Here is a 144179-nt window from a genome sequence, read left to right as displayed (position 1 = left end):
AAAGAGCTTGTATTGTGCATTTATGCCTCATTTTTTCAACTTTAAATAATTACTATCAGTCAAGAATTTGGGCTGGCAATGTCATTTTAATTTCTTGTTTAATCTCCTTCAAAAATGTAAATACCCTATAAAATTGAATGCTTGTTTCTTTATTATCTTTATTCATTTCCAGATTAACTTGTTTTACTGTTATTAATGTTTTTGTGGCTCCATAACACTATCACTTATATTTTACTTGATTATCTTTTTCTCATTTGATAGTTCAAGTCTGTGGAGACATTGTGGATCATCCATTGATAAGCAAAAAGGTGATGGCAAGATTACAGAACCAGAGAAGTTTCATTTCCAAGAAAACACCAATCGGTATGATGTTTCAACTTCAGCTTCTCTTCTGGTTTTAGTTGGTTTAATATAACTTCTTTTTTGTTATTATTTACTTGCTAACGTCTTTATGAACGTGAAGTTTGCCAGGATCTAATCGACGATCTCAAATACACTTCATTTTGATGTGAAATTTTACTTCATATTCTCTTACCCAGAAGGTACCAATCACAAATTCTCAAGCTCAAGTAACATCATGATAATTAGGTATGTACTTATCGTCTTGAACTTCATTATTATACTACTATAATTTTTTTCCCTTAGTATTTAGACTATTTGCTAAGACTAACACTGTTAATTTTAATATGAGTTCCCATTCTTTGTGCACGCTTAGGCCTCAACTCGACCATCTACATTCCTCTCTCTCCATTTCCCATAAATCATGTTCAATTAAATGAAATAAAATGTTTTTTACTTTTCCTTTATTATAATCTAAGTATTTATTGACATGGTATTGGTGGCTCATTCAACTTACAAAATAAAAGCTCACACATCTTTTACCTCAATTTCCAAGTTTGAATTTATTCTCACACACTTCTTTACTTATTTGTGAGTTGGAATTATTTTACATTATATTCTCACACATCTTAATTTATGAACTTCAATTTACGAGATCAAAGACACCATACGAGTTTTGTTTCCAGTATGATCATTTGTGATGTTTCAACTTCACTATCAGAAGATGATGAATCATTTTGATTAATATATTCCCTTTCAGAACCAAGTATTCATATACTGAATAGAATCGATTTTTTGTTTCTTCAATATATATATAGATACTAACTTTTATGTTAATTGTGATTGTGACCACCCATTTTCAAGCTCGAATAGCATCATCAACAATTGGTATGATTATTTATCATTTTTCAACTTCATTATTATACATTATCTATAAATTTTGTATCTTTTACTCTAATGATCTGGATTTAGTTTTTAAGCCAAAGGATCTTTAGGAACATTCAAAGAGCATAAATAGATAAATTTTATTAGGGTGAACTAATCTTATATTTTTCAGCAAGTTTAACACTAGAAAAAAATTTTAATTCATCCCTAGATTGGGAGTTTCAATTCCTACCAAAGATGTATTAATTTTATATAACCCCTAATTTTCTTGCTCTCATAGTTAGTCTAAGAGAATGAAAACTTGGTAACAGAAACGGGGTCATTCAGTTGCTAAAAAAAAAAGAGCTTGTATTGTGCATTTATACCTCATTTTTTCAACTTTAGACTAATTACCATCTCAAGAATTTGGGCTGGCAACGTCATTTTAATTTCTTGTTTAATCTCCTTCAAAAATGTAATACCCCATAAAATTAATGCTTGTTTCTTATTATCTTTATTCTTTCCAAGATTAACTTGTTTTACTTATTTTGTTATAATGTTTTTGGTGGCTCATAATACTGTCACTTATATTTTACTTGATTATCTTTTTCTCATTTGACAAGTCAGTCTTTGGTGACATTGTGGTCATCCATTGATAAAAGCAGAGAGTGATTGTGCAAAGATTCACAGATACCGAGAAGTCTTCATTTCTAAGAAAACACCCAATCGGTATGATGTTTCAACTTCAGCTTCTCTTCTGGTTTTGTTGGTTAATTACTTCTTCTTTGTTATTATTTACTGCTAACGTCTTTATAACTTAAAGTTTGCCAGGATCTAATTGACGATCTCAAATACACTTCATTTGAGTGTGAAATTTTACTTCATATTCTCTTATCCAGAAGGTACCAATCACAAACTTAGCGAATTGTGACCGCAGATTCTCAAGCTAATAGGATCATTACAATTAGGTATGATACTTCTCACTTTGAACTTCATTATTATACCACTCACTTTTTTTCATTAAGAAGTTAAAGAAAGCTACAAAAATTATTTGTTTTGAACTTCATTATTTCCTTTAAACTTTATTGCTTGGCTGAAGTTTATATAAATGTGTAGTCATGGCCATATGTCTAATTAATTTTCCAGTGGATTAAAGAAGACAAATTTTTTTGTTTAGAATAATATTGCATCATTTATTGTTTATCTATTTTTGTGTTATTGTTTCACTTGCAGAATCCAGGTCATGATTAATCTCTCTCACATTTGTAGTTTTATATCTGTCAGATATCTCTTAATAGAAAAGGTACGAGAAATGTCATTTTTTCTTTTGTGCTTTTGACACTTACTAAAATAATTAACATCATTCGATAAATAATGATTTTATGTTGAATTTACACTATGAATGAAATGAAACCTTTCGAAATATATAACTAAATCTCTATTATGTAGCTTAACGGAGAAGACCTAATTTAAAAATTCCTTCTTAAAGTATCATCATGAAACCAAAATAAATCATATAGTTTAGATGTTGATCTTAAAATTAAAAGAAAATATTTAATTGAAGGTAGACCTGTTAAGTAATGATTGACTTTGTGTAAGTTAAAAAATATAGTTTAACTTATAAAATTAATAACTTCGATTAAATAATATTTTTAAAGTCTTAACTTGAAACCAATGTTTTAAAAACCGAAGAGTCAATAACCCGATCATGTGATTGGCCCCCAAAGTGATAGATAAGTCGAACCATCTCATCAAAAGTCAAACTGATGATGCCATTTTTTCTTATCTTTCGGTTGAACTAACGACGTCATTTTCTTATCTCATCACTCAATCTGTTTTGTCTACTTCTTTTTTTTACCCACCACAATCCCTCACCTCTCGTATGATAATGTGTCCACCAACAACATTTTTTATTTGTTTTTTTATTAAGCCAATACATTACACCCTTCACTTTAGCGTCTTTTCAAGAAATTTAATATTTATTTATTTTTTCAATGAAAGTCCATTAAATGCAATTATAACTTCTCCAACTATCTTTTTGTTCTTTACTCTTTCATTTCTTCTGATTTAATTTTTAAAGCTTTTTCGATTCTCTGCTTTCTTTAACCAAAAGGTGCATGCCTTCCCTACCAAACAAAATATATCACTTTTTTTTTTTTGTAAATCCTCATTTTTCTTCTCTCTTATTAGTTGTTTCCCCACTATTATATGAACACTCTACCATTCTCCACCACCATCACCACGCAGCAGCAGCACGCCTAGAGTTTCAATTCCTCTCATTTTCTCCTCTTCTTCGGTTGACTCTCTCTTCTTCTAGTGGCTTCATGATTAGTCTTATTTTTTTCTGTTGATTAGCTAATATCTTCAATTGAAAATCGTAAAAGGGATATGAATTTTAGAATTCAGGAAATTGAGTTTTTTTGTGCCAAAACCCTGTGTGTGTGGTGGTTTTAGAATTCGGATAATTGAGTTTTTTTGTGCAAAACCCTGTGTGTGTGTGTGTGTAGTTCAATTTTTTAGAAACAAAATCAACACATTAACTATACATAAACATCCATGCATTAAGTTCAATTTTAGAAACAAAATAAAGAATCCATTAATAGATTAATAATTTATTAATTTTATATATATAATAATATATTGATTAGTTAATAATTTTTTATGATCCCAATTATATTAATTTATCGAGTTTATTGTGTGTATATATATCTTATGTATTTAGAAACTATTGGTTGATTATGACAGTACTACAATTAATTATAAAAATTTTAAATTAGTAAGGTTAGATATAATTTTATTTCTAGCATGATAATTGAGTAAATATTAACCAGGGATTTCAAGAATATTTACAAAAACTTACATGAAATGCATACTCTAAGTCTTAAACCTACTTCTCTTTGTTATCAAACAGGGGAAAAAAAAAAAAAAATTTGCCTTTTTTATAATTAAATTATTTAAAGGAATGATTAACAATGTTTCATAGTTTTTCCTCTTTAAACATTAATTTATATTTAATTACTTCACATCTTATTTATTTTCTTGTCTTACCTCTTTCAGATAAAGGCTTAATCAAAACTAGAAACTTGTGCTCTGTTGGTAGTTACTCCAAGCTTGACATTTCACAAAAATATCGTTGGTTTTTGAGCAAGGTAATTAAAATTTCTGTTATTTTTTTCTTTTTTAAATTTTATATAGCAATGATTATTTGTTAATCTTATCTAAATATTATTATTAATCTAAAATACAAATAACAAATAGTATAAGATTGCCATATTTCACTTGGAATATGATGGGATTTTTTTATGTCAATTACCTAGCATTAATCTATTCCAAAAGGGCAAAATTAATCAAACCATACTCACAAGGATTTATTGTCATGCCCCCTCACTAGTATTCATTATCTCGTCAAATTTGAGCACTGTGAGGGACTCAGGATCCTAAGAGGAGGGTGAATTTTTTTTTAAAAAAAAAACAATTTACCAACTCCATTCATAAAAACTTTAATGATAATAGTGTAACACAGAAGATAGGTCTAAAAACGTAAATCTTAGAAAACAGTTTACAAAACAAATGCATCAGAGTGCTTCTAATGTGTACAAACATCATGCTAATGAACATGTGTCTGTCAACCAACCGAATGTTTATGACAAGCACCTCATGTACCCAGTATGCAATCCTAGGAGGAAAACATAAAACAGTGAGCTAGAAAGCCCAATGAATGGATAATACAATTTATAAATGAAAATATCTTTCAACCTTAAACCTGCCTGAGCAAAACTTGCATTTCACATAACACGTAACCATTCCCTTATCGCAGCCACACTTTCCTTATATAATTTCCTTAATTCGTATCCACTCATGCCGAAAAAGGTAATTTTCATCCTTGTATAAACCTTCCAATTACCATGGATCATCGTATTATTGTCACGAAAACCGATACACCCATCATCAAAGTTGAGTAGACATTTCCCAACATGAAACCCACTCTTGCTCATGCCAATGTCTACCAAGTGTCCACAATTTCTACCCAACCTATACATGCGGGATATTCATAAATTTCATCCCAGCCTACAACCATTTGACGTTCACAAGTCCACTCATTTAGCTAATGCAACCACCACCACCACCACAAAACTAGTACCCAAGGTCCCTAATATAGCCAACCAACTAGCTGCTCAACTAGGCCAATACCCGCTTAGTGTAATCCATCAAATCCCTCCTAATGTCTATCCTCAGGGTGTAATCCTGTTTGGAGCTCATTAGGCGCCTGTTCTGTCCCGAGAGGATGGTATAGATTGTCATTGTTCGGAAGTACATAACATCTCAATAAGTGCATAAGGCTAATCATATCCCACTCAGGCCAATACCCGGCCACTAGTCTCATCAAATCCCACCCAAGCCAATACCCACTAGGTGTCATAATCTCACTTAGACCAATACCCGCCTAGAGCTCATTAGGCATCCATACTGTACGGACCATCTCATTGCATGTATGAGGCCAAATATAACTAGCTGATATTTGGAGAGGGATAGTACTAGAAAGATGGTTACGGTCTGCATAACACTTCCATAATCCCACCTCTGAACTCCTCAGCCTTCAATAATATTATATGCCTTCATGCAATTTTTCGAACATGGGTGGCATATATTTCTTAATAAAACCATCATGTAAATACAAGNAGTATGATTATATAAAATATTTAAAATTCGTCATTTATTGTTTAACTATTTATTTTTATTGTTTCAGTTGCAGAATACAGGTCATAGTATTCTCTCACAGAGTGTAATTTTATACTGTGTCAAGATATCTCTTAATAGAAAAAAGGTACAGAAAATGTCCTTTTTTCTTTTGTGCTTTTGACATTTATTATAATAATTAAATATTCTTTGATAAATTATGTTTCTATGTTGAATATTTACACTATGAATGAAAATGAAAACTTTTCAAAAATATAATAAGGAAATCTCCATGGATGTAGCTTAACGGAGTAAACCTAATTTAAAACTTCTGCCTTACAGCATTCTCATGAAACCAAAATTTATCATATAGTTTAATATTTTAATCTTAAAATTAAAAGAAACTGTCTTAACTGAAGGTGGATCTCTTGAGCCATGGCTAACTTTGTGTAAGTTAAAAAATATAGTTAAACCTCAATAAATTAATACTCGATAAATTAGTAACTTCAATTAAATAATGCTTTTGACTGGTCCTGACTTAGGACCAATATGGTAAATTAATAATTTGCTAAATTTATAAGACAATACATTAAAAAAAAAAAAAAAAAACACACACACACACACACACACACATAAGTACCACTTGATATATAAACTAATAATCTCCTTATACATTAAAATTATATATATGCATGACTCAATAAGGAGGCCTTTTATAAAATGAGTCCAATGTTATTTGTTTCCTCTTAAAATTGATGTCTTCTTGGATTTCATCTCTAACTTTTTTTAGTGCATTAAAAACCACTAGTGCAGTGTTCTTGTATTGCAAGAGAAAATTATACAATGTGATTGTTGCTTTAAGTGCATTAATTATGAGTTATTTCGTATATCACATTAACTATACACAATATGTAAGGCATTAGATTCAATGTTTTGGAAAAAGAAAATAAGAAATGCCTCAATAAATTAATAATTTATTAATTTATACGATTACTTAACATATTGATTTGTTAATAAATTTTTGTAGTCCCAATGATATTAATTTATTGAGGTTTAATTGTGTATGTATATATATATCTTATGTTATTTAGAAATAAATTTTTTAATATTAGTAAGGTTAGATGTGATTTTATTTCTTGGGGTGGTAATTGAGCAAACATTAACCAAGGGACTTCTAGAATATTCACTAATACTTACAATGAAATACATACTCTAGTCTGAACTGACTTTGTTTGTTAGAAAACAGGAACAAAATAATAAAAAAAGTTTTTTTTTTTTTTTTTATAATTAAATTATTTAAAGGAATGATCAACAATGTTTCATAGTTTTTCCTCTTTTAACATTAATTTATGTTTAATTACTTCACATCTTATTTATCTTCTTGTCTTACCTCTTTCAGATAAAAGTCTCGTTAAAAGCTTGTGCTTTGTTGGTAGTTACTCAAAGCTTGACATTTCACGAAAATATCATTGGCTTTTAAGCAAGGTATATAAATTCTCTGTTATTTTATTTTTTTTATTTTTCAAATTTTATATAGCATAGAAAATAGTAACACGGCTAATTATTTGTTTATCTTATCTAAATAATTATTATTAATCCAAATAACACAGTATAAGATTGCCATGTTTCACCCATTGAATATGATGAGATTTTTTATGCTAATTACCTAGCATTAATCTATTCCAAAAGGGCAAAATTAATCAAACCATACAAGGATTTATTGTCACACCCCCTCTCGGGTATTCCCTATCCTGTTGAATCCGGGCACTCCAAGGGACTCAAGATCGCAAGTGGAGGGTGATTTTTTTTTTTTTTTTTCAAAAACAATTTACCAATTCCATTCATAAAAACTTTAATGACAATAGTGTAACACAGAACATAGTTATGAAAATGTAAATCCTAGAAAACGGTTTACAGAACAAATGTATCAGAGTGCTTCTAATGTGTATAAACATCATGCTAATGAACATATGTCTGTCAGCCAACCAAATGCAATTTATAAATGAAAATAACTTTCAACCTTAAACCTGCATGAGCAAAACTTGCATTTCACCTAACACGTAACTATTCCCTTAACGAAACCACACTTTCCTTATATAATTTCCTTGATTCATACCCACTCATGCCCAGCAAGGTAATTCACATCCTTGTACAAACTTTCTAATTACCATGGATCATCGTATTATTTTCATGNTTAAAATCATTAAATTTGGATAAGCATAGATGCATCAAATCGTTTACTAAAATACTCGTTCTGCAGGAAACCCAAATTCCAGAATTGTAGGGCAACTTTAAAAAATCCATAAAAATCCAATACTTCGAGTTTTTGAGTGAAACAAATTTCTAAACACTCCTCAAGAAGTCTGCAACAACATATCCAAAATTCCGCTTCAGTCAAAAACCCAAAACATGTAAACGATTTTCGGAATTCCAGATGGTTAGTCTTTGCACAGTAACCCTTATATAAAAAAAACACACCTTTAACCAATTTTTTGCTTAGGAATCACATATATGTTCTATCCACATAACATTATTGTAATTAATCTTACCTTTTCAGTTTAATCTCATACCATTTTATTCAATCATAAAAAACACAAATCAAATTAATCAATAATCATCAAAGAGGGAAATCTCAAGCTTTACTCACCTCCCACATGCTTAATCCTCCTCTACTCCTTCCCTTCACCGAGCTTACCCGCCAACGGCCACTTTTCCAGCAGCCTTTATCGCTCTCTACTCTTCTCTCTCTGTCTCTTTTCTCGGTTTCATCTCTCTCCCTTCTTTTCTTCTTCCTCTCCTCTCTTTTCTTTCTTCTCGATTCTTCTCCATTTGGGTGATCAGCCCACCTATATGTTTCACAATTTTCTAAAATTTCGAAAATACCCCAATTATTCTTTTATTCTTACCATGACCTGCCACATCAGCTTTTCTTGCAAAATTTCCCCAACAAAAATTTAGAAACTCACATTTTTTCCCCCGAGAAAACAAAATAAATATTATAAAATAACCCATAAAATATGGGATATTACAACCTTTCTCTCTTAAAGAAATTTCGTCTTCGAAATTTAAACACCTGATTAGAACAACTCCGGATACAGTGCACAGATATCCTTCTCACACACTCAAGTTGTTCCCTCTTCTGTATGATCACTCCATTGAATTTCTATCCAAGGGACAGTCTTGGGGATTGCAGGTTATGGGCCCACTAGCTTCCGTTGTGCCACTCTGATGTTCGCTTCACTTAGTTGGCAAAACGAATATCTGGAGCCAAACCCTACAATCTTTCTTTAATTCATGACCACCACATCTTGAAGTTAAACTTTCCAATTTCCTTACCATCGAAATACCTTCCAATCTATATCCATACACTCTTGTATCCACCACAAAAGGCAATTGCACCTGACATCCCTTCCAAAAATGCTTCCTAACAGTCACCGCTGAAATTAGACAAGATGGAGTTACTTGGTGCTTTCTACAAAACATTGATTTTGGCATTCCTGACTTTCTAAAACGTTACCTCCTTTGGTATGGTCTAGGCCTCTTGTTGGGTCATGTCTTATACTCTGGTCTAAATACAAGGTTGTCCCATCTCTGCCTCTCTCTATTGCCATGACCTGGACCCTTCTTTAGGTTGGGACCTCTGTTGTCCTTAAAACGACTACTCCCTCCCTATTAGCCCGTACTGGACAGCCCTCTGAAATACACTTCCACTTTGAGACAATTTGGCGCACTCTCTCTTAATATGTCCAAATGGTCTGCATTGACAACAGACTAGAGTTGCACCCCAACACTGCTCTCCATGGTACCTGCCACACTGTTTCCACTAGAGGCTGTATTGCACTACTATTGGCCATTAAATTTCCCTTGCCTCCCACTGGCCCTAGGCCTGGCCACTGGATGTGCTAGAGAAATTACCTTCACACCTGTATGGGTCCCATACAGTTCTTCAGACCACCAATCCCTCAATTTCTATTACCACGTTTCTGTCTACGATTTAACACATATTTATAATGTCTAGGACGTCTCACAACACTTTTATGATACATTTTCTTTTCTACAGCAAACAAATAAAACAGTAGTAGCAACAAACAAATAATCATGATACATTAGAAGTTTTCCTGTTCACTAATCACGATTATGTTACATGGTTCAATGTTACAAAGAAAAAGTATAAGATCAGTAATAGCATNGTGGATTAAAGAAGACAAAATTTTTTGTTTAGAATAATATTGAATCATTTATTGTTTAGCTATTTGTTGTTATTGTTTCACTTGCAGAATACAGGTCATGATAATAATCTCTCACAGTGTGTAGTTTTATATCGTGTCAAGATATCTCTTAATAGAAAAAAGGTACGAGAAATGTCATTTTTTCTTTTGTGCTTTTGACACTTACTAAAATAATTAACATCATTCGATAAATAATGATTCTATGTTGAATATTTACACTATGAATGAAAATGAAAACCTTTCGAAAATGTAATAACCAAATCTCTATGGATGTAGCTTAACGGAGAAGACCTAATTTAAAAATTCCTTCTTAAAGTATCATCATGAAACCAAAATAAATCATATAGTTTAACATGTTGATCTTAAAATTAAAAGAAAATGTTTTAATTGAAGGTAGACCTGTTAAGTAATGATTGACTTTGTGTAAGTTAAAAAATATAGTTTAACTTATATAAATTAATAACTTCGATTAAATAATATTTTTAATTAGTCTTAACTTGAAACCAATGTTTTAAAAACCGAGTAGGTCAATAACCCGATCATGTGATTGGGCCCCAAATTGATAGATAAGTCGAACCGATTTGATCAAAAAGTCAAACTGATGATGCCATTTTTTTTCTTGATCTTTCGGTTGAACTAACGACGTCATTTTCTTGATCTCATCACTCAATCAATGTTTTGTCTACTTCTCCTTTTTTTATCTCACCCATCAATCCCTCACCTCTCATACGATCGAAATGTGTCCACCAACAAACAATTTTTTATTTGTTTTTTATTAAAGCCAATACATTACACCCTTCACTTTAGCGTCTTTTTCAAGAAAATTTAATATTTATTTATTTTTTTCAATGAAAGTTCATTAAATGCAATATAACTTCTCCAACTGTCTTTGTTGTTCTTTACTCTTTCATTTCTTCTGATTTAATTTTTAAAGCTTTTTCGATTCTTCTGCTTTCTTTAACCAAAAGGTGCATGCCTTCCCTACCAAAACACACAAATATATTCACTTTTTTTTTNGTCAAAGAAAAGGGCATCTTTAAGGAGGTTGCGATGGCTACTGTATCCCAAACTCCAAACTTCAGAAATATTCAAGGTCAGTTGGCTGACTTCCTAAATTTGAAACTCACGGAGGAAACTGAAGAGGGAAGAGCTCAGAGGTTGTCTTCAAGATTGTCAAATTCTAATAATAGCCTTATAATCCTCGATGATGTTTGGGAAGAATTCAATTTCGAGGAAAAAATAGGTGTTCCATTGAGCAAAGATTGCAAAATGCTTCTGACAACCCGCAACAAAAAAGTATACACTCGTAGGGAGTATCAATCGTTAATTCCTCTAAATGTTTTAGAGGAAGACGAAGGAGTGACTTTACTCAAAAGGCAAGCAGGTGTAGATGATGACTCTGTCAGCTTGAATACTTTGGCTACTGAAATTGCTAAAGAATGTGATGGTTTGCCTTTAGCACTTGTAACCATTGGAAGGTACTTGAATGGAGAGAAAAATATTGAAATGTGGGAATCTGCGTGCGAAAAACTAAAAAAGTCAAAACTGGAGGATTTATGTCTTGTTAATAGTACAGAGAGAGGTGTCTATGCCAGTCTTAAGTTGAGTTATGATTTTTTGAAGACAGAAGAAATTAAATTCTGTTTTTTAATGTGTTCACTTGTTCCTGAGGATTTTGAAATTGCTTTGGAGGATTTGGTTAGAGTAGGAGTGGGGTTAGATTTATATAAAGGTGTTTCATCCATTGAAGAAGCAAGAGGGGGCCTACATTTAATGGTTAAAACCCTGAAAGATTTGGGTTTGCTATTAGATGGTTATATAAAAGAATGTGTGAGAATGCATGATATAGTTCGTGATGCTTGTCTATGGATAACATCAAAGGGGGAGAACATGTTCATGAGCAAGATTCGCATGGATTTGACGCAGTTGACAAGGGAGAAAGGCTGGAAACAATATACAGCAATCTCCTTGATGGAAATCAAACTAAAAGAGTTCTCTGTTAGACTGGAATGTCCTAAGCTTAAAATATTGCTATTGGGTGGTGAAGAACAATCGTTATACTATCACTATGACAAGTCTAAGTTGTTGAAAGTTTCAGATGAATGTTTAGAAGAGATGAAAGCACTAGAAGTTGCAAGTTGAAGATATGCAGACCTTTCACTGAAATCACTTCAATTCTTGACAAATCTCAAGACTCTTGAGTTGTTTGGTTGTAATTTGAGAGATATTTCTTTCCTTGCCAAGCTTAACAAACTTGAGATTCTTAGCTTTAGATATTCTCGTTTTGACCAATTACCAATAGAATTGAGTGAACTTAAGGAACTAAGAGTGTTGGATTTACGTAAGTGTTCTGAGCTAAAAAGAATTCCTTCCAATTTGATACGAAACTTTTCTCAATTAGAAGAATTATACATGGAGGACATCTTTGAAGAAAGGGAGGTTGAAGAGAAGAGTATAGAAACGAGCAATGCTAGGCTTTCAGAGGTAAATTGTCTATCTCGCTTGGCTGTTCTGTATTTGAAAATAAATTCAAAATGCCTTGCAAAAGACTTTGCTTTCTCCAAACTTTCAAGGTATGAAATTGTTGTGAATAGAACTTATGAATATTCAGAATCATCAAAATCTTTGATAATTGCTGATATTGATGCAACCTTATTGACTGCATTATTTAAAGCACTATATCACAGTGTAGAATATCTTATTTTGGAAAGAGTAACAGGTTGTCAAAATCTTGAGTTGCATCCAAGTTTAGCAAAGTTAGAGTTGGTATCGTTACCAGAATTGCAGTGTATATGGAAGGGGCCCATGTCCATTCATTTTGTAAACTTCCAAAGTCTTACAGATGTTTATGTGGGATGGTGCAAAAGCTTGGCTTATCTTTTCACTTTATCAATTGCCCAAAGTTTGGGGCAGTTGAAATCACTCCATGTAGAACATTGTGAGAGTTTGGAGTTCCTGATCAAGATAGAAGAGGGTGATAATGGCAGGGGAGAGAAAATATTGTCGAAATTAGAAGATCTCCAAATTGAAAATTGCCAGAGATTGGAATATGTTTTTCCAGTGTTTGTTGCAGCAGGTCTTATACAACTTAAAAATCTTGAAATAGAAGATGCAGCAGAGTTGAAGCAAGTATTTCATGGAAAAGTGAACTAAATTCAGAGTAATGAAGGACATCAAGTTGCCCAATTTAAAAAAGCTAAACCTTACAAACTTGAAAAGCTTACCAGATTCTTTCCAGAAAATATCATTCAACTCTGCCAGCTTTGGAGTATGTTTTCAATTTTATTTTTTCTCTCATCAAATTATTGTCACATTTTTTTTTTGCCTAAAATGGACGAACATGCTGAATTTGACCAATATTAAAATAGATAGTACTTTAGTGAGATATCAACAATGAAAAATTATCTTTATCTATTAGACCTTTAGATGGATCATTAGCTATACATTATTTTAGAATTTCTAACAATTATGATATATATTTTTCAATACAATTGGCATTAATTTTATTCACCCCTGACAGATTGTTAAGTCCAAGGGCCCTAATGTTTTATTGCTTTTTAATTTTAATTTTTTAATTTTTGTATACTTTGTGAGTAATTTTATATTTTTAAAAAGAACTAAATTAAATTTATACAATTACTTACCCTTAATAAAATTAAATTTATTCTAATTAACTTTTGTGTAATTAGAGTAAATTGTTAAATTTTGAAGTTTAACAATAATTTTTTTTGAAGTAAAAGTGTTATTTTATATTAAATTAATTAAATGTTCCCTTGCATTAACATTCAGTATTTAAAATATAATACAAATTGACACAAGAAACTTAATCACCATTTTCCCACGACTTTTCATGGGCTACAGTGGCCCTAGGCCCAACCCACTCTGTCACCCCCCTAATCCATCTAAAGGAAAAATAACTGGTGCCCAAGATTATTTTTGCTTTATTATTTTAATTAAATTAATTTTGGTCTTCCTGATTAGTCACAATGGCCCGATTGATAATTAATGACAACTTAGTGGCCTAATTGGATTTCTTTTTTACCTTATTATATTCATAAATTTTTGGTTCAGCCTCATTTTTAATGTATTATAATCTTTATTAGTATTATATAAACTAGTGTAATCAACGTTCACAAATCAATGTTTATTATATTTTTTCGTAATCAAATTATGTTTGTACATGATGTCTACTAGATTATATAAATGTTGTTGACGTGTCGATCATATAAGTCATATTTTATTACTTACAACTTTTATTATTGTTATTATTATTATTATACTATAAAGAAACATAGATTTGCATAATTGTTATAACCGGGTGGATCTAATAAATTTTGATAATATCAAAGTGATTTGTTTTCCCCAGAAATTGTGTGATCTAAGCGTGGCCAATTGTAATAATCAGTTTGTTGACAAAGTTCTCTCTGGATTAAGACGTGGCTTCTTCAAAATTGTGGAGCAAAAGTTGTATTTCAGTTGGAAGATCTAATCATTGAAATACAACATCATGAATTATCACTTCCAAAATTAAAGAATTTGTCTTTGTATAATCTGAAAGAACTAGAAGGTTTATGGAAAGGTCCCGCTCATGTTTTAAGGTTGGAGAATCTAACCACTTTCACAATAAGTGGATGCAAAAAGCTGAAACGTATCTTTTCATTTACTCTTGTTGAGAGATTGGGTCAATTGGAATCACTTTTAGTACAAGATTGTGAGAATTTGGAATAAGTATTTTATCTAGACAAAAATGTAGGTTCAGGAGATGAGAAAAACATCAACCTCCCAAAATTTGAAGAATTAAGCATAACAAATTGTGGAGTAAAAGAGGTATTCCAGTTGGAAGGATAACAACATGAATTATCACTTCCAAAATTAAAGAGTTTGGATTTGTATGATTTGGAAGAACTAGAAGGTTTATGTAAAGGTTCTGCTTATGTTCTAAGGTTGGAGAATCTAACCACTTTATCCATAATCGAGTGCAAGAAGCTGAAACATATCTTCTCATTTACTCTTACTCAGAGCTTGGGTCAATTGAAATTAGTTCAAGTAAGAGATTGTGAGAATTTGGAACAAGTATTTTATTTGGATCATGAAAGAGAAGAATATGTAGGTGGAGGAGATCAAAAGAACATCGTGCTTCCAAAATTGAAGAAATTACATCTAGAAGGACTTGCAAAGCTAGTAAGCTTTTTTCCAGAAAAATATGCTGCATGTTGTCCAGCTTTGGAAGAGTTCAAAGTAAAAGACTGTTCCAAATTAACTACAACTTTCATTGTTGAAGAGGTATGTTAAATCTTTTATCTATTAGGCCTTTACTAATTGGATAGATATTTTATGCATGAAGAGTTAGTAATATTCAATAATAATAGCTAGTACTAATTGGATAGATATTCTATGTACATTATTAAAAAATTGTTAAAAATTTAAGTTTACCAATTACCATACACTCCCTTTATGGGAACAAAATTCTTCCAAGTTTAATAAAACTTATTCAGCAATAACATATCAGACCATTCACTTAAAATTATAAATGAATCTAGTTTGTTATTGTTTAATTTACTTTCTGCTTCTCTTAGAATTTTTGAATTTTTTAGTTAATTAAATAAAATATATAAAAGATTCTCTTACGTTTTTTTTTAGTAGGCAGTACGTTATAATCTATTGGCATAAATTTATCTAATAAACTTTTTATAACATTGTTTTGCAGTTTCAGAATCTGCAGGTTGTAGAGATGAGTAATTGCAGTAGTCAATTGTGGGATGGAATTCTCTCCGGGTTGAGATGTGGCTTCTTCAAAAAAATTAAAACATTAAGCATGGAAGACCGCTTCAACAAGCATAAACATATCTTCTCACCAATTGTTGCTCGAAATCATATGTTGCAATTGAAAGAGTTGCGCATCAGAGAATGTGCGGAATTGGAGCAAATCATTGATGTTAAAGATGGTGAAGAAGTTGGAGCAAATCTTCTCCAAACTCTATTAGTTATTGAAGTGGAAAAGTGCCATAAATTAAAAAATCTGTTTCCTATCTCCATAGCTCGGGGTTTTCAACAACTGGAAAGCCTAACAGTAGTTGATAACTCTGAATTAAAAGAAATATTTGGAGATAATGATGTGATTGATGAGAAAGAAATCCAGTTGCCTCAACTTGAGTATATAATCCTAGAAGATTTACCAAGACTCACCAACTTTTGCCATGTGGATTATCACTTCATATTTGTAGCACCACCATTTGAATTTTTGGGAGTCCAACGATGTCCAAAGATAAGTACAAGATTTCATGGGATGAAGAATAAAAGTGTGCATGCGGAAGCAAAGGTACTTCTATTTTTAAATTATCATAATTAAAGATTTTAAGTCAAAAGAACACTGAAACTTAGAAACATGCTCATCGTTTCTAATCAGGTAATTGAATTTGTTTCAAGAGGCTCCAACATAAATGTACTTGTGATTAATTATATTTCTTTTGATGGTTTTTCAGTTGGCTCCATCGAAATCCAATGAATATTAGTCTGTTTGAAGGGAAGCAGAAGAAAATTCAATTCACTGTCTTCAATTTGACGAATTTTCTAAACTGCACTTGTTATATATATTTGTTCTGTTTTAAGTCCAATATCAATTCACTTGTTATGTGAATTTTCTAATGGATTATTGACAGAGTTTATGTTTGGGTTAGTAACTGATGTATTTTGTAAAATTCAGGGTGAAGTTGATTAATCTGGTGCTTAATTGTTATAATCTGGTGGATCTAATCAGTACTTCTACTGCTACAATTAACTCAACTTTGTACTGCACCTCTTCAGTACTTCTGTTCTGCTGCTACAATCTTTTCAATATCTACTACTTCGTTTTACTCTTGCTTCAAATTCTCTATTACGCATCTTCTGCTACTGTTGTAACTTGTTCTTTACCTTCACTAATTACTTGCCCTTTCAAATTCTGAGAAGATGGTACAACAATAAGTTTACTTCTTAAGAACTCAAAACTGTCTTGCCAGTTGCCACCAATGGTTTTGTAAAAATGTCAACATTTTGCACTTCACTAGGAACATATTAAATTCTTATAAAATTTGCTACAACTTGTTCTCTTACATAATGTGTATCAATCTCAATATGTTTTGTTTATATTCTGCCTCAATCACAATAGGTTCTACAAAGCTCTATAATCTGCCTCAGTGGATGATAAAGCCATTACTTTTCTGTTTTCTACAACCCCATTGCACTAAATTAGGACTAAGAAAAACATAGCATCCACTTGTAGATCTTCTTATCTTGTACACAGCTTGCCCAACTATATTTGCATAGCAATCCAACTGCATAGTACTTGCTGGATTGAACTAAATGCCATAAAATAAGGTATACTCTTTGCAGGCCTGCCACTGGAACTGAGTTGGTTGCTTAAGAAATTGACTTATTTTATCAGGCTTGGTTAAGGTTAAGTATTGAAGAGCACCTACTGTGCTTCTATAGAAGGCAAGAGTGTCAAACTCATCACAATCTACAGCAGCAAGTTCAATTCCCAAAGCCATTTGACTGTAGCTTTCCAGTCTACTTTAGAAGATCTTTGGCGTATTTAGCGATTGAGATGAATGCCATTACTATTTTGAAAAGCTTCTAAACTAACAATAAGCTATTGAATTCACAAAACAAAGATATTTTTCAGAACAAAGATGATGAAATGTTAGTCTCATCCAACTTTTCTCGTCAACAATACAGTTGATGTTTAATTCGTAATAGACACTGAAGATATCTTCTTTTTCTTCATTTTTTTTTAGGGAAAAGAAACAAGAAATTTAAAAACACCAATTGGCAAGAACTGGACTTGGAATTGAACCACCTTTAACTTAGGATTCGGAACAACAGAGCATCACACCTAATGTATACAGAACTGAGCCCAATGTAACTTTCTAGATAAACCAAGTGCATATCGTAACTACTGTAGAATTAACCTTCACCACTTTATTTCAATCCACAACAAAACAATAAGTATTCAATTTTTGGCGGCTAAAAGCCCAGATAAGTAGGGATATTAAGGCAAGTAAAAGCACTCCTACATAACTGTTTATGTCCTGATCAAAACTGTCACAAAATTAACATACAATTATTTCTGCAGTTTCCCAAATAATCAATTGCCACTGTTACACTCAGATGTTACCCTCATAGTGTTTAGGCCAATTATGTGGATTTCGGCCCTCTGCCAATGAGAACAACAGAGAATGAAGTGCAGAACATGAGAATTGAACAACTCTAACTCAAATCGACAAAAGTACTCCATGAAAACAAACTCCTCACCAACAACACAATACAAAACCACATATTAACAATTAGTGCTTAAAAGCATATTCAACACCACGAATCACTATACTACCACCATCACCAACATCACAGAACAACCCTTTGCAGGATTATACATTCATCACATTTAAGTTCTTATAAGGTCATTATTCATAATGTTATAATGGTTTCAGCACTAATTATCAATTAGACTCTAAAAACACTAAATATTAACAACAAAATTTTCCACTTTGCCAAATCCAACACCAAGAAAAATGCTAGCAGAACATTAAATCAGGCAATTTCATACTAAGCCACGAAAGCAAAAACCAAACTAACATTAATAAAAATCCCACTAACCTTAGTAGTCAACTTATAATCTCCTCTCTTCCACTTGCCACTCCTCAAATACCGCCACGTCATCAGTCAACACATCAGGAGTGTTTGTGACTCTTATTCCCTTCTCTTTACACTTCCCCAAGTCAACCTTGTCAAGCCCCACACTGAAACTCGCCACGATCTCAAGCTTTGGCGAAGCTTCTATCAGTTCAGCCTCAGCGCCGGCCGCGGCATTCCTGACAACTGCACGGATGCTGTTCTTGTGCATGTTCAGGAACTGGGTCTTGTCTCAAAAGTTCTGTATATTGAGTCGGACAGATGAAATGGAAGATGAATCAAGATCCAAGCTTTCTACCTGTTTGCCGCATACCTGAAAATTTGATTCGAGTAGGATTGATTTTCAGATAGGATTGGGTAATTGTAATTCACATGAAATAGTTCAGCACCCTTTTACTAGTGTTTTGAACGCGGTAGATGGTGTCAACTACCCTGGTAACTCTACGATCATGCCACTCGGTTATAGATGTTGATGTGCTATACAGTAAACATGGTCTTTCTGAGTTCCGCAATCCATGTAACATTTGTTATTCTCACAAAAAGGGAAAATGAAATTACAAATTTTTGAATGAATCAATTCTTGTGAACATCCAAATTGCTCATCCGATTACTTTTCGATGCTCCCGGGGCAAAGAAACACAATCGATGATGGCGGTTGATCATCAAGCCACTCCTTGATCTCTGTTATTGAGGTGGATCCACCTGATCCTCGATCAATCTCATCACCCTCTAAATTCAAAATGGGTTCCGGTGTATACACAGGTGGGGTGTTTTTCAACTTACCATCAGAGAAAGACTCGACCGCATAGGATTCCAACTCCTTGAATGTATTTACAATACAATAAGTCTATCCTTACAAAGAAGTCTACAAAGAAGCTTACAAAGTGAAGGAAAAAACAAAAGAAAAACGGAAAAAGAGAAAGAGAGAGAGAGAGAAATGATGAAGATGAAGGGTGGAGATTAACTTTGTATGCCTCCTTTGTAGGCTTCTTTGTAAGACTAGCACTATTGTTTACAATAATGCCCTTTGCTTTCTAAACCCCCTCGGTTGTTGAAACATAACAGTAGTCCACTTTTTCTCTGTGAACACGATAGGCAAATTCCTAGCAGGAAACGGCTTAACGAGACTCGGGACAATCAAATCAATGACCGAGTCTTTCAACTCAGTGATGGGCTGGTTTTGCTTATCACAAAGAACTTGGAGGTGTAGAAAATGTAGCTAGGAACTCCAAAATCATTCGCAACTTCAATCATGTCCGCACAGAATATATCGAGAACGAACCCGGTGACTCGAGGCGAGTCACCAGAGGCTGAATCCGTCTGAATTAGCTTTGTGACTGCTTCTTTGACGAGGGTTCAATGGCTTTTGACGAACGAATCCATGAACCTTATACGAGAAGATGATTTTGAAGGTCCGTTGGATTTGTGTAGTCACTCGGTATGGCGACCTGACCCTTTGGTGGAGGTTGACGTAGGGACCATAAGAATCGATGACCACTCTGCTCGAGCGCACAGGCAATCTCTTTCACCTGATCCTCATCGAAACTTCCCATGCTCCCGAAGCATAGGAACACAACCGACGATGGCGGCTGATCATCAAGCCACTCCATGATTTCTGCTTTTGTTTTGGACCCACCTGACCCTAAATCAATGCTATCACCCTCAAGATTCAAAATGGGTCCTACAGAATAAACGGGTGAGATGTTGGTCTCAGTTTCACCATTTGAGAAAGACTTTATCATATTATACTCCAGCTCCATGAATGAATTTACAACAATACCCTTAACCCTTCGGAACCTCCTTGCTTGCTCAAACACTATCATAGACCAATCTTTCTCCATTTACGCAGAAGGCAAAACCATAGCAGGAATTGGGTTAACGAGACTGGTACTTCCAACTCGGTATCCGAGTCTTTCAACTCAACGGTGTGCATGTTCTGATCATCATAAAGAGCCTGCACGTGAAACATCAAACCGAGAGACCCTCAACTCGATGTGTAGTAAATATAGCTCGGAACTCTAAGCTCATCAGCAATATCGATCATGACTGTACAAAACATGCGAGAGCGAACCCAGCGAGTCTGGGTGAGTCATCGGAGGCTGACTCGGAATGAAGAAGCTTAGAGACAGCTGCTTTGACGTGGGGTTTATGAGATTCAATATATAAAGGGAAGAATTTTCTGGGATTGGATCCAGGAAGTGGAATGTGATCGTTTGCAAGATGAACGAAGTTGATACGGTTGGCTGCAGAGACTGAGTCGAGGTAGGCGCTGACTTTAGAGTGAGAAGGTAGTTTCATGATGAGGACGGTGATGGAGAGGTGGTGGACGAGAAGCTTAGCCAGGTCCACGGCGGAGAAGAGGTGGTCGATGCCTGGTGTAGGAATAAAGACGAGCTGAGCTTTCTTGTTCCTTGTGTGGATGATTGATGATTCCTCTTGTTGGTTGTGAGTAAAATTATACCAAGCTTTTATGGATATACAAAGGATTATAATTTTGACCGATGTGACAATTGTAGTAAAAAAATGAAAAGAGGGTTCATTCAGGATTAAATAATTAATTAGCTAATTATACATCATTGCTTGCGTAGATAGCACCAATATCATTAATGAAATTGAAATTAAAGTAATAATTAAACCAATGAGAAAACTATAAAGATATATATTACAATCCAAACTATAAAATAGTGCGGGTTTTGATAATTTTATAAAAGGTTTTGATATTTTTTAGGGAGAACAACATTTTCCACCCCAAGGTTTGATGAAACGACACTTTCCTATCCATCAATTTTTAAAATGACACTTTCTCACAATTCGTTAGGTTATGTTAGTGTTTTCAATTGATATTTAACTGAAAAGACGAAAATACTCTTAAATAGTTTATTATAAATTAAAAGTAGTTAATTCAAAGTCTTTATTCGATTATTTATTAGTCCAAGTATAAAGATATATTTTTTCTTTATTTATTTAATTAATTAGAAATATTAATTTTTTATGTTAATTAGTAAAAATGAAAAACATTATAAATAATAGTGATGTGATATTGATGACATTATAAATAAATACAGTATTAAGATTATTTAACTTTAAACAATTTTATAGCATTATTTCTAACTTTTTAAGTGAGGTTAACTATTTTTTTTTTTTAATATTTGACTTTTTGGCTAATTAAAAAATAATAAAAAATTTATAAAGTAAAATATTTAAGGGTATTTTCGTCTTTTCAGTAAAATATTAACGGAAAACATAATAGAATCTAACGAAGGGTGGGAAAGTATTATTTTGAAACTTGATGGGTGGGAAAGCGTCGTTTCGCCAAACCTTGGGTGAGAACATGTCGTTCTCCCTATTTTTTAGGGAATTTTTTATAATTATATGGGGTGCGTTTAGTTTATTATTTTGGATATAATTTTAGGGATAGTATTGGATAGTTGGATAGGGTTATTATTACGAGGTAAAATTTAAAAATTTACAAAAAACCCCATAAGTTTACTAATTTAACTAAATACCCCAATATATAAATTTTTTTGTAAAATAACAAAAACACCTCACCTACACACAGCGCTAGATTCTGGCCACCACCGTCGAAATCTGGTCGGAATTTGGCATTACGATTCAGGTCGGTTAGATCTGGCCGCACATATGTCGATCTGGTTGTCAACGACCGGAAAAGGTTTGGCCGTCATTGACTGTCAACGATGGCTATTTCTTTGGTTATCGTTGATGGCCAGATCTGACATTTTTCGACCAGATCCATTGTGGATCTGGTCGAAAAAGACCAGATCGGTGACTTATCGACTACTTTTGATGGTTTTAGGTCGTTGTGACAGATTTCGGCTACCACCGATGGTGGTTGTCGGAATCTAGCAACTATGGGTGAGTAGGGGTGTTTTTGTTAATTTTTAAACTTTTTTTCTAGGGGTATTTAATGAAATTAATAAACTTAAGGGGTCTAAAATAATTAAAAAAACATAATAATATCTCCCAAATAATTAAACAAACAAATATTTTGAAAATAGGATTGAGAATATAGATAGGAATAATAAACCAAAGGCACCCAAGATTTTTTTTTTTAATAGTTTTTGAAGGATGGGTTGAGTTTCATTTGAGCAGCCTCATAGAGGAAAATGAAATAAACCCTCTAGATATAGTTCACATAACCTAAATGATTTAAACGAACACGCATGCATAAGAAACACAATAAAATAAAACCAAAATGATAAGAAAAAAAAAAAATGCAACCAAAATATAACTAATAAAAATGAAGTTCTCCTTTACCAGCAAAACATATGCTTTTTTTATAAGCAACCATTGCAATAATGTTTGAAGAAATGACAATGAAGATTATTTCATGAATCATGTGTTTGAACTATAAAATAAAAGGTGATGTGAGAAATATTTTATATATTATAGCTAGTCGATCTCTGTTTCAACAAGTCACTTTGTATTTTTGCAAAATCCATCAAACAAATACCTGAACCCAACATTTCATATGTATAATTTACAGTAAGGTGTGTTCTTTGGGAGTGATTTGCTAACAATCTGTTTCTTTTTATGCAAATAACCATCTTACCCTTCACAACATCCTCAGCTTGAAGTTAGTAGTTATCAGCACCTACCCCAGTCCCCAGGCAAGCTCATACTGACTTGACTATAAACTCAACATCAAGCTATCATCAACTAATTCATTTTGCAATAAGAAATAGTATGAAAGATCGAAGTAAGTAATAACCATGCCAGCAGTATAAGAGCTCCTTTGAAAGAGAGCTGATGCTAAAAATCCTCTTTAAGCAGAATATTATCAGCCTTGGTGTAAAATAGTTGACAAGCATTTCTCTTGGGGGGAGGCATTGGTTGATGAATGGAATTTGGTTGAAGTTGTGGCACCATTCATGAATCAAAGGAAACTTCTCTACATCAACAACCTTCATTTCTCCAACTTCTTCCATTATGTTTAGCCAGTGAGGGATCCAACCCAATACTAGATCCAAATATCCTATTTCTTCTCCTCTGAAATATTTCTTTCCTTCAATTAACTTCTCAAGATATGTAAATGACTCTATTGCACACTCCATTGCTTTCTCCTTCTCTTCTCCTTCTTGCCAGCAAGCTCTATATGCTCCCATGCTCAAACACTAGTTTCAAACACATTTAGATGCAAGTTTAGAACACAAATTAATGAACCTAATTATAAAGATGGGAAATAATTTTATTTATTTTTATAAACAATAAGACTTATTGAAATATTGGTTTTTCGCCCACCTTTTCATCACCGAATTTAGCCCAGAATCGAGCCAAGGCTCTGTCATATGGATCTTCAGGCAACAAAGGCTTCTCCTTCCACAACTCATCTATGTATTCCAAAATTACCAGTGATTCAGCAATGGGTTTGTCATTGTGAACGAGCACAGGAACCTTCTTATGCACAGGATTAGATTTAAGAAGAAATGAAGTGTTGTTCTGTAAATCTTCTGCTATGTATTCATATTCAACCCCTTTAAGCTTGAGAGCCCATTCAATTCTAGTGCAGAATAGGCTTATAGTTGACCCAATCAACTTCACTTCGCCCATGCTTATCAACTCAATTTGTTAGAAAATTAATGTGAAGTGATTTCCTTCACAGCAATGCAATAATGTTTAAAGAAAAGACAATGAATGATGTGGTGGCAAATATTATATTAATTCTAGCTGGTCGTTCTCTGCTTTAACTTTCAACAAGTCACTTTGTAGTTTTGCGAAATTCATTTAAACAAAAAATGCCTGTTGACGCTTGATTTTGGATACTAACGACTTGCACGTGAGAAGCGCTAAGTGGACTTAAGAATCACATGTGATGGATCTATAAGATTTGAATATGGAGATGAGATTATATATTTTGCAGAAAACATAAATAAAAAATTGGCAAGAAGAGTTTTTATAGTGGCTCGGATGCAACAAGCGACTCCTACATCCACTATTATTTTATTGATCTCTAACTATTTCTATGATTTTGCCCGTAAGGCATACAAAGATGAAGAAATACAGTGTTTTTAGAAAGAGAAAGAATTGAAGCTAAATCTCAGCCCAGCCTCCTCTTCTTCGGGAAGAGGAGTGCCCATTTATTCACATTTGCACTCAATGCCATGAGAGCTTTTGCAAACTGCCTTGACACATGGAAGACTCTCGTCCATTCATCTCTTTGAAATGAGATAAAGTTGGTGAGAATATCTTTGGAGATACGGGCTTGGTAGTTGGTACAAAGAGACATTAATTGTGCTGACATAGGCTTGACTTTTGAGGCATAATAGAAGGCCCCTAGTTTTTGAAGTGCGTTGCACTTCAGGAATTAAAGTCTTTGATCTAACTGCCTGTAGTCTCGAACTGAAGAGCTCGAACTATTCCTGGCGCGATTGAGTGCTGAGAGCTAGGAGCTGATCGTGATCTGTTAAGAAAACGACCTGAAATCTGTTAAGAGCTCGACTTGTATGAGCACAACCTGAGCACATAACGAGCACGACCTTGGCTCGACTTGAGCACACTTGTGCTCGACCTGATCACATAATGAGTACGACCTGAACGAGCATGACCTGAGCTCGACCCGAGCACATAACGAGCACGACTTAGGCTTGACCTGAACAAGCTCGACCTGGGCTCGACTTGGGTACGACCTGTGCTCGACCTGAACACACAACGACCACGACCTGTGCTTGACCTGAACACACAATGAGCACGACCTGGACTCGACCTGAACGAGCACGACCTAGGCTCGACCCGAGCACATAACGAGCACAACCTAGGCTCGACTTGGACTCTACCTGAACACGACCTGGGCTCGACCCGAGCACATAACGAGCATGACTTGTGCTCGACCTGAATACACAATAAGCACAACCTGGGCTCGACCCGAACACACAATGTGCACGACCTGGGCTCGACCGGAGCACATAACGAACACAACTTGGGCACGACTTGTGCTCGACCTGAACACATAATGAGCACGACCTGGGCTTGACCCGAACACACAATGAGCACGACCTAGGCTCGACCTGAACGAGCACGACCTAGGCTCGACCCGAGCACATAAAGAGTACGATATCAGCTCGACTTGGACTCTACCTGAACACGACCTAAGCTCGACCTTAGAAATCATAACGAGCTCTACCTAAGAGCACAAGAGATCAGCGATCTGAACACGCGATTTAAAGCTAAGATCCGTGATTTGAAGCTGAGGATCAGGATGGTATAGGTGTGCGATCTGCGATCTGGTCACGCGATTAGAGAACTCTGATGCGTGCGATCTGCGATCTGGCCACGCGATTAGGGAATTCTGATGTGCGATCGAAGAATTCTAACGCGTGCGATCTACGATCTGGCCACGCGATTGGAGAACTCTGACGCTGGTTTGAGATCTGAGTACGCCATCAAGGAACTCGGATGCAGGTTCGAGACTTGCGTGGGCCACCAAACTGTTGACGCTTGATTTTGGACGCCAACGACTCGCACATGAGAAGCTCTAAGCGGACTTAGGAATCACACGTGATGGATCCATGAGATTTGAATATGGAGCTGAGATTATATATTTTGCAGAAAACATAAATAAAAGATTGGCAAGAGGGGTTTTTATAGTGGTTCGGATGCAACAAGCGACTCCTACATCCAATGTTATTTTATTGATCTCTGACTATTTCTATGATTTTGCCCGTAAAGCATACAAAGATGAAGAAATACAGTGTTTTTAGAGAGAGAATGAAATGAAGTTCAAATCTCAGCCCAGCCTCCTTTTCTTCGGGAAGAGGAGTGCCAATTTATTCACATTTGCACTCAATGCAATGAGTGTTTTGCAAGCTGCCTTGACACATGAAAAGCTCTCGTCCATTCATCTCTTTGAAATGAGATAAAGTTAGTGAGAATATCTTTGGAGATATGGGCTTGGTAGCTGGTACAAAGAGACATTAATTGTGCTGACATAGGCTTGACTTTTGAGGCATAACAATACCTAAACCCAATTCTTGATATATAAAATTCACAGTAAGGTATGTTATTAGAATATACAGGATATTCATTGATCATTTCATCAAGAAGGAAGCAGGATATATAAGCAACAACTAAATTTTGTGCAAAAATTAGCTTTAAAAAACTCTTTACACACATATTTATAAGTTGGAATTTGAATCAAATTATTTGATTATATAGTGTAAGAGGAGAGAGTGACAACAATATTTTATAAAAAGATTTTCAGGGGAATGTTTAATTTCCAGGAATAATAAATAGGGATTTGAGATGATCAAGTATAATGTGTTACATAATTAGTTTTGTTAGGGTGGTTGTGGTTAATGGGTAACTTATTTTAAATGTAAAAAAATATGAACCACATATGTGAAGAAATGCAGTTAATTAATTATTCTCAGTACCGTAAGGAGTATGTTATATATAAAAAGATTTGCTGTGTTGAAGATGATAATAATGGTGGTTTTATTTGTTGGTACATTGATTCAAAGAAGTGAAGCTGGAATTCCATTTTGTTGTCGATATAAACCAGAATGTTGTCAGAAGGCCTTATCTCATGCTAATAATTAATTAACTCCATCTTATGTAACTTTCATATTATTAATGCTTGTATGTATAATGGGTTGTCAGGAAATTCTTACAACCGTATAATATTTGATGTTACACCACATTTTATATATTTATAAAGTTTTTACCACATTTTATATATTTATAAAGTTTTTGCCTGTATGTAGTCTGAAATTCAACAGGATTGTAATCTTTAAGCGCTTTCCTGGCTAGCTCGCAAGTAGTTGATCAAGTCATCTTTCTTTGGCATTTTTTCTTTGAGGAGCGGGGTTTCTGCAATTTCTGAGTCCATTCATACAGTGATGGAAACTTACGAGGATCAAGCAGCTTTATGCCTCCAAGTTCTTCTATAAACTGTAGCCAGTGAAGTATAGAACCCAAAACCAAGCCTAGGAAACTCATGTTTTCACCAAAAAGTTTCATGTTTTGAATCTGCTCGTTGAGAACTCCTAGTTTTTGTTGTGCAGAGTGCAGACTCTACAACTCTCTTTTTCAAGTCCTTGGGCACGGTAAGCAGCGAAAGCACTAAACACACATTGCACAATAAACCATACAAATAAACGGTCAAGTATGATTCCTGTAACTACAGAGCTCTCTTCTATTCATAAATATTTTTTATAGATGACACGTGTGAAGTTTTTTACGCAAATGAATCTGTAACTCTTGAATTACCCCGTCTTCAATATATTTTGCCCAGAAACGCACCATGGCCCGGTCGACAGCATCTGCAGGCAATAAAGGGTTGTGTTTCCATGTGTCTTCTATGTACTCAAGGATGACTAAAGATTCAGAGATTGTTTTCCATTGTGCAGAAGCATCGGAACCTTCTTGTGAACAGGATTAGATTGGAGAAGCAGGTGACTCTTCCTTTTCAAGTTTTCTTTTATATACTCATATGTTATACCCTTGAGCATTAAAGCCCATTCAATTCTAACACAGAAATACAGAATAGGCTCGGCGAAGCTCCAATACAGACTATATATATATATATATATATATATATATGTGTGTGTGTGTGTGTGTGTGAGTGTGTCTGTGTGAAGAGAAATCAAGAATTTTGATGTCAAAAGAACCCAAATAAGGTGATTGAAAATTTATGATAGATAATCTCCTTGTTCTTATTTTTAACGTTGCAGTTTTACTCCTTTTACATATACAATGTCTATTAAGAAAGAGATGATCATTATCACCCAATTATATTCGAGGGATTGAATATTTTTATAATAAACCAGTGAACCTTTAAATATATTTCTTAAATACATTCTCATAAATACAAGTTCATTTTGTATCACAATTTTTTGTAAATGAATATACATTATACATAAATATATATTCCGTATTCATCATGTACTAAAGCCCTTTCATTTGTAAATATTTATTAAGTTCATTAATGATAGACAAATTGTACTATTGCAAATAATAGTCCTCACAAAGTTTAAAAGATAACACTGCCCTCATATATAAAACCACTTCAAAATTAAGCAAACTTTTCAAACTCTCTCCAGTCACTCGTATCACAAATCGAGAAGGTAAAGAAACTCTCTCAACTCTGGGCGACGGTTTTCTGATTTTTGTTTCAGTTAAATCAGAGGGTTAAGGATTAGCAATAATGAAACTGTTTGTTTAAAAGCCATCAATCCTAAGCAGAAAAAGCTTCAGTTGGTTCTTCATTTAGATTAAAAAATTGACAAGCAAAGACATACATTTCCTACAAAAATTGAAATAGTTGAGAAGCTTTTCTTTGCATCAACCATTCATGAAGCAATGTGAACTTAACTCTGCATCAACCAATTCCATGACAGTGAGCCAGAGAAGGATCCTCTGTTCTCTCTCCACCCAAAATTTGTCTCCTTCAACTATCTTCTCAATATATGTAAGTTAATTGAAAATAATACCATATAGTCTAACCTCTGATCACATTATTCCGGAATCCTGGAGGGTATACAGTAATGTCCACCAGCAATATTCAATTCACAATTCAGTTAAGATAAAAAGTTGTGATATCGAGTAGAACTAGTTATTGGTTAACAGCTTTATCAAAGTTAAAAAGGAAATACAAATTATTCTCAATTCAAAATCTCTCTAAATCATTGGATTACAATGAATACGTGATTTTGATTGAATTCTGGTTCCTACTTCCCTTTACATACACAATGCAGTGCATTTATTTTGCATATCGGATTATAGTTTACACAACTTAAAAGACTTTAGCTTCACTTTGAATATTGAACAACATAACTGCAATACTAAAGGTTGTTGTGACAACTTATAAAAGTTTGAACTAATAACATTAGAAAATTGGAAATTGAATTGACTGGACGAGCGCCTTGTAATTTTCACAGCCTGGTTAACTATATTCACAAGTAAAATAAAAATAGACTAATAAATCTATATTATAATTAATTTTTTTTTGGTAAGTCTGGATCATAAGAAGGATATTTATTAACAAGAAATAAAAGAAAAAACACTCGGAATAAGAAGATGTGATGAAACTTTGACACGACAAATGTCATGGTACAAAGCAAAAATAAAATATTCAAGCATGCATGCAATAGAAACAATAAAATACAACCAACAAATGAAAATCGAGAAGAAAGAAATTGGAGTTCTGTGAACCTGGGTACGTTAAACTTGCGGGAATCATGATGTAGGTCTTGAAAAATAAACGAAGAATCAACACAACACCCACCAATGCATTGGCAAGAGAATCTGCCATCACATTTACTTCAACAGAAAAAAAAAAAGCATTATTATGTGATTACATTTATTCATCAAGATGAACCTCTCGGACATGAGCAATCTTCGACTGATCGCGTCTGCAGCTTTCACTCAGAGCAGGACAGCCTTGAATCTTCAGTTGTCTGAGGACAGTAAGGCGTTGCATCCCTTCTGGAAGACATGACAAGCTCCGGCAATTTAAAATCTCCAGTGTTTGAAGTGATGTGAGATTTGGCAGCCACTCCGGTAGTTCTTTTAGTTTGGGACAATTTTCAATCATTATGCACTGTAAGGTGTTTGCCGATCCTTGAAGAATAATCTGAGGCAAATCCACTAACGATGGCAAATTGTTAATTATAAATTTTCGAACTCCCAAGCAAAGGTTGTCTTTATCTTCTCCTTGAAATTCCATCATCAAGTTAAGCTCTGAACAGTATTGAATAACTACCTTCTCTAATCTCTTGAGATACTTGATACTATATGGCAACGAAGTCAGGGGACAAAATAGAATATCCAATCTTCGGAGGCTTGTGAGACCTTGCATCCCTTCAAACAATCTTACTAGATTCCTGCAGCCAGATAAGTTCAAAAATTTAAGAGAACTCAAACATCCGATTCCATCTTCTCGTAGATGCCGCTCTTTTGTGGTTATTTCCACGTGCCTAAGGGAGATCATTCTTCGTATATTCCTAGGCAACTTCTCAAGCTGATTACAACCAAAAAGTTTCAATGTCTCCAACTTCTGAAGCTGACAAATAGATTCAGGAAGTTTCTTCAATAAATTATTATATGATAAGTCAAGGTATCTCAAATGTATCAGTTTACCGACAGAATTTGGCAAGACTTTAAAACTCATCTTGTTTAAATATAGCAGTCGGAGGTGCTTGAATTTGGATATGCATGTATCAATAAATGATACACCAACATGCCTGTAACCTTGCAGAAAAATAACGGACCGAGCGGTCTTTGATATATTATCAAGAACTTCTGGAGATTTTTGATGGTTGAAATCATAGTCAATAATTGAAAAATGCCGAACGCTCCCATCAACTATTTGGCTTCTGGATTTCATAATAGCACACTCACTTTTTGCCACTGATATTGCAAGATCATGCATAAGATCATGCATTTTAAACCGATAAAATAAATGATGATGTTCCGTAAAATCCTCTAAGAAACACCTTGACCATAACTCCTTCATAGAACGCACAGCAACATCTTCTAACTCTTCAATATCATCATTAGAGGTTGCAAGGAGTCCATGTGCAATCCAATGTCCGGTCACGTAATCACTGTCATAGATATAATCCTTCGGAAATAAGGAAAGATAAGCAAAACATTGCTTCAAGTGAGACGGCAAATTATCATAGCTCAGTTTCAATACTGGTAAGATGCCTTCCTTTTCCTGTTTCAGCTGCCAGGTGTCACTTCTTTTTATTCTTAACCACTCATCTTCATCCATGTTTGCAAAAAGTAAGCTCCCTAAAGTTCTCAGAGCTAACGGAACTCCTTTACATTTTCCCACAATGTCCTCGGCGATTTTAATGAGGTTTGGAAAATCTTCTCCTTTTCCATCTTTAAATGCGCACTTTTTAAACAACAATAAAGAATCCTCAGGTGAAAGACCTTGTAATTCTACGAAATTTGGGGAAACGGTGCCCATTATCTCGGCAACAGTTTTATTGCGTGTACTAACAATAATTTTACTTCCATTGACACCATTAAACAGTAAATATATCAAATCCATCCATTTCATTGGATTATCATTCCAAACATCATCAAAAACAAGCAAAAAATTTTAAACAGACAAAATTTCTTGCAAACGCCTGGGTATTTCATCGGCTTTTAACTTAGCACAATCCTCATGTGTTGCAGAATAAATAATTTCTTTAATCAACCTAACAACATCAAAGTCGTCGGAAACACATACCCACATCTTTAACTCAAAATGCCTATAGACCCTCTCATCATTGTAAACCATTTTAGAAAGAGTGGTTTTACCCAAACCCCCAATTCCAACTATAGGAATGACGGAGACATTAACATCGCCTGGTTGTGTCAAAAAGGTTATGATGTTTTCTTTATCCTTCTCTCTTCCAATGACATCAGAAGCTTGGAAGAAGGAATTAGTCTCCCTCTCCTTGGGAATTACATGCCTCACGTCAACATGACTCTCAATAAGAAGAAAAGGAAAATTTCGCCTATCATCCGCGATCTCATCTAACCTTTCTCTAATCTCCTTGATCTTGTGACCAATTTTAACAGGATTAGAGCTTGAAAAGCATTGACATACCTTTAATGTTGAGCTCCCCTGTTGTGATCTCCTGGAAGCTTGAAAGTCGAATTCATCTAAAACGTCCTCAGCATCATAAAAAACATCCTTAAGCTTGGCAAGCCAGTCACGCAGCTGATGGTTTAGAGTCTGCTTTGTCTCGGCATCCAACAGCACAGCTTTGATGGCGCTCATGGTTCGCTGAAGTCTTCTTAAATCACTATCCAGATTCCACAGCAACGACAATTCCCCACCAACAAGGGAACCTATCTTCTTCAAAATTTCAGTGGCAGTGCCGAATACAATGGATTCAGCCATATTTTCTTTGAAGAGAGTGAAAATCAGGTAGTTTAAGAGAAATGATTTAGCTAAGAATGGATATTTCAGCGTATTCAGCATCAGTATACTGCTAAAACTAAAACCTTCAAAGTCAACATGTAAATTTCTTGAGATTTCCGCTGCCGGAATGAGACAATCTAGTGTATTATTTTATTTTGCAGTGGTTAAGTACGTAAAACTTTAGTGATTTTCTTCTAAAGGTATCTAACAAAATAACGTAAATAGTCGAAAGAAACTGACGTGGGTACTTCTAATAATATAATAAATTAGAAATTTAAATAAAAATATTATTTATTCTTTCAATATTTTCTTTTCTCTCTTTAAACAAAAAACTCCTTTTTAAATCAAAACTTTTCATACAAAATTATAAACAAAAATCAATAATTGACATATTTGAGATAAACCCTTTGAAACAAATAAAGTAGTAGTTTAAAGTGGTTTTATCTATTCAGTAGAAAATAAATTTCATATTTTTTAATTTTTTATTGTTTGTGATTCTAGACAAACATGACAAACGCGTTTTTTGTTAGTCCAAGTATAAAGATATATTTTTTCAAATCTTATTTTAATTTTTTAATTTCATATTTTTTAATTTTTAGTGTTTTCAATTGATATTTAACTGAAAAGACGAAAATACCCTTAATTAGTTTATTATAAATTAAAAGTAGTTAATTCAAAGTCTTTATTCGATTATTTATTGTTTGGGTATTTTTAAACTTTTTTTCTAGGGGTATTAATGAAATTAATAACTTAAGGGGTCTAAAATAATTAAAAAACATAATAAATCTCCCAAATAATTAAACAAACAAATATTTGAAAATAGGATTGAGAATAGATAAGGAATAATACCAAAGGCACCCAAGATTTTTTTTTTAATAGTTTTGAAGGATGGGTTGAGTTTCATTTGAGCAGCCTCATAGAGGAAAATGAAATAAACCCTCTAGATATAGTTCACATAACCTAAATGATTTAAACGAACACGCATGCATAAGAAACACAATAAAATAAAACCAAAATGATAAGAAAAAAAAATGCAACAAAATATACTAATAAAATGAAGTTCTCCTTTACCAGCAAAACATATGCTTTTTTATAAGCACCATTGCAATAGTTGAAGAAATGACAATGAAGATTATTTCATGAATCATGTGTTTGAACTATAAAATAAAAGGTGATGTGAAATATTTTTATATTATAGCTGGTTGACCTTTGTTCAACAAGTCACTTTGTATTTTTGCAAAATCCATCACAATACCTGAACCCAACATTTCATATGTATAATTTACAGTAAGGTGTGTTCTTTGGGAGTGATTTGCTAACAATCTGTTTCTTTTTATGCAAATAACCACTTACCCTTCACAACATCCTCAGCTTGAAGTTAGTAGTTATCAGCACACCTACCCCAGTCCCCAGGCAAGCTCATACTGACTTGACTATAAACTCAACATCAAGCTATCATCAAATATTCTTTTGCAATAGAAATAGTATGAAAGATCGAAGTAAGTAATAACCATGCCACGCAGTATAAGAGCTCCTTTGAAAGAGAGCTGATGCTAAAAATCCTCTTTAAGCAGAATATTATCAGCCTTGGTGTAAAATAGTTGACAAGCATTTCTCTTGGGGGAGGCATTGGTTGATGAAGGAATTTGGTTGAAGTTGTGGCACCATTCATGAATCAAGGAAACTTCTCTACATCAACACCTTCATTTCTCCAACTTCTTCCATTAGTTTAGCCAGTGAGGGATCCAACCCAATACTAGATCCAAATATCCATTTCTTCTCCTCTGAAATATTTCTTCCCAATTAACTTCTCAAGATATGTAAATGACTCTATTGCACACTCCATTGCTTTCTCCTTCTCTTCTCCTTCTTGCCAGCAAGCTCTTATGCTCCCATGCTCAAACACTAGTTTCAACACATTTAGATGCAAGTTTAGAACACAAATTAATGAACCTAATTATAAAGATGGGAAATAATTTATTTATTTTTATAAACAATAAGACTTATTGAAATATGGTTTTTCGCCCACCTTTTCATCACCGAATTTAGCCCAAATCGAGCCAAGGCTCTGTCATATGGATCTTCAGGCAACAAGGCTTCTCCTTCCACAACTCTCTATGTATCCCAAATTACCAGTGATCAGCAATGGGTTTGTCATTGTGAACGAGCACAGGACCTTCTATGCCCAGGATTAGTTGAGAAGAATTGAAGTGTTGTTCTGTAAATCTTCTGCTATGTATTCATATTCAACCCCTTAAGCTTGAGAGCCCATTCATTCTAGTGCAGAATAGGCTTATAGTTGACCCAATCAACTTCACTTCGCCCATGCTTATCAACTCAATTTGTTAGAAAATTATGTGAAGTGATTTCCTTCACAGCAATGCAAATATGTTTAAGAAAAGACAATGAATGATTGTCAAATATTATATATTCTAGCTGGTCGTTCTCTGCTTTAACTTTCAACAAGTCACTTTGTAGTTTGCGAAATTCATTTAAACAAAAATGCCTGTTGACGCTTGATTTTGGATCTAACGACTTGCACGTGAGAAGCGCTAAGTGGACTTAGAATCACATGTGAGGATCTATAAGATTTGAATATGGAGATGAGATTATATATTTTGCAGAAACATAAATAAAAAATTGGCAAAGAGTTTTATAGTGTCCGATGCAGGACTCAACACTCCAATCCACTATTATTTTATGTCTCTAACTATTTCTATGATTTGTGCCCGTAAGGCATACAAATAAGAGAACATTTTTTAGAAAGAGAATGAAATGAAGTTTAAATCTCAGCCCGCCTCCTCTTCTTCGGGAAGAGGAGTGCCCATTATTCACATTTGCACTCAATGCAATGATGTTTTGCAAGCGCCTTGCACACTGGAAGACTCTCGTCCATTCATCTCTGAAATGAGATAAAGTTGGTGAGAATATCTTTGGAGATACGGGCTTGGTAGTTGTGTACAAAGAGACATTAATTGCTGACATGGCTGGACTTTTGAGGCATAATAGAAGGCCCCTAGTTTTTGAAGTGCGTTGCACTTCAGGAATTAAAGTCTTTGATCTAACTGCCTGTAGTCTCGAACTGAAGAGCTCGAACTATTCCTGGCGCGATTGAGTGCTGAGAGCTAGGACTGATCGTGATCTGTTAAGAAACGACCTGAAATCTGTTAAGACTCGCTTGTATGAGCACAACCTGAGCACATAACGAGCACACCTTGGCTCGACTTGAGCACACTTGTGCCGACCTGATCACATAATGAGTACGACCTGAACGAGCATGACCTGAGCTCGACCCGAGCACATAACGAGCACGACTTAGGCTTGACCTGAACAAGCTCGACCTGCTCGACTTGGTACACCTGTGCTCGACCTGAACACACAACGACCACGACCTGTGCTTGACCTGAACACACATGAGCACGACCTGGACTCGACCTGAACGAGCACGACCTAGGCTCGACCCAGCACATAACGAGCACAACCTAGGCTCGACTTGGACTCTACCTGAACACGACCTGGCTCGACCCGAGCCATAACGACATGACTTGTGCTCGACCTGATACACATAAGCACAACTCGGCTCGACCCGAACACACAATGTGCACGACCTGGGCTCGACCGGAGCACTAAGAACACAACTTGGGCACGACTTGTGCTCGACCTGAACACATAATGAGCACGACCTGGGCTTGACCCAACACACAATGAGCACCCCTAGGCTCGACCTGAACGAGCACGACCTAGCTCGACCCGAGCACATAAAGAGTACGATATCAGCTCGACTTGACTCTACCTGAACACGACCTAAGCTCGACCTTAGAAATCAAAACGAGCTCTACCTAAGAGCACAAGAGATCAGCGATCTGAACAGCGATTTAAAGCTAAGATCCGTGATTGAAGCTGAGGATCAGGATGTATAGTGTGCGATCTGCGATCTGGTCACGCGTTAGAGAACTCTGATGCGTGCGATCTGCGTCTGGCCACGCGATTAGGGAATTCTGATGTGCGATCGAAGAATTCTACGCGTGCGATCTACGATCTGGCCACGCGATTGGAGAACTCTGACGCTGGTTTGAGATCTGAGTACGCCATCAAGGACTCGGATGCAGGTTCGAGACTTGCGTGGGCCACCAAACTGTTGACGCTTGATTTTGGACGCCAACGACTCGCACATGAGAAGCTCTAAGCGGACTTAGGAATCACACGTGATGGATCCATGAGATTTGAATATGGAGCTGAGATTATATATTTTGCAGAAAACATAAATAAAAGATTGGCAAGAGGGTTTTTTATAGTGGTTCGGATGCAACAAGCGACCTCCTACATCCAATGTTATTTTATTGATCTGACTATTTCTATGATTTTGCCCGTAAAGCATACAAAGATGAAGAATACAGTGTTTTTAGAGAGAGAATAAATGAAGTTCAAATCTCACCCAGCCTCCTTTCTTCGGAAGAGGAGTGCCAATTTATTCACATTTGCACTCAATGCATGAGTGTTTTGCAAGCTGCCTTGACACATGAAAAGCTCTCGTCCATTCATCTCTTTAAATGAGATAAGTTAGTGGAGAATATCTTGGAGTATGGCTTGGTAGCTGGTACAAAGAGACATTAAGGTGCTGACATAGGCTTGACTTTTGGGCATAACAATACCTAAACCCATTCTTGTATATAAATTCACAGTAAGGTATGTTATTAGAATATACAGGATATTCATTGATCATTTCATCAAGAAGGAAGCAGGATATAAAGCAACCAATTTTGTGCAAAAATTAGCTTTAAAAAACTCTACACACATATTTTAAGTTGGAATTTGAATCAAATTATTTGATTATATAGTGTAAGAGGAGAGAGTGACAACAATATTTTATAAAAAGATTTTCAGGGGAATGTTTAATTTCCAGGAATAATAAATAGGATTTGAGATGATCAAGTATAATGTGTTACTAATTAGTTTTGTTAGGGTGTTGTGGGTAATGGGTAACTTATTTTAAATGTAAAAAAATTGAACCACATAGTGAAGAAATGCAGTTATAATTATTCTCAGTACCGTAAGGAGTATGTTATATATAAAGATTTGCTGTGTTGAAGATGATAATAATGGTGGTTTATTTGTTGGTACATTATTCAAAGAAGTGAAGTGGAATTCCATTTGTTTCGATATAAACCAGAATGTTGTTCAGAAGGCCTTATCTCATGCAATAATTAATTAACTCCATCTTATGTAACTTTCATATTATTAATGCTTGTATGTATATGGGTTGTCGAAATTCTTACAACCGTATATTTGATGTTACACCACATTTTATATATTATAAAGTTTTTACCACATTTTATATATTATAAGTTTTTGCCTGTTGTAGTCTGAAATCAACAGATTGTAATCTTTAAGCGCTTCCTGGCTAGCTCGCAAGTAGTTGATCAAGTCATCTTTCTTGGTCATTTTTCTTTGAGGAGCGGGGTTTCTGCAATTTCTGAGTCCATTCATACAGTGATGGAAACTTACGAGGATCAAGCAGCTTTATGCCTCCAAGTTCTTCTATAAACTGTGCCAGTGAAGTATAGAACCCAAAACCAAGCCTAGGAAACTCATGTTTTCACCAAAAAGTTTCATGTTTTGAATCTGCTCGTTGAGAACTCCTAGTTTTGTTGTGCAGAGTGCAGACTCTACACTCTCTTTTCAAGTCCTTGGGCACGGTAAGCAGCGAACAGCTAAACACACATTGCACATAAACCATACAAATAAACGGTCAGTATGATTCCTGTAACTACAGAGCTCTCTTCTATTCATAAATTTTTTTATAGATGACACGTGTGAAGTTTTTTACGCAAATGAATCTGTAACTCTTGAATTACCCCGTCTCAATATATTTTGCCCAGAAACGCACCATGGCCCGTCGACAGCATCTGCAGGCAATAAAGGGTTGTGGTTTCCATGTGTCTTCTATGTACTCAAGGATGACTAAAGATTCAGAGATTGTTTTCCATTGTGCGAAGCATCGGAACCTTCTTGTAACAGGATTAGATTGGAGAGCGGTGACTCTTCCTTTTCAAGTTTTCTTTATATACTCTATGTTTACCCTTGAGCTTATTAAGCCCATTCAATTCTAACACAGAAATACAGAATAGGCTCGGCGCAGCTCCAATCAGACTATATATATTATATATATATATATATATATATGGTGTGTGTGTGTGTGTGTGTGAGTGTGTCTGTGTGAAGAGAAATCAAGAATTTTGATGTCAAAAGAACCCAATAAGGTGATTGAAAATTTATGATAATAATCTCCTTGTTCTTATTTTTAACGTTGCAGTTTTACTCCTTTACATATACAATGTCTATTAAGAAAGAGATGATCATTATCACCCAATTATATTCGAGGGATTGAATATTTTTATAATAACCAGTGAACCTTTAAATATATTTCTTAAATACATTCTCATAAATACAAGTTCATTTTGTATCACAATTTTTTGTAAATGAATATACATTATCATAAATATATATTCCGTATTCATCATGTACTAAAGCCTTTCATTTGTAAATATTTATTAAGTTCATTAATGATAGACAAATTGTACTATTGCATAATAGTCCTCACAAAGTTTAAAGATAACACTGCCCTCATATATAAAACCACTTCAAAATTAAGCAAACTTTTCAAACTCTCTCCAGTCACTCGTATCACAAATCGAGAAGGTAAAGAAACTCTCTCAACTCTGGGCGACGGTTTCTGATTTTTGTTTCAGTTAAATCAAGGGTTAAGGATTAGCAATAATGAAACTGTTTGTTTAAAAGCCTCAATCCTAAGCAGAAAAATTCAGTTGGTTTCTCATTTAGATTAAAAATTGACAACAAAGACATACATTTCCTACAAAAATTGAAATAGTTGAGAAGCTTTTCTTTGCATACACCATTCATGAAGCACTGTGAACTTCGCTCTGCATCAACCAATTCCATGACAGTGAGCCAGAGAAGGTCCTCTGTTCTCTCCCACCCAAATTTTCTCCTTCACTATCTTCTCAATATGTAAGTTAATTGAAAATAATACCATATAGTCTAACCTCTGATCACATTATTCCGGAATCCTGGAGGGTATACAGTAATGCCCCAGCAATATTCAATTCACAATTCAGTTAAGATAAAAAGTTGTGATATCGAGTAGAACTAGTTATTGGTTAACAGCTTTATCAAAGTAAAAAGGAAATACAAATTATTCTCAATTCAAAATCTCTCTAAATCATTGGATTACAATGAATACGTGATTTTGATTGAATTCTGGTTCCTACTTCCTTTACATACACAATGCAGTGCATTTATTTGCATATCGGATTATAGTTTACACAACTTAAAAGACTTTAGCTTCACTTTGAATATTGAACAACATAACTGCAATACTAAAGGTTGTTGTGACAACTTATAAAAGTTTGAACTAATAACATTAGAAAATTGGAAATTGAATTGACTGACGAGCGCCTTGTAATTTTCACAGCCTGTTAACTATATTCACAAGTAAATAAAAATAGACTAATAAATCTATATTATTTAATTTTTTTTGGTAAGTCTGGATCATAAGAAGGATATTTATTAACAAGAAATAAAAGAAAAAACACTCGGAATAAGAAGATGTGATGAAACTTTGACACGACAAATGTCATGGTACAAAGCAAAAATAAAATATTCAAGCATGCATGCAATAGAAACAATAAAATACAACCAACAAATGAAATCGAGAAGAAAGAAATTGGAGTTCTGTGAACTGGGTAGTTAAACTTGCGGGATCATGAGTAGTCTTGAAAAATAAACGAAGAATCAACACAACACCCACAATGCATTGGCAAGAGAATCTGCCATCACATTTACTTCAACAGAAAAAAAAAAGCATTATTATTGTTACATTTATTCATCAAGATGAACCTCTCGGACTGAGCAATCTTCGACTGATCGCGTCTGCAGCTTTCACTCAGAGCAGGACAGCCTTGAATCTTCAGTTGTCTGAGGACAGTAAGCGTTGCATCCCTTCTGGAAGACATGACAAGCTCCGGCAATTTAAAATCTCCAGTGTTTGAAGTGATGTGAGATTTGGCAGCCACTCCGGTAGTTCTTTTAGTTTGGACAATTTTCAATCATTATGCACTGTAAGGTGTTTGCCGATCCTTGAAGAATAATCTGAGGCAAATCCCTAACGATGGCAAATTGTTAATTATAATTTCGAACTCCCAAGCAAAGGTTGTCTTTATCTTCTCCTTGAAATTCCATCGTCAATTAAGCTCTGAACAGTATTGATAACTACCTTCTCTAATCTCTTGAGTACTTGATCTATATGGCAACGAAGTCAGGGGACAAAATCGAATATCCAATCTTCGGGCTTGTGAGACCTTGCATCCCTTCAAACAACTTACTAGATTCCTGCAGCCAGATAAGTTCAAAAATTTAAGAGACTCAAACATCCGATTCCATCTTCTCGTAGATGCCGCTCTTTTTGGTTATTTCCACTGCCTAAGGGAGATCATTCTTCGTATATTCCTAGGCAACTCTCAAGCTGATTACAACCAAAAAGTTTCAACGTCTCCAACTTCTGAAGCTGAAAAATAGATTCAGGAAGTTTCTTCAATAAATTATTATATGATAAGTCAAGGTATCTCAATTATAGTTTCCTTATACGAGAAGATGATTTTGAAGGTCCGTTGGATTTGTGTAGTCACTCGGTATGGCGACCTGACCCTTTGGTGGAGGTTGACGTAGGGACCATAAGAACCGATGCCCACTCTGCTCAAGCGCACAGGCAATCTCTTTCACCTGATCCTCATCGAAACTTCCCATGCTCCGGAAGCATAGGGACACAACCGATGATGGTGGCTGATCATCAAGCAACTCCATGATTTCTGCTTTTGTTTTGGACCCACCTGACCCTAAATCAATGCTATCACCCTCAAGATTCAAAATGGGTCCTACAGAATAAACGGGTGAGATGTTGGTCTCAGTTTCACCATTTGAGAAAGACTTTATCATATTATACTCCAGCTCCATGAATGAATTTACAACAATACCCTTAACCCTTCGGAACCTCCTTGCTTGCTCAAACACTATCATAGACCAATCTTTCTCCATTTACGCAGAAGGCAAAACCATCGCAGGAATTGGGTTAACGAGACTGGTACTTCCAACTCGGTATCCGAGTCTTTCAACTCAACGGTGTGCATGTTCTGATCATCATAAAGAGCCTGCACGTGAAACATCAAACCGAGAGACCCTCAACTCGATGTGTAGTAAATATAGCTCGGAACTCTAAGCTCATCAGCAATATCGATCATGACTGTACAAAACATGCGAGAGCGAACCCAGCGAGTCTGGGTGAGTCATCGGAGGCTGACTCGGAATGAAGAAGCTTAGAGACAGCTGCTTTGACGTGGGGTTTATGAGATTCAATATATAAAGGGAAGAATTTTCTGGGATTGGATCCAGGAAGTGGAATGTGATCGTTTGCAAGATGAACGAAGTTGATACGGTTGGCTGCAGAGACTGAGTCGAGGTAGGCGCTGACTTTAGAGTGAGAAGGTAGTTTCATGATGAGGACGGTGATGGAGAGGTGGTGGACGAGAAGCTTAGCCAGGTCCACGGCGGAGAAGAGGTGGTCGATGCCTGGTGTAGGAATAAAGACGAGCTGAGCTTTCTTGTTCCTTGTGTGGATGATTGATGATTCCTCTTGTTGGTTGTGAGTAAAATTATACCAAGCTTTTATGGATATACAAAGGATTATAATTTTGACCGATGTGACAATTGTAGTAAAAAAATGAAAAGAGGGTTCATTCAGGATTAAATAATTAATTAGCTAATTATACATCATTGCTTGCGTAGATAGCACCAATATCATTAATGAAATTGAAATTAAAGTAATAATTAAACCAATGAGAAAACTATAAAGATATATATTACAATCCAAACTATAAAATAGTGCGGGTTTTGATAATTTTATAAAAGGTTTTGATATTTTTTAGGGAGAACAACATTTTCCACCCCAAGGTTTGATGAAACGACACTTTCCTATCCATCAATTTTTAAAATGACACTTTCTCACAATTCGTTAGGTTATGTTAGTGTTTTCAATTGATATTTAACTGAAAAGACGAAAATACTCTTAAATAGTTTATTATAAATTAAAAGTAGTTAATTCAAAGTCTTTATTCGATTATTTATTAGTCCAAGTATAAAGATATATTTTTTCTTTATTTATTTAATTAATTAGAAATATTAATTTTTTATGTTAATTAGTAAAAATGAAAAACATTATAAATAATAGTGATGTGATATTGATGACATTATAAATAAATACAGTATTAAGATTATTTAACTTTAAACAATTTTATAGCATTATTCCTAACTTTTTAAGTGAGGTTAACTATTTTTTTTTTTTTAATATTTGACTTTTTGGCTAATTAAAAAATAATAAAAAATTTATAAAGTAAAATATTTAAGGGTATTTTCGTCTTTTCAGTAAAATATTAACGGAAAACATAACAGAACCTAACGAAGGGTGGGAAAGTATCATTTTGAAACTTGATGGGTGGGAAAGTGTCGTTTCGCCAAACCTTGGGTGAGAACATGTCGTTCTCCCTATTTTTTAGGGAATTTTTGTTAATTATATGGGGTGCGTTTGGTTTATTATTTTGGATATAATTTTGGGGATAGTATTGGATAGGGTTATTATTACGAGGTAAAATTTAAAAATTTACAAAAAACCCCATAAGTTTACTAATTTAACTAAATACCCCAATATATAAAATTTTTGTAAAATAACAAAAACACCCCACCTACCCACAGCGCCAGACTCTGGCCACCACCGTTGAAATCTGGTCGGAATCTGGCATTACGATTCAGGTTGGTCAGATCTGGCCGCAAATGCGTCGATCTGGTTGTCAACTACCAGAAAAGGTTTGGCCATCGTTGACTGTCAACGATGGCTATTTCTTTGGTTATCGTTGATGGCTAGATCTGACATTTTTTGACCAGATCCACTATGGATCTAGTCGAAAAAGACCAGATCGACGACTTACCGACTACTTTTGATGGTTTGTAGGCCGTTGTGACAGATTTCGGCTACCACCGATGGTGGTTGTTGGAATCTAGCAACTATGGGTGAGTAGGGGTGTTATTGTTAATTTTTAAACTTTTTTAGGGGTATTTAATGAAATTAATAAACTTAAGGGGTCTAAAATAATTAAAAAAACATAATAATATTTCCCAAATAATTAAACAAACAAATATTTTGGGAATATAGATAGGAATAATAAACCAAAGGCACCCATGATTTTTTTTTTTAATACTTTTTGAAGGATGGGTTGAGTTTCATTTGAGCAGCCTCATAGAGGAAAATGAAATAAACCCTCTAGATATAGTTCACATAACCTAAATGATACAATGATACTTATTACACATAAATTATACTATATTAATAACTTTAATATATTATAATATATTAATATTTAAGTTTTGATTAATTAAGTAGATAATTAGAATTAGGATCCAATTAAAAGTGTTTTAATGTTATTAAAAGAATCATTTTTGAATAAAATAGTATATTTGATTGAGTAAAAATATATTTAGTTATTTACTTCAATTATCAAGTTCTAAGTATATCTATAGTAAATTAGTAATTAATTAATTATATATGATAAATTGATAAATATTAATAAATTTAATTACTAGTTAAATATCATACTTAATCAATTATAACATTACATTATAGTTAAATGATTCCTTAATTTATTATAATTTTATAACATTACTTAATTAATTTATAATATAATTAATTATAGCATTACATTAATTAATTATTAATTAATTAATTGATTTATAATATTAAATATATTATTTAATTAAATAATTATAAATTTAATTAATTATATCATTACATTGTAGATTTCTTATTTCTTGTACACCGAAATATTTCTTTCCTTCAATCTGCTTGTCAAGAAAGGCAAACGATTCTATTGCAGACTCCACTGCTTTGTCCTTTTCTCCTCCTCCTTTCGAGCAAGCTCCAAATGCACTCATCAAACAATAGTTTCATACAAATTTAAATACGAGATTAGAATCCTTGTGTAAGCACAAAGTTAAACATGATTAATCAAACATATTTTTTATGTATCTTTTTATTGATGCGTAATTTTGACATCAACTAAACGCTCATATGAAATACTGAACTGGACCAGAAGACATACGTGAATGAGAGAGTAAGAGTAAAAATAATAGAGAATAGCGTTTAAAGTGATTCGTATGCTCAAAGAAGTGAATCATACGTCTACTTATTGGACTCTTGTTCATTAAATCTTCCACTATGTATTCATATTCAACCCCTTTAAGCTTCAAAGCCCATTCAATTCTTGTGCAGAATAGGCTTAAAGTTGATCCAATCACCTTCACTTCACCCATGTTGATAAGCTTCGATATGAACTGTGAACTAAATTTGCAATTTATTCCAAGTATCTTCTGGTGGTTATCGATCTAATTAATATAAAGTATTTAGCAAAGAGTTACCTTATATGTTTTTCGTTTGAAAAGTCAAATGACTATGAAATATGCGGCCGTGCATTTTGACTTTAAGGATAAACAAAGAAGTTTCATACTTTCATTCATGGAGAATTCGTATATATATGTTTGAATAATAAAAGATAGAGAAAAAGAATATTTTCAGCCTGGACGATCGATTAGCAACCAGACAGTTCAACAGAAAAAATTCTAAATAAAAGGATTATAATTTTGACTGATGTGACAATTGTAGTAAAAAAAATGAAAAGAGGGATTCTTAAATAATTAATTAGCTAATTATACATCATTGCTTGCATAGATAGCACCAATATTATTAATGAAATTTAATTTAAAGTAATAATTAAACCAATGAGAAAATTATAAAGATATATATTACAAACCAAACTATAACATATTAGGGGTTTTGATAATTTTATAAAGGGGTTTGATATTTTTTAGGGAATTTTTGATAATTATATGATTATTATTATTATTTTTTTTGGATACTTTTTGAAAGGCAATCTCATAGAGGAAAATGAAATAAACCCTCTAGATACAGTTCACATAGCCAAAAAGATTTAAACAAACATGTATGCATAAGAAACACAATAAAATAAAACCAAAACGATAAGAAAAAAAAATGCAACCAACGTGTGATGCCTAAAAAGTTAGGGTTGACGTGAGCTCTCGTTAGCGAGAGCCAATCAGGATTCAAGAAGGCTTTGTGCTATCTAGATGCTACCATGTTGCGTAGTGACAGAAGAGGTATGGTTCTTGTCAGTGCAGCAGGTGAACGCCAGACTTGCGAGTGGCCAGGGATCATCCACCTGCCCGAGCCCTATGCAATTTGAGGAAATTTCTCGTGTAGATAACCAATGAGATGCAAGGAAAGACTTGCACGACACCTACCCACTTGTAGACTCGTAATCATTACCTTAAATCCTCCCACTATAAATAGAGGATTCCCCTCTCATTTACGAGATTGACTTATTCTAGTCTAAAAACAACATACTCTCTCTCTCTCTCTCTCTCTCTCTCTCTCTATCTCTTTTTTCCTCTAGATTGTAACTCAACTCACCACAAGCGACCTGATTGTATCCATCTATTAATGCAACAACAGTGGACGTAGGATTTGCTTTTGAGCATCTGAACCACTTTAAAAATCGTTTCTTTTTTATTCTCTCATTTCATGTTTTTATCACGTGTAATTTCTAAGTTCACTTAGCGCTTTGCACGTGTGAGTTGTTAGTGTCAAAATCGAGCATTAACAGTTTGGCGCTAGAAGGAGGGCCCTGATTTAGTATCTGCACTTCATCAGAAACTTCTGACTAATTGGTCCTACCAATTAGCAAATGGGTCGCGGTTTCAAACTTGAGCGAATCAACTTTGACAATGAGGAAATCCCCTAGGTACAGGAGGACACTTTTCCCGAAGTGTCTCTAGTTCAATAAAGTACCATAGCAGATATTCCTTTTGTGAGGAAACGATCAAGTTATGGCAGTGGAAAACAAAAATTATTTACAACATGGATCGTTCCTTAAAACCAAGATCAGGGTACAATTTTACAGTTTACACAATAAACAAGAATCTGAAGATTTTCAGTTTAAAGTTTAAGAAATCGTACACATGTTTAGAGGCTCCTCCAACTTGTCTCTGAATGTATTTCGCTACCGACCCAAGAGTAGGATTGAACCAATGTAGTCCACACGAAGATAACCTCAAGGAACTAAAGAAGGATTTGCTAGATCCTCTTTAGCCTTCAAGAACCAATAAGAAATCAAAATGTCTTTGATTCAAGCAAAAGCAAAAACTAGTGTGGGAGAGAGTATAAAGGGGCTGGAATATTTTGGTAAATGATTGAATGAGAGAATTTTTTTCATTAATTCACAAAGTGTTGCACTTATATAGTACACACTTTGCCCTATTCCACCATGGAATGAGCTTGGGCTCCAACCCAAACACCCCTTGCATCCAAACATCCTCTTTTAGATATTTTAATTTTAATTTATCATTATCTCAATTAAATTAAATTAATATATATTTATAATATATTAACATTTAACAATAATGATAATTTATTTAAATATATGTAAACATATATTTAAACGTAATCTTACTTATTTAATTTTAATATCAAATTAAATAAATGTTATGATCTCAGCAAATTTAATTGTACTGTAAAATTACCAAAATACCCTTTCACCTAAAAAAATGAAAACACTCTTCTTCTAAATTGGCTCTTAAATTATCTTTTATGTGTGTGACCCGTAGGCTCCTCATCATACCAGTAGTGTATAGTATCGCAATTAATACCAATTAATTGTCTCACTACACACAGACCAAGATTGGCCCCTAGCAAGGCATCATGGCTACCCGATAGATTCGAATTCAACGAAGCAGTTACCTGTCAACAATATGGTTACCGTACAATCTGATCCTTTCATCATCCGTTATCTCGACGAGACAGAGGCATAGAAATAGTATCAACATTCGGTTACTCTCGATATTATGTATTCAGTTACTAGACCAATGACTTGTATTATAAACTGGATATAGCAACAACTCAATCCCACTATGGCCATAGTTTTAGTATCATTGTCATTTACTGAATTACGCCATGAGATAACTTCTCCTGTACCCGGGAGTGATGAATCCTCTGTCTATCTACCATAGTCTTGATATACTCCTTGATGTAGCCAATCACCACCGTATTGACAACTCTGAATAGAATTGTGTTAGGCTAATGTCAAACAATACCAATCGGTGCACAAGGCGCTCCGGTGATCTCAAGTCTAAGGATCACATGCACCACCATTCGTTAGATGATTTGTTCCATAGACATTGGGGTTACCATCCATATGGAATTTTCTGGTGGGTCAGTCCAGTGAACTTGCCTACAACAAGCACCTATGTATTGCACCAGGTTGTCACCAAACAACCTTGACAAGTAAGATCAGTCATTGCCTTTCGACAAAGTCATTCAACACGATGATAGTCTTATTGTATTATCTATGCTCCTACTTCAAAATAATACTAGGGCTACGGACGTTTCTAGAATGGCTACCATATGTGCTCATAGGGTTCTCACTATCAAGATTTAAAACACTTGATACCCTTATCACGGTTTTACCATTCTAAGGACATATATCAATACATACAATGATGATTTACGTGATATATAGTATGAAATGCCTTTTATTGATCAATGAACATTATTACAAAAAGTCAATCCTACAATAATTCATTGGCTCTAAGGCACCTACTCTAACAACTTCAAGCTCATGGCTCAACCCAACTGTAATGAGTTACCTAAAGAGGTTCAATAATACTCTCTAAACGGTTAGCCAAAGGCTGGACTATTTGGATCGGGTTGTGCCACCAGAATCCAAAGTAGCGGTGCCACCGCCAAAAACGCTTGCAGGTTGCGCGAAAACGAGGAAAAGGGCAAAAGCGCGGAAAAGGGTGAAAGCGCGCACCAGCTCACCAAAGAAGGGGAAAGCAAGTGGCGAACAACGGACCAGAGGGCTCCGAGGGACTGGCAAACACCGGTCGCGCAACAGGTAGAATACCAATGGCACTGCAACTCGGTGACAAGTCACAGCATGAGCCGTCCTACACCACGTCGCATGGGCACTCCCACAAAAGTGCAAGGCGGGGAGATTCCCAATATCGTCGAAATGACGACCTCGATCGTCATCATAAGGGAAATCCCCGTCCTCTGTGGGTTGGTTCAGACCACCGCGGAGATTAGGAAAATTCCTCGAATCATTCAATGTCTTCACACGACTCTAGCTAGCATGTGACAAAGTTTGTCGGAGCTTTCAGTCAAGTTGAGGAAGAGCTCGATTTGCGATCTTTCCTCAACCACAATCGTGAGGGTCGAACCCACATTGCGGAAAGTGATGCTCAGGCAGCTTCGCTGCCTCAGATTGAGGAACTACAACGAGCGTTGGATCAGCTTAAGGCTCAGCAGAATGAGCGTGGGAAGGTCGCATAGACGTCTCCCTTTTTCTCCAGCAGTTTTAAAATGCTCGACATGTAGGCATTCGATGGGAATTTAGACTCGTAGGATCACCTGTATGAGTTCAACGACCTCACGGAACTCTACCAAGTCTCCAACTTGGCCAAATGTCGTTGCTTAGCAGTAACCCTAACTGCCCATGCCAAATGTTGATTCAGGTCACTTCCCACGGGATCAATCAGTTTATGGCATCAAATGAGCTCATTGTTCCTAAGACACTTCCAGGCGAACAGGAAGTTCTCAATGTCATTGAGCTACTTGAGTGATATACGGTAGGAGAAGGATGAACCTCTCTAGTCCTACATAGACAAGTTCTACAAGAAACTTCACAAAGTGGCTCATACTCCTGAAGAGTCCGTTCGGACTCTCATTATCACTGGAGTTCACCCGCAGGCTGATTTGTGGAAGGAACTGCAATTTGAGGATGACGTTTCCCTCACCCAATTCTACAACCTCTCCGAGAAATACCTCCAAATTGAAAATTTTGTGGCCGCTCTCAATTGCCACGACCTCGATCCCTTGAGCAGTGTTCCCAATCGAAGGGAGAATAGTAGGAGGACTAATCGCAGATGGGCTAATGATGATCAGTGGAAAGGAAAGAAGTAGCTATTTGAGCCCAAGAAATCTTACGCCCTAGTTCCTCGTCGCGATTGCGACAAGAATCAATACACTCCTCTGAATGCCTCAGTGTCCACCATCCTGGATAAGTCAGAGGAGGCCAGCCTACTCGGAAGCCAGAGCCCATGAAGAATCTCCCCCTTTAGCCAGAAACAATAAAAATATTGTTGCTATCATCAGGATAATGGGCATCACATCGATGAGTGTCGGGCTCTCAAGCAGGCAATTGAAGACCTCATCAAGTAGGGGCACTTTAAAAAGTATGTTGATGGCCCAACTCCTATTCGAGAGAAGTATCAAGAGGAACCAAGGAAGAAGTGTCGTGGTCGTAAGAGACTCTATTGTGTAAGGATCATCTTCGGAGGACCACACCTCGTAAGGAATTCTCAAGGTGCCTAGGAGAGATATGCTCGGGAAGCCCGTCATGACTCCATGAGTGTAATGAGTCTAGCGTCGCGACCCACTAAGGTTTGTAAGGAGGAGGAAATCACCTTCTCTGAGAAAGATGTGGTGCGATTGCATCATCCCCATGAGGATGCTCTCGTTATCGCGCCTGAAATAGGCCGGTGCGAAGTCCAAAAAATGTTGGTGGGCAATATGAGCACCACGAATATCCTGTTTTAGCAGAGAAAATGCAACTGGACAAGGCAAACCTAAAGCCTGCCTCCATCCCTCTTTATGGTTTTATCGGGGATCATCTGATTCATAGGGAAACGATCTCACTCCTAGTCACATTGGGAGAAACCAACAAAGTGACCAAAATAACAAAATTTTTGGTGGTAGACTATCCGTTCGCCTTCAATGGAATTTTGGGACGACTTCTATTAAGAAATTTCAAAGCAGTCACCTCAATCTACCATCTGAAAATGAAGTTTCACACCCCGACGAGGATAGGGGAAGTAAATAGATCTCAACGCGAATCTCGCAATTACTATATAAGAGCAGTGCAGATGGTATGCAAGGGAAAAGGAAAGCCAGTAGGCATCCTCGAACAGACAATGGCGATCAATGGGATCGAGCCACAATTCGACCCAATAGAGGATAACATGGATCCTCAGATCCAAGAGTGCCTTCACAGTGGGCCAGTTAAGGACTTATCTAAGGTATCAGTCGATCAAAACGAGCCGACCTGAGTATTGAGAGTTGGGAGTAATCTCAACCCTCAGCTTGCCAAAGACCTGACAAGCTTCCTCAGAGAGAATGTCGATGTTTTCGAATGGACTCATGCTGACATGATCGGAATCAACCCAAGTGTCATATGTCATGCACTAAATATTGACAGTGCGGTTAAGCTGGTTAGCCAGAAGAGAAGACCAATGGACTCTGAGCACTATGTTGCCTTAAAAATCGAGGTAGATAAGCTCTTTTTGAACGGTTCCATTCGAGAAGCGTTTTACCTGAGTTGGGTTACAAATCCAGTCTTGGTAAAGAAGCCTAATGGCAAGTGGTAAACCTGTGTTGACTTCACCGACCTTAACAAAGCTTATCCAAAGGACAACTTTCCCTTGACAAGAAGCAACCAGCTCATTGATGCCACCTCCATGCACGAGCTGCTGAGTTTTATAGACGCCTACTCGAGATATAATCAGATTCTGATGTACGCACTAGACGAAGAGCATACCTCGTTTGTTACAGATCAAGGGCTGTATTGTTACAAGGTCATGCCCTTCGGCCTAAAAAACGCTGGGACAACTTACCAACAGCTGGTTAACTATATGTTTTCCAAGAAGATCAGAAAATCGATGGAAGTCTATATTGGTGATATGCTAGTCAAGTTAGGTATCGCTTCAGATCACATAGCACATCTCGTTGAAATGTTTAACATACTCCGAAGGTACAGAATGAAGTTCAATCCTCTCAAATGCTCATTCGGAGTATCCTCAAGAAAGTTCCTCGAGTATATGGTTAATCAGAGGGGAATAGAAATTAACCCCAAGAATATTCAAGCTCTCCTTGATATGAAAAGCCCGACCAACCAAAAATATGTTTAGAGTCTAAATGGGAGAATAGTGGCTCTTAGTCGCTTCATATCAAGGGCAATAGATCACTACTTACCGTTTTTTAATATACTCAGGGCCAACAAAAGTTTGAATGGACTCCAAAGTGTGAGCAGGATTTTTAGAACAAAAAAGAACACCTCGGAAAGCCATCTCCCCTATCCAAGCCTCTCCCTAAGGAAATTCTACTTCTGTACCTATTCGTCTCTCAGCATGTGGTTAGCGCAGCTCTCATTCGAGAGGAAGGCAGGGTTTAATGGCCAATATATTACGCGAGCAAGCGATTGTTAGACGCCGAGATACAGTATCTACAAATGGAGCGATTAGCTTATGCTCTGCTGATCGCCTCTAGAAAGCTACAACACTACTTCCATGCCCTTACAATCCATGTTTTGACCAGCTATTCACTCAAGCAAGTTCTTCAGAAGCTAGAGGCTTCAGGTAAGTTACTTAAATGGATAATGGAATTGAGTCAGTTCGATTTGCATTACAGACCGAAAGCAACCATCAAAGGGTAGACTATTGCTGATTTTATTTCAGAATTCTTGTACAAGCCGAATCAAGAATCCGAGCAGCGAGCCAGTGAAGTCACCTAAGAAACCTTTGAAACTTATCAACCTAGAACCTCTATGTCGATGGTTCCTCGAACAAGAAAAGAGCTGGGGTAAGTCTTCTCCTCCTTAGTCCCAAAGGGACTCTGTAAAACCCCCCTCCAGTCAGGTATCCTTTGAATATCCCTCAATGAGAATCCCGAGGATACTTGTCTGGAGAACGAGTTGTATTTAGAAAAAATCTGTGTAAGGATAATAATAATAATATCCAAAACATGCATATAAAATGTCATGCAAGATCCAAACTTATAATTCATAAACTTTAAGAATTTATTCGGAAATTACACAATCAGAATATATTTATAGGGTGGAAGCTTCCAAAGGTGTTTCACAAACATTTATCATTTACATTACTTATCAAGTTAAAAACATCAGGATGACAATAAATCATCTCCCCTCACGTGTAGCCCCGCTGTCCCTAGCATCCTTCACTTCTGGTCTACTTGTAAAGCAATCAACAATGAAAGGGTGAGCGCTAATCGCTCAGTAAGGAATGATCCATTTCATTCTAAATGTGCTATTTGACCCTCATTTAAACATATTTGTTGATACACCACTTATCTTTTACATCTAGGGATACTTCCCTTTTTATTACTAATTCATATGCTTTTCATCATTTTATCCCATGGCTATATAAACATCAATGTGTACACATACAAATAAGTATGTAAACATAGTACACACAAATCACATATCATGACATAACATCTAAAATTATCTAACATGAGTATAAATCATCTCATGATGTAAATAACATCATAACTCATGTAATGCAACTAAATGCATATGAAACATTTAACATCTAGCCGATCGGACCTTTCTTAGCATCTTAAGCACTTCATATCATCTAGCCTCAAATTTCATCTAGAGCTCATATCATCGGGAGGCGTGCTTACGCGTTATTTAGCATCTAAAGCATATATTCATCTTTCCTCAACCGGTATACGAGGATATGCTTACGCGTTTTCCATCATGTCTATATGCATCTCTATCATGTCTATTTGCATCTCTAACATCTTATGGCATGTAAATACATATTTTGGTGAGCTTAATACTTTTAATTCATCTATGGATTATCAACCCATTTACATTACCTCTTGCTCACATACATCATCTTAAAACATGTATTACATTGCATCTTCATGCCATTTCATAACATTAATCATGCATTGACATCATGACCATGTATATCTTTCAAAGATCATCTAACTAATGGGTAAACATTAGTACATGGCATAATTACAATAATACATTAATAATCAATTCATAATCATAAGAATTGATTATGTTAAATCTTAAACTTTAATAACCAGTTTATGCTTCAGGCCATTTTCCATCCTTTTCTCAAACGAATTGGCTCTTGGCATAAACATAAAAGTTATAGGTCTGTGTCTTAGCTTTCTAATGCTTCAAGAATCATCTCATTTCGATTTTTATAACTCAAGTTATGGTCGAAATACAGAAGCAGGGTTACCAAAACCCCTAAGCCCATTAAATCCGAATTTTCATATTAACTATGCCACATCAATTCCTATTGACATTAACCAATAGGTTAACTTGTGGATCAAATAAACCTCCCCTTAATAGTCTTTAACATCTTAAAGGAAGTGTAAAATCTCATTTCCATAATCATCCATTATTGCTATAACATTGTAAGCTAATGCAAACAACACATCAACACTTCTAATAGCAACCATTCAACACCATGTGGCCTCCAATACTACAATTTTTGCCACAATCAGTATCCACACTTCATTTTCTTCAATCAAACATCACAACTCATAAAACATAAAGAGCAATAACTTCATGTATAATGAATTCAAGGCAATAAGTAGAATAAATGAGTTCAACTACACTTGCCATCAACTAATTCTATGCCTTAAAGCCTTAATTTAAGGTTTCATAAAAATCTACAAACCCTAGCATAAACCCTAAAGTCATGGGAGGTTCTTCCTTACCTTTTTAAAGACTTCCTCCAACAAATCCTTTGCCTTTGACTTCTTTTACACCTTAATCCTACATATATAACATTATACCTCAACATCTACTTCAAATCTTCAAATCACATCAAAACTAAAGTTTTTAATCCTTACCTTAAACCCTTCTAATTGAAGATCCAAGGCTCCTATCTTGTTCTCCTTGAAAAATTATGCAAAACTCCTTGAAAACCTAGAGAAAGAAAGCTTGTTTCATGGAAGATTTGAGAGAAAATGGAAGAAATGTTGAAGAAAGGCTCTCTCCTTTGGCTTGAACGAATTTCATCTCATTTATAGGAAAATATTTCATTTATTTTCCAAAATTATGCAATTGGCCCAATTATTTTAATTGTATAACTCATAAGTCCTTAATTCTTCATATAAGGGCATTTTGGTCATTTCACACTAGACATAATTATTACTTAATTAATGCCATTAAATGCAATGAAGCCTACTCATCCTTGACTTTTTCAATGCTTATCCATAGGCAAAATAACCATTTTGCCCCTAAGCCTCTTTATGGATAATTGATTCATACCGTTCCAAATGAATTGACTATTTTGCCCTTAGTTAGATTTTATGCTTTTTAACATAAAATAAACATTTAAAGGACTATTTTGAGTTAGGAACATACCTTTGACATCTTGGGTATTACAGACTCATATCCATGGAATTTTTCGATTTGGGTTCTAAGCTACAAACAACGAGATCGAATACGAAGCGTTGCTCATTGACCTACAATTGGCGAGAGAAATGTGGTCAAGCGCGATCAGTATTCACATTGATTCCCAATTGGTTTTCAATCAGATCTAATAAATCATGATCAGCTATCTGAAGAATGCTGAGGCCGCACTCGAGTCTTTCAAGCACTTCACGATCAAGCAGATTCCGAGAGATAGTAACTCTATCGTGGACGCCTTGGTAAGAATAGTCTTGTCGCTAGACTTAGATGCACTAGAAAGTATTTCAGTTTGGTACATAGAGATTCCTAGTATTAGCTCACCCGAGCAGGCCGTAGCTACAACAGAGTCAATTTCCTGGATGACACCAATTATTCAGTATCTCCGAGATGGGACTCTGCCCAGTAGCAAGACTGAGGCAAAAATCCTGCGCACCAGAGTTGCTCGTTATACACTCATAGGAGATCAGTTGTATAAGCGAGGGTTTAGCATCTCTCTCCTCCTATGCGTAACCGACGAAGAAATAGACTATATCATGAGGGAGATATATGAAGGGATCTACGGTAATCACATTGTCGCACGATCCCTCGCCAACAAAATTGTCCACCAAGGGTACTATTGGCCCATACTTTAGGAAGACACTTTTAATTTTGTAAAAAAATGTGATAAGTGCCAGCGGTTCGAGAACATACCACGAGCTCCTTCCCACCAGCTGACAACACTGACTAGCCTCTAGCCATTCTCCATATGGGGAATTGTTCTTATTGGGCTCATGCCTGCCGGAAAGGGAGGTGTCAAGTATGTTGTGGTCGTGGTAGATTACTTCACCAAATAGGCTGAGGCTGAACCATTGGCTGCGATCACTACCAAGAAGCTCAAAGACTTTGTCTTAAAAAATATAGTGCGCTACTACAGAATTCCTCATACACTCATCTATGATAATGGGAAGCAGTTCGACAATGAAAAATTCAAGCAGTTTTGCGATGAGGTGGGGATCCATAAAAGGTTCACCTCAGTCGCAAGACCACAAGCCAATGGTCAGGTTAAAGCTGTCAACAAGACCATTAAGCACACTTTAAAGGCTAAGCTTGGCGCTACCAAGGGTAATTGGGTCGACGACCTCTCAAAAGTTCTATGGGAATATAGAACAACTCCGAGAACCTCTACTTCAGAAATGCTCTTCTTGCTAGCCTATGGCTGCGAGGCTATGATCTTAGTGGAAGTAGAGACTGGTTCACTCTGGAGAGACCTATTCAATGAAATAGACAATTAAGCACTCCTGCATGCAAGTTTAGACTTAGTTGAAGAACACTGCGACAAGACTCAGTTAAAGATAACATTCTACCAACAGCGTGTAAAAAGGTTCTTCAACTTTAAGGTTAGGAGAAGAGACTTTTAAGTCAGTGACTTGGTTCTGAAAGAAGTCCTTCTCGGTACAAGGGAACCAAGTGCGGGTGTACTAAGACCTAACTAGGATGGCCCATACCGCATTGCCAAGGTAATACGACCAGGAACGTATCACCTCAAGAGGCTTAACGATTTCGAAGTACCATGAACTTGGAATGTTGAGCATTTTTGCCCCTATTACTAGTAATTCCGAACTTGCTCGTAGTTTTTCATTTCCTTTACTTGTAAAAATTTTCCTTGTAAACAAGATCGCTCTTAAACAAATTTGTCCTATATGATCTTGTTCGTTGCAATGTTTTTACAAGTTTTCTGTTCGCATATGTAACATTAGTCTTATAAAGTACTCGAAATTATAAGTGATATCACAAGTGGCTAAAAATGTTTCTTTTATATATGTAATGGGAATAAGTACAGTAGGCAGCCAAAAGAAAAAGAGTTAAGAAATACAAAAATAGAGTCAAAAGCAAAACTATGCAGAAGCAGGAAAAGCGATCACTGGTCTCAACCTACAGGCCCTGCGGGTGCGACCTCGGTATCCCCCGGTTGGTCAACGACCATCCGATCAACTGCTGGGTCTTCTGGGACATATTCCTCCGGCTGGTCATCCTCTGGAGGAGGCCCTTATCCCTTTTCCTCCTTGGAGTCATCATTAGCTTGCGCCATGGAAGCAAGGCTGTTCTAATATTTGATTGAGAGGTCGGAGAGGTCCATCCCCGGATTCCTTGGTAGCAAGCGGTAGATGGCCTAAATCACCCAGTCAGCAGTTTTCCTCTCGATTTCAAGGTTTTGCCCCTTCATTTGATCAATTAATGAAGCGACCCGCCCTTGGGAAAACTCAAGGTCAGTCTCCAGTGCCTTCTTCTGCTTCTTGGTATTTTCCCACAGTCAAGCTCTCTCTTCCTGTACCTTCATGGCCTGTTCACTCTTGCTCTTTCTCGCCACACTCTTTGGTGAGTTTGGCCACTGTCCTCTGGAGCTCTTTGATCTCTTCGCCTCTCTTCTTGAACTCAGCCTTCTGGAACTCTAATGTGCGAAGGGCAGAGTTTCTTTTTATCAGGTATTGATTCGCCTGTATTTGATACGTTTTTGCCTCTGCATCCAGAGCTACGAAGTATTATTTTAGCTTCGCATTCTCTTCCTTCACCTCGTGAAGCCCCCTAGTAGAGTCCGGATTGGTCTTCTGTTGGGCCATATGGATGGCGAGCAGAGACTACATAAGAAAGGAAACAAAGGTTAAACTCCATTTTCCTGAAAATCATAAACGGTATGAAAACCAACCGATATTGGGAAGTCCTCGACAAGAACGAGTTGTTTTACCTGTCTTTGTAGTTGGAGCGCTATAGCTATCAGGTCCGCAGGTCGAGAGGCCATGAACTCCTTAAAAGCTACAACAGGTTGGCACTTCAATAGGTTATACACCATTGGTTGCAGGTGTTCTGGGAGTTGTTCCATGGAGTCCAACATAAGTGTGTCTGCCCTTGAAGGAATTGGCATCTCGCCGACCGGTTGTTTGCCCGCTCTCCTTCGAGCAACTACGACCTCCCTCTATCCCCTACGTGAGCATTCCGGGACTATTGAAATGCCAGGCGCGGGTCTCGAGGTTGGCCCCAGGCAGAAGGCCTAGTAAGGTTGTGACCTCCCGGGTTACACCCCCAAGCCTTCTAGCTTAGACTCTAATTCTTCAGCCTACAGCTGTTTTCTTTTCTCAGTTTTTTGGCCCATAGTTTTCTACTTGGGGTGCAAGTAGCTACAGGCCGAGAAGCTTCCCCTTGTCATTCTGAGGGTTTTTCTGCACCCATCTATATCCCTCCTTTTGGGGGGGGGGGGGGGGGGGGTCGCTAGGGATCTCCTTGACTGGCTCAGATAGGGCAACTTGGGGAAAAACGAACCCCTTGGTCCTCGTCATCGGTCTCAGAACTCTGGGTGGCATGGACGATTCATGAAAGGATGATTAGCAAAAAAGGCCACTACACGCAAAAGAAAGAAATTCTAAAGTGCAAGGACACTTACAGACTAAGGGTTCCAGATATGCTTCGGGATTGAAGAAACCATATTTGCTCAGGTTGGCAGTAGTCACGAGCAGTCTCACGTCGCGACTTTGCTCGAATAGATTACCGAATGCTACAATTCGGTTGAAATCAGTTAGAGTCATCAACCTGGTCATCTTATTTCCTACAATGAGACGGAAAAGTTAATTAGAAAGCAAAGACTGAAGGAAAAGGAAAAATTCGCAAAATGAAAGAAGGGGAAAACCTGCGTGGTTCCCTAAACTGGCAGATGCCATCGTATTGAAAAAAGAAAAAATTGGTTTCATAGGCCCCGACGTTACTAGGGTAACTAAATATTCCTCCCTCGATCGTAGATCGCTTCGAGAGGTAAAAAGAGTCTTTATCCTTGCTCTTTTTCAGGTAATAAGAGCATGCAAGCTCTAGCGCTGTCAGCTGGCCAAGGCCATTCTCGTCATATGCGATATACATAGCAATAGCTATCATATATGCATTGGGCGTCAATTGCAGTGGCGCGACCTCGAAGTGATCAAGGATCGATCTAATGAAGGGGTGAAAAGGTATCAATGCCCCACATTTAAAGATTGCCTCGGAGATCATGGTCATTCCTTTTGGAAGATTCTGAGCTGTATATGTTCTATGTTGGTAGACGTCCTCGCTAAGTGCGTATTGGTCCACTGCCTTCTGTATCTCATCTCGGGTGGTCACTGACAAAATCTCTTGCATGGGACCTACTAGGGCATCCAGCGCCTGCGAGTTTATCCCCTCGATTATTCTGGTTGCTGAGGCATCCATTGCTCTTAAGGTTTGAAAAAGGGGCGACATGTAGAGATAACTCAGTCTTCGTACAGTATTCTATATGATGATGTGAAAGAACAAAAGAAACCATAATATACCTTCTTTAAACCTTAGAAAAACCCTAAACACCCTTGGGAATCAACCTATAAGGATTCGTGCCCTAAATGTTCACTCTTTATAAAGAAAAAGCCTTCTTCCCACAACCACCAGGAAATACGCACCACAAAAGTTTACCAGACAATTCATACCCACCATTATCGTCAAGTCAAGCTATTAACAAAATAGTAAAAGAAAGCAAAGAAGAAACCCTTCTTACCTTTTGGCTCCTGGGATGGACTTCCTGTCGTAACGAAAGGAGCGTAGCAACTAGAAATAGGGGAGGCTGATTTCGTGAGAGCTTTGTTCTTTCTCTGAAAGTATGAATTTTGTGACAATGCTTGAAGTGAGCCTGGGGTTTTATAGGGGGAAGAAGCGACGATTGATTTCTCTAGGCAAGCAACGCTTGGGCGGGATATGTTTCTTACCATTGATTGCGACCACGTGTCATCAATCTAGGAGAAGAAGTAACCACCACGCTTTGAGGGTGCCAATTGACGCTTCCCTCCATTGGAGCAACCAAGCGACGGCTCGATTATCTCCTCCAAATTAAATGCGCCCTCATCCGCATTTAATTGGCGCATTTAATGCTCTGAAAGAGAATGTCATTTCAACATGGTTTACATTTAATACGCATGGCTGGCACTAATTACGCACTAGACACGTCTGTCAGAATAAAGATTATTTTATTGGAAAGATTAGCTATCAAAAGCAACATATAACATCTGAAGAGGTCATTTGGACAAAACACTCTTCGCTGTGCATCTGTTTTGAAACGATGTGATTCCTTGCTCTTAGTAAAAATGTGCTAAGTATTCTCAAGTCGCGAACCGCGGATGAGATTCGAAGCATATTGGCACGACACTGAGTTGGGCCTGATCCAGGTCGTTGAACTTGTGGGAGAAGGCCACCTCAGGTCACTTATGCTATCCTTAGAGACGTATGTTGCGACCTCTTTGCAGCTCAATCAGCTTGACCAAACGTCATTTGGGACAAGTCAAGTCGCGGCATAATTATGAAGTTCTCAATGTTCAGTCCTTAAACCTTAAAAACTGGGGGACTTCTATTATGCCTAAAAAGTTAGGGATGACGTGAGCTCTCGTCAGCGAGAGCCAATCAGGATTCAGGAAGGTTTTGTACCGTCCAGACGCTGCCACGTCAGGTAGTGACAGAAGAGGTACGGTTCTTGTTAGTGCAGCAGGTGAACGCTAGGCTTGCGAGTGGCTAGGGATCATCCACCTGCCCGAGCTCTATGCAATTTAAGGAAATTTCTCATGCAGATAACTAATGGGATGCAAGGAAAGACTTGCACGACACCTACCCACTTACAGACTCGTAATCATTACTGTGAATCCTCCCATTACAAATAAAGGACTCTCCTCTCATTTACGGGATTGACACACACTCTCTCTCTCTCTTTTCCTCTAGATTGTAAACAATTTGCCACATGTGACCTGACTGTATCCACCTATTAATACAACAACAGTGGACGGAGGATTCGCTTTTGAGCATTCAAACCACTTTAAAAATCGTTTCTCATTTTTCTCTCATTTCATGTTTTTATCACGTGTAATTTCTAAGTCTGCTTAGCGTTTTACACGTGTGAGTCGTTAGTGTCAAAATTGAGCATCACCACAACGTATAACTAACAAAAATGAAGTTCAACTGATAAAGTGAACCTGGACATGAGAAACATGCAGGATGATGTCATTTATTCATCAAGATGAACATCTCGGACATGAGCAATCTTTGAGCCATCGCGTCTGCAGCTTTCACTCAGAGGAGGACAGTCTTTAATCTTCAGTTTTCTGAGGGCGGTAAGGCGTTGGATCCCTTCTAGAAGAGATGACAACCTCCAGCATCTTATAATTTCCAGCGTTTGAAGTGATGGCCGGTAGTGCTTCTAAGTTGGGACAACTTTCAATCTTCATGCACCGCAAAGTGTTTGCCGATCCTTGAAGAATAAGCTCAGGCAAATCCACAATGTCGTTCCTACTTGTGATCAGTGGTTTTTCCTTTCAAGTTAACTGTCGTGGCTTGTTATAATTTTATTCATATCTTGTTGGAGCTGACCTTCAATGTTATGTTTGTGACACTGCTTGTATATATGCTTAGTTATAAAAAAAAAAAAAAAAAAAAAAAAATATCAACGATGAACTGCCAAAAATCTTCATTAAGATCAATGAGTTCGACAGAAGGTGAGATAAAAGTAACTGTTGAAAGATGAGCCTGTTTTGGTGAAGGAAATGATGGCCATGGTTGAAGAGTCGGAAGAAGAATGGTTGAAGACAAAGAAGAAAGAAGCAGAACACCTGGTCGCCGCAGCAACATAAATGGTCGCTGCGGCGAGCACTGGAAAAAGCACAGAACGTGAAGCAAAAAGAGCGATCGCTGCGGCAATAGAAAAGGTCGCCACAGCGAGCGCAAAAAAGAAGAAGAGAGGCGTGCGCAAGAGAGAGCGCAAAACGTGAAGAGTTGGAATTGAAATATTGGTTTTTCGCTAACCTTTTCATCACAGAATTTAGCCCAGAATCGAGCCAAGGCTCCGTCACATGGATCTTCAGGCAACAAAGGCTTCTCGTTCCACAACTCATCTATGTATTCCAAAATTACCAGTGATTCAGCAATGGGTTTGTCATTGTGAACGAGCACAGGAACCTTCTTATGCACAGGATTTGATTTTCGAAGAACTGAAGTCTTGTTCTGTAAATCTTCTGCTATGTATTCATATTCAACCCCTTTAAGCTTGAGAGCCCATTCAATTCTAGTGCAGAATAGGCTTATAGTTGACCCAATCAACTTCACTTCGCCCATGCTCATTAACTCAATTTGATAGAAAATTAATGTGAAATGATTTGCTAATGGTTTCCTTCACAGCAATGCAGTAATGTTTAAAGAAAAGACAATGAATGATGTGGTGGCAAATATTATATTAATTCTAGCTGGTCGTTCTCTGCTTTAACTTCCAATAAGTCACTTTGTAGTTTTGCAAAATTCATTAAACGAAAAATACCTAAAACCAATTCTTGATATATAAAATTCACAGTAAGGTATGTTGTTAGAATTTACAGGATATTCATTGATCATTTCATCAAAAAGGAAGCAGGATATATAAGTAACAACTAAATTTTGTGCAAAAATTAGCTTTAAAAAACTCTTTACACACATATTTATAAGTTGGAATTTGAATCAAATTATTTGATTATCTATAGAGTAAGAGGAGAGAGTCACAAAAGATTTCAGGGGAATGTTTTATTTCCAGGAATAATAAATAGGTTTGAGTTATGCATTCGTTGATTTGACGGTGAGTGACGAGATTTTGTTTTAATGTCAGTTAAGCCACCGATGGATTTTTTTGAGATGATCAAGTATAATATGTTACATAATTAGTTTTGTTAGGGTGGTTGTGGTCAATGGGTAACTTATTTCAAATGTAAAAGAATATGTGAAGAAATGCAGACAGTAAGGATTATGTTATATATACATATATGTTCATTTATTCTATCATATTCATGCATTAAAAAGAGTTGTTAGTGGCTCCATTAATAATGAAGGTTGCTGTGTTGAAGATGATAATAATGGTGGTTTTAGTTGTTGGTACATTGATTGAAATGAGTGACGCTGGAATTCCATTTTGTTGTCGATATAATCTAGAATTTTGTCAGAAGGCCTTATCTCATGCTAATATTCCCTACTAATAATTAATTAACTCCATCTTATGTAATTATCATATTATTAATGCTTGTATGTATAATGGTTGTGAGGAAATTCTTACAACCATATAATATTTGATGTTACACCACATTTTATATATTTATAAAGTTTTTGCCTGTATGTTGTTCTGAAATTCAACAGGATTGTAATCTTTAAGCGCTTTCTTGGCTAGCTCGGAAGTAGTTGATCAAGTCATCTTTCTTTGGCATTTTTTCTTTGAGCAACGGGGTTTCTGCAAATTTCTGAGTCCATTCATACTGTGATGGAAACTTACGAGGATCAAGTAGCTTCATGCCTCCAAGTTCTTCTATAAACTGAAGCCAGTGAGGTATAGAACCCAAAACCAAATCTAGGAAACTCATGGTTTCACCAAAAAGTTTCTTGTTTGAATCTGCTCGTTGAGAACTCCTAGTTTTTTTTGTGCAGACTCTACAGCTTTCTCTTTTTCAAGTCCTTGGGCACGGTAAGCAGCGAAAGCACTAAACACACACTGCACAATAAACCATACAAATAAACAGTCAAGTATGACTCCTGTAACTACAGAGCTCTCTTCTATTCATATATTTTTTATAGATTACACATGTGAAGTTTTTTTACGCAAATGAAATCTGTAACTCTTGAATTACCTCGTCATCAACATATTTTGCCCAGAAACGCACCATGGCCCGGTCGACAGGATCTGCAGGCAATAAAGGGTTGTGTTTCCATGTGTCTTCTGTGTTCTCAAGGATGACTAAAGATTCAGAGATTGGTTTTCCATTGTGCAGAAGCACCGGAACCTTCTTGTGAACAGGATTAGATTGGAGAAGCTGGTTACTCTTCCTTCTCAAGTTTTCTTCTATATACTCATATGTTATACCCTTGAGCATTAAAGCCCATTCAATTCTAACACACAATAGGCTCGGCGAAGCTCCAATAACTTTCACCTCTTCCATTTTCTGAGATATGAAAATCTTTGATCAAACACTAGTTTCTATATACTAGAGGGGTTCTGAAAAGTATGCCTTCTTGTGGAAAAGTATAGCAGTATGTTTCTTGGAAAACACACAACTTTGACTTTTAACACTTAAATTACCTTAGTCAGGATGTGGATGGTTGAGAAATTGTAGTTTGAAAAACGATGGCTTTTCCTGGTGGAAAGAAAAAATTGTAGGCCCAAGCAATAAAACAAGCCATGAACTAGAATCTAAAGAGTGAAGATCCAACTTATTGCTTTACTTTGGGTGCAAGGCCATGTTTGATGAATGGAGTGGAATTTGGATGAAGCTGTCGGACCATTCATGAAGCAATGAGAACTTAAATTGATGTCTACAAGAAAGAAAGACAACTACAGAAAGATATATATGAAGAGAAATCAAGAATTTTGATGTTAAAAGAACCAAGGTAATTGAAAATTTATGACAGATACCCATCCTGTTTTTATTTTTAATGTTACAGTTTTACTCCTTTTACATATACAATGTATATTTGACGGATTGAGTATTTTTATTATATTTGAGGGATTGAATATTTTTATAATAAATCAGTGAAGCTTTAAATATATTTCTTAAATACATTCTCATAAATACAAGTTCATTTTGTATCACAATTTTTTGTAAATGAATATACATTATACATAAATATATATTCCTTTTTCATCCTGAACTAAAGCCCTTTCATGAATAAGTTCATTAATGATAGATAAATTATATAAACGGCCCTAATCTAAAAACTGCTCTTGCAAACAATAGTCCTCACAAAGTTTAAAAGATGACACTGCCCTCATATATAAAAAGCTATTTAATTTTAACAAAGCACTTCAAAATTAAGCAAACTTTTCAAACGCTCTCCAGTCACTCGTATTGCAAATCGATTTTTGTTTGAAAGTCATCAACTGTGCGGCGGTTTTCTGATTTTTGTTTCAGTTAAATCAGAGGGTTTAAGGATTAGCAATAGTGAAACTGTTCGTTTGAAAGCCATCAATCTTAAGCAGAAAAAGCTTTAGTTGGTTCTTCCTTTAGATTATAAAATTGACAAGCAAAGAGATAGACTTCCTACAAAAATTGAAATAGTTGAGAAGCTTTTCTTTGCATCAACCATTCATGAAGCAATAGGAACTCAACTCTGCATCAATCAATTCCATGACAGTGAGGCAGAGAGGGATCCTCTGTTCTTTCCACCGAAATTTTTTGTCTCCTTCAACTAGCTTCTTAATATTTTTAAGTTAATTGAAAATACTACCATACATTCCAACTTCTAATCACATAATTCTGGAATCTTAATGGGTATACAGTAATATCCATAAGCAATATTCGATTCACATTTCAGTTAAGATAAAAAGGTTATGATATTGAGTAGAATTAGTTATTGTTAACAGCTTTATCAAAGTTAAAAAGGTAATACAAATTATTCTCAGTTCAAAACCTTTCTAAATCATTGGATTACAATGAATACATGATTTCAATTGAATTCTGGTTTTACATTCAAGCCTTACAGTATAAACAGGGTTCCTACTTCCCTTTACATACACAATGCAGTGCATTTTATTTTGCATATCGGATTATAGTTTACACAAATTAAAAGACATAGCTGCAATACTAAAGTTTGTTGTGACAACTTATACAAGTTTGAAATTAAAATAAACGACGAAGCAACACAACACGCCACCAATGCATTAGCAAGAGAATCTGCTATCACATTTTCTTCAACAGAAAAAAAAGCATTATTATGTGATGACATTTATTCATCAAGATTAACCTCTCGGACATGAGCAATCCTCGACTCATCACGTCTGCAGCTTTATCTTCTCCTTGAAATTCCATCTTTAAGTTAAGCTCTGAACAGTATTGAATAGCTACCTTCTCTAATCTCTTGAGGTACTTGATACTATATGGCAACGAGGTCAGGGAACACGATTGAATTTCCAATCTTCGGAGGCTTGTGAGACCTCGCATCCCTTCAAACAATCTTACTAGATTCCCGCAGCCAGATAAGTACAAAACTCTAAGAGAACTCAAACATCCAATTCCATTTTCTCGTAGATACCGCTCTTTTGTGGTTATTTCCACATGCCTAAGGGAGATCATCCTTCGTATATTCCTAGGCAACTTCTTAAGCCGGTAACAATCAAAAAGTCTGAATGTCTCCAACTTCTGAAGCTGACAAATAGATTCAGGAAGTTTCTTCAACAAATAATTATATGATAAGTCAAGGTATCTCAAATGTATCAACGTACCGACGGAGTTTGGCAAGACTTCAAAATCAATACTGTTTAAGTATAGCAGTCGGAGGTGCTTGAATTTGACTATGCATGTATGGATAAATGATACACCAATATGCTCGTTTCCTTGCAGAAAAATAAGGGACCGAACCGTCTTTGATCTATTATCTAGAACTTTTGGAGTTTTTTGAGCGTTGAAATCAGAGTCAATAATTGAGAGGTGCCGAACGCTCCCATCAACTATTTGGCTTCTGGATTTTAAAACAGCACACTCACTTTTTGCCACTGATATTGCAAGATCATGCATAAGATCATACATTTTAAACTTATAATATAAATGATAATGTTCCGTAAAATCCTCTAAGAAACACCTTGACCATAAATCCTTCATACAACGCACAGCAACATCTTCTAACTCTTCAATATCATCATTAGAGGTTGCAAGGAGTCCATGTGCCATCCAATAAAACTGTTTAATTTAATTTTATAAAAAGTATAAATGTAAATCTATTTTATTATATAATAGAACAACAAAGCTACGGACACCAGCAAAGTATACGGGTACGGGTAGACCCGCGGGTACCCGTTTTTCTCTCTCCAGGTTTTAGTTTTTACAGTTCACCCTTAACAGTTTTTAATTATATCAGTTACACCCCCAAAATTCCTACAATTTTAATTAAGTATACATTTTTTGGTAACTATAACATTGCTGATTCATTTGAGATCGTTAATTTCATGTAAATCTCATACAGTTATAAAATTTTAGAACTCTTTGGTTTACAAGGTGCAATACCAGTTACTCTGATAACAAGTAGGTTTTCAATTTAAATAATCACCAATTACTCTGCAAGAAGAAAATTTCAACAAATTTGATATAAAATAATATCTGACACAGTTCAACCCAAGGTTTACTGTTGATTCAAGTAGAACGTCAACAATTAAAAGAAAGAAAGCATAACATTTTATTGATTGAGCAAATCAGCAAAATTACTACCGAATGAAATGTTTAACTTATGGACTAATGCCAAAAGTAGAGCATGATATCGCAACCATGAACTAGTAAATGATGAAATTAGAATAATGTTAAAAACAAGGAAAGGCTGATCATAGATAGAGCCAAAGCGGAGGAAAACAGAGCCACCATCGAGCTTGGAACCAGACGTCTCCCTTTTGACAAATAGAAAATAGTCATACTGGTTTTGTCTCTAATAATTGTCTTCAGAAAAATAATACTACACAAATATCCAAGTATGTGCTTAGTGATGCACACATAAACTGTAGAATATTTCTAATCATAACGGGAAAACATTCAACATGTACTGATGTAATGCTCTAATATCAAAATCTCTCCATCCTAGTTAACTGAATTTTTGATAGAAAAATTAATTAACATAGATGGTAGAGATCTGAATCGAGGGTTTCTGGAAACAAGAAAAGCTGAAAACATACCGACAGACCAGAAGCACATAGGATTAGCAGCAATGTATAAAGAACCATCTCCCATCAAAACAAAATGTCTCCAGTTAGGATAAAGAACAAAATTTAGATAATGTCATTTAAATTTCAGACTCTTCTGCGTCCTGCTGTTGCCGTATTTGTGAGCAATTTGACTCTAGCTTTTAAGAGTCTAGCTGTTACTTCTTTAAGTTGATCCTCTCCTCAGGTGCCTCTCTTGTACACTCCAAAGCTAAATTCAAAATAGATGACATTGTTCCTTTCGTGCAAAATTTTTATCCTCCCTTGTTAGCAAATTGGTGTCCAAAACTTCTGTTATTGAACCAGGTAGTGCTTTAGTAACCCAATGCTTCAGCTTCATCTCCCCAGAAAAGATTTCCTCGGTTGGCTTCTTCCCAAGAAATGTTTCCATCAGCATAATACCATAGCTGTAATGTTGTGTTGATTTGTTGAAGATTGAGAGGCGAGCGCGAGAGAGATGAGAGGCAGAGTAGAGGCAGCCAGGCGCGAGAGAGATGAGCTAGGGCAAGTCAATGGGTCACGTTTTGGTTTTTACCATTTGCAAAAACGGGTGCCCCGGGTTCACCCCAATAACCCGTCAGATATACGGGTTGGGTCGGGTACGGGTCCATAAAAAATGGGTTCAATTTATTAGACCCGTATCCTATATTTTTTCCCGGGTATGGGCCGACCCGGGGGTCGGGACCCATTTTGCCAGGTCTACAACGGCCGTCCACAAATTGTGGATAGGCATCCTTTACTTTTGGACGGGCATCCGTAAGGACGGGACGCCCATCCATTATTTTGGTTTTACAAAACTAAAGAAAAAATTTGGATGGCCGTCCATAAATTGTGGATGACCGTCCATAAATCCCAGCTTCCTTTCCATCTTTGGTGCACAATACCACAACAACTTCTCAGAAAATTTTTATGCATGACTTAACTATGGCATCTTACATGCTGCCTATCTATTCACTTTGTTGCGATCATGCAAATCCTCTTGACTGTTGCATATTCGACTTAGATGCCACAAAAAGCATGACTCAGCAATTAACTTGCTACTTGTTCCTCTAAAATCGGCTGTGTAGAAGAACCAGTTGAGAATCCCAGCTTTTCCATGACTTCTTCCAAGCATTTTGCATTTGTCAGGTACAGATAACCAACCTGTGTACAAGAACCAGTTAAGGCATACAATTAACAGGAACCCAGAGTGGAAACTAATGCATTCTTAAATGTAACAAGTAGCAAGTTAATTGTTGAGTCATGCTTTTTGTGGCATCTAAGTCGAATATGCAACAGTCGAGAGGATTTGCATGATCGCGACAAAGTAAATAGATAGGCAACATGTAAGATGCCATAGTTAAGTCATGCATGAAAATTTTCTGAGAAGTGGTGGTATTGTGCACCAAAGATGGAAGGGAAGCTGGGATTTATGGACGGCCGTCCAAATTTTTTCTTTAGTTTTGTAAAACCAAAATAATGGACGGGCGTCCATTCCGTACGGATGCCCGTCCAAAAGTAAGGCACAGTTGTCCCCAAAGTTTTTTTTTTTTTTTTTTTTTTTAAATTTTCATATTATAGTTAAGGATGGGCGTCCCTTATTTGCGGGCACCCGTCCAAAATGAATGAACGGTCGTCCACAATGGATGAACGACTGTCTCTAAATGTTTTTTAATTTTTTAAAAAGAATTGTTAATGGGCGGGTATTCATTAAAATATGAACGTCCGTCCAATATTTAGGGACAACCGTCCATAACCTATGAACGGCCGTCCCTAATTTTTATAAAAAAAAATTATTCTATTTTACTTATGGACGGACGTCCTTTAAATGGGGACTCCTGTCTGTAGTAAATAGACCCCCATCGGTGGTCCATATTTGATAGAACTTCTGTGGTCAAGTAGCTTTATGCCTCCAAGTTCTACTGAAAATTGTAGCCAGTGAAAGTATAGATCCCAAAACCAAGTCTAGGAAACACATGGTATCACCGAAAAGTTTCTTCTTTTTAATCTGCTCATTTACAACTCCTCGTTTTTCTTGTGCAGACTAAAGCTTTCTCTTTTTCATGTCCTATGGCACAGCAAGCAGCCCAAGCACGGAGCACACCCTGCAGACCAGACAACAAATAAACAGTCAAGTATGATTCCTGTAAGTACAGAGTTCTGTTCCATTAACAAATATTCTTATAGATTACAAGCAACATGTACAGTTTTGTTTATGCAAATGAAATTTGAACTCTTTAATTACCTCGTCATCAACAAATTTTTCCCAGAAACGCACCATGGCTCTGTCGATGGGATCTGCAGGCAATAAACCAATGTATTTCCATGTCTCTTCTCTGTACTCAAGGATGATTAAAGACTCAGAGATTGATTTTCCATTAAGCAGAAGCACCGTTACGTTCTTGTGAACAGGATTACATTGGAGAAGGAGGTTACTCTTCTTTCTCAAGTCTTCTTCTATATACTCATACGCTACACCCTTGAGCTTTAAAGCCCATTCAATTCAGACACAGAATAGGCTCAATGATGCTCCAATCACTTTCACCTCTTCCATCTTGGAGATATGAAAATCTTTAATCAAACACTAGTTTCAATATAACTAAGCCTTGTATTGTTGATTTGCACTACTGCGGTTCTGAAAAGTATTGCATTTTAAGCCTTGTTCTGCTGATATATACTAGTTGGGTTATGAAAAGTATAGCATTTTAAACCTTGTTTTGTTGATTTATACTAGCGGGGTTCTGAAAAGTATTGCATTTCTTGTCAAAGTATAGCAGGATGTTTCTTGAAAAACAAATAAATCTTTGACCTTCAACATATGCATACCCATAGTCAGGATGTGCATGGTTTAGTTTGGCATAACTGAAAAAGAAAAAGAATTATAGTTTTAAAATTAATGACATATCTATAAAAAAACTGAGTTCTTTCTTTCTGTATAAAAAACGTCGTCTTTAAAAACCAGGGTCTTCCGAATTAAGGAAATCAGACATCTATTTCCTATAAAAATAGAAATAGTTGAGAAGCTTTTCTTTGCATCAACCATTCATGAAGCAATAGGAACTTAACTCTGCATCAACCAATTCCATGACAGTGAGGCAGAGAGGGATCCTCTGTTCTCTCCACCCAAAGTTTTTGTCTCCTTCAACTAGCTTCTTAGTATTAGAAAATACTACCATGCATCTCAACTTCTAATCACATAATTCTGGAATCTTAATGGGCATACAGTAATATCCATAAGCAATATTCAATTCACATTTCAGTTAAGATAAAAAGGTTATGATATTGAGTAGAATTAGTTATTGGTTAACAGCTTTATCAAAGTTAAAAAGGTAATACAAATTATTCTCAATTCAAAACCTTTCTAAATCATTGGATTACAATGAATACATGATTTCGATTGAATTCTGGTTTTACATTCAAGCCTTACAGTATAAACAGGGTTCCTACTTCCCTTTACATACACAATGCAGTGCATTTTATTTGGCATATCGTATTAAAGTTTACTGAACAACATAACTGCAATACTAAAATTTGTTGTGACAGCTTAAAGAATATACAAGTTTGAATCATAAGAAGGTGTTGAGAACCTGGATCCTCAAACGCAACACAACCCAACTGATTGTAATCCGATACTCAAACAACAATGGTCAACCTCCAAACAGAAATGAAGATTGTAAAATTGCTATGAAAATTGTACTCTATTGATTGATTGATTGAAATGGAAATTACAATATGAAAATTGTATAGAAAACCAGTTCAGTAAATGTAAAGATATCTAGCTCTTCGCGGGGCTAGTTCTTCCCAAATTCATACTCAAATTTTAACATGCTTTTACAATTGAGGGAACTGCCGATCAATAATGTCAAAGGATTCCCATGTGGCCTCATGAGAAGGTAAATCCTTCCAGTTGATCAATACCTCTCTAGAGCCATCTAACAAGGTTCGAACATATTGTACGGAAGCAGGCTGGACCATTAGCTCTAATTCGTCAGTAAGGCATTCCGGCAGGGGTTGAACTGGAACAGAATTATGAAGGCTATTCTTCTCTTCTTCAATTGAGAAACGTGGAAGATTGGGTGAATCCGGGAAGTGTCAGGTAAGGCTAGGCGATAGGTTACTGCACCAATTTTTTCCAGAATTTGAAAGGGCCCGTAAAAGTGAGGGCTGAGTTTTTCATTAAGCTTGAGAGCCAAGGAGCGGAATTTATAAGGTTGAAGTTTCAAGTAAACAAAATCACCTGGTTCAAAGGACACATCTCGACGGTGAGAATTGGCTTGGGTGGGCATGCGGTCTTGTGCGGCAGTGAGATTGGCTTTCAACTCGTCCAACAATGCATTGCGGTCGATCATTTGTTGATTAACTGTCTCCACCGAAGAATGGACCTTTGTAAATTTCAGAAGTGTAGGAGGGGGTCGACCATAAAGAGCTTGGAAAGGGGACATTTTGGTAGAGCTATGGTAGGATGTGTTAAACCAAAATTTAGCCCAATGAATCCATTTCGGCCAATGCTTGGGTTTGTTACTTGTAAAACAGTGAAGATATGTCTCGATACAGCGTTAACCACCTTCGTTTGACCATCCGTTTGGGGGTGGTATGCTGAGCTGAATTTGAGAGTAGTACCTGCCAAGCGAAACAATTCAGTCCAAAATTTACTCAGGAATAGACAATCCTGGTCAGAAACAATAGACTTAGGAAATACATGCAAGCGGACCACTTCCTTCACAAACAGGGTAGCTACTTCAGTTGCCGTATAAGGGTGACACAATAGCATAAAATGACTTTACTTTGTCAATCGGTCCACTACCACCAAGATGGTGTCAAACCCGAAACTATTAGGGAGGCCGCCAATGAAATCCATGGAGAGGTTGTCGAAGGCCAAATCTGGGATTGGTAAGGGTTGTAACAACCCATCAGACTTTAAGGAGAGATGTTTGTTTTGTTGACACACCACACATGCATTGACAAACTCTTTGACATCTTGCTTGATTCCCTCCCAAAAAATAACACCAGCAATTCTTTTATATGTGTAAAAAAAACCGGAATGGCCGCCACTGGGTGTGTTGTGGAATTCCTCCAATATTTGTGGAATGAATTTAGATGTTTTTGGGAGGACCAATTGGACTTTGTACAAGAGGCAGCCATGGTGTAAGGTATAATGAGCTTAGGAAGTAGGCTTTGCAATGAGGTCTTGTATAATCTGCTTGAGTTTATCATCTTGGAAAGCTTCGGTGGCCAAGTCTTCATAACCAGGAAATATAACTGTAGACAAAGCATGCAGTTCAGGGTCAGGTTCACGTCGGAAGAGAGCAACAACTACTTTGTTAGAGCTGTCCGGATTGTACTGAATCTCAAACTTGTACTCCAGTAACTTAGAGACCCATTTATGCCGTTCCAGAGTGATCGACCTTTGTCCTGTCAAGAACTGTAAACTTCGCTGGTCCGTCTTAACGATGAATTTGCTGCCGATCAGGTAGTGGCTCCATTTATGCACTGCAAACACAATAGCCATTAGCTCTCGCTCGTATACTGATTTCTGTCTGGCAGAGGAAGAAAAAGCTTTACTGAGAAAAGCAATGGGGCGTTCGTGTTACACCAATATAGCTCCCATACCTAAGCCTAAAGTGTCAGTTTGTATTTCAAAGGGCTCATTAAAATTTGAAGTGGCCAACACTGGAACTGAAACCATCACTTGCTGCAAACACTCGAAAGCGCGCTGTGCCTCAAGGCTCCACTTGAAGGAGTCTTTCTTTAGTAATTGCGTTAATGGTTGGGTGATCTAACCATAATTCCTAACAAATTTTTTGTAGTATCGGGTAAGACCCAAGAGGCCATGTAAACTCTTCACTGTCGTTGGAATAGGCCAATATAACATGCAATCGATCTTAGCAGGGTCCGCTTCGACTCCATTCCAGGATATGATGTGTCCCAAATATTCCAGTTTAGCTTGGGCGAATTGGCATTTCTTTTTATTGACTACTAACTTGTGCTGTTGGAGTTTTTCAAAGACCTGGCACAATTGCAGTAGATGAATAGAGAAGTTAGGACTATAAATTAATATATCATCAAAAAATACCAGGACAAATTTGCGGAAAAATAGCCTGAAAATTTCGTTCATTACGGCTTGGAAGGTTGATGGCGCATTAGTCAACCCGAAAGGTATCACTAAGAATTCATAATGTCCTTCGTGTGTCCGGAAAGCTGTTTTAGGGACATCTTCCTCACGAACCCGAATCTGATGATACCCTGATTTGAGATCCAATTTAGAGAATATGACGACATTTCCCAATTCATCAAGCAGCTCGTCAATGGCTGGGATTGGAAACTTATTGCGTATGGTGATGTCGTTCAAGGCCCTATAATCCACATAGAAATGCCAACTACTGTCTTTCTTCTGAACTAACAACATCGGACTGGAAAAGGGGCTAACACTAGGCTGAATAATGTCGGCTGCCAACGTTTCCCCAACCAACCTCTCAATTTCATTTTTCTGAGTATAAGAATAACAATAAGGCCTAATATTCGGAATGGAGGCCCCATCCTTCAAGGTGATTGAATGGTCCTGACGCCTAAGTGGAGGAAGGCTCGCAGGCTGATCGAAAATGGGCACAAATTCAGTTAAGAGAGTTTCTACTCTGGGGTTCACTATCATTACTTCCTCGGCCTCCTGTTGCACAATGGAGCAAAATTCCATCATAAACCCATGGTCCTCTTGGTGTAGGGATTTCAGCATAGCCTTCAATGACACAACTGTTTTCACCAGCGATGGATCACCCCTGAGTACTACCGATTTCCCATCCACCTCAAACTTCATGGTAAGACACCTCCAAATTGTACAAACATTGCCTAACGTACTTAACCACGTAATCCCAAGTACAACGTCAGCCCCTCCCAAATCAAAAGGAAAAAAAATCATGTACTACCGTAAGTCCTGGCATGACTAACTCCAACCCCTTACACACCCCTGTACTCCGCACTGTATACCCTTTCCCAACCATTACACCAAAAGCCTTTGTTTCTTGCACCTTTAAACCCAGCTGTCGAACTAGATCTTAAGAGATGAAGTTGTGTGAAGCTCCACTGTCTACCATCATGACGACTTCAAATCCTTGCAAATCACCCTGAAGCTTCAGAGTGGTGGTTGACGTCAAACCCACTATGGAGTGCATGGATAGAGCTACAAGATCTTCTTCTACGTGGCCTTTTTCCTCAGTTTTCACCATTGTTTTAGCTTCCCTTTGTTCTTCCTCTACATCCATGACTAACAAGATCTAAAGGGTGTGATTTTTGCATCTGTGAGCTGGCCCAAACTTCTCATCACACTTGTAACAAAGCCCTCTCTCCCTCTTGTACTGTAGCTCTGCATCGGTAAGTCGCCAGAAGTGGTTGTCTCTGGAGATCATCGGCGTTGACTCATGCCCCTTCTCTTCTTTTCCATTTCTCATTTGAAATGGTAAAAGACGATCTAGAGGTTTGAAGGAGTTGGGTACCCATCCAATTTTAAGTGGTTTTGGGCCTGGTGTGAAGCTAGTATAATCTCCTTCCTTATTGGTCCATTGGGCTCGGCACGCTTTCTATTTATTTTTGTCTAACACCCAATTCCTTTCCTCAATCCTATGGGCTTGGTCCATTAGTTCAAACAAGCTGTTAGGCCTGACTAACCTCAATTCAGCCCGTATTTCTTCCTTCAGCCCACTGGTAAAGGTGCCCATTAGCAACTCTTCTTCAACCTTTTGCATAGGTGTAGCCAGCAGCTCAAACTGCTCATGGTAGTCAGTCACGGTGGTGGTCTGTTTCAACGTCACTGGTGATTCAAAGGCTGAACCCTTGTACGACGGTCTAAATCGCTTGATCACCGCTTTCTTGCAAGTACACCAGTTTGTAAATGGAACTCGAGAATCTACCCATTGGAACCAGTTCAAGGTGCGCCCCTCCATGCACATTGCTGCGGCTTCTAGCTTTTCCCCCTCATCAAACTTGTTGACCTAGAAATACCTATCAGCTCTGAAGATCCACCCATGAGGATCCTCTCCGTTAAACACAGGTAGTTCCAATTTCCTCACTCTCCGATCATCCCCTCCACCACTCTTGTTTGATTTTGATGAATTCCGGTTGCGATCGTTGCAACTCGCCTGAATCTCAGACGACTCTCCCTTCTCTTTCCCTTGATTCACACTTCCCTCCTTCTCATCCTTCAACTTAATCCATTCCCTCAACTCTAGTAGGTATTCTTTGATGTTACCGGCATCGATCTTCCTTAACTTCGCTGATGTCTTCCTTAACACTTCCCACCTCCCTCTCAATCCCTTCCATTCTTACCTCCATTCTTCTATTCACTATTACCCACACGCAGCTCTGATACCAATTTGTTGAGAACCTGGATCCTCAAACGCAACACAACCCAACTGATTGTAATCCGGTACTCAAACAACAATGTTCAAACTCCAAACAGAAATGAAGATTGTAAAATTGCTATGAAAATTGTACTGTATTGATTGATTGATTGAAATGGAAATTACAATATGAAAATTGTATAGAAAACCAGTTCAGTAAATGTAAAGATATCTAGCTCTTCGAGGGGCTAGTTCCTCCCAAATTCATACTCAAAGTTTAACATGCTTTTACAATTGAAATCCCACAATTTATATCCCCAACGTCACACCCAATGCATGATTCCTGCTATGTGGATAACTAACTCCCCCTTGCGCGCACCCGCTGATTGGCCTTCATGTTTCTTTTGTAAACGTGAATAGTAGGGGTCGTATCAGAAGGTAATTTATTAATAATAAATAGGAAAAAAACACTCGGAATAAGAAGATGTAATGAAACTTAGACACGATAAATGTAATGGTACAAAGGAAGGATAAAATATTCAAGCACACATGCATTAGAAACAATAAAATACAATCAACAAATGAAAATAGAGAAGAAAGAAATTGGAGTAATGTGAACCTGGGTACGGAAAACTTGCTGGAATCATGATGTAGGTCTTGAAAAATAAACGAAGAAGCATCACAACACGCCACCAATGCATTAGCAAGAGAATCTGCTATCACATTTTCTTCAACAGAAAAGAAAAGCAATACTATGTGATGGCATTTATTCAGCAATTAAGATGAACCTCTCGGACATGAGCAATCTTCGACTGATCACGTCTGCAGCTTTCACTCAGAGCAGGACAGCCTTGAATCTTCAGTTGTTTGAGGACAGTAAGGCGTTGCATCCCTTCTGGAAGACATGACAAGCTCGGGCAATCTAAAATCTCCAATGTTTGAAGTGATGTGAGATTTTGCAGCCACTCCGGTAGTTCTACTAAATTGGGACAATTTTCAATCATTATGCACTGTAAGGTGTTTGCCGATCCTTGAAGAATAAGCTAAGGCAAATCCACTAATGATGGCAAATGGACAATTATAAATTTTCGAACTCCCAAGCAAAGGTTGTCTTTGTCTTCTCCTTGAAATTCCATCTTCAAGTTAAGATTTACACAGGCAATAATCGCTACAGTCTCTAATCGCTTGAGGTACTTGATTATATGGCAACGAGGTCAGGGAACAATCTTGAAGAACCAATCTTCGGAGGCTTGTGAGACCTTGCATCTCTTCAAACAATCTTACTAGATTCCTGCAGCTAGCTAAGGTAAAAAATTTAAGAGAACTCAAACATCCGATTCCATCTTCTCGTAGACATCGCTCTTTTGTGGTTATTTCCACATGCCTAAGGGAGATCATCCTTCGTATCTTCTTAGGCAACTTCTTAAGCCCATCACAATGAAAAAGTCTAAACGTCTCCAACTTCTGAAGCTTGCAAATAGATTCAGGAAGTTTCTTCAATAAAGGATTATATGATAAGTCAAGGTATCTCAAATGTATCAATGTAGCGACAGAGTTTGGCAAGACTTCAAAAAGCATATTGCATAAGGTTAGCAGTCGAAGGTGCTTGAATTTAGATATGCACGGAGGGACAAATGAGGCACCAACAAGCTCGTATGAGTCGTATCCTTGCAGAAAAATAAGGGACCGAACCGTCTTTGATCTATTATCTAGAACTTCTGGAGTTTTTTGAGTGTTGAAATCAGAGTCAATTGAAAAGTGCCGAATGCTCCCATCAACTGTTTGGCTTCTGGATTTTATAACAGCACACTCACTTTTTGCCACTGATATTGCAAGATCATGCATAAGATCATGCATTTTAAACTGATAAAATGAATGATAATACTCCGTAAAATCCTGTAAGAAACACCTTGACCATAAATCCTTCATATAACGCACAGCAACATCTTCTAATTCTTCAATATCATTGTTAGAGGTTGCAAGGAGTCCATGTGCCATCCAATATCCGGCGACGTAATCACTGTCGTAAATATAATCCTTTGGAAATAAGGAAAGATAAGCAAAGCATTGCTTCAAGTATGACGGCAAATTATATAGCTCAATTTCAATACAGGTAAGATGTCTTCATTTTCCTGTTTCAGCTGCCATATGTCACTTCTTTTCGTTCTTAACCACTCATCTTCGTCTGTGTTTGCAAAAAGTAAGCTCCCTAAAGTTCTCAGAGCTAACGGAACTCCTTGACATTTTCCGACAATGTCCTCAGCAATTTTGACGAGGTTTGGAAAATCTTTCCCTTCTCCATCTTTAAATGCGCAGTTTTTAAACAATGATAAAGAATCCTCAAGTGAAAGACCTTGTATGAAATGTGGGGAAACGGTGCCCATTATCTCGGCAACAGTTTTACTACGTGTACTCACAATAATTTTACTTCCATTGACACTACTCACTAGTAAGTTTTTCAATTCCCTCCATTTCATGGGCTTCTCATTCCAAACATCATCTAAGACAAGCAAAAACTTTTTACCTATCAAAATTTCCTGCAAACGCTTGGGAATTTCATCTGCTTTTAACTTAGAACAATCCTCCTCATGTTTTGCAGACTTAATAATTTCTTTCATCAATCGGGTGATGTCGAAGTCGTCGGAAACACATACCCACATCTTTAACTAAAAATGCCTATCGACCCTCTCATCATTGTAAACCATTTTAGAAAGAGTGGTTTTACCCAAACCCCCAATCCCAACTATAGGAATGACGGAGACATTAACATCGGCTCGTTGTCTCAAAAAGGTTATGATGTTTTCTTTATCCTTCTCTCTTCCAATGACATCAGAAGCTTGGAAGAAGGAATTAGTCTCCCTCTCCTTGGGAATTACATGCCTCACGTCAACATGACTCTCAATGAGAAGAAAAGAAAATTTTCGCCTATCATCTGCGATTTCATCTAACCTGTCTCTAATTTCCTTGATCTTGTGACCAATTTTAACATGATTAGATCTTGAAAAGCATTGACATACCTTTAATGTTGAGCTCCCCTGTTGTGATCTCCTGGAAGCTTGAAGGTCGAATTCATCTAAAACGTCCTCAGCATCATAAAAAACATCCTTAAGCTTCGCAAGCCAAACACGCAGCTGATGGTTTTGAGTCTGCTTTGTCTCGGCATCCAACAGCACAGCTTTGATGGCGCTCATGGTTCGCTGAAGTCTTCTTAAATCACTATCCAGATTCCACAGCAACGACAATTCCCCACCAACAAGGGAACCTATCTTCTTCAAAATTTCAGTGGCAGTGCCAAATACAATGGACTCAGCCATATTTTCTTTGAAGAGAGCGAGAATCAGGTAGTTTAAGAGAAATGAATTAGCTAAGAATGGATGTTTGAGCGTATTCAGCTACCCTGCTAATACTAAAACCTGTAAAGGCGACATGCAGGGAATAAACAATGCGTGAGAAGTTGGTAAAAGTATGCAACTATCGAATCGTATTTAATAAAATCGTATTTATTTATTCTTTTACTTTTTTTTTTTTTTTTTTCAATATTTTTAACTTTAGTGCTTTTCTTCGAATGACCTCTAATAAAATAAAGAAAACAGTGGAAAGAAACCGATGTGGCTCCTTCTAATAATATAATAAATAATTTTAAATAAATATTATTTATTCTTTTCCTTTTTTTTAATCAATATTTTTATCTTTAATACTTTTCTTCGAATGGCATCTAATAAAATAAAGAAAATAGTGAAAAGAAACTGGTGTGGGTCCTTCTAATAATATAATAAATTAAAAATTTAGTAAAATATTATTTATTATTATTTTTTTAACTTTTATGCTTTTCTTCGAATGGTATTGGTATCTAATAAAATAGTGGAAAGAAACTGACGTAGGTCCTTCTGCTAATATAAAAATTAATAATTTGAATAAAATATTATTTTTCTCTTACTTTTTTTAATATTTTCTTCAAACAAAAACATCTTTTTAAATCAATTATAATGAAAATCAAGGATTTTATGGATTTGACCATGTTCACTGCTAATTATAGTAATTAGGATTAATTTTGTAGTCATGACGGCTTGTTCAACAAAATGACACATTTTAAACAAGCATTTTGAGACAAATAACCTATGGTAATTTGAAGTGGTTTTACCTATTTGGTAAGTAATAAATTTTATATTTTTAATTTTTTATGTGTTTTTGGACAAACATAAAAAATACATTTTTATTTTTGGCCTTTCTAAATACTGTTTTTAGATAAACATATTAAACACGTTTTTATTTTTCGTAATTTTCAATCAAAAAACAAGAATACAAAAACTCAAAATTCATAATCAAACACACACATGTTTGTTTGAATATTCAAGATCATAACATCTATTACTAGTTCCGTAATGTTGACAACCCCAAATGGCTTAATATGACTTTGTAAAATGTTACATAATCATTTATTTTAGAAGTTGAATCTCTTTCACTTCATTGAGTCTAAATTGTTGTGTTATTAGATATATATTTGGATTGGACATATGGTTTAGGATCTTCCTCCTTTGAGTTAGCCTTTGAAAAACACAAAAAACAAAACAAGAGAAGAGAAGCAACAAATTAAACCCTCAAAATCAAAATGCAGTTAGTTATATATCTTCTTTCCAAGAAGTCCCAAGCAATAAACCATAAACTAAAGAGTAAAGATCAACTTATTATTGGTTGTTGGGAGCCAAAGAACGCATGTAGCCCACACTAGCAGTGAAATAGTTGACAAGCTTTTCTCTTGGGGGAAGGCTTTCTTTGATGAGTGGAATTTGGATGAATTTGTGGCACCATTCATTCAGCAATGGCAATTTCTCACCATCAACCAACTTCATTTCTCCAACTTGTTCCATTACCTTCAGCCAGTGAGGGATCCAACCCAATGCTAGATCCAGATATCCTATTTCTTCTCCACCGAAATATTTCTTTCCTTCGATTTGCTTCTCAAGAAAGGCAAATGATTCTATTGCAGACTCCACTGCTTTGTCCTTTTCTTCTCCTTCTTTCCAGCAAGATCCAAATGCACCCATCAAACACTAGTTTCATAAAAATTTAAATACAAGATTAGAAGCCTTGTATAAGCACAAAGTTAAGCACATGATTAATCAAGCATATTTTTCATGTACCTTCTCATCAGCAAATTTAGCATGGCTCTCTCACATGGATCTTCAGGCAGTAAAGAGTACTTTTCTTTCCACAACTCGTCGATATATTCAAGAATTACAAGTGATTCAGCAATCGGTTTGTCATGGTGAACCAGCACAGGGACTTTCTTAAGCACAGGATTGTATTTCAGAAGGATTGGACTCTTGTTCATTAAATCTTCCACTATGTATTCATATTCAACCCCTTTAAGCTTCAGAGCCCATTCAATTCTCGTGCAGAATAGGCTTAAAGTTGATCCAATCACCTTCACTTCACCCATGTTGATAAGCTTCGATATGAACTGTGAACTCAATTTGCAATTTATTCCAACTATCTTCTGGTGATTATCGATCTAATATAAAGTATTTAGCAAAGAGTTGCCTGATACGTTTGAAAAGTCAAATGACTATAAAATATGCGGCCAAGTATTTTGACTTCAAGGATAAACAAAGAAGTTTTATTCATGGAGAATTCGTATATATATGTTTGAATAATAAAAGATAGAGAAAAAGAATATTTTCAGCCTGGACGACCGATTAGCAACCAGAAAGTTCAAACGGGAAAAATTCTAAATAAAAGGATCATAATTTTGACTGATGTGACAATTTTAGTAAAAGAATGAAAAGAGGGGTTCATTCAGGATTAAAAATAATTAATTAGCTAATTACATCATTGCTTGCATATATAGCACCAATATTGTTAATGAAATTGAAATCAAAGTAATAATTTGCTAATGCTGGATGTTAACACCAACGATTTGCATGTGTAAAGAGCTAAACTGACTTAGAAATTATATGTGAATGAAAATGCAATGAAGTAAATGGAAGATGATTTTTAAAGTGGTTTGGATGCTTAAAGCGAATCTTATGTTCACTGTTCTTTTATATAAATGAGGTTACAGGAGGTCGCGTATAACGAACAACGAGCAGAGGGACAAATAACTGATTATTCAGAGAGAACATCGAGTCAGTCTCTTTCTCGTAGGTTATCTATGTTTTGAGAATAAAATGTTACAATTAGAATGGGGGCTTTTTTATCAGAATCCCAAAAGTAAGAGGGGAACCATCTATTTATAGTAGAAGGTTTTAGGGTAATGATTACAAATTTGTAAGTAGGCAATTATAGTACAATTCCTACCGCCCTTCCCATTGATTGATTACATAGGAAATATTCTCAAATCGCGTAGGGCTTGGACATGTGGGCGACTCCCATCCACTCATAAACAAAACTTGAATCTGTCAAGTTGATGACAGTCATACTCTTTTTGTCTTTGGACGATGTGGCAGCTCCTAGACGATTCAAAACATTCATAAACTCTGATTGACGCTTGCTAACGTAAGCCCTGATTTTTAAGCATAACATAATTAAACCAACGAGAAGATTATAAAAATATATATTACAATCCAAACTATAACATATTAGAGGTTTTGATAATTTTATAAAGGGGTCTGATATTTTTTAGGGATTTTTTTATATTTAATACTTTTTGAAGGATAGGATGAGTTTCATTTAAGCAATCTCATAGAGGAAAAGGAAATAAACCCTCTAGATATGGTTCACATAACCTAAAAGATTTAAACGAACACCCATGCATAACAAACACAACAAAATAAAACCAAAATGATAAGAAAAAAAAAATGCTACCAAAATATAACTATTAAAAATGAAGTTCGACTGATAAAGTGAACCTGGACATGAGAAACATGCAGGATGATATCATTTATTCATCAAGATGAACATCTCGGACATGAGCAATCTTTGAGCCATCGCGTCTGCAGCTCTCACTCAGAGGAGGACAGTCTTTAATCTTCAGTTTTCTGAGGGCAGTAAGGCGTTGGATCCCTTCTGGAAGAGATGACAACCTCCAGAATCTTATAATTTCCAGCGTTTGAAGTGATGGCCGGTATTGCTTCTAAGTTGGGAAAACTTTCAATCTTCATGCACCGTAAAGTGTTTGCCGATCCTTGAAGACTAAGCTGAGGCAAATCCACTGATGTCGTTCCTACTTGTGATCAGTGGTTTTTCCTTTCAAGTTAACTGTTATGGCTTGTTATAATTTTGTTCATATCTTGTTGGAGCTGACCTTCAATGTTATATTTGTGACATTGCTTGTATATATGCCTAGTTATAAAAAAAATATATCAATGATGAACTGCCAAAAATCTTCAGTAAGATCAATGAGTTCGACAGAAGGTGAGATAAAAGTAACTGTTCAAAGATGAACCTGTTTTGGTGAAGGAAATGATGGCCATGGTTGAAGAGTCGGAAGAAGAATGGTGGAAGACAAAGAAGAAAGAAGCAGACCACCTTGTCGCCAAGGCTCTGTGATCACATGGATCTTCAGGCAACAAAGGCTTCTCCTTCCACAACTCATCTATGTATTCCAAAATTACCAGTGATCCAGCAATGGGTTTTTCATTGTGAACGAGCACAGGAACCTTCTTATGCAGAGGATTAGATTTGAGAAGGATTGAAGTCCTGTTCTGTAAATCTTCTGCTATGTATTCATATTCAACCCCTTTAAGTTTGAGAGCTCATTCAATTCTAGTGCAGAATAGGCTTATAGTTGACCCAATCAACTTCACTTCGCCCATGCTCATCAACTCAATTTGATAGAAAATTAATGTGAAGTGATTTGCTAATGGCAATGCAATAATGTTTAAAGAAAAGACGATGAATGATGTGGTGGCAAATATTATTTTAATTCGAGCTGGTCGTTCTCTGCTTCAACTTTCAACAAGTCACTTTGTAGTTTTGCAAAATTCATTAAACAAAAAATACCTAAACCCAATTCTTGATATATAAAATTCACAGTAAGGTATGTTATTAGAATATACAGGATATTCGTTGATCATTTCATCAACAAGGAAGCAGGATATATAAGCAACAACTAAATTTTGTGCAAAAATTAGCTTGAAAAAAACTCTTTACACACATATTTATAAGTTGGAATTTGAATCAAATTATTTGATTATATATAGTGTAAGAGGAGAGAGTGACAACAATATTTTATAAAAAGATTTTCAGGAGAATATTTTATTTCCAGGAATAATAAATAGGGATTTGAGATGATCAAGTATAATATGTTACATAATTAGTTTTGTCAGGGTTGTTGTGGTTAATGGGTAACTTATTTTAAATGTAAAAAAGTATGCGAAGAAATGCAGTTAATTAATTATTCTAAGTATAGTAAGGAGTATGTTATATATAGATACATGTTCATTTATTCTATCATATTCATGCATTAAAAAGAGTTGTTAGTGACTCCAAGCTAAATGATGAACGTTGCTGTGTTGAAGATGATAATAATGGTGGTTTTAGTTGTTGGTACATTGATTGAAATAAGTGAAGCTGGAATTCCATTTTGTTGTCGATATAATCTAGAATATTGTCAGAAGGCCTTATCTCATGCTAATATTCCCTACTAATAATTAATTAACTCCATCTTATGTAATTTTCATATTATTAATGCTTGTATGTATAATGGTTGTGAGGAAATTCTTACAACCATATAATATTTGATGTTACACCACATTTTATATATTTTTAATGAGCGGAGAAATCTTGTTTAGTTACTCAATATATATGTCTCGAAGATGATAATAATGTATCTAGAGTTTAATTCATAAATCCATAATAAACCAATAATAAATCAAGTACAAGTTTTATTACAAAAAGACCCCTAAAAAAATGCAAAATTTCATTCAATACACCTTGGGCTTGCTTATCTGACTTTACTCTTTCACTAATCACTCAACTGCTGGGATTTCTTCGGGGCAGTTTATTAAAAGGCCATTTCAAGTTTGCATTTCATTAAAAGGCTATCAAGTTTTAAAGTGTTAACTCAATAGTCATATTATTGATTAAGGGGGGAAGTTATTAAAAAGACATTTGAAGTTTACATTTAATTAAAAGGCTATCAAGTTTTGAAATGTTAACTAAATAGCCATATTATTGATTAAGGGTAATTAGTGCTTAATTAGGATTAATGTAATCTTTTCAAAATTATCTATATTTCCACAAATCCGAAATTGTTGCAAATAAACCCAAAAACCTTCTTCTTCCTCCCGCCATTAACGCATCTCTACCTGCATCTTCTTCTCTTCTTCTTGGCGTCGTCAACATCTTCTTCTTCCTCAACAGTTTTGAAATTAAAATAAACGACGAAGCAACACAACACGCCACCACAGTGCATTAGCAAGAGAATCTGCTATCACATTTTCTTCAACAGAAAAAAAAGCATTATTATGTGATGACATTTATTCATCAAGATTAACCTCTCGGACATGAGCAATCCGCGACTCATCACGTCTGCAGCTTTATCTTCTCCTTGAAATTCCATCTTTAAGTTAAGCTCTGAACAGTATTGAATAGCTACCTTCTCTAATCTCTTGAGGTACTTGATCTATATGGCAACGAGGTCGGGAACACGATTGAATTTCCAATCTTCGGGGCTTGTGAGACCTCGCATCCCTTCAAACAATCTTACTAGATTCCCGCAGCCAATAAGTACAAAACTCTAAGAGAACTCAAACATCCAATTCCATTTCTCGTAGATACCGCTCTTTGTGGTTATTTCCACATGCCTAAGGGAGATCATCCTTCGTATATTCTAGGCAACTTCTTAAGCCGGTAACAATCAAAAAGTCTGAATGTCTCAACTTCTGAAGCTGACAAATAGATTCAGGAAGTTTCTTCAACAAATAATTATATATAAGTCAGGTATCTCAAAGTATCAACGTACCGCGGAGTTTGGCAAGACTTCAAAATCAATACTTTAAGTATAGCAGTCGGAGGTGCTTGAATTTGACTATGCATGTATGGATATGATACACCAATATGCTCGTTTCCTTGCGAAAATAAGGGACCGAACCGTCTTTGATCTATTATCTAGAACTTTTGGAGTTTTTGAGCGTTGAAATCGAGTCAATAATTGAGAGTGCGAACGCATCCCATCAACTATTTGGCTTTGGATTTTAAAACACCACACTCACTTTTGCCACTGATATTGCAAGATCATGCATAAGATCATACATTTTAAACTTATAATATAAATGATAATGTTCCGTAAAATCCTCTAAGAAACCCTGACCATAAATCCTTCATACAACGCACAGCAACATCTTCTAACTCTTCAATATCATCATTGAGGTTGCAAGGAGTCCATGTGCCATCCAATAAAACTGTTTAATTTAATTTTAAAAAAGTATAATGTAAATCTATTTTATTATATAATAGAACAACAAGCTACGGACACCAGCAAAGTATACGGGTACGGGTAGACCCGCGGGTACCCGTTTTCTCTCTCCAGTTTTAGTTTTACAGTTCACCCTTACAGTTTTTAATTATATCAGTTACACCCCCAAAATTCTACAATTTTAATTAAGTATACATTTTTTGGTAACTATAACATTGCTGATTCATTTGAGATCGTTAATTTCATGTAAATCTCATACAGTTATAAAATTTTAGAACTCTTTGGTTTACAAGTGTCAATACCAGTTACTCTGATAACAAGTAGGTTTCAATTTAAATAATCACCAATTACTCTCAAGAAGAAAATTTCAACAAATTTGATAAAATAATATCTGACACAGTTCAACCCAAGGTTTACTGTTGATTCAAGTAGAACGTCAACAATTAAAAGAAAAAGCATAACATTTTATTGATTGAGCAAATCAGCAAAATTACTACCGAATGAAATGTTTAACTTATGGACTAATGCCAAAAGTAGAGCATGATATCGCAACCATGAACTAGTAATGATGAAATTAGAATAATGTTAAAAACAAGGAAAGGCTGATCATAGATAGAGCCAAACGGAGGAAAACAGAGCCACCATCCCTTGGAACCAGAGTCTCCCTTTTGACAATAGAAAAAGTCATACTTTTTGTCTCTAATAATTGTCTTCAGAAAATATACTACACAAATATCCAAGTATGTGCTTAGTGAGCACACTAAACTGTAGAATATTCTAATCATAACGGGAAAACATCACATGTTACTGATGTATGCTTAATCAAAATCTCTCATCCTAGTTACTGAATTTTTGATAGAAAATAATTAACATATAATGGTAGAGATCTGAAACGAGGTTTCTGGAAACAAGAAAAGCTGAAAACATACCGACAGACCAGAACACATAGATTAGCAGCAATGTATAAAGAACCATCTCCCATCAAAACAAAATGTCTCCAGTTAGGATAAAGAACAAAATTTAGATAATGTCATTTAAATTTCAGACTCTTCTGCGTCCTGCTGTTGCCGTATTTGTGAGCATTTGACTCTAGCTTTAAGAGTCTAGCTGTTCTTCTTTAAGTTGATCCTCTCCTCAGGTGCCTCTCTTGTACACTCCAGCTAAATTCAAAATAGATGACATTGTTCTTTCGTGCAAAATTTTTATCCTCCCTTGTTAGCAAATTGGTGTCCAAAACTTCTGTTATTGAACCAGGTAGTGCTTTAGTAACCAATGCTTCACTTCATCTCCCCGAAAAGATTTCCTCGGTTGGCTTCTTCCCAGAATGTTTCCATCAGCATATACACATAGCTGTAATGTTGTGTTGATTTGTTGAAGATTGAGAGGCGAGCGCGAGAGAGATGAGAGGCAGAGTAGGGCAGCCAGGCGCGAGAGGAGAGACTAGGGCAAGTCAATGGGTCACGTTGTGTTTTTTCACCATTTGCAAAACGGTGCCCCGGGTTCACCCCAATAACCCGTCAGATATACGGGTTTGGGTCGGGTACGGGTCCATAAAAATGGGTTCAATTTATTAGACCGTATCCTATATTTTTCCGCGGGTATGGGCCGGACCCGGGGTCGGGACCCATTTTGCCAGGTCTACAACGGCCGTCCACAAATTGTGGTAGGCATCCTTTACTTTTGACGGGCATCCGTAGGACGGGACGCCCATCCATTATTTTGGTTTACAAAACTAAAGAAAAAATTTGGATGGCCGCCATAATTGTGGATGACCGTCATAAATCCCAGCTTCCTTTCCATCTTGGTGCACAATACCACAACCTTCTCAGAAAATTTTTATGCATGACTTAACTATGGCATCTTACATGCTGCTATATTCACTTTGTTGCGATCATGCAAATCCTCTTGACTGTTGCATATTCGACTTAGATGCCACAAAAAGCATGACTCACGCAATTAACTTGCTACTTGTTCTCTAAAATCGGCTGTGTGTAAGAACCAGTTGAGAACCCGCTTTTCCATGACTTCTTCCAACATTTTGCATTTGTCAGGTACAGATAACCAACCTGTGTACAAGAACCGTTAAGGCATACAATTACAGGAACCCAGAGTGGAAACTAATGCATTCTTAAATGTAACAAGTAGCACGTTAATTGTTGAGTCATCTTTTTGTGGCATCTAAGTCGAATATGCAAAGTCGAGAGGATTTGCATGATCGCACAAAGTAAATAGATAGGCAACATGTTAAGTGCCATAGTTAAGTCAGCATGAAAATTTTCTGAGAAGTGGTGGTATTTGGCACCAAAGATGGAAGGGAAGCTGGGATTTATGGACGGCCGTCCAAATTTTTCTTTAGTTTTGTAAAACCAAAAAATGGACGGGCGTCCATTCCGTACGGATGCCGTCCAAAAGTAAGGCACAGTTGTCCCCAAGTTTTTTTTTTTTTTTTTTTTAAATTTTCATATTATAGTTAAGGATGGGCGTCCCTTATTTGCGGCACCCGTCCAAATGAATGAACGTCCACAATGGATGAACGACTGTCTCTAAATGTTTTTTAATTTTTTAAAAGAATGTTAATGGGGGGTATTCATTAAATATGAACGTCCGTCCATTTTAGGACAACCGTCCATAACCTATGAACGGCCGTCCCTAATTTTTATAAAAAAAATTATCTATTTTACTTATGGACGGACGTCCTTTAAATGGGTACTCCTGTCTGTAGTAAATAGACCCCATCGGTGGTCCATATTTGATAGAACTTCTGTGGTCAAGTAGCTTTATGCCTCCAAGTTCTACGAAAATTGTAGCCAGTGAAAGTATAGATCCCAAAACCAAGTCTAGGAACACATGGTATCCCCGAAAAGTTTCTTCTTTTTAATCTGCTCATTTAACAACTCCTCGTTTTCTTGTGCAGACTAAAGCTTTCTCTTTTTCATGTCCTATGGACAGCAAGCAGCCCAAGCACGGAGCACACCCTGCAGACCAGACAACAATAAACAGTCAAGTATGATTCCTGTAAGTACAGAGTTCTGTTCCATTAACAATATTCTTATAGATTACAAGCCCATTTCAGTTTGTTTATGCAAATGATTTGAACTCTTTAATTACCTCTCATCAACAAATTTTTCCAGAAAACGCACCATGGCTCGTCGATGGGATCTGCAGGCAATAACCAATGTATTTCCATGTCTCTTCTCTGTATCAAGGATGATTAGACTCAGAGATTGATTTTCCATTAAGCAGAAGCACCGTTACGTTCTTGTGAACAGGATTACATTGGAGAAGGGGTTACTCTTCTTTCTCAAGTCTTCTTCTATATACCATACGCTACACCCTTGAGCTTTAAAGCCCATTCAATTCAGACACAGAATAGGCTCAATGATGCTCCAATCACTTCACCTCTTCCATCTTGGAGATATGAAAATCTTTAATCAAACACTAGTTTCAATATAACTAAGCCTTTTATTGTTGATTTGCACTACTGCGGTTCTGAAAAGTATTGCATTTTAGCCTTGTTCTGCTGATATAACTAGTTGGGTTATGAAAAGTATAGCATTTTAAACCTTGTTTTGTTGATTTATACTAGCGGGTTCTGAAAAGTATTGCATTTCTTGTCAAAGTATAGCAGGATGTTTCTTGAAAAACAAATAAATCTTTGACCTTCAACATATGCATACCCATAGTCAGGATGTGCATGGTTTAGTTTGGCATAACTGAAAAAGAAAAAGAATTATAGTTTTAAATTAATGACATATCTATAAAAAAACTGAGTTCTTTCTTTCTGTATAAACGTCGTCTTTAAAAACCAGGGTCTTCCGAATTAGGAAATCAGACATCTATTTCCTATAAAAATAGAAATAGTTGAGAAGCTTTTCTTGCATCACCATTCATGAAGCAATAGGAACTTAACGCATCCAACCAATTCCATGACAGTGAGGCAGAGAGGGATCCTCTGTTCTCTCCACCCAAATTTTTGTCTCCTTCAACTAGCTTCTTAGTATTAGAAAATACTACCATGCATCTCAACTTCTAATCACATAATCTGGAATCTTAATGGGCATACATAATATCCATAAGCAATATTCAATTCACATTTCAGTTAAGATAAAAAGGTTATGATATTGAGTAGAATTAGTTATTGGTTAACAGCTTTATCAAAGTTAAAAGGTAATACAAATTATCCTCAATTCAAAACCTTTCTAATCATTGGATTACAATGAATCATGATTTCGATTGAATTCTGGTTTTACATTCAAGCCTTACAGTAAACAGGGTTCCTACTTCCCTTTACATACACAATGCAGTGCATTTTATTTGGCATATCGTATAAAGTTTACTGAACAACATAACTGCAATACTAAAATTTGTTGTACAGCTTAAAGAATATACAAGTTTAATCATAAGAAGGTGTTGAGAACCTGGATCCTCAAACGCAACACACCCACTGATGTAATCCGATACTCAAACAACAATGGTCAACCTCCAAACAGAAATGAAGATTGTAAAATTGCTATGAAAATTGTACTCTATTGATTGATTGATTGAAATGGAAATTACATATGAAAATTGTAGAAAACCTTCAGTAAATGTAAAGATATCTAGCTCTTCGCGGGGCTAGTTCTTCCCAATTCATACCAATTTTAACATGCTTTTACAATTGAGGGAACTGCCGATCAATAATGTCAAAGGATTCCCATGTGCCTCATGAGAAGGTAAATCCTTCCAGTTGATCAATACCTCTCTAGAGCCATCTAACAGGTTCGAACAATTGTACGGAAGCAGGCTGGACCATTAGCTCTAATTCGTCAGTAAGGCATTCCGGCAGGGGTTGAACTGGAACAGAATTATGAAGGCTATTCTTCTCTTCTTCAATTGAGAAACGGGAGATTGGGTGAATCCGGGAAGTGTCAGGTAAGGCTAGGCGATAGGTTACTGCACCAATTTTTTCAGATTTGAAAGGGCCCGTAAAATGAGGGCTGAGTTTTTCATTAAGCTTGAGAGCCAGGAGCGGAATTTATAAGGTGAAGTTCAAGTAAACAAAATCACCTGGTTCAAGGACACATCTCGACGGTGAATTGGCTTGGGTGGCATCGGTTTGTGCGGCAGTGAGATTGGCTTTCAACTCGTCCAACAATGCATTGCGGTCGATCATTTGTTGATTAACTGTCTCCACCGAAGAATGGACCTTTGTAAATTTCAGAAGTGTAGGAGGGGGTCGACCATAAAGCTTGGAAAGGGACATTTGGTAAGCTATGGTAGGATTGTTTTAACCCAAATTTAGCCCAATGAATCCATTTCGGCCCAATGCTTGGTTTGTTACTTGTAAAACAGTGAAGATATGTCTCGATACAGCGTTAACCACCTTCGTTTGACCATCCGTTTGGGGTGGTAGCTGAGCTGAATTTGAGAGTAGTACCTGCCAAGCGAAACAATTCAGTCCAAAATTACTCAGGAATAGACAATCCTGGTCAGAAACAATAGACTTAGGAAATACATGCAAGCGGACCACTTCCTTCACAAACAGGGTAGCTACTTCAGTTGCCGTATAAGGGTGACACAATAGCATAAAATGACTTACTTTGTCAATCGGTCCACTACCACCAAGATGGTGTCAAACCCGAAACTATTAGGAGAGGCCGCCAATGAAATCATGGAGAGGTTGTCGAAGGCCAAATCTGGGATTGGTAAGGTTGTAACAACCCATCAGACTTTAAGGAAGATGTTTGTTTGTTGACACACCACACATGCATTGACACTCTTTGACATCTTGCTTGATTCCCTCCCAAAAATAACACCAGCAATTCTTTATAGTGTAAAAAAACCGGATGGCCGCCACTGGGTGTGTTGTGGAATTCCTCCAATATTTGTGGAATGAATTAGTATGTTTTTGGGAGGACCAATTGGACTTTGTACAAGAGGCAGCCATGGTGTAAGGTATAATGAGCTTAGGAAGTAGGCTTTGCAATGAGGTCTTGTATAATCTGCTTGAGTTTATCATCTTGGAAAGCTTCGGTGGCCAAGTCTTCATAACCAGGAAATATAACTGTAGACAAAGCATGCAGTTCAGGGTCAGGTTCACGTCGGAAAGAGCAACAACTACTTTGTTAGAGCTGTCCGGATTGTACTGAATCTCAAACTTGTACTCCAGTAACTAGAGACCCATTTATGCCGTTCCAGAGTGATCGACCTTTGTCCTGTCAAGAACTGTAAACTTCGCTGGTCCGTCTTAACGATGAATTTGCTGCCGATCAGGTAGTGGCTCCATTTATGCACTGCAAACACAATAGCCATTAGCTCTCGCTCGTATACTGATTTCTGTCTGGCAAGGAAGAAAAAGCTTTACGAGAAAAGCAATGGGGCGTTCGTGTTACACCAATATAGCTCCCATACCTAAGCCTAAAGTGTCAGTTTTTATTTCAAAGGGTCATTAAAATTTGAAGTGGCCAACACTGGAACTGAAACACATCACTTGCTGCAAACACTCGAAAGCGCGCTGTGCCTCAAGGCTCCACTTGAAGGAGTCTTTCTTTAGTATTGCGTTAATGGTGGGTGATCTAACCATAATTCCTAACAAATTTTTTGTAGTATCGGGTAAGACCCAAGAGGCATGTAAACTCTTCACTGTCGTTGGATAGGCCATATACCATCAATCAGATCTTAGCAGGGTCCGCTTCGACTCCATTCCAGGATATGATGTTCCCAAATATTCCAGTTTAGCTTGGGCGAATGGCATTTCTTTTTATTGACTACTAACTTGTCTGTTGGAGTTTTTCAAAGACCTGGCACAATTGCAGTTAGATGATAAGAAGTTAGGACTATAAATTAATATATCATCAAAAATACCAGGACAATTTGCGGAAAAATAGCCTGAAAATTTCGTTCATTACGGCTTGGAGGTTGATGCGCATTAGTCAACCCGAAAGGTATCACTAAGAATTCATAATGTCCTTCGTGTGCCGGAAAGCTGTTTTAGGGACATCTTCCTCACGAACCCGAATCTGATATACCCTGATTTGAGATCCAATTTAGAGAATATGACGACTTTCCCAATTCATCAAGCAGCTCGTCAATGGCTGGGATTGGAAACTTATTGCGTATGGTGATTCGTTCAAGGCCCTATAATCCACATAGAAATGCCAACTACTTGTCTTTCTTCTGAACTAACAACATCGGATGGAAAAGGGGCTAACACTAGGCTGAATAATGTCGGCTGCCAACGTTTCCCCAACCAACCTCTCAATTTCATTTTTCTGAGTATAAGAATAACAATAAGGCCTAATATCGGAATGGAGGCCCATCCTTCAGTGATTGAATGGTCCTGACGCCTAATGGAGAAGGCTCGCAGCTGATCAAATGGGCACAATTCAGTTAAGAGAGTTTCTACTCTGGGGTTCACTATCATTACTTCCTCGGCCTCCTGTGTCCACAATGACCAAAATTCCATCATAAACCCATGGTCCTCTGGTGTAGGGATTTCAGCATAGCCTTCAATGACACAACTGTTTTCACCAGCGATGGATCACCCCTGAGTACTACCGATTTCCCATCCACCTCAAACTTCATGGTAAGACACCTCCAAATTGTACACACATTGCCTAACGTACTTAACCACGTAATCCAAGTACAACGTCAGCCCTCCCAATCAAAAGGAAAAATCATGTACAACCGTAAGTCCGGCATGACTAACTCCAACCCCTTACACACCCCTGTACTCCGCACTGTATACCCTTTCCCACCATTACCCCAAAGCCTTTGTTTCTTGCACCTTTAAACCCAGCTGTCGAACTAGATCTTAAGAGATGAAGTTGTGTGAAGCTCACTGTCTACCATCATAGACGACTTCAAATCCTTGCAAATCCCCCTGAGCTTCAGAGTGTGGTTGACTTCAAACCCACTATGGAGTGCATGGATGAGCTACAAGATCTTCTTCTACGTGGCCTTTTTCCTCAGTTTTCACCATTGTTTTAGCTTCCCTTTGTTCTTCCTCTACATCCATGACTAACAAGATCTAAAGGGTGTGATTTTTGCATCTGTGAGCTGGCCCAAACTTCTCATCACACTTGTAACAAAGCCCTCTCTCCCTCTTGTACTGTAGCTCTGCATCGGTAGTCGCCAGAAGTGGTTGTCTCTGAGATCATCGGCTTTGACTCATGCCCCTTCTCTTTCTTTTCCATTTCTCATTTGAAATGGTAAAGACGATCTAGAGGTTTGAAGAGTTGGGTACCCATCCAATTTTAAGTGGTTTTGGGCCTGGTGTGAAGTATTATAATCTCCTTCCTTATTGGTCCATTGGGCTCGGCACTCGTTCTATTTTTTTTTTGTCTAACACCCAATTCCTTTCCTCAATCCTATGGGCTTGGTCCATTAGTTCAAACAAGCTGTTAGGCCTGACTAACCTCAATTCAGCCCGTATTTCTTCCTTCAGCCCACTGGTAATTGCCCATTAGCAACTCTCTTCAACCTTTTGCATAGGTGTAGCCAGCACTCAAACTGCTCATGGTAGTCAGTCACGGTGGTGGTCTGTTTCAACGTCACTGGTGATTCAAAGGCTAACCCTTGACGACGGTCTAAATCGCTTGATCACCGCTTTCTTGCAAGTACACCAGTTTGTATGGAACTCGAGAATCTACCCATTGGAACAGTTCAAGGTGCGCCCCTCCATGCACATTGCTGCGGCTTCTACTTTTCCCCCTCATCAACTTGTTGACCTAGAAATACCTATCAGCTCTGAAGATCCCCCCATGAGGATCCTCTCCGTTAAACACAGGTAGTTCCAATTTCCTCACTCTCCGATCATCCCTCCACCACTCTTGTTTGATTTTGATGATTCCGGTTGCGATCGTTGCAACTCGCCTGAATCCAGACGACTCTCCCTTCTCTTTCCCTGTGATCACACTTCCTCCTTCTCATCCTTCAACTTAATCCATTCCCTCAACTCAGTAGGTATTCTTTGATGTTACCGGCATCGATCTTCCTTAACTTCGCTGATGTCTTCCTTAACACTTCCACCTCCCTCTCAATCCCTTCCATTCTACCTCCATTCTTCTATTCACTATTACCCACACGCAGCTCTGATACCAATTGTTGAGAACCGGATCCTCAAACGCAACACAACCCAACTGATTGTAATCCGTACTCAACAACAATGTTCAAACTCCAAACAGAAATGAAGATTGTAAAATTGCTATGAAAATTACTGTATTGATTGATTGATTGAATGGAAATTACAATATGAAAATTGTATAGAAAACCAGTTTCAGTAAATGTAAAGATATCTAGCTCTTCGAGGGGCTAGTTCCTCCCAAATTCTACTCAAAGTTTAACATGCTTTACAATTAAATCCCACAATTTATATCCCCAACGTCACACACCCAATGCATGTTCCTGCTATGTGATACTAACTCCCCCTTGCGCGCACCCGCTGATTGGCCTTCATGTTTCTTTTGTAAACGTGAATAGTAGGGGTCGTACAGAAGTAATTTATTATAATAAATAGGAAAAAAACACTCGGATAAGAAGATGTATGAAACTTAGACACATAAATGTATGGTACAAAGGAAGGATAAAATATTCAAGCACACATGCATTAGAAACAATAAATACAATCACAAATGAAAATAGAGAAAAAAGATTGGAGTAATGTGAACCTGTACGAAACTTGCTGGAATCATGATGTAGGTCTTGAAAAATAAACAAGAACATCACAACACGCCACCAATGCATTAGCAAGAGAATCTCTATCACATTTTCTTCAACAGAAAAAAAGCAATACTATGTGATGCATTTATTCAGCAATTAAGATGAACCTCTCGGACATGAGCAATCTTCGACTGATCACGTCTGCAGCTTTCACTCAGAGCAGGACAGCCTTGAATCTTCAGTTTTTGAGGACAGTAAGGCGTTGCATCCTTGGAAGACATGACAAGCTCGGGCAATCTAAAATCTCCATGTTTGAAGTGATGTGAGATTTTCGCCACTCCGGTAGTTCTACTAAATTGACAATTTCATCATTGCACTGAAGGTGTTTGCCGATCCTTAGTAAGCTAAGGCAAATCCACAATGATGCAAATGGACAATTATAATTTTCGAACTCCCAAGCAAAGGTTGTCTTTGTCTTCTCCTTGAAATTCCATCTTCAGTTAAGATTACACAGCAATAATCGCTACTCTCTAATCGCTTGAGGTACTTGATTATATGGCAACGAGTCAGGGAACAATCTTGAAGAACCAATCTTCGGAGGCTTGTGAGACCTTGCATCTCTTCAACACTCTTACTAGATCCTGCCTAGCTAAGGTAAAAAATTTAAGAGAACTCAAACATCCGATTCCTCTTCTCGTAGACATCGCTCTTTTGTGGTTATTTCCACATGCCTAAGGGATCATCCTTCGTATCTTCTTAGGCAACTTCTTAAGCCCATCACAATGAAAAAGTCTAAACGTCTCCAACTTCTGAAGCTTCAAATAGATTCAGGAAGTTTCTTCATAAAGATTATATGAAAGTCAAGGTATCTCAAATGTATCAATGTAGCGACAGAGTTTGGCAAGACTTCAAAAAGCATATGCATAAGGTTAGCAGTCGAAGGTGCTTGAATTTAGATATGCACGGAGGGAAAAGAGCACCAACAAGCTCGTATGAGTCGTATCCTTGCAGAAAAATAAGGGACCGAACCGTCTTGATCTATTATCTAGAACTTCTGGAGTTTTTTGAGTGTTGAAATCAGAGTCAATTGAAAAGTGCCGAAGCTCCCATCACTGTTTGGCTTCTGGATTTTATAACAGCACACTCCTTTTGCCACTGATATTGCAAGATCATGCATAAGATCATGCATTTTAAACTATAAAATGAATGATAATACTCCGTAAATCCTTAAGAAACACCTTGACCATAAATCCTTCATAACGCACAGCAACATCTTCTAATTCTTCAATATCATTGTTAGAGGTTGCAAGGAGTCCATGGCCATCCAATATCCGGCGACGTAATCACTGTCGTAATATCCTTTGGAAATAAGGAAAGATAAGCAAACATTGCTTCAATATGACGGCAATTATATAGCTCAATTTCAATACAGGTAAGATGTCTTCATTTTCCTGTTTCAGCTGCCATATGTCACTTCTTTTCGTCTTAACCACTCATCTTCTCTGTGTTTGCAAAAAGTAAGCTCCCTAAAGTTCTCAGAGCTAACGGAACTCCTTACATTTTCCGACATGTCCTCAGCAATTTTGACGGTTTGGAAAATCTTTCCCTTCTCCATCTTTAAATGCGCAGTTTTTAAACAATGATAAAGAATCCTCAGTGAAAGACCTTGTATGAAATGTGGGGAAACGGTGCCCATTATCTCGGCAACAGTTTACTACGTGTACTCACAATAATTTTACTTCCTTACACTACTCACTAGTAAGTTTTTCAATCCCTCCATTTCATGGCTTCTCATTCCAAACATCACTAAGACAAGCAAAACTTTTTACCTATCAAAATTTCCTGCAAACGCTTGGGAATTTCATCTGCTTAACTTAGAACAATCCTCCTCATGTTTTGCAGACTTAATAATTTCTTTCATCAATCGGGATGTCAAGTCGTCGGAAACCATACCCACTCTTTAACAAAAATGCCTATCAGACCCTCTCATCATTTAAACCATTTTGAAAGAGTGGTTTTACCCAAACCCCCAATCCCAACTATAGAATGACGGAGACATTACATCGCTCGTTGTCTCAAAAAGGTTATGATGTTTTCTTTATCCTTCTCTCTTCCAATGACATCAGAAGCTTGAAGAAGGAATTAGTCTCCCTCTCCTTGGGAATTACATGCCTCACGTCACATGACTCTCAATAAAGAAAAGAAATTTTCGCCTATCATCGGCGATTTCATCTAACCTGTCTCTAATTTCCTTGATCTTGTACCAATTTAACATGATTAGATCTTGAAAAGCATTGACATACTTTAATGTTGAGCTCCCCTGTTGTGATCTCCTGGAAGCTTGAAGTCGAATTCATCTAAAACGTCCTCAGCATCATAAAAAACATCCTTAAGCTTCGCAAGCCAACCACGCAGCTGATGGTTTTGATTCTGCTTTGTCTCGGCATCCACAGACAGCTTTGATGGCGCTCATGGTCGCTGAAGTCTTCTTAAATCACTATCCAGATTCCACAGCAACGCAATTCCCACCAACAAGGGAACCTATCTTCTTCAAAATTTCAGTGGCAGTGCCAAATACAATGGACTCAGCCATATTTCTTTGAAGAGAGCGAAATCAGGTAGTTTAAGAAAATGAATTAGCTAAGAGGATGTTTGAGCGTATTCAGCTACCCTGCTAATACAAAACCTGTAAAGCGACATGCAGGAATAAACATGGTGAGAAGTTGGTAAAGTATGCAACTATCGAATCGTTTTAATAAACGATTATTTTTTCTTTTTACTTTTTTTTTTTTTTTTTTCAATATTTTACTTTAGTGCTTTTCTCGAATGACCTCTAATAAATAAGAAAAACAGTGGAAAGAAACCGATGTGGCTCCTTCTAATAATAATAAATAATTTTAATAAATATTATTTATTCTTTTCCTTTTTTTTAATCAATATTTTTTATCTTTAATACTTTTCTTCGAATGGCATCTAATAAATAAGAAAATAGTGAAGAAACTGGTGGTGGTCCTTCTAATATAATAAATTAAAAATTTAGTAAATATTATTATATTTTTTTTTAACTTTTATGCTTTTCTTCGAATGGTATTGGTATCTAATAAATAGTGGAAAGAAACTGACGTAGGTCCTCTGCTAATAAAAATTAATTTTAAATAAATATTATTTTTCTCTTACTTTTTTAATATTTTCTTCAAACAAAAACATCTTTTTAAATCAATTATATGAAAATCAAGGATTTTATGGATTTGACCAGGTTCACTGCTAATTATAGTATTAGGATTAATTTTGTAGTCATGACGGCTTGTTCAACAAAATGACACATTTTAAACAAGCATTTTGAGACAAATAACTATGGTAATTTGAAGTGTTTTACCTATTTGGTAAGTAATAAATTTTATATTTTTAATTTTTTATGTGTTTTTGGACAAACATAAAAAATACATTTTTATTTTGGCCTTTCTAATACTGTTTTTAGATAAACATATTAACACGTTTTTATTTTTCGTATTTCACATCAAAAAACAGAATACAAAAACTCAAAATTCATAATCAAACACACACATGTTTTTTGTGAATATTCAAGATCATAACATTATTATAGTTCCGTAATGTTACAACCCAAATGCTTAATATGACTTTGTAAAATACATAATCATTTATTTTAGAATTGAATCTCTTTCACTTCATTGAGTCTAAATTGTTGTGTTATAGATATATATTTGGATTGGACATATGGTTTAGGATCTTCCTCCTTTGAGTTACCTTTGAAAAACACAAAAACAAAACAAGAGAAGAGAAGCAACAAATTAAACCCTCAAAAATCAATGCAGTTAGTTATATATCTCTTTCAAGAAGTCCCAAGCATAAACCATAAACTAAAGAGTAAAGATCACTTATTATTGGTTGTTGGGAGCCAAAGAACGCATGTAGCCCACACTAGCAGTGAAATAGTGGACAAGCTTTTCTCTTGGGGGAAGGCTTTCTTTGATGAGTGGAATTTGGATGAATTTGTGGCACCATTCATTCAGCAATGGCAATTTCTCACCATCAACCAACTTCATTTCTCCAACTGTTCCATTACCTTCAGCCAGTGAGGGATCCAACCCAATGCTAGATCCAGATATCCATTTCTTCTCCACCGAAATATTTCTTTCCTTCGATTGCTTCTCAAGAAAGGCAAATGATTCATTGCAGACTCCACTGCTTTGTCCTTCTTCTCCTTCTTTCCAGCAAGATCCAATGCACCCACAAACACAGTTCATAAAAATTTAAATACAATTAAAGCCTTGTATAAGCACAAAGTTAAGCACATGATTAATCAAGCATATTTTTCATGTACCTTCTCATCACAATTTAGCATGGCTCTCTCACATGGTCTTCAGGCAGTAAAGAGTACTTTTCTTTCCACAACTCGTCGATATATTCAAGAATTACAAGTGATTCAGCAATCGGTTTGTCCATGGTGAACCAGCACAGGGCTTTCTTAAGCACAGGATTGTATTTCAGAAGGATTGGACTCTTGTTCATTAAATCTTCCCACTAGTATTCATATTCAACCCCTTTAAGCTTCAGAGCCCATTCAATTCTCGTGCAGAATGGCTTAAGTTGATCCAATCACCTTCACTTCACCCATGTTGTAAGCTTCGATTGAATGTGAACTCAATTTGCAATTTATTCCAACTATCTTCGGGTGATTATCGATCTAATATAAAGTTATTTAGCAAAGAGTTGCCTGATACGTTTGAAAAGTCAAATGACTATAAAATATGCGGCCAAGTATTTGACTTCAAGGATAACAAAGAAGTTTTATTCATGGAGAATTCGTATATATATGTTTGAATATAAAAGATAGAGAAAAAGAATATTTTCAGCCTGGACGCCGATAGCACCCAGAGTTCAAACGGGAAAAATTCTAAATAAAAGGTCTAATTTTGACTGATGTGACAATTTTAGTAAAAAATGAAAAGAGGGTTCATTCAGGATTAAAAATAATTATTAGCTAATTACATCATTGCTTGCATATATAGCACCAATATTGTTAAGAAATTGAAATCAAAGTAATAATTTGCTAATGCTGGATGTTAACACCAACGATTTGCATGTGTAAAGAGCTAAACTGACTTAGAAATTATATGTGAATGAAAATGCAATGAAGTAATGGAAGATGATTTTTAAAGTGGTTTGGATGCTTAAACGAATCTTATGTTCACTGTTCTTTTTATAATGAGGTTACAGGAGGTCGCGTATAACACAACGAGCAAGGGGACAAATAACTGATTATTCAGAGAGAACATCGAGTCAGTCTCTTTCTCGTAGGTTTATCTATGTTTTGAGAATAAAATGTTACAATAGAATGGGCTTTTTTATCAGAATCCCATAAGAGGGAACCATCTATTTATAGTAGAAGGTTTTAGGGTAATGATTACAATTTGTAAGTAGGCAATTATAGTACAATTCCTACCGCCCTTCCCATGATTGATTACATAGAAATATTCTCAATCGCGTAGGGCTTGGACATGTGGCGACTCCCATCCACTCATACAACAAACTTGAATCTTCATTGATGACAGTCATACTCTTTTTGTCTTTGGACGATGTGGCAGCTCCTAGACGTTCAAAACATTCATAAACTCTGATTGACGCTTGCTAACGTAAGCCCTGATTTTTAAGCATAACATAATTAAACCAACGAGAAGATTATAAAAATATATATACAATCCAAACTATACATATTAGTTTTTGATAATTTTATAAAGGGGTCTGATATTTTTTAGGGATTTTTTTATATTTAATACTTTTTGAAGGATGGATGAGTTTCATTTAAGCACTCATGAGGAAAAGGAAATAACCCTCTAGATATGGTTCACATAACCTAAAAGATTTAAACGAACACCCATGCATAACAAACAACAAATAAAAACCAAAATGATAAGAAAAAAAAATGCTAACCCAGTTTTTGTTGTGCAGACTCTACAGCTTTCTCTTTTTCATGTCCTTGGGCACGGTAAGCAGCCAAAGCACTAAACACACACTGCACAACAAACCATACAAATAAATAGTCAGTATGACTCCTCTAACTACAGAGCTTTCTTCTATTCATAAATATTTTTTATACATAACACGTGTGAAGTTTTTTACGCAAATGAATATGTAACTCTTGAATTACCTCGTCATCAATATATTTTGCCCAGAAACGCACCATGGCCCGGTCGACAGGATCTGCAGGCAATAAAGGGTTGTGCTCCCATGTGTCTTCTATGTACTCAAGGATGACTAAAGATTCAGAGATTGGTTTTCCATTGTGCAGAAGCACCGGAACCTTCTTGTGAACAGGATTAGATTGGAGAAGCATGTGACTCTTCCTTTTCAAGTTTTCTTCTATATACTCATGTGTTATACCCTTGAGCATTAAAGCCCATTCAATTCTAACACAGAATAGGCTCGGCGAAGCTCCAATAACTTTCACCTCTTCCATTTTTTGAGATATGAAATTTTTTTATCAAACATAGTTTCTAAATACCAGAGGGGTTCTGAAAAGTATGCATTTTTGTGGAAAAGTATAGCAGTATGTTTCTTGGAAAACACCCAAAAGTTTGACTTTTAACACATATATTACCTTAGTCAGGATGTGGATGGTTAAGAAATTGTAGTTCGGAAAACGATGGCTTTTCCTGGTTGAAATAAAAAAATGGCATCTCCACCTTATTGCTTTACTTTGGGTGCAAGGAGATGTTTGATGAATGGAGTGGAATTTGGATGAAGCTGTAGAGCCATTCATGAAGCAACAAGAACTTAAATTGATCGTCTACAACTATAGAAAGATATATATGAAGAGAAATCAAGAATTTTGATGTCAAAAGAAATAAGGTAATTGAAAATTTATGATAGATATCCGTCCTGTTCTTATTTTTAACGTCAAAGTTTTACTCTTTTTAAATATACAATGTATATTAAAGAAGAGATGATCATTATCACTCAATTATATTTGAGGGATTGAATATTTTTATAATAAATCAGTGAACCTTTATATATATTTCTTAAATACATTCTCATAAATACATATTCATTTTGTATCACAATTTTTTGTAAATGTCTAAATGAATATACATTATACATAAATATATATTCCTTATTCATCATGAACTAAAGCCCTTTATTGAATAACTTAACTATTTGTAAATATTTATTAAGTTCATTAATGATAGATAAATTATATAAATGGCCCTAATCTAAAAACCGCTCTTGCAAAAAATAGTCCTCACAAAGTTTAAAAAATGACACTGCCCTCATATATAAAAGCTATTTAATTTTACCAAACTTTTCAAACTCTCTCCAGTCAGTCATATTACAAATCGAGAAGGTAAAGAAACTCTTCTCAACTCTGCATGGCGGTTTTCTGATTTTTGTTTCAGTTAAATCAGAGGGTTTAAGGATTAGCAATAATGAAACTGTTTGTTTGAAAGCCATCAATCCTAAGCAGAAAAAGCTTCAGTTGGTTCTTAATTTAGATTATAAATTTGATAAGCAAAGAGATACATTTCCTACAAAAATTGAAATAGTTGAGAAACATTTCTTTGCATCAACCATTCATGAAGCAATGTCAACTTAACTCTGCATCAGAGAGGGATCCTCTGTTCTCTCTCCACCCAAAATTTGTCTCCTTCAACTAGCTTCTCAATATATGTAAGTTAATTGAAAATAATACCATATATTCTAACCTCTGATCACATTATTCCGGAATCCTGGAGAGTATACAGTAATGTCCACCAGCAACATTCAATTCACATTTCAGTTAAGATAAAAAGTTGTGATATTGAGTAGAATTAGTTATTGGTTAACAGCTTTATCAAAGTTAAAAAGGTAATACAAATTATTCTCAATTCAAAACCTCTCCAAATCATTGGATTACTATGAATGCATGATTTCGATTGAATTCTGGTTTTACATTCAAGCCTTACAGTATAAACAGGGTTCCTACTTTCCTTTACATACACAATGCAGTGCATTTTATTTTGCATATCGGATTATAGTTTACACAACTTAAAAAGACTTTAGCTTCACTTTGAATACTGAACAACATAACTGCAATACTAAAGTTTGTTGTGACAACTTATACAAGTTTGAACTAATAACATTAGAAAATTGGAAATTGAATTGACTGGACGAGCGCCTTGTAATTTTCACAGCCTAGTTAACTGTATTCACAAGTAAAATAAAAATAGACTAATAAATCTATATTATAATAAATATTTTTTGGTAAGTCTGAATCATAAGAAGGAGATCTATTAACAAGAATTAAAAAAAAAATAAAAGAAAAAACACTCGGAATAAGTAGATGTGATGAAACTTTGACACGACATTAGAAACAATAAAATAAAATATTCAAGTATGCATACATTAGAAACAATAAAATACAACCAACAAATGAAAATAGGGAAGAAAGAAATTGGAGTAATGTGAACCTGGGTACGGAAAACTTGCGGGAATCATGATGTAGGCCTTGAAAAATAAACGAAGAAGCAACACAACACCCACCAATGCATTAGCAAGAGAATCTGCTATCACATTTTCTTCAACACAAAAAAGCATTATCATGTGATGACATTTATTCATCAAGATGAACCTCTTGGACATGAGCAATCTTCGACTGATTGCGTCTGCAGCTTTCACTCAGAGCAGGACAGCCTTGAATCTTCAGTTTTCTGAGGACAGTAAGGCGTTGCATCCCTTCTGGAAGACATGACAAGCTCCAGCAATTTAAAATCTCCAGTGTTTGAAGTGACGTGAGATTTTGCAGCCACTCCGGTAGTTCTTTTAGCTTGGGACATCCTTGAATCATTATGCACTCTAAGGTGTTTGCCGATCCTTGAAGAATAAGCTGAGGCAAATCCACTAACGATCGCAAATTGATAACTATAAATTTTCGAACTCCCAAGCAAAGGTTGTCTTTGTCTTCTCCTTGAAATTCCATCTTCAGGTTAAGGTCTGAACAGTTATGAATAGCTACCTTCTCTAATCTCTTAAGGTACTTGATACTGTATGGCAAAGAGGTCAGGGAACAATGTTGAATAACCAATGTTTGGAGGCTTGTGAGACCTTGCATCCCTTCACACAATCTTACTAGATTCTGGCAGTCAGCTAAGAGCAAAAATTTAAGAGAACTCAAACGTCCGATTCCAGTTTCTCTTAGATACAGCTCTTTTGTGGTTATTTCCACGTGCCTAAGGGAGATCATCCTTCGAATATTCCTAGGCAACTTCTTAAGCTGAGAACAACAATAAAGTCTGAACGTATCCAACTTCTGAAGCTTACAAATAGATTCAGGAAGTTTCTTCAACGCAAAATTAAATGATAAGTCAAGGTATCTCAGATGTATCAACGAACCGACAGAGTTTGGCAAGACTTCAAAAGGCATGTCACATAAGGTTAGCAGTCGAAGGTGCTTGAACTTAAATATGCATGTACCGATAAATGATACACCAATATGCTCGTTTCCTTGCAGAAAAATAAGGGACCGTACCGTCTTTGATCCATTATCTAAAACTTCTGGAGTTTTTTGAGCGTTGAAATCAGAGTCAATAATTGAAAAGTGCCGAACGCTCCCATCAACTATTTGGCTTCTGGATTTTATAACGGCACACTCACTTTTTGCCACTGATATTGCAAGATCATGCATAAGATCATGCATTTTAAAATTATAAAATAAATGATAACATTCCGTAAAATCCTCTAAGAAACACCTTGAGCATAACTCCTTCATACAACGCACAGCAACATCTTCTAACTCTTCAATATCATCATTAGAGGTTGCAAGGAGTCCATGTGCCATCCAATGTCGGGTCACGTAATCACTGTCATAGATATAATCCTTTGGAAATAAGGAAAGATAAGCAAAACATTGCTTCAAGTGAGACGGCAAATTATCATAGCTCAGTTTCAATACTGGTAAGATGTCTTCCTTTTCCTGTTTCAGCTGCCAGATGTCACTTCTTTTTATTCTTAACCACTCATCTTCATCTGTGTTTGCAAAAAGTAAGCTCCCTAAACTTCTCATAGCTAAAGGAACTCCTTTACATTTTCCGACAATGTCCTTAGCAATTTTAATGAGGTTTGGAAAATCTTTCCCTTCTCCATCTTTAAATGCGCACTTTTTAAACAAGGATAAAGAATCCTCTGGTGAAAGGCCTTCTATGAAATGTGGGGAAACGGTGCCCACTATCTCGGCAACAATTCTACTGCGTGTACTAACAATAATTTTACTTCCATTGACACCATTTAGCAGTAAATTTCCCAGATCCATCCATTTCATTCGATTTTCATTCCAAACATCATCTAAAACAAGCAAAAACTTTTGACCAGCCAAAATTTCTTGCAAACGCCTGGGTATTTCATCGGCTTTTAACTTAGCACAATCCTCATCTGTCGCAGAATAAATAATTTCTTTAATCAACCTAACAACATCAAAGTCGTCGGAAACACATACCCACATCTTTAACACAAAATGCCTATAGACCCTCTCATCATTGTAAACCATTTTAGAAAGAGTGGTTTTACCCAAACCCCCAATCCCAACTATAGGAATGACGGAGACATTAACATCGCCTGGTTGTGTCAAAAAGGTTATGATGTTTTCTTTATCCTTCTCTCTTCCAATGACATCAGAAGCTTGGAAGAAGGAATTAGTCTCCCTCTCCTTGGGAATTACACGCCTCACGTCAACATGACTCTCAATAAGATGAAATTTCAGCCTATCATCTGCGATCTCATCTAACCTTTCTCTAATCTCCTTGATCTTGTGACCAATTTTAATAAGATTAGAGCTTGAAAAGCATTGACATACCTTTAATGTTGAGCTCCCCTGTTGTGATCTCCTGGAAGCTTGAAAGTCGAATTCATCTAAAACGTCCTCAGCATCATAAAAAACATCCTTAAGCTTCGCAAGCCAATCACGCAGCTGATGGTTTTGAGTCTGCTTTGTCTCGGCATCCAACAGCACAGCTCTGATGGCGCTCATGGTTCCCTCAAGTCTTCTTAAATCAGTATCCAGATTCCACAGCAACGACAATTCCCCACCAACAAGGGAACCTATCTTCTTCAAAATTTCAGTGGCAGTGCCAAATACAATGGATTCAGCCATATGTTCTTTGAAGAGAGCGAAAATCAGGTAGTTTAAGAGAAATGAAATAGCTAAGAATGGATATTTGAGCGTATTCAGCTAAAACTAAAACCTTGAAAGTCAACATATACAATTCTCGAGATTCCCGCTGTCAGAATGAGACAACCTAGTGTATTATTATTATTTTGTAGTGGTTAGTGATTTTCTTCTAATGGTATCTAATAAAATAAAGTAAATAGTCGGAAGAAACTGACGTGGGTACTTCTAATAATATAATAAATTAGAAATTTAAATAAATATATTATTTATTCTTTTACTTTTCTCTCATTAAACAAAAACTCCTTTTTAAATCAAAACTTTTCATACAAAATTATAAACAGAAATCAATAATTGAGACAAACACTTTGAAACAAATAAAGTAGTAGTAGTTTAAAGTGGTTTTATCTATTCGTAGAAAAATAAATTTAATATTTTTTAATTTTTTATTGTTTGTGATTCTAGACAACACCGTTTTTTCCGCATTTTTAAATATTGGTTTTCAGACAAACATATAAAACACATTTTTTTGTTTTTATGTTTTTCAATCATTCTCAATATTTTCAAAAAACCTAAATACAAAAACTCAAAATTCAAAAATTCGATATCAGAAAAGATGATTAAATTTCTATGAGTCAATTTAATCATCTTTTCTCTAATTATTTATTTTAAAAGTTGAATTTATTTCGCATAATGAAATCTAAACTATTGGGTTATTATAGTGTATATTTAGATGAGATATGCTCATTTTTTTAGTTAGTTTTTGATGAGGAAAAAAAAAAAAAACACATGTTATAACTATTTATATAATAGAATAATAACCTTTTTTTTTTTTTCATATCAAACATTAATAATAAAATTGTTGTGACAACTTAAAGAATATAAAAGTTTGAACTAATAACATTAAAAAATTGGAAATTGAATTGACTGGACGAGCGCCCTTGCAAGTTTCACGGCCTGGTTTAACTATATTCACAAGTAAAATAAAATAGACAAATAAATCTAAATTATTATTATTATTATTTTGGTAACTCTGGATCATAGAAGGAGATTTATTAATAAGAAACATATAAAAAGAAAAAAAAAAAAAAAAACAACGGGAATAAGAAGATGTGATGAAGCTTGGACACTATAAATGTCATGGTACAAAGGAAATATAAAATATTCAAACACGCATGCATTAGAAACGATAAAATACAACCAACAAATGAAAACAGAGAAGAAAGAAGTTGGAGTGATGTAGGCCTTGAAAAATAAAAGAAGAAGCAACAGAACACGCCACCAATGCTTTAGCAAGAGAATCTGCTATCACATTTTCTTCAACAGAAAAAAAAAAAAGCATTATTATGTGATGGCATTTATTCATCAAGATGAACCTCTCGGACATGAGCAATCTTCGACTCATCACGTCTGCAGCTTTCACTCAGAGCAGGACAGCCTTGAATCTTCAATTTTCTGAGGACAGTAAGGCGTTGCATCCCTTCTGGAAGACGTGACAAGCTCGGACAATTTAAAATCTCCAGTGTTTGAAGTGATGTGAGATTTTGCAGCCACTCCGGTAGTTCTACTAAATTGAGACAACTTTGAATCATTATGCACTCTAAGGTGTTTGCCGATCCTTGAAGAATAAGCTGAGGCAAATCCACTAACGATGGCAAACGGGAAATTATAAATTTTCTAACTCCCAAGCAAAGGTTATCTTTATCTTCTCCTTGAAATTCCATCTTCAAGTTAAGATTTACACAGTCAATAATCATTACCGTCTCTAATCGCTTGAGGTACTTGATACTATATGGCAACGAGGTCAGGGGACAAACTTGAAGAACCAATCTTCGGAGGCTTGTGAGACCTTGCATCCCTTCACACAATCCTACTAGATTCCTGCAGCCATATAAGGTCAAAAATTTAAGAGAACTCAAACATCCGATTCCGTCTTCTCGTAGAAACCACTCTTTTGTGGTTATTTCCACATGTCTAAGGGAGATCATCCTTTGTATCTTCTTAGGCAACTTCTTAATCCCATCACAGCCAAAAAGTCTTAACGTCTCCAACTTCTGAAGCTCACAAATAGATTCAGGAAGTTTCTTCAATAAATGATTATATGATAAGTCAAGGTATCTCAAATGTATCAGTGTCCTGACAGACTTTGGCAAGACATAAAAAAGTACACGGTTTAACGACAGCAGTCGGAGGTGCTTGAACTTGAATATGCAGGTATCGATAAATGATACATCAATATACTCGTAGTTTTTCAAAAAAATTACGGACCGAACCGTCTCTGATCTATTATATAGAACTCCTGGAGGTTTTTGATGGTTGACAACAGAATCAGTAATTGAAAAATGCCGAACGCTCCCATCAACTATTTGGCTTCCGGATTTTATAACAGCATACTCACTTTTTGCCACTGATATTGCAAGATCATGCATAAGATCATGCATTTTAAACTTATAAAATAAATGATTATGTTCTGTAAAATCCTCTAAGAAACACCTTGACCATAAATCCTTCAAACAACGCACAGCAACATCTTCTAACTCTTCAATATCATCATTAGAGGTTGCAAAGAGTCCATGTGCCATCCAATATCCAGTCACGTCAGCGCTGTCATAAATATAATCCTTTGGAAATAAGGAAAGATAAGCAAAACATTGCTTCAAGTGAGATGGCAAATTATCATAGCTCAATTTCAATACAGGTAAGATGTGTTCCTTTTCCTGTTTCAGCTGCCAGATGTCACTTCTTTTTATTCTTAACCACTCATCTTCATCTGTGTTTGCAAAAAGTAAGCTCCCTAAAGTTCTCAGAGCTAACGGAACTCCTTTACATTTTTTGACGATGTCCTCAGCAACTTTAACGAGGTTTGGAAAATCTTTCCCTTCTCCATCTTTAAATGCGCACTTTTTAAACAAGGATAAAGAATCCTCTAGTGAAAGACCCTCTATGAAATATGGGGAAACGGTGCCCATTATCTCGGCAACAATTCTATTGCGTGTACTAACAATAACTTTACTTCCATTGACACCATTTCGCAGTAAATTTCTCAGATCCATCCATTTCATTGGTTTTTCATTCCAAACATCATCTAAAACAAGCAAAAACTTTTGACCAACCAAAATTTCTTGCAAACGCCTGGGTATTTCATCGGCTTTTAACTTAGAACAATCCTCATGTTTTGCAGAATAAATAATTTCTTTGATCAACCTAGTAACATCAAAGTCGTCGGAAACACATACCCACATCTTTAACTCAAAATGCCTATAGATCCTCTCATCATTGTAAACCATTTTAGAAAGAGTGGTTTTACCCAAACCCCCAATTCCAACTATAGGAATGACGGAGACATTAACATCGCCTGGTTTTGTCAAAAAGGTTATGATGTTTTCTTTATCCTTCTCTCTTCCAATAACATCAGAAGCTTGGAAGAAAGAATTAGTCTCTCTCTCCTTGGGAATTACATGCCTCACGTCTATATGATTCTCAATAAGATGAAATTTTAGCCTGTCATAGGCGATCACATCTAACCTTTTTTTAATCTGTTTGATCTTCTTACCAATATTAATAGCATTAGAGCTTGAAAAGTATTGACTTACTTTTAATGTTGAGCTCCACTGTTGTGATCTGCTGGAAGCTTGAAAGTCGAATTCATCTAAAACGTCCTCAGCATCATAAAAAACATCCTTAAGCTTGGCAAGCCAGTCACGCAGCTGATGGTTTTGAGTCTGCTTTGTCTCGGCATCCAACAGCACAGCTTTGATGGTTCTCATGGTTCCCTCAAGTCTTCTTAAATCACTTTCCAGATTCCACAGCAACGACAATTCTCCACCAACAAGGGAACCTATCTTCTTCAAAATTTCAGTGGCAGCGCCAAATACAATGGATTCAGCCATGTTTTCTTTGACGAGAGCGAGAATCAGGTAGTTGAAGAGAAATGAATTAGCCAAGAATGGAAAGCGTATTCAGCTATTCTGGTAATACTGAAACCTTTAAAGTCGACATGCAGTGAATAAAAAATGCGAGAGAAGTTGGTAAAAGTAACTAACTATCGTGTCTAATAATGGTGTCTAATAAAATAAAGAAAATAGTTGACGTGGGTCCTTCTACCAATATATAATAATTTAATAATTTAAATAAAATATTACTTACTCTCTTACTTTTTTTAATATCTCCTTTTCTCACTTCAAACAAAAATTCTTTTTAAATCAAAACTTATAAATGAAAATCATAAAATTGACATATTTAAAACAAACATTTTGAGACAAACTACCTAGGTGGTAATTTGAATTACTTATTCGGTAGATAATAAATTTTATATTTTTAATTTTTTCTGTATTTTCAAACAAAGATGAAGAACATATTTTCATTTTTCACGTTTTTAAATACTGTTTTTAAATATATATTAAACGCGATTTTATTTTTCACTTTTTTCAATCATTTCTCTTTGGGGAAGGCTTTCTTTGATGAGTGGAATTTGGATGAAGTTGTCGCACCATTCATTCAGCAATGGCAATTTCTCACCATCAACCAACTTCATTTCTCATGATTATATCAATGATCTCATTACTAATAATTCTTTAAAATTGTAAAAATCTGGTTTACAAAGATCATATTACTTCATTTCAACTGAGTAAATAGTTTGACCAACATAATTTAATCTATATAACTTGGTTCAAAAACTATAATAAATCTAGAAAGAAAACAGTTCACCTTATATTTTTCACTTTTAATTTTATCTGTCATCTTGTGCCATCTACCTCTTGCAATATTTAATTATTTAATCACATTTAGTTGTCGTCATCACTGTTGTTCTGTACATAAAAATATCTTTATATGTGTTCGACAGCTGCCCCCGGTATATAACTTTCCCAGGAGTAAAGAAAAAGATCAAAAGGCATTGGTGGAGCTCGGTGTTTACATACAATTATTGTACTACCTCTTTGCGAGAACCACAATTAAATACCATCTAGCTATCATCAGAAAATTAATTTTCTGGTGACTTTGACTTTGGTTCCATCCATTTGTTGACAATGAATGTGAACAGAAGTGAAAGATGAGGATTATCTGTAAGAGCATCTTCTCATCAATTATTCAGCATGAAAGACAAAGACTACCTCTTCAGTCTTCATCAATGGATCAGCAGCTTGAAAGTTCTAAATAAAAGGACTCCAATTTTGATTGATGTGAAAATTGTAGAAAATAATTAAAATGAGGGTTGAGGGGTTCATTCAGGATTATATTACTATTTAGCTAAATACATCATTGCTTGCATAGACAGCACCAATATTATCATTGAAATTGAAATTAACGTAATAATTAAACCAATGAAAAAAATTATAAAGATATATATTAATATCCAAACTATAACTTATCAGGGATTTTGATAATTTTATGAAGGGGGTTTGATATTTTCCAGGGGATTTTTGATAATTGTATGAGTTTTTTTTTTTTAATACTTTTTGAAGGATACGATGACTTTCATTCAATCTTATAGAGAAAAATAAAATAAACCTTTTAGATAAAGTTCATGTTGTGAATTTTCTACCTGAATAATTACCCAACCAAGCTCACGTTTCACCTAATGAACTAATCCCACAAGATTAAGTATCAATCAACCACAAAATTGTTAATAGGCATAAAAAAATAGAGAGAAAAACAAGAAAATGAAAGGAGACAAAGTCCATTATAGTTGTTCGACACTCAAGGCCTACATCCACTCTCCAAGGCAAGGTAACATATCATTTTCAATAGCAACATCCATAGATTTACAGAGTATTATTAACTTTTATATTAAACCTTACAACAAGGATGAATAATTACACATAATAAATTGATAAACCCTAAACCAATCAACAATATCTCTGCCCTCTGTTAACTAAGGGTGAGTTTTTGTACAATCAAAGGGTCTTAGCATCAGTTTCTACTTGAAATCAAGATTCCTTCCAGCCATAGGATGAAGATCGAACTCGATCTTCACAAAATGGTGCGACATTGCAAACAAATCGAGCAATTGAATTTGTTTTGATGTTGCTGAATGAGTGCCACAAGACAAGGATAAAAGTGATCCTCCTTTCTCCAAAATGACACCATTTCAATAAGTCCCCAACTTTGACTTTTCAAAGTTTACAAGCCAAGGAAATGCCTTCTGACTTGACTAAATTGGCAAAGAAATGCCAAACACATCACAATTCTCAACCTTGTTACTTGCTTTGACATACCACCTCCCCTTGCCTTGTGTCACGGGTTGGGAGTTTCATACCCAAAAGGCTAACCTATTAGGTGAAGGGACTCCCCCCATTTACAAGCCCAAAACCTCCCCAATACGCTTCCAATGTGGGATTGGTTACATTCTCTCCCACTCAATCCTGTGACGCCCTCATCACAGGTGGGGCCCCCTATCTACCCATCCACCTCACTCTCGTGTGGACCCACAATCACTCTCGTGTGGACCCACAATCACACGTGGACGCCCCTACGTGGGTGCTTGGCGGGACATCGAAAGACTGATTAGGTCTGCTCTGATACCACTTGTCACGGGTTAGGAGTTTCACACCCAAAAGGCTAACCTATTAGGTGGAGGGACTCTCCCCATTTATAAGCCCAAGACCTCCCCAATACGCTTCCAATGTGGGATTGGTTACACTTGGAATCCTTTATCATCATCATTCAATATGTAATAGGCTCAAACAGAGCCTATGTTTATCAACAGTAAAGCTTTGTAAGCATGTCCCTTGGATTTTTAGAACCAGCCACTTTTTCCACTCTTATTTCACCATTCTCAATGAGTTTCCGAATGAAGTAAAGAAGTACATCTATGTGCTTGTTACGCTCATGGAAAACTTAATTCTTACACAAGTGAATAGCACTCTGGCTATCACTTTGTATCACTACCGGCTTCTGAACAATCCCCAGCTCACCTACTAAACCCATCAGCCATCTTGCTTCTTTTGCAGCTTCAGTAATGGCTACATATTCGGATTCTATATTCTCGTAGATGCCTCTCTTTTGAGGTTATTTCCATGTATCTAGGGGAGACCATCCTTTGCAACTTCTTAAGCCCTGAACAAGAAAGTTTGAGCGTTTCCAATTTTTGAAGCTAACATATAGATTCAGGGAGTTTCTTTAATAAATAATTCCAAGATAGGTCAAGGCATCTAAAGTGTATATGATTTAAATATAACAATCAAAGGTGCTTGAATTTGGATATGCATGTATTGATAAATGGCACACCAATATGCTCGAATTCTTTCCTTGGAAATATAATGGACCTAACTCTATCTGATTTATTAACTATAACTTATGAAATCAGTGTCAATAACTGAAAAATGTCGAACTCAACCATCGAGATGAATCGAACTTTCTGTTTTAAACTCTTCAGTTTTCTGTAGGCAGCAAATGCCCAAACATAATGAAAAAGATGATTCTATTATGCGCTAAACTAAGCATGAGGATGTATAATGTATCTGTCTTTGGATTTTGTAATAACAACTTGAGATCGCTAATATCATCAATCTAGCAAACAACAGAGCAGCTATCAGGGAAATAGGATTTAGAACACTTAACATTTGAAGGCAGGTTTTTTCTCCGAATAAGAGAATGGAAAATGATAAAGTTATCGAAAAGTTTACACCGAATTTGTGCACCGAATGACGTGATAAAATCCTGACCGTTGATTAATATTAACTGATAATAAATCAACGGTCAGGATTTTGTCACGTAATTCGGTGCACACCCGTCAGTAATTGTAGCATTACTCATAAGAGAATACTGGCCTTCATTTTTACATGTATGCGCATCAAAGTTGGGAATTTGAAACCTCCAGAGATCAGTCTGCCCCTTCATTTTTACGTGTTGTCAGCCATAAATTTGTTAATTACTATTTGTATCTTTGCATCAAAAGAAATTTCTTCTTTGTAATGTGTTTAATCTTAGGTTGTTTATCAAGAGACAAGGGAACGTTAAAGCAACAAAAAAATCACTTGTATTACTACTTATATTGTAAAAATATTATAAAAGATATTCATTTCACTGCTATTCACATTATTTTTAAAGGAAATATTTATTATAAGCTTCTCGCTTCACGTTGCAACACTATCCAAGAAAGCATCAGTCGTATTTTGGCTAGCACGGAGGTGGTTGATCAAGTCATCTTTCTTTGAGCATCGGGGTTTTTACAAATTTCTGAGGCCATTCATACAGTGATGGAACTTCTGTGGGTCAAGTAGCTTTATGCCTCCAAGTTCCACTGAAAATTGTAGCCAGTGAAATTATAGATCCCAAAACCAAGTCTAGGAAACACATGGTATCACCGGAAAGTTTCTTCTTTTTAATCTGCTCATTTACAACTCCTCGTTTTTCTTGTGCAGACTAAAGCTTTCTCTTTTCATGTCCTATGGCACAGCAAGCAGCCCAAGCACGGAGCACACCCTGCAGACTCAAGGATGATTAAAGACTCAGAGATTGATTTTCCATTAAGCAGAAGCACCGGTACGTTCTTGTGAACAGGATTACATTGGAGAAGCAGGTTACTGTTCTTTCTCAAGTCTTCTTCTATATACTCATGCGCTACACCCTTGAGCTTTAAAGCCCATACAATTCAGACACAGAATAGGCTCAGTGATGCTCCAATCACTTTCACCTCTTTCATCTTGGAGATATGAAAATCTTTAATCAAACACTAGTTTCAATATAACTAAGCCTTGTATTGTTGATTTATACTAGTGCGGTTCTGAAAAGTATTGCATTTTAAGGCTTGTTCTACTGATATATACTAGTTGGGTTATGAAAAGTATAGCATTTTAAACCTTGTTTTGTTGATTTATAGTAGCGGGGTTCTGAAAAGTATTGCATTTCTTGTCAAAGTATAGCAGGATGTTTCTTGAAAAACAAATAAATCTTTGTCCTTTAACATATGCATACCCATAGTCAGGATGTGCATGGTTTAGTTTGGCATAACTGAAAAAGAAAAAGAATTATAGTTTTAAAATTAATGACATATCTATAAAAACAAATGAGTTCTTTCTTTCTTTCTGTATAAAAAACAACACTTCTTTAAAAGCCAGGGTCTTCCGAATTAAGGAAATCAGACATCTATTTCCTATAAAAATTGAAATAGTTGAGAAGCTTTTCTTTGCATCAACCATTCATGAAGCAATAGGAACTTAACTCTGCATCAACCAATTCCATGACAGTGAGGCAGAGAGGGATCCTCTGTTCTCTCCACCCAAAGTTTTTGTCTTCTTCAACTAGCTTCTTAATATTTGTAAGTTAATTGAAAATACTACCATACATTCCAACTTCAAATCACATAATTCTGGAATCTTAATGGGTATACAGTAATATCCATAAGCAATATTCAATTCACATTTCAGTTATTAGTTATTGGTTAACAGCTTTATCAAAGTTAAAAAGGTAATACAAATTATTCTCAATTCAAAACCTTTCTAAATCATTGGATTACAGTGAATACGTGATTTCAATTGAATTCTGGTTTTACATTCAAGCCTTACAGTGCAAACAGGGTTCCTACTTCCGTTTACATACACAATGCATTGCATTTTATTTTGCATATCGGATTATAGTTTACACAACCTAAAAGACTTTAGCTTCACTTTGAATACAACATAACTGCAATGCTAAAGTTTGTTGTGACAACTTATACAAGTTTAAACTAATAACATTAGAAAATTGGAAATTGAATTGACTGGACAAGCGCCTTTGTAATTTTCACAGCCTAGTTAACTGTATTCACAAGTAAAATAAAAATAGACTAATAAATCTATATTTCTTTTATAATTAATTTTTTTTGGTAAGTCTGGATCATGTGAAGGAGATTTATTAACAAGAAATAATAATAATAAAAAAAAAAAAAACTCGGAAAAAGAAGATGTGATGAAACTTTGACGCGATAAATGTAATGGTACAAAGGAAAAATAAAATATTCAAGCACGCATGCATTAGAAACAATAAAATACAACCAACAAATGAAATTAGAGAAGAAAGAAATTGGAGTAATGTGAACCTGGGTACGGAAAACTTGCTGGAATCATGATGTAGGTCTTGAAAAATAAACGAAGAAGCAACACAACACGCCACCAATGCGTTAGCAAGAGAATCTGCTACCACATTTTCTTCAACAGAAAAGAAAAGCATTACTATGTGATGGCATTTTTTCATCCAGATGAACCTCTCGGACATGAGCAATCTTCGACTGATCGCGTCTGCAGCTTTCACTCAGAGAAGGACAGCCTTGAATCTTCAGTTGTCTGAGGACAGTAAGGCGTTGCATCCCTTCTGGAAGACATGACAAGCTCGGGCAATCTAAAATCTCCAGTGTTTGAAGTGATGTGAGATTTTGCAGCCACTCCGGTAGTTCTACTAATTTGGGACAGCTTTCAATCATCATGCACTGTAAGGTGTTTGCCGATCCTTGAAGAATAAGCTGAGGCAAATCCACTAACGATGGCAAATTGCTAATTATAAATTTTCGAACTCCCAAGCAGAGGTGGTCTTTATCTTCTCCTTGAAATTCCATTTTCAAGTTAAGCTCTTCACAGTCCTCAATCATTACCTTCTCTAATCTCTTAAGGTACTTGATACTGTATGGCAACGAGGTCAGGGAACAAGTTCGAATATCCAATCTTCGGAGGCTTGTGAGACCTTGCATCCCTTCAAACAATCTTACTAGATTCTTGCAGCCATATAAGAACAAAAGTTTAAGAGAACTCAAGCATCCGATTCCATTTTCTCGTAAATACCGCTCTTTTGTGGTTATTTCCAAGTGCCTAAGGGAGATCATCCTTCGTATATTCCTAGGCAACTTCTTAACCCTATAACAACCAGTAAGTCTGAACGTCTCCAACTTCTGAAGCTTACAAATAGATTCAGGAAGTTTCTTCAATAAAAAATTACCAGATAAGTCAAGGTATCTCAAACGTATCAATGTACCAACGGACTTTGGCAAGACTTCAAAATCTATACAGTTTAAGTATAGCAGTCGGAGGTGCTTGAATTTGGATATGGATGTATGGATAAATGATACACCAATATGCTCGTATCCTTGCAGAAAAATAAGGGACCGAACCGTCTTTGATCTGTTATCTAGAACTTCTGGAGTTTTTTGAGCTATGAAATCAGAGTCAATAATTGAAAAGTGCCGAACGCTCCCATCAACTGTTTGTCTTCTGGATTTTATAACAGCACACTCACTTTTTGCCACTGATATTGCAAGATCATGCATAAGATCATGCATTTTAAACCTATAAAATAAATGACAATCTTCCGTAAAATCCTCTAAGAAACACCTTGCCCATAACTCCTTCATACAACGCACAGCAACATCTTCTAACTCTTCAATATCATCGTTAGAGGTTGCAAGGAGTCCATGTGCCATCCAATATCCGGTCACGTAATCACTGTTATAGATATAATCCTTTGGAAATAAGGAAAGGTAAGCAAAACATTGCTTCAAGTGAGACGGCAAATTATCATAGCTCAGTTTCAGTACTGGCAAGATGTCTTCCTTTTCCTGTTTCAGCTGCCAGGTCTCACTTCTTTTTATTCTTAACCACTCATCTTCATCTGCGTTTGAAAAAAGTAAGCTCCCTAAAGTTCTCAGAGCTAACGGAACTCCTTTACATTTTCCGGCAATGTCCTCCGCAATTTTAATGAGGTTTGGAAAATCCTTTCCTTCTCCATCTTTAAATGCGCAGTTTTTGAACAATGATAAAGAATCCTCAAGTGAAAGTCCTTGTATGAAATGTGGGGAAACGGTACCCATTATCTCGGCAACAGTTTTACTGCGTGTACTCACAATAATTTTACTTCCATTGACACCATTCACCAGTAAATCTTTCAATTCCCTCCATTTCATCGGCTTCTCATTCCAGACATCATCGAGGACAAGCAAAAACTTTTTACCTTTCAAAATTTCCTGCAAACGCTTAGGAATGTCATCTGCTTTTAACTTACTACAATCCTCATGTGTTGCAGAATAAATAATTTCTTTCATCAATCTGGTGACATCAAAATCGTCGGATACACATATCCACATCTTTAACTCAAAATGCCTATAGACCCTCTCATCATTGTAAACCATTTTAGAAAGAGTGGTTTTACCTAAACCCCCAATCCCAACTATAGGAATGACGGAGACAATAACATCGCCTGGTTGTGTCAAAAAGGTTATGATGTTTTCTTTATCCGCCTCTCTTCCAATGACATCAGAAGCTTGGAAGAAGGAATTAGTCTCCCTCTCCTTGGGAATTACATGCCTAACGTCAACATGACTCTCAATAAGATGAAATTTTAGCCTATCATCTGCGATCTCATCTAACCTTTCTCTAATCTCCTTGATCTTGTGACCAATTTTAACAGGATTAGAGCTTGAAAAGCATTGACATACCTTTATTGTTGAGCTCCCCTGTTGTGATCTCCTAGAAGCTTGATACTCGAATTCTTCTAAAACATCCTCAGCATCATAAAAAACATCCTTGAGCTTATCAAGCCAGTCACGCAGCTGATGGTTTTGAATCTGCTTTGTCTCGGCATCCAACAGCCCAGCTTTGATGGTTCTCATGGTTCCCTGAAGTCTTCTTAAATCACTTTCCGAATTCCACAGCAACGACAATTCCCCACCAACAAGGGAACCTATCTTCTTCAAAATTTCAGTGGCAGTGCCAAATACAATCGATTCAGCCATGTTTTCTTTGAAGAGAGCGCGAATCAGGTAGTTTAAGAGAATGAATTAACTAAGAATGGATATTTGAGCGTATTCAGCTATACTGCTAAAACTAAAACTTTAAAGTCGACATGCAGGAAATAAAAAATGCGTGAGAAGTTGGTAAAAGTATGTAACTATCGAATCGTATCTAATAAAATAAAGTGACGTGGGTCTTTATTATTTATTCTTTTACATTTTTTTTTTTCAACATTTTTAACTTTAGTGCTTTTTTTCTAATGGCATCTAATAAAATAAAGAGCGGATCCAGAAATTTCTGCTAGGGTGGGCTAAAGTAAAAATTAATTATACATTAATACCTTTATCTATTAATATTTTTGTTAGGGTGAGCCAAAATATATAAATTATACATATTAACATTTAAAAAAAAAAATTTGAGGGTGGGCCAAAAAGTGGCTGGATCCGCCCCTGAAATAAAGAAACTAGTGGAAAGGAATTGACGTGGATCCTTCTAATAATATAGTAAATTAAAATTTTAAATAAATATTATTTATTTTCAATATTTTTAACTTTAATGCTTTTCTTCGAATGACATCTAATTAAATAAAGAAAATAGTGAAAAGAAACTTACGTGGGTCATTCTAATAATATAATAAATTAAAATTTTAAATAAATATTATTTATTCTTTTACTTTTTTTTTTCAATATTTTTAACTTTAATGCTTTTCTTCTAATGACATCTAATTAAATAAAGAAAATAGTGAAAAGAAACTGATGTAGGTCCTTCTAATAATATAATAAATTAAAATTTTAAATAAATATTATTTATTCTTTTACTTTTTTTTTTCAATCGTTTTTTAACTTTAATGCTTTTCTTCTAATGGCATCTAATTAAATAAAGAAAATAGTGAAAAGAAACTGACGTAGGTCCTTCTAATAATATAATAAATTAATTTAAATAAATATTATTTATTCTTTTACTTTTTTTTTTCAATATTTTTCTTCAGGCTTTTTTTCGAACGCCATCTAATAAATAAAGAAAACTAGTGGAAAGAAACTGATGTGGGTCCTTCTAATATATAAATAAAATTTTAAATAAATATTATTATTCTTTTATTTTTTTTTTCAATATTTTTAACTTTAATGCTTTTCTTCGAATGTCATCTAATTAAATAAAGAAATAGTGAAAAGAACTGATGTGGGTCCTCTAATAATATAATAATTAAATTTTAAATAAATATTATTTATCTTTTACTTTTTTTTTTTTTCAATATTTTTAACTTTAGTGTTTTTCTTCGAATGACATCTAATTAAATAAGAAAATAGTGAAAATAATTGATGTGGGTCCTTCTAATAATATAATAAATTAAATTTTAAATAAATATTTTTATCTTTTACCTTTTTTTTTTCAATATTTTTAACTTTAATGCTTTTCTTCGAATGGCATCTAATTAATAAAGAAAATAGTGAAAAGAAACTGATGTGGGTTTTTAATATAATAAATTTTAGTAAATATATTTTATTATTTTTTTTATTTTAACTTTTATGCTTTTCTCTAATGGTATTGGTATCTAATTAAATAAAGAAAATAGTGGAAAGAGATTGAACGTAGGTCATTCTAATAAAAATTAATAATTTGAATAAAATATTATTTGTTCTCTTACTTTTTAAAATTTTTCTTTTCTCTCTCAACAAAAACTCTTTTTAAATCAAAACTTATCATGAAAATCAAGGATGATGTGGATTTGACCTTGTTATCGCTAATTACAATAATTAGAAATTAATTTTGTGGTCGTTATGACTGGTTCGACAGAATGACATATTTTAAACAAGCATTTTGAGACGAATAACCTATGGTAATTTGAAATGGTTTTACCTATTGGTAAGTAATAAATTTTATATTTAATTTTTTTTTATGTGTTTTTAGACAAACATGAAAAATACATTTTTGTTTTTCGTGTTTTAAATAAACATATTAAACACGATTTTATTTTTCGTATTTTTCAATATTATCAATATTTTCAAAAAAAAAAAAAAAAAAGAATACGAAACTCAAAATTCATAACCAAACAGACCCATGTTTGTTTGAATATTTAAGACCATAACCTCTATTATTGTTCCCTAATGTTGACAACCCCAACGGCTTAATATGACTTTGTAAAATATTATATAATCATTTATTTTAGAAGTTGAATCTCTTTCACTTCTTGAGTCTAAATTGTTTGTTATCAGATGTATATTTGGATTGGATATTGGTAGGTCTTCTTCCTTTGAGTTAGCTTTTGAAAACACACAAAACAAAACAGAGAAGAAAGCAACAATTAACCCTCAAATCAAAATGCAGTTAGTTTAATATCTTCTTTGGAAAGAGGTCCCAAGCAATAAACCATAAACTAAAGAGTAAAGATCAACTATTATTGGTTGTTGGGTGCCAAAGAGCGCATGTAGCCTACACTAGCAGTGAAATAGTTACAAGCTTTTCACTTGGGGAAGGCTCTCTTTGATGAGTGGAATTTGGATGAAGTTGTGGCACCATTCATTCAGCAATGGCATTTCTGACCATCAACCAACTTCATTTCTCCAACTTGTTCCATTACCGGCAGCCAGTGAGGGATCCAACCCAATGCTAGATCCAGATATCCTTCTTCTCCACCGAATATTTCTTTCCCTCGATCTGCTTCTCAAGAAAGGCAAATGATTCTATTGCAGACTCCACTGCTTTGTCCTTTCTTCTCTTGTTTCCAGCAAGCTCCAAATGCACCCATCAACACTAGTTTCATACAAATTTAATACAAGATAGAAGCCTTGTATAAGCACAAAGCTAAACACATGATTAATCAAACTATTTTTCATGTACCTTCTCATCAGCAAATTTAGCCCAGAAGCGAGCCATGCTCTCTCACATGGATCTTTCAGCAGTAAAGGGTACTTTTCCTTCCACAACTCTCGATATATTCGAATACAAGTGATTCAGCAATCGGTTTGTCATGGTGAACCAGCACAGGACTCTTATGCACAGGATTGTATTCAAAGGATTGGACCTTGTTCATTAAATCTTCCACTATGTATTCATATTCAACCCCTTTAAGCTCAGAGCCCATTCAATTCTCGTGCAGAATAGGCTTAAGGTTGATCCAATCACCTTCACTTCACTCATGTTGATAAGCTTCGATATGAACTGTGAACTCAATTTGCAATTTATTCCAACTATCTTCTGGTGATTATCGATCATATAAAGTATTTAGCAAAGAGTTGCCTTATATGTTTTTCGTTGAAAAGTCAATGACTATAAAATATGCGGCCGCGCATTTTGACTTCAAGGATAAACAAAAAATTCATTCATGGAGAATTCGTATATTAGTTTGAATAATAAAGATAGAGAAAAAGAATATTTTCGCCTGGACGACCGATTAGCAACCGGAAGTTCAACAGGAAAATTTCTAATAAAAGATTTAATTTGACTGATGTGACAATTGTAGTAAAAAAATGAAAAGAGGGGTTCATTCAGGATAAAATAATTAATTACTAATTACATCATGCTTGCATAGATAGCCCAATATTATTAATGAAATTGAAATTAAAGTAATAATTAAACCATGAGAAAATTATAAAGATATATATTACAATCCAAACCGTAACATATACGGGTTTTGATAATTATAAAGGTTTTATATTTTTTAGGGAATTTTTGATAATGATATTTTTAATACTTTTAAAAGGATGTTGACTTCAATCATCCCTTGTGCTTGCACCCCTCGAATACTCCAGGTTCTATCTTAGTTTCCTTTCAACTCATTGGAATAGAGATTATTCACTATGGAGTCGTCAATGAAAATGCTTGCTTGCTAAGAACAAGATAGGTTTTATTGATGGACTTGTAAAGAGACACAATTTCACTTAACTTGCAACAGCAGTGGGACAAATACAATGCCATTGTGCTCTCTTGGATTATGAACTCTGTAAGTAAAGAATTGCTGAGTGGTATAGTCTATGCTTCTAATTCACACCTGGTATCAGGATTTAAAGGAGAGATTTGACAAAATCAATGGTTCAAGGATCTTTCAATTGCACTGAGACATTGTCACTTTACACAAGGAACTTCAACTATATCCACTTATTATACTAACTCAACTTTTATGGGATGAATATGGATCTATCATACAGCTACCTACATGTGAATGTGAGATGTCAAAGACTTTGTGGAACATATGCAGAATAAAAAACTTCTGTAGTTCCTCATGACTGAATGAGACATTTGTGCAAGCAAGAGGACAGATCTTGATGATGAATCCACTGCCTATATCAACCAAGCTATTCCATGCTTGTGACAGAAGAAAGTCAAAGGAGCATAACAGGATCTACCGCATCAGAGTCTTCCCTGGAATCCACCGTCTTATATTCATCTCATCATCAGAGCAGTAGTCCAAGGGAAAGAAAATTGGAATGTTACCTGTGAACACTGCAATATGAGAGGTCATAAGAAGGAAAATTGTTTAGGCTCATTGGCTATCCTCCTGACTTTAAGTTTACCAAAAAAAAAAAAAATTCACAGGAACTCAATCTTCAGTCAATAATGTTTCAGCTCCATCTACTATCATGCTGAGCCTAACAATTAAGGACATGCTGCTCCAGTATTCTCTAAGGAACGTATGAAGAGATCCTCAAACTCCTGAACAAGCGCAACTACTTCTACATCAGATGGAATGTGAACATGGCAGGTATAAAGTGTTTTATATCTTCACTAGGTGAAAACAACTCATGGATTCTAGACACAGGGGCTAGTCATCATATGTCCCCTTGTATTGATCTTTATCATATTTAGTGTCTTCACCTATTTCTACATCAGTTTGATTGCCTAATGCATGTGTCTAAAGTTCTTATATTGGATCACATTATCTTGCTTCTGACCAAACTCACCAATGTTCTCATATTCCTGATTTCAAATTCAATTTGATTTCAGTTGCAAAGATGACAAGAGATTGTCTTGTTTCATCTCTTTTTTTCCTGACTTTTGCATACTTCAGGACCTCTTCAGTGGGAAGGTAAAGGGGATGTGTAGAGAGCTGAAGGTTTATACTTTTTACTGCCTTTCAAACACCATGCATCACCAGTTGTGCCTCAACATTTCTCAAGAATTCTCTCTACTGTTCCTAAGGTTTCTCAAGTTTCCACAGTGCATGCAGATTGCCCTACTTTACATAATATTGTTGCTTATCTTTAGTTGATTGTGGCATAAAGACTTGGCCATGTGCCTATTCTCAAGTTGAAATATTTTGCTTCAATAAAGCTTACTCAAGTGATATAAATTGTGTGGCAGATTGCAAATATGCCTCTCAGCTAAACAAGTCAGATTGCCATTTACTTCAGTAATACTAGAGCATCTCATCCTTTTGATCTATTGCACATGGATGTTTGGGGCCCTTATGCTCACCCCACTGTTGATCATCATAAGTTCTTTCTCACTATAGATGATCATACACAGGATCACTTGGTTTCTTAATGCACATAAGTCAAAAACTATAATCCATCTTCGAAAATTTGTTTGCGGTCCAGAATCATTTTTTTGCTTATTAAAGTCATTCGATCAGACAATGAGGGGGATTTTTTTGACATTGCTTGTACTGAGTTGTTTACATCCTTGGGCATCATTCATCAAAGCTCTTGCGTCTACACCCCTCAATAGAATGGGTGGTGAACGCAAACATAGACACCTGTTGGATGTACTAGATTTTTGAAAATCCAAGCTGGAATTCCACTTCGTACTGGGTAACTGCATTCTCCTGCATGTTATTTGGTGAACAGGCTATCATTTCCTGTTTTAGGCACAAATCTCCTTATGAAATCTGATGGGATACCACCACCAATTGTCTCATCTTCGGTGTTTGGTTGCCTTAGCTATGCAACTCATTTTACATCAACAAATAAATTTGCTAAGAAAGCTATTCTGTCAATTTTCATGGGATACTCAACACTCAAAAGGGATTAGGCTGCTGAATTTGAAAACTCACATGTTTTGTAAGTGGAGGTGTGAAGTTTGTTGAGCATGTTTCCCATTTCTTTCTCAATCCTTTTTAGCAGATTTTCCTCCTTATCCTTCCTTTTCACCTGCACATTCTGAGGATATTGAGTTATCTTACAAATTTTCACCAATTAAACACCACACCACACTTCTCCACTTGACAATTCGCCACCTGATCCATCTGAATCTTCTGAGCTTGTCCCTTCTTCTGATACATCACCGCCTCCTATTCACCTCCAGTCCTAGAAGATCCTTAGGACCCCTAAACCCCCTATTTGGCTCACTGATATATCTCTCCTGGTGCTCATTATGCAATCACCAACTATGTTTCTTACAAGCATCTTACCTTCCTATCAATGTTTTCTCACTGCTATCTCTCGCATACATGAGCCTACTACATATGAAGAAGCTGTCAAGGATCCCAATTGGGTGGCTGTAATCAGGCAGAAATAGCTGCCTTAGAGGCTAACAAACATGGACTTTGGTTCATTTTCCACCAGCAAATCGCCATAGGTACAAATGGGTATTTAAAGCCAAATATCACCAGATGGTAGCCTTGAGAGGTACAAGGCATGGCTTGTAGCCAAAGGCTACAACAACAAGAAGTATCGATTATATTGACACATTCAGTCCAGTTGCTAAAATGGTGACAGTAAGGATGTCTTGGCTTTAGCATCTATTCATGGTTGGCCACTTATGCAATGGACGTGTATAATGCCTTTTTATAGGGGGTATTTTCGAAGAGGTTTACATGGAATTACCTAAGGTTTTCAAATCAGGGGGAGCCATTGGTCTGTAGATTGCTCAAATCCTTATATGGATGAAGCAAGCTAGCAGACAGTGGAATATCAAGCTGATAGACACTAATCAAGCATGGATATCAACAGAGCAATAATGACTATTCCCTATTTCTAAAAGGAATGGCAGTAAGATAGTATTTATTGGTCTATGTAGATGATCTTCTAATCACTGGAAATATCAGGAGATGCTACTAGACTTGAAAAATGTTCTACGAAGGAGCTTCAAGATAAAAGATCTTGGTGAGCTGAAGTACTTTCTTGGCATTGAGATTCTAGATCAAAGGAAGGGTTATTATGAGTCAGAGGAAGTATGCATTGGAGCCATGTCGAAGCTGGACTAGCTGATGCAAAGCTGCTAGACTCCACTTGAACAGAATTCAAAACTACTTCATTCGAATATGATCAACAGTTTAACCTTGCATCAGAGGATAAGCTGTTAGAAGATCATCCATTTATAAGAGGTTGATTGGTAGACTGCTTTATCTGACCATGACAAGGCCTGACATAGCCTTTTCAGTTCAAACACTTCGTCTACATGCATGCACCTAAGGAATCCCACTTAGAAGCAGCATTAAGGGTTGTCAGGTATATTAACAAAGTCCTGGACTTGGGTTGTTAATGCCATCAAGCAATGAAATGAAACTTGTTGCATATTGCGATTCTGCTTGGGGAGCTTGTCAAATGATAGAAAAGTGAGTGGTATTGTGTCAAGCTCGGAGAGTCTCTTATATCGTGGAAGTAAAAAAAACAGAGTACTATAGCTAGACATCTGCTAAAGCAGAATACAGAAGCATGGCAGCATGTGTATCTGAGATAATTTGGCTACTTGTTTTGTTATGAATTAGGATAGAAGGAATAAAGCTTGTGCTGCTATATTGTAAACAAAGCTGCATTACAAATAGCACCAATCCAATGTATCATAAGAGGACCAAACCATTGAGATTGACTGCCATTTTACAAGAGAAAAAAATCACAAGGGTCATATGCACAGGTCATTGCAACTGGAAATCAGATTGCAGATATTTTGCTAAAGGTTTAGGTGTATAGCAGCATGAGAAATTGATGGCCAAGCTTGGTATTAAGGACATCTACAAATGTCAACTTGAGGGGAGTGTTGAGTTTGTTAAGAAGCAAGTTGACAGAGGAGAAGCTGAGCTGGGAAAATTAGTTGGCTGAGTGTTGACTGGAAGTTTTAGTCAGAGTTTGTTAGTGTTTAGTTAGAGATAGTTAAACGGTTATTCTACAAGTTATATATATGTATATTGATGTACTAACGAATGATTATAAGAAGAGGTATTTCTTTTCTTTTCATTTGCTTTCAGTCTTCCAATTACTTTTGTTAACATCGGACATGAGCAATCTTTGAGCCATCGCGTCTGCAGCTTTCACTCAGGAGGACAGTCTTTAATCTTCAGTTTTCTGAGGGCAGTAAGGTGTTGGATCCCTTCTGGAAGAGATGACAACCTCCAGCATCTATAATTTCCAGCGTTTGAAGTGATGCCGTATTGCTTCTAAGTTGGGACAACTTTCAACTTCATGCACGTAAAGTGTTTGCCGATCCTTGAAGAATAGCTCAGGCAAATCCACTGATGTCGTTCCTACTTGTGATCAGTGGTTTTTCCTTTCGAGTTAACTGTTGTGGCTTGTTATAATTTTGTTCATATCTTGTTGAGCTGACCTTCAATGTTATATTTGTGACATTGCTTGTATATATGCCTAGTTATAAAAAAAATATATCAACGATGAACTGCCAAAAATCTTCAGTAAGATCATGAGTTCGACAGAAGGTGAGATAAAAGTAACTGTTTGAAGATGAACCGTTTTGGTGAGGCAATGATGGCCATGGTTGAAGAGTCGGAAGAAGAATGGTGGAAGACAAAGAAGAAAGAAGCAGACCACCTTGTCGCCAAGCTCTGTCACATGGATCTTCAGGCAACAAAGGCTTCTCCTTCCACAACTCATCTATGTATTCCAAATACCAGTGATCCAGCAATGGGTTTTTCATTGTGAACGAGCACAGGAACCTTCTTATGCACAGGATTAGATTTGAGAAGGATTGAAGTCCTGTTCTGTAAATCTTCTGCTATGTTTCATATTCAACCCCTTTAAGTTTGAGAGCTCATTCAATTCTAGTGCAAATAGGCTTATAGTTGACCCAATCAACTTCACTTCGCCCATGCTCATCAACTCAATTTGATGGAAATAATGTGAAGTGATTTGCTAATGGCAATGCAATAATGTTTAAAAAATATTATATTAATTCTAGCTGGTCGTTTTCTGCTTCAACTTTCAACAAGTCACTTTGTAGTTTTGCAAAATTCATAAACAAAAAATACCTAACCCCATTCTTGATATATAAAATTCACAGTAAGGTATGTTGTTAGAATACAGGATATTCATTGATCATTTCATCAACAAGGAAGCAGGATATATAAGCAATAACTAAATTTTGTGCAAAAATTAGCTTTAAAAACTCTTTCCACACATGTTTATAAGTTGGAATTTGAATCAAATTATTTGATTTTATAGTGTAGAGGAGAGAGTGACAACAATATTTTATAAAGATTTTCAGGAGAATGTTTTATTTCCAGGAATATAAATAGGGATTTGAGATGATCAAGTATAAATATGTTGCATAATTAGTTTTTGTTAGGGTGGTTGTGGTTAATGGTAACTTATTTTAATGTAAAAAATATGTGAAGAAATGCAGTTAATTAATTATTCTAAGTATAGTAAGGTATGTTAATATACATACATGTTCATTTATTCTATCATATTCATGCATTAAAAAAGTTGTTAGTGACTCCAAGCTCAATGATAACGTTGTTGTTGAAGATAATAATATGGTGGTTTTAGTTGTTCTACATTGATTGAAATAAGTGAAGTTGGAATTCCATTTTGTTGTCGATATAATCCAAATGTTGTCAGAATGCCTTACTCATGCTAATATTCCCTACTATAATTAATTAACTCCATCTATGTAATTTTCATATTATTAATGCTTATGTGTAATGGTGTGAGCAAACTCTTACAACCATATATATTTGATGTTACACCACATTTTATATATTATAAAAGCGAGAAATCTTAGTTTAGTTAATATATATGTCTTGAAGATGATAATCATGTATCTAGAGTTTGATTCATAAATCCATAATAAACCAAGTACAAGTTTTATTACAAAAAGACCCCTAATAAATACAAAATTTACATTCAATGCACCTTGGCTTGCTTAACTGGCTTACTCTTTCACTAATACTCAACTGCTGGGATTTCTTCTCCTATTCCCTTACCTTCACTCCCTTCTCTTCAACCTTCCAACCTCTTATTTCAAACTCCACGTCACAATCCCACTCTCCAGATATTTTCTCCTCAAATGATCTGCCCACAAAATTCCCAAACCTGACATTCCATACACTTACACATATCACCTGAATAACAATAATATTTGAAAATAGAAACACAATGACAGAAGTCGATCTGTCAAAGAAAGTCGCCGATAGGTACCTCAAGCGCGAGTGCTCGGTGAAGGTACAGACGGTGTCGTTTACAAAGCTATTGATACGAAGGTAAAGTCATGTAAAACCCTAGCCGTTTATTTCCGATTATATTTGTTTTGTTTTTTTTATTTTCCCTTATTTTGTCAGTTTGGTCGGTGATAGATTTAGCTATGAAGAGAATGGGTAATTTATGATGGTTAGCTTTTCATTTTTTAAGTTTGTCATTGCTTAGTTTTGAGCTATAGAAATGCAAAAGGATACTATACTTATTCGTTTCGGTTTATAAGAAAGGATTATAAGGGAAAATCATAACGGTGAATTTATTGTTTAGAATGTTTATTCAGAAAATTAAGCAACTCAACTGTGTTTTGTTATTTCTTTGTTGCCTTTGTCATGGGAAAGGAGTTCCTTAATGACGCTTATTTGAGTGTGAAGGCTCTGTTCAATTGATTAATCTAAGTATCATAATCAAGAATTTATGTGCCTCTTTCTAGTGAATTATTTTAATTTGGAAGACTGTTGAATGTTTTAACATAGTATAGGAGCTTGAGGTTTGGGGATAGGTGGTTGAAAGGGTAGAGAAAAGATGATGATTGGAAGGCCTTTTTCTTTTTTCATTATATATCTTTTCCCTTTCCCTAAATCTTCTAATGGGTGCCAGCAGTATTGCCAATTTACCTACTTCGTTCTCTTTTAGAATATCTTGTTATAAGTGCCAAAAAGATTGAAAACTAACGAGGAAGGCTTTTATGGGAAGGGCATGGTGGTGAGAAAAGCATATTTAGGTAGATGATAGTTGGTTTGGTGCCCTAGATGTTGGGCTGGTTTGAGGCTCAGCATCTTGGTTGAAGAGAATTGGTAGTTGTATTTGGTTTATGGGTTGAAGTAGGGATAGATTCGGCTGGACACTTGGTTTGGGAGTCAAGGACCTTTTCCACACCTGATCGGAAGCGCACGCTGTTATGATGAGAATGAGGGAGACGCGACACGGAAAACGGGCTTTAAGAATGAGTGTGAAAAAAAATAAAAAACATAAAAAACAGACGAAAAAGGTCTATCTGAAGTGAAGCTAGATCCACGAAGAATGAAGGTAATTGGACTACAATCGGATTAATTGAAAAAAAAAGTATTGCTCTTTCCCTTATTTCCAATAAGATTAGCCAGTAACTTAACCAATATAAAATCACTAATCAAGTAAAACCTATATAATGATACTATGACTTTGATTTTACAACTTAGTGCCAATTGTTCAAAATCCTTTTATCTTGATGAAAATTTAATGGTTTTTGAAATAAAAAAAAATGTGTTTGGTGTTGCAGACAGGACAGACAGTTGCAATCAAGAAAATTGGGCTTGGAAAGCAAAAGGAGGGAGTGAATTTTACTGCACTAAGAGAAATAAAGCTGCTAAAAGCACTGAAGATCCAACATTATGAGTTAAAGTACAGAAATTGGCTTCAAAGAACAATTTGAATAGATAACACAGACAGAGAGAAAGGGAGGGACACTGTATTCTAAATCATACCGCTACTGATAGGATGCAGGCTCCATCTTGGGTACAAACTCTCTCCTTACAAACCTTAATGGCTTTTCCTGTTTACAATCGACCACATTGTCAACCACATAACATCAGATTCTCACAAAAGAGAAAAAGGTCGGAAGCTGATGGAAGCATAAAATTGCCACCATGTAGAGCATGAATATGGTTTGGCAACAAATAAAGTTTTAAAATTGTATGAAAGTTTTAACTCGTGCGCACCAGCTAACTCCAATGAAATACAATAATAAGAGACTAATGCACATAATGGAAAGACAACCTAAGAGTAGCTAGAACAATCTCATCATCTGTCATTGGGATACATATCTCCAAACAACTGGGAATAAATTAGGTTCATTTGCCAAATTGATATGAGGAAACACTCACAAACAAATAAAAATCTTTCTTTATATACAGAGGAAACCAACTACGCCATTTTGGTCAGCTAAAATGAAAGAAAAGCGAACTCTTAGACTACCTTAGGTCTATGAACTTGCCTAAGTTTTGTAGCCTTTAAACCCACAAAAGCTTCCAACTCTCCAAAGTTCTATCTGCTTAATGACTGTTCCCCTACAAAATATTATTTTTTTACCTCCGTGGTATGAAACCAGAATTATAAAAGTTCGCCAAGTTCATCCTCAAAAGGAATGCTCTGGAACCCAAAGATGAAGACTTGTCAGGCCCAAACAAGAAGTCATCTCAAGGGCTAATTTTTCTGTACGCTTAACAAATTTGAAAATATGGTTTTCGATTTCCTCGTTCCTTGTACTTCAGTGATTTCAATTTCAATAGTTTCTCTAGCTGCATTTCAATCAAAATCTTTCATTCCAATAGCACCAAATTGAACTTTAAAGTAATTTCTCCCATCAAATTGAACTCTCTCTGTTAACCATCATCCAAGCATACCAGTACCAATGGAATACTATCATCTTTCCCACTGATTTATACGACTAGCAGACAATACAGTGAAAACTACTAACAAAAAAATTCTTGCGCAGATATCTGGGTTTTTGGAGACACTTGGTGGTACAGAGTCTCCTGGCAGAACTTGGATGTTGATCTTCACTGCCGAAGTTCGTTACTTGCATTGCTTTCTCTTATTGATTATATATGTGACTTAGAGTTTTCTCATTAGTTAAATTCTTCTTGTTATCATTTATATCTTGTAGAAGCAATTAAAGGGTGGTCGCTACTTTCCTATTACAGCCTTCAGAGGTTTGACGCTGCTGTAAGCATCTCTTCCTTTTTAACTGATTCAGATTGGTTTTCCATTGTGCAGAAGCACCGGAACCTTCTTGTGAACAGGATTAGATTGGAGAAGCAGGTTACTCTTCCTTTTCAAGTTTCTTCTATATACTCATATGTTATACCCTTGAGCATTAAAGCCCATTCAATTCTAACACAGAATAGGCTCGGCGAAGCTCCATAACTTTCCCCTCTTCCATTTTTGAGATATGAAAATCATTGATCAAACCTAGTTTCTAAATACTAAGGGGTTCTGAAAAGTATGCATTTTTGTGGAAAAGTATAGCAGTATGTTTCTTGGAAAACACACAACTTTAACACTTATATACCTTGGTCAGGATGGGATGGTTGAGAAATTGTCGATGCTTTTCCTGTGGAAAGAAAAGAATGGCATCTCATTTGGATAGGTCCAAGCAACAAAACAAGCCATGAACTAGAATCTAAAGAGTGAAGATCCAACTTATTGCTTTACTTTGGGTGCAAGGCGAATGGAATGGAATTGGATGAAGCTGTAGAACCGTTCATGAAGCAATGATAACTTAAATTGATCGTCTACAACTATGGAAAGATTATATGAAGAGAAATCAAGAATTTTGATGTCAAAAGAACCCAAGTAAGGTATTGAAAATTTATGATAGATACAGTCCTATTCTTATTTTAACGTTACAGTTTTACTCATTTTATAATTCAATGTCTATAAGCAGAGATGATTATTATCGCTCAATTATATTGAGGGATTGAATATTTTATAATAAACCATGAACCTTTAGTATATTTCTTAAATACATTCTCATAAATACAGGTTCATTTTGTATCACAATTTTTGTAAATGAATATACATTATACATAATATATATTCCTATTCATCATGAACTAAAGCCCTTTCATTTGTAAATATTATTAAGTTCATTAATGATAGTTAATTGGCCGTAATCTAAAAACCGCTCTTGCAAACAATAGTCCTCACAAAGTTTAAGAGATAACACTGCCCTCATATATAAACCACTTCAAAATTAAGCAAACTTTTAAACTCTCTCCAGTCAGTCATATTACAAATCAAGAAGATAAGAAACTCTTTCAACTCTGTGCGGCGGTTTTCTGATTTTTTTTCAGTTAAATCAGAGGGTTTAAGGATAGCAATAATGAAACTGTTTGTTTGAAAGCCATCAATCCTAAGCAGACAAAGCTTAAGTTGGTTCTTCATTAGATCATAAAATTGATAGGCAAAGAGATACTTTTCCACAAAATTGAAATAGTTGAGAAACTTTCTTTGCATCAACCATTCATGAGCAATTCAACTTAACTCTGCATCGGCCAGAGAGGGATCCTCTGTTCTCTCTCCACCCAAAATTGTCTCCTTCAACGCTTCTCGATATATGTAAGTTATTGAAAATAATCACATATTCCGGAATCCTAGAGGGTATACAGTAATGTCCCCCAGCAATATTCAATTCACATTTCAGTTGAGATAAAAAGTTGTGATATTGAGTAGAATTAGTTATGGTTAACAGCTTTATAAGTAAAAAAGGTAATACAAATTATTCTCAATTCGACCTCTCTAAATCATTGGATTACAATGAATACGTGATTTTATTGAACCTGGTTTTACATTCAAGCCTTACAGTATAAACAGGTTCTACTTCCCTTTACATACACAATGCAGTGCATTTATTTTGCATCTCGGATTATAGTTTACACAACTTAAAAGACTTTAGCGTCACTTTGAATGCTGAACAACATAACTGCAATACTAAAGGTTGTTGTGACAACTTATACAAGTTTGAACTAATCATTAGAAAATTGGTAATTGAATGACTGGACAAGCGCCTTTGTAATTTTCACAGCCTGGTTAACTGTATTCACAAGTAAAATAAAAATAGACTAATAAATCTATATTATAATTTATTTTTTTGGTAAGTCTGGATCATAAGAAGGAGATTTATTAACAAGAAATAAAAAAAAAAAATAAAAGAAAAAACACTCGGAATAAGAAGAGTGTGAAACTTTGACACCATAATGTCATGGTACAAGAGAAAAATAAATATTCAAGCATGCATGCATTAGAAACAATAAATACAACCAACAAATGAAAATAGAGAGAAAGAAATTGGAGTACTGTGAACCTGGAACGGAAAACTTGCGGGAATCATGATGTAGGTCTTAAAAAAAGGAAGAAGCAAAGAGCCGCCACCAATGCATTAGCAAGAGAATCTGCTATCACATTTTCTTCACAGAAAAAAATTATTATGTGAGGCATTTATTCATCAAGAGAACCTCTTGACTGAGCAATCTTCGACTGATCGCGTCTGCAGCTTTCACTCAGAGCAGGACAGCCTTGAATCTTCAGTTGTCTGAGGACAGTAAGGCGTTGCATCCCTTCGGAAGACATGACAAGCTCCGGCAATTTAAAATCTCCAGTGTTTGAAGTGATGTGAGATTTTGCAGCCCTCCGGTAGTTCTTTTAGTTTGAAAACTTCAATCATTATGCACTGTAAGGTGTTTGCCGATCCTTGAAGAATAAGCTGAGCAAATCCACTAACGATGGCAATTGTAATTATAAATTTTCGAACTCCCAAGCAAAGGTTGTCTTTATCTTCCTTGAAATTCCATCTTCAAGTTAAGCTCTGAACAGATATTGAATACTACCTTCTCTATCTCTTGAGATACTTGATACTATATGGCAACGAGTCAGGGGACAAATTGAATATCCAATCTTCGGAGGCTTGTGAGACCTTGCATCCCTTCAAACAGTCTTACTAGATTCCTGCAGCCAGATAAGTTCAAAATTTAAAGAACTCAAACATCCGATTCCATCTTCTGGTAGGTACCGCTCTTTTGTGGTTATTTCCTGTGCCTGAGGGAGATCATCCTTCGTATATTCCAGGCAACTTCTCAAGCTGATTACAACCAAAAAGTTTAATGTCTCCAACTTCTGAAGCGACAAATAGATTCAGAAGTTTCTTCAATAAATTATTATATTAGTCAAGTATCTCAAATGTATCATGTTACCGACGAATTTGGCAAGACTTCAAAACTTATCTTGTTTAAGTATAGCAGTCGGAGGTGCTTGAATTTGGATATGCATGTATCATAAATGACACACCAACATGCTTGTAATCTTGCAGAAAAATAACGGACCGAGCGGTCTTTGATATATTATCAAGAACTCCTGGAGATTTTTGATGGTTGAAATCATGTCAATAATTGAAAAGTGCCGAACGCTCCATCAACTATTTGGCTTCGATTTCATAATAGCACACTCACTTTTTGCCACTGATATTGCAAGATCATGCATAAGATCGCATTTTAAACCGATAAAATAAATGATGATGTTCCGTAAAATCCTCTAAGAAACACCTTGAGCATAACTCCTTCATACAACGCACAGCAACATCTTCTAACTCTTCAATATCATCATTAAAGGTTCAAGGATCCATGTGCCATCCAATGTCGGTCACGTAATCACTGTCATAGATATAATCCTTTGGAAATAAGGAAAGATAAGCAAAACATTGCTTCAGTGAGACGGCAATTTCATAGCTCAGTTTCAATACTGGTAAGATGCCTTCCTTCCTGTTTCAGCTGCCAGGAGTCACTTCTTTTTATTCTTAACCACTCATCTTCATCCGTGTTTGCAAAAAGTAAGCTCCCTAAAGTTCTCAAAGCACGGAATTCCTTTACATTTTCCCAATGTCCTTGGCGATTTTAATGAGGTTTGGAAAATCCTCTCCTCTCTCCATCTTAAATGCGCACTTTTTAACAACATAAGAATCGCAGGTGAAAGACCTTGTAATTCTATGAAATTTGGGGAAACGTGTCCCATTATCTCGGCAACAGTTTACTCTGCTGTACTAACAATATTTTACTTCCATTGGCACTTTAGCAGTAAATTTCTCAGATCCATCCATTTCATTGATTGTCATTCCAAACATCATCTAAAACAAGCAAAAACTTTTGATCAGCCAAAATTTCTTGCAAACGCCTGGTTTTCATCGCCTTTTAACTTGCACAATCCTCATGTGTTGCAGAATAAATAATTTCTTTAATCAACCTAACAACATCAAAGTCGTCGAAACACATACCCACATCTTTAACACAAAATGCCTATAGACCCGCTCATCATTGTAAACCATTTTAGAAAGAGTGGTTTTACCCAAACCCCCAATCCCAACTATAGGAATGACGAGAATTAACATAGCCTGGTGTGTCAAAAAGGTATGATGTTTTCTTTATCCTTCTCTCTTCCAATGACATCAGAAGCTTGGAAAGGAATTAGTCTCCCTCTCCTTGGGAATTACACGCCGCCTCAACATGACTCTCAATAGATGAAATTTTAGCCTATCATCTGCGATCTCATCTACCTTTCTCTAATCTCCTTGACTTGTGACCATTTTAATAAGATTAGAGCTTGAAAAGCATTGACTACCTTTAATGTTGAGCTCCCCGGTGTGATCTCCTGGAAGCTTGAAAGTCGAATTCATCTAAAACGTCCTCAGCATCATAAAAACATCCTTAAGCTTCGCAAGCCAGTCACGCAGCTGATGGTTGAGTCTGCTTTGTCTCGGCATCCAACACACAGCTTTGATGGCGCTCATGGTTCGCTGAAGTCTTCTTAAATCTATCCAGATTCCACACAACGACATTCCCCACCAACAAGGGAACCTATCTTCTTCAAAATTTCCGTGCAATGCCAAATACAATGGATTCAGCCATATTTTCTTTGAAGAGAGCGAAAATCAGATAGTTTAAAGAAATGAAATAGCTAGGAATCGATATTTGAGCGTATTCAGCATCACTATACTGGTAAAACTTACAGCCTTGAAAGTCAACCTATAAAATTATTTTTATTTGTAGTGGTTAGAAGTGGTAAAACTTTAGTGATCTTCCCCACCAACAAGGGAACTATCTTCTTCAAAATTTCAGTGGCAGAGCCAAATACAATGGATTCAGCCAGTTTTTCTTTGAAGAGAAGCGAAAATCAGGTAGTTTAAGAGAAATGAAATAGCTTAGAATGGATATTTCAGCGTATTCAGCATCAGTACACCTTGAAAGTCAACATATAAAATTCTTGAGATTCCCGCTGTCGTAATGAGAAAATCTAGTGTATTATTTTTATTCTGTAGTGGTTAGAAGTAGGTGAAACTTTAGTGATTTTCTTCTAATGGTATCTAATAAAATCGTAGGTACTTCTAATAATATAATAAATTAGAAATTTAAATAAATTGGAAAAGGCCAGATCTGACGTGAAAATGCCAGATCTGGCAGGAAACTGACGGCCAAAGATGGAGTGTTGCGGCTGTCGACGGTTAGATCTGGCCGAAAAAGGCCAGATTGGTGAATTATCAGCCATTTCCAGTGGTGGCGTAGACCGTTGTGACAGATTCCGGCTACCACCGACAGTGGCCACGGGAATTTAGATAGTATGGGTGGGTGAGGGTGTTTTTGTTAAGTTTTAAACTTTTTTTAGAGGGTATTTGATGAAATTAATAAACTTAAGGGGTCTAAAAGTAATTAAGAAAATAGACTAATATTTCTCAAAGGACATTCTAGTCTTTTCACTAACAGAAGGTACCTGTTTGTTATTTTGAAACCTTTTGGATACCAACATCGTTTCGCCAAACCTTGAGTAGGGGTAAGTCATTTCCCCTATAATAAATTAGAAATTTAAATAAATATATTATTTATTCTTTTACTTTTTTCAATATTTTATTTTCTCTCTTTAAACAAAAACTCCTTTTTAAATCAAAACTTTTCATACAAAATTATAAACAAAATCAATAATTGAGACAAACACTTTGAAACAAATAAAGTAGTAGTAGTTTAAAGTGGTTTTATCTATTTGGTAGAAAATAAATTTCATATTTTTTTAATTTTTTATTGTTTGTGATTATAGACAAACACCTAAAACTCAAAATTCAAAAAAGAACACACCCATAACTTAATATTATTCTTTGAACAATAATGCTATATATATAAACAAATCTCACCAAGATTTGTGTACAAACTGATGTGAAGTAAATACAAAAAATTAAACTCATCATATTCACTTTTCCACTAATTTTACGTCATATTAGTTTGTATACAAATATTTGTAAGATTTGTTTGTAAGTTTAGCATTACTCTTTTATAAAACTCAAGAATATCCACGTTTGTTTGAAATATTTAAGACCGTAACATCTATTATTAGTTGCCTAATGTGGACAGTCCTAACCGCTTAATATAACTTTGTAAAATATTATATAATCATGTAAAATATTATATAATCATGCTTTTCTCTAATTTTATTTTAGAAATTAAATTTGTTTCACATCATGAAATATAAACTATTGGGTTATTATGGTGTATATTTGGATTGGATATCCTGCATTTTTGAGTTAGCTTTCGATGACAAAGAAAAAAAAAAAAACAGGAAGTCAAAAACTATAATCCATCTTCGAAAATTTTGTTTGCTGGCGCAGAATCATTTTTTTGCTTCTATAAAGTCTTCGATCAGACAATGAGGGGGATTTTTTTGACATTGCTTGTAATGAGTGTGTTTACATCCTGGGCATCATCATCAAGCTCTTGCGTTTACACCCTCAATAGAATGGGGTGGTAGAACGCAAAATAGACACCTGTTGGATGTAGCTAGATTTTTGAAAATCCAAGCGGAATTCCACTTCAGTACTGGGGTGACTGCATTCTCACTGCATGTTTTTGGTGAACAGGCTATCATTTCCTGTTTTAGGCAACAAATCTCCTTATGAAATGCTGTATGGGATACCACCACCAATTGCTCATTTCGGGTGTTTGGTTGCCTTAGCTATGCAACTCATTTACATCAACAAATAAATTTGCTAAGAAAGCTATTCTGTCAATTTTCATGGGATACTCAACACTAAAAGGGATATAGGCTGCTGAATTTGAAAACTCACGTTTTTTGTAAGTGGAGGTGTGAAGTTTGTTGAGCATGTTTTCCCATTTTTTCTCAATCCTTTTTGCAGATTTTCCTCTTATCCTTCCTTTTCACCTGCACCTTCTGAGGATATTGAGTTATCTTACAAATTTTCACCAATAATACACCACACCACACTTCTCCACTTGACAATTCGCCACCTGATCCATCTGAATCTTCTGAGCTGTCCCTTTTTCTGATACATACCGCCTCCTATATCACCCCAGTCCTTAGAAGATCCTCTAGGACCCCTAAACCCCTATTGGCTCATGTATTATCTCTCCTGGTGCTCATTATGCAATCACAACTAGTTTCTTACAAGCATCTTAAACCTCTATCAATGTTTCTCACTGCATCTCTCGCATACATGAGCCTACTACATATGAAGAAGCTGTCAAGGATCCCAATGGGTGGCTGTAATGCAGGCAGAAATAGCTGCCTTAGAGGCTAACAGACATGGACTTTGGTTATTTTCACACAGGCAAATCTGCATAGGAACAAATGGGTATTTAAAGCCAAATATCACTCAGATGGTAGCCTTGAGAGGTACAAGGCATGGCTTGTAGCCAAAGGCTACAACCAACAAGAAGGTATCGATTATATTGACACATTCAGTCCAGTTGCTAAAATGGTGACAGTAAGGAGTGTCTTGGCTTTAGCATCTATTCATGGTTGGCCACATGCAAATGGACGTGTAATGCCTTTTTAAGGGGGTATTTTCGAAGAGGTTTACATGGAATTACCTAAAGGTTTTCACAATCAGGGGGAGCCATTGGTCTGTAGATGCTCAAATCCTTATATGGATGGAACAAGCTAGCAGACAGTGGAAATCAAGCTGATAGAAGCACTAATCAAGCATGGATATCAAAAGGAAATATGACTATCCCTATTTACTAAAAGGAATGGCAGTAAGATAGTAATTTTATTGGTCTATGTAGATGATCTTCTAATCACTGGAAATGATCAGGAGATGCTACTAGACTTGAAAAATGTTCTACGAAGGAGCTTCAAGATAAAAGATCTTGGTGAGCTGAAGTACTTTCTTGGCATGAGATGCTAGATCAAAGGAAGGGTTGATTATGAGTCAGAGGAAGTAGCATTGGAGCTCATGTCAGAAGCTGGACTAGTGATGCAAAGCCTGCTAAGACTCCACTTGAACAGAATTCAAAACTACTTCATCGAATATGATCAACAGTTAACCTTGCATCAGAGGATAAGCTGTTAGAAGATTCATCCATTTATAAGAGGTTGATTGGTAGCTGCTTTATCTGACCATGACAAGGCCTGACATAGCTTTTCAGTTCAAACACTCGTCCATACATGCATGCACCTAAGGAATCCCACTTAGAAGCAGCATTAAGGGTTGTCAGGTATATTAAACAAAGTCCTGGACTTGGGTTGTTAATGCCATCAAGCAATGAAATGAAACTTGTTGCATATTGCGATTCTGCTTGGGGAGCTTGTCAAATGAGTAGAAAATTAGTGAGTGGGTATTGTGTCAAGCGGAGAGTCTCATACGTGGAAGTAAAAAAAACAGAGTACTATAGCTAGATCATCTGCTAAAGCAGAATACAGAAGCATGGCAGCATGTGTATCGAGATAATTTGGCTACTTGGTTTGTTTGATGAATTAGGAGTAGAAGGAATAAAGCTTGTGCTGCTATATTGTGAAACAAAGCTGCATTACCAATAGCAGCCAATCCAATGTATCATAAGAGGACAAACACATTGAGATTGACTGCCATTTTACAAGAGAAAAAAATCAGCAAGGAGTCATATGCACAGGGTCTATTGCAACTGGAAATCAGATTGCCGATATTGAATAAAGGTTTAGGTGTATAGCAGCATGAGAAATTGGGCCAAGTTGGTATTAAGGACATCTACAAAGTGTCAACTTGAGGGGGAGTGTTGAGTTTGTTAGAAGCAAGTTGACAGAGGAGAAGCTGAGCTGGGAAAATTAGTTATGCTGAGTGTTGAGCTGGAAGTTTTAGTCAGAGTTTGTTAGGTTTTAGTTGAGTAGTTAAACGGTTATTTACAAGTTATATAATGTATATTGATGTACAACGAATGATTAATAAGAAGAGAGTATTTCTTTTCTTTTCATTTGCTTTCAGTTCTTCCAATTACATTTTGTTAACATGGACATGAGCAATCTTTGAGCCATCGCGTCTGCAGCTTTCACTCAGAGGAGGACAGTCTTTAATCTTCAGTTTTTGAGGGCAGTAAGGTGTTGGATCCCTTCTGGAAGAGATGACAACCTCCAGCATTATAATTTCCAGCGTTGAAGAGTGTGCCGGTATTGCTTCTAAGTTGGGACAACTTTCAATCTTCATGCACCGTAAAGTGTTTGCCGATCCTTGAAGAATAAGCTCAGGCAAATCCACTGATGTCGTTCCTACTTGTGATCAGTGGTTTTTCCTTTCGAGTTAACTGTTGTGGCTTGTTATAATTTTGTTCATATCTTGTTGGAGTGACCTTCAATGTTATATTTGTGACATGCTGTATATATGCCTAGTTATAAAAAAATATATCAACGATGAAATGCCAAAAATCTTCAGTAAGATCAATGAGTTGACAGAAGGTGAGATAAAAGTAACTGTTGAAAGATGAACCTGTTTTGGTGAAGGCAATGATGGCCATGGTTGAAGAGTCGGAAGAAGAATGGTGGAAGACAAAGAAGAAAGAAGCAGACCACCTTGTCGCCAAGCTCTGTCACAGGATCTTCAGGCAACAAAGGCTTCTCCTTCACAAACTCTCTTGTATTTCAAAATTACCAGTGATCCAGCAATGGGTTTTTCATTGTGAACGAGCACAGGAACCTTCTTATGCACAGGATTAGATTTGAGAAGGATTGAAGTCGTTCTGTAAATCTTGTATGTATTCATATTCAACCCCTTTAAGTTTGAGAGCTCATTCAATTCTAGTGCAGAATAGGTTAAGTTGACCCAATCAACTTCACTTGCCCCATGCTCATCAACTCAATTTGATGGAAAATTAATGTGAAGTGATTTGCTAATGGCAATGCAATAATGTTTAAAAAATATTATATTAATTCTAGCTGGTCGTTTTCTGCTTCAACTTCAACAAGTCACTTTGTAGTTTTGCAAAATTCATTAAACAAAAAATACCTAAACCCCATTCTGATATATAAAATTCACAGTAAGGTATGTTGTTAGTATACAGGATATTCATTGATCATTTCATCAACAAGGAAGCAGGATATATAAGCAATAACTAAATTTGTGCAAAAATTAGCTTTAAAAAACTCTTTCCAAACATGTTATAAGTTGGAATTTGAATCAAATTATTTGATTTATATAGGGTAAGAGGAGAGAGTGACAACAATATTTTATAAAAGATTTTCAGGAGAATGTTTTATTTCCAGGAATAATAAATAGGGATTTGAGATGATCAAGTATAAATATGTTGCATAATTAGTTTTTGTTAGGGTGGTTGTGGGTAATGGTAACTTATTTTAATGTAAAAAAATATGTGAAGAAATGCAGTTAATTAATTATCTAAGTATAGTAAGGAGTATGTTATATATACATACATGTTCATTATTCTATCATATTCAGCATTAAAAGAGTTGTAGTGACTCCAAGCTCAATGATGAAAGTTGTTGTGTGAAGATAATAATAATGGTGGTTTTAGTTGTTGCTACATTGATTGAAATAAGGAAGTTGGAATTCCATTTTGTTGTCGATATAATCCAGAATGTTGTCGAATGCCTTAACTCATGCTAATATTCCCTACTATAATTAATTAACTCCATCTTATGTAATTTTCATATATTAATGCTTGTATGTGTAAGGGTTGAGCAAAATCTTCAAACCATATAATATTTGATGTTACACCACATTTTATATATTATAATAAGCGGAGAAATCTTAGTTTAGTTAATATATATGTCTTGAAGATGATATCATGGATCTAGAGTTGATATAAACCATAATAAACCAAGTACAAGTTTTTTTACAAAAAGACCCCTAATAAAATACAAAATTTACATCAATGACCTTGGGCTTGCTTAACTGGCTTTACTCTTCACTAATAACTCAACTGCTGGGATTTCTTCATTTCCCTTACCTTCACCCCTTCTCTTCAACCTTCCAACCTCTTTATTTCAAACTCCACGTCACAATCCACTCTCTCAGATATTTTCCTCAAAATGATCTGCCCACAAAATTCCCAAACCTGACATTCCATACACTTACACATATAT

The 144179-nt window shown here is 36.0% G+C and overlaps 10 protein-coding genes, 1 long non-coding RNA gene and 5 pseudogenes across 12 annotated transcripts; 3 read left to right on the top strand and 13 right to left on the bottom strand.

Moving 5' to 3' along the window:
- The first annotated feature begins 11159 nt into the window (after positions 1 to 11159).
- LOC116105939 (disease resistance protein At4g27190-like) lies at positions 11160 to 12251 on the top strand. Its single transcript, XM_031392301.1, has one exon. The coding sequence runs from the start codon at positions 11160 to 11162 to the stop codon at positions 12249 to 12251; it is 1092 nt and encodes a 363-aa protein (XP_031248161.1).
- Positions 12252 to 14610: 2359 nt separating this feature from the next.
- LOC116105978 lies at positions 14611 to 16925 on the top strand. 2 transcript variants are annotated; one of them, XM_031392347.1, is made up of 3 exons: positions 14611 to 15392; positions 15823 to 16428; positions 16592 to 16925. In XM_031392347.1, the coding sequence occupies exons 2-3, from the start codon at positions 15841 to 15843 to the stop codon at positions 16619 to 16621; spliced, it is 618 nt and encodes a 205-aa protein (XP_031248207.1). In that variant the 5' UTR covers positions 14611 to 15392; positions 15823 to 15840; the 3' UTR covers positions 16622 to 16925. The 2 variants fall into 2 exon arrangements, with proteins under 2 accessions (XP_031248207.1, XP_031248206.1); XM_031392346.1 differs by having other exon boundaries at positions 14613 to 15392; positions 15817 to 16428.
- Positions 16926 to 23213: 6288 nt separating this feature from the next.
- On the bottom strand, positions 23214 to 24350 carry LOC116105938 (glutathione transferase GST 23-like). The gene is made up of 3 exons (XM_031392300.1): positions 24039 to 24350; positions 23664 to 23911; positions 23214 to 23250 (listed from the first exon to the last, which is right to left on the bottom strand). The coding sequence occupies exons 1-3, from the start codon at positions 24345 to 24347 to the stop codon at positions 23214 to 23216; spliced, it is 594 nt and encodes a 197-aa protein (XP_031248160.1). The 5' UTR covers positions 24348 to 24350.
- Positions 24351 to 30093: 5743 nt separating this feature from the next.
- On the bottom strand, positions 30094 to 32637 carry LOC116105936 (putative disease resistance protein RGA3). The gene is given in 1 exon segment (XM_031392299.1): positions 30094 to 32637. A coding segment is annotated over 1 exon segment (2544 nt).
- Positions 32638 to 34333: 1696 nt separating this feature from the next.
- On the bottom strand, positions 34334 to 34985 carry LOC116105875 (annotated as a pseudogene).
- Positions 34986 to 40977: 5992 nt separating this feature from the next.
- LOC116105935 (anthocyanidin 3-O-glucosyltransferase 6-like) lies at positions 40978 to 41769 on the bottom strand. The gene is made up of 2 exons (XM_031392298.1): positions 41323 to 41769; positions 40978 to 41067 (listed from the first exon to the last, which is right to left on the bottom strand). Exons 1-2 carry the CDS (start codon positions 41767 to 41769, stop codon positions 40978 to 40980), a joined length of 537 nt encoding a protein of 178 aa, XP_031248158.1.
- Positions 41770 to 41968: 199 nt separating this feature from the next.
- Positions 41969 to 62210, bottom strand: LOC116105934 (glutathione S-transferase omega-1-like). The gene is made up of 3 exons (XM_031392297.1): positions 61902 to 62210; positions 44571 to 44718; positions 41969 to 42393 (listed from the first exon to the last, which is right to left on the bottom strand). The coding sequence occupies exons 1-3, from the start codon at positions 62208 to 62210 to the stop codon at positions 41969 to 41971; spliced, it is 882 nt and encodes a 293-aa protein (XP_031248157.1).
- A 933-nt stretch (positions 62211 to 63143) lies between these two features.
- LOC116105878 lies at positions 63144 to 64045 on the bottom strand (annotated as a pseudogene).
- A 12414-nt stretch (positions 64046 to 76459) lies between these two features.
- Positions 76460 to 78165, bottom strand: LOC116105866 (putative disease resistance protein RGA3). The gene is made up of 2 exons (XM_031392262.1): positions 76714 to 78165; positions 76460 to 76495 (listed from the first exon to the last, which is right to left on the bottom strand). Exon 1 carries the CDS (start codon positions 78090 to 78092, stop codon positions 77238 to 77240), a length of 855 nt encoding a protein of 284 aa, XP_031248122.1. The 5' UTR covers positions 78093 to 78165; the 3' UTR covers positions 76460 to 76495; positions 76714 to 77237.
- Position 78166: 1 nt separating this feature from the next.
- On the bottom strand, positions 78167 to 78754 carry LOC116105933 (putative disease resistance protein RGA4). The gene has a single exon (XM_031392296.1). The coding sequence runs from the start codon at positions 78752 to 78754 to the stop codon at positions 78167 to 78169; it is 588 nt and encodes a 195-aa protein (XP_031248156.1).
- A 1790-nt stretch (positions 78755 to 80544) lies between these two features.
- LOC116105996 lies at positions 80545 to 81611 on the bottom strand (annotated as a pseudogene).
- An 18378-nt stretch (positions 81612 to 99989) lies between these two features.
- LOC116105994 lies at positions 99990 to 102568 on the bottom strand (annotated as a pseudogene).
- Positions 102569 to 105113: 2545 nt separating this feature from the next.
- Positions 105114 to 107230, bottom strand: LOC116105932 (putative disease resistance protein RGA1). The gene is made up of 2 exons (XM_031392295.1): positions 105215 to 107230; positions 105114 to 105128 (listed from the first exon to the last, which is right to left on the bottom strand). Exons 1-2 carry the CDS (start codon positions 107228 to 107230, stop codon positions 105114 to 105116), a joined length of 2031 nt encoding a protein of 676 aa, XP_031248155.1.
- Positions 107231 to 108603: 1373 nt separating this feature from the next.
- LOC116105931 (putative disease resistance protein RGA4) lies at positions 108604 to 111135 on the bottom strand. Its single transcript, XM_031392294.1, has one exon. It carries the CDS (start codon positions 111133 to 111135, stop codon positions 108604 to 108606), a length of 2532 nt encoding a protein of 843 aa, XP_031248154.1.
- A 23-nt stretch (positions 111136 to 111158) lies between these two features.
- LOC116105930 lies at positions 111159 to 142287 on the bottom strand (annotated as a pseudogene).
- On the top strand, positions 130260 to 131652 carry LOC116105872. The gene is made up of 2 exons (XR_004124172.1): positions 130260 to 130309; positions 131560 to 131652. It is a non-coding gene; the product is annotated as an uncharacterized LOC116105872 (long non-coding RNA).
- Positions 142288 to 144179: the final 1892 nt, after the last annotated feature.

Source organism: Pistacia vera, unplaced genomic scaffold (assembly GCF_008641045.1).
Source record: "Pistacia vera cultivar Batoury unplaced genomic scaffold, PisVer_v2 Contig507, whole genome shotgun sequence".
Taxonomy (NCBI): Eukaryota; Viridiplantae; Streptophyta; class Magnoliopsida; order Sapindales; family Anacardiaceae; genus Pistacia; species Pistacia vera.
The sequence above is the reverse complement of the archived record's forward strand: the minus strand, read 5'-3'. Positions and strand labels throughout refer to the sequence as shown.

Bases quoted from the DNA above. Each gene is read 5' to 3' on its own strand.
- LOC116105939 (XM_031392301.1), top strand. From the start codon at position 11,160: ATGGCTACTGTATCCCAAACTCCAAACTTCAGAAATATTCAAGGTCAG.
- LOC116105978 (XM_031392347.1), top strand. From the start codon at position 15,841: ATGAGTAATTGCAGTAGTCAATTGTGGGATGGAATTCTCTCCGGGTTG. The intron at 16,429-16,591 runs GTACTTCTATTT...ATGGTTTTTCAG, and splicing joins GTGTGCATGCGGAAGCAAAG to TTGGCTCCATCGAAATCCAA.
- LOC116105938 (XM_031392300.1), bottom strand. From the start codon at position 24,347: ATGGGCGAAGTGAAGTTGATTGGGTCAACTATAAGCCTATTCTGCACT. The intron at 23,912-24,038 runs GTGGGCGAAAAA...GTTTGAAACTAG, and splicing joins CTAAATTCGGTGATGAAAAG to TGTTTGAGCATGGGAGCATA. The intron at 23,251-23,663 runs GTGCCACAACTT...TGTTGGGTTCAG, and splicing joins TTTCCTTTGATTCATGAATG to GTATTTGTTTGATGGATTTT.
- LOC116105935 (XM_031392298.1), bottom strand. From the start codon at position 41,769: ATGGAGAAAGATTGGTCTATGATAGTGTTTGAGCAAGCAAGGAGGTTC. The intron at 41,068-41,322 runs GTATAAGGAAAC...ATCTGGCTGCAG, and splicing joins ACCTTCAAAATCATCTTCTC to GAATCTAGTAAGTTGTTTGA.
- LOC116105934 (XM_031392297.1), bottom strand. From the start codon at position 62,210: ATGGGCGAAGTGAAGTTGATTGGGTCAACTATAAGCCTATTCTGCACT. The intron at 44,719-61,901 runs GTTAGCGAAAAA...GTATGAAACTAT, and splicing joins CTAAATTCTGTGATGAAAAG to TGTTTGATGAGTGCATTTGG. The intron at 42,394-44,570 runs GTAATGATATAA...TATCCATAAAAG, and splicing joins AGAAATAAGAAATCTACAAT to CTTGGTATAATTTTACTCAC.
- LOC116105866 (XM_031392262.1), bottom strand. From the start codon at position 78,092: ATGGCACATGGACTCCTTGCAACCTCTAACAATGATATTGAAGAATTA.
- LOC116105933 (XM_031392296.1), bottom strand. From the start codon at position 78,754: ATGTGGGTATGTGTTTCCGACGACTTCGACATCACCCGATTGATGAAA.
- LOC116105932 (XM_031392295.1), bottom strand. From the start codon at position 107,230: ATGGCTGAATCCATTGTATTTGGCACTGCCACTGAAATTTTGAAGAAG.
- LOC116105931 (XM_031392294.1), bottom strand. From the start codon at position 111,135: ATGGCTGAATCCATTGTATTTGGCGCTGCCACTGAAATTTTGAAGAAG.